The sequence below is a fragment of the Rhinichthys klamathensis genome, unplaced genomic scaffold (genome assembly GCF_029890125.1).
Source record: "Rhinichthys klamathensis goyatoka isolate OS25496 unplaced genomic scaffold, OSU_Roscu_1.1 h1tg000301l_1, whole genome shotgun sequence".
Taxonomy (NCBI): Eukaryota; Metazoa; Chordata; class Actinopteri; order Cypriniformes; family Leuciscidae; genus Rhinichthys; species Rhinichthys klamathensis.
In genome coordinates, this window is record NW_026606820.1 from 2,240,752 (window position 1) to 2,384,930 (window position 144,179).

Consider the following 144,179-nt stretch of genomic DNA (forward strand, 5'->3'; position numbering starts at 1 on the left):
TGAGGTAGCCTATCAAGAGTCGTCCAGTATAGCCTTTCGCTTGATAATATCGTCAACTTTTAATTTGGATAGACATAAATCGCATCGTTATATAGGTCTTATATATTACCTTATCTAAATTAGGATAAACTTAAACGTATAGCCTACAAAACTTAGTTTAATAAAGAACGGAATTCGCGGAAAAAACATTTTTGGGAGGAATAGCAACACGAAAAATCGGACAAATCATTTGACAAAATGATATATATATATATATATATATAAGAAGAATTTAAGCGTCTTTCTTTATAAGACATTATCTACCTCAACTAATTGCACCTTGAAAATTGCTTACGGGAATTCCTTATAAAAAGTTCCCCCTCCTGAAAATCAAGAATTGTACAATTCAAACACTGTATGTCCAGACATAACTGGCACGCGTAACATGCTGTGTTGCATGAACTAGAGCTAGTTGGCCGAGTTCATATCTGTAGTTTTGCCCCACCCACCAGCAAATCCAGCTCTCCAGTGTAACCTCTGATTGGCTGTGGGGATTGCGGGTCCTGAGACTGAGCGCGAGACACTGAGCTGTGCATTCGACAGTATGCGCTGAAGATGAGCGCCGTGCGTTTACCTCAGTGAGACACATTTAAGAACTATATCAAGAACTATTTCGCTTCATCCAGAGGCTGGATATTTCTGACCGGCCGCTTTTATCACGGCGAGACGAGCCCAGCTGCACTTACAAATGCTTGATTTTTTTTTTTCCCACTGATCTTTCCTCAGTGTTTTATTCGGATTTAGTTTCATTCGTTCTGGACTAAGGCCAGCTGAAATACCTTCATACAAGAAATTTAAGCTTGTCGAGAGAAATCTTCACTGGACAAGACACCCACCTCTTGCTTGAATGGGAGTATCACTGAATTTTGACCTGGACTGATATTTTATTAATATTGGTTTTCCATCATTGTTCCAGTTTCAGAGATTGTACTGATTTTTTTTCCTTCTGAAATTGGAATCACTGTGGTTTCAGTTGGATATGTGCATGGACATAAATGCGGATCAAGGAGGAGACATCCCAACTTAACATCATTAAATGGATTGATTAGGCACGAGCGATGTTTTAACTCAATGTCAAGTGTTCATCGCGAGTCATGATACCGAGAGCAAACATTTTTGAATTGGATCCTTCTATTCATTCATTCACAAGTTGAGGACCTTCCAGCGGACATTTAGCCTACATTTGTATTGAATATTTCTTTCACTGGCTCAAAATGGTCGGTTTACATCTCGGTTATCCTGAACTACACAAATGTTCATGTTGAAGCCATGTTTTTCGTTCACAATGTTTTCACATTCATTATATGAAGAATTATTCACCAGTTTTCTTCATATGTTTTTCAAAAATAATGCAAGAGATGGGTGGCCTGATAAGATTTCGATAAAGTAAATGGAAGTTATTAACTGCGTAATCAGTACAAGTCAGATGAATTTCATCGCAGATATAAACATTTTCGTTCATTCTAAAGGATATCTACCAGACTGTGATTTTGTTCGTTTGACTTATTGGAGCTTTTTTATTTATTTTTTTACCTCGTACCGAATGTGCATAGGTTTAAATGTTAATAAAAGATCATGCAAATGAGCGTGTGAAGACATACATCAACAGGTAGGCTATATGCATTCCAAGGACATGGATTTCGTACAAATGTTTTTGTGCTTTCTGTTGTGCTGGGCTGGAGTCAATGCCGTTTTCAATTTAAAATACACCGTGGAAGAAGAGCTGCGTCCAGGCACAAAGATAGCCAACGTGACGGCGGACGCAAAAGTTGCGGGTTTGGCTCTGGCAAACCGACAGCCTTATTTACGGGTTATCTCCAATTCCGAGCCGCGATGGGTTAACCTGAGCCCCGCCGGACTGCTCATCACAAAGCAAAAAATTGATCGGGATGCTGTTTGCCGACAGACACCGAAGTGTTTTATTTCGTTGGAGGTGATGTCGAACTTAATGGAGATCTGCGTGATTAAAATTGAGATTATCGACGTAAACGACAACGCGCCCCGCTTCCCCACCAACCACATTGACATAGAAATCTCGGAAAATGCCGCTCCCGGTACCAGATTTCCCCTAGAGGGGGCAAGCGATCCGGACTCGGGGAGCAACGGCATTCAGACGTACACAATTACCCCTAATGATATTTTCGGTCTCGAGATTAAGACGAGGGGAGACGGGTCCAAAATCGCAGAACTTGTGGTGGAAAAGACTTTAGACAGAGAGACGCAGTCGCGTTACACGTTTGAACTCACAGCGGAGGATGGTGGAGATCCCCCAAAGTCTGGGACTGTGCAACTTAACATCAAAGTCATAGACTCCAACGATAACAACCCAGTTTTCGATGAGCCAGTATACACTGTAAACGTGCTGGAGAATTCCCCAATAAGTACGTTAGTCATAGACTTGAACGCTACGGACCCGGACGAAGGAACCAATGGCGAGGTGGTCTACTCATTCATAAACTTTGTCTCCAACCTGACCAAACAAATGTTTAAAATCGACCCTAAAACAGGCGTTATCACCGTGAATGGCGTTTTGGACCACGAGGAATTGCACGTCCACGAAATTGATGTCCAAGCCAAAGATCTGGGTCCAAATTCAATCCCTGCCCACTGCAAAGTGATTGTTAATGTAATCGACATAAACGACAACGCGCCAGAAATCAAATTGTTGTCAGAAAACAGTGAGATTGTAGAGGTGAGCGAAAACGCTCCTCTAGGATATGTAATAGCTCTGGTGAGAGTCTCAGACAACGATTCGGGAGCGAATGGAAAAGTGCAGTGCAGACTGCAGGGCAATGTGCCTTTTAGACTCAACGAGTTCGAGAGCTTCTCCACCTTACTTGTTGATGGCCGCCTGGATAGGGAACAGAGAGACATCTATAATTTGACCATTCTAGCCGAGGACAGCGGATATCCCCCGTTAAGAAGCTCGAAATCTTTTGCAGTGAAAGTTACGGATGAAAACGACAACCCCCCGTACTTCACTAAGCCACATTATCAAGCCATGGTCCTCGAAAATAACGTCCCAGGTGCGTTTCTGCTGGCGGTGTCCGCCAGGGACCCTGACCTGGGCATGAACGGTACTGTGTCATATGAAATCATCAAATCGGAGGTGCGGGGCATGTCTGTGGAATCTTACGTTACTGTGAACTCAAACGGCGAAATATACGGCGTTAGGGCTTTTAATCACGAAGATACGCGGACTTTTGAGTTTAAAGTCTCTGCAAAGGATGGGGGAGATCCACCTTTGACCAGCAACGCCACCGTGCGCATTGTTGTACTGGATGTAAATGACAACACACCAGTGATGACCACCCCACCCCTGGTCAATGGCACCGCGGAGGTGTCAATTCCGAAAAATGCTGGAGTTGGTTATTTGGTTACGCAAATAAAAGCTGATGATTATGATGAGGGGGAAAACGGAAGGTTAACTTATTCAATTTCAGAAGGAGACATGGCATACTTTGAAATAGACCAGATAAACGGCGAGGTGCGAACCACAAAGACGTTTGGGGAAAACGCGAAACCATCCTATCAAATAACGGTGGTGGCGCACGACCACGGCCAAACTTCTCTATCTGCCTCTGCATATATTGTCATTTATCTCTCCCCTGATCTCAATGCACAGGAGCAAATCGGACCCGTCAACCTGTCTCTCATTTTCATCATTGCCCTGGGTTCTATCGCAGTCATCCTGTTTGTCACAATGATCTTTGTGGCAGTCAAGTGCAAAAGGGATAACAAGGAAATCCGAACATACAACTGCAGGTACCCAAACAATCTTTGATACATTATTTTAAGTTAAAAACAATCTAGTTCAGTGTGCGAATTATTAACTGACCTAAAACAGAGTTAATAAAAGGCATAACCCCAAAAGCTAAACACGAGCTCACCGACGGAAACTGTTCACCTGAGGTGGTAACCATAGCAACAGTACTACGTTGCTCGAGTTCTTTCCGTTAGGACGGAATGGAATATCGATAGTCGACACAACATAAGTAGGCCTACTGTTTGTTTGATCACATTAACCATTTATCATTATTTACTTAAGTAAATAACAAAAAAGTTTGTATATTTCATACATCTTTGGGTAGTGGACGGTTAGCTGTGGTGCTAGGGGCGCCAAATAACAATTTTGGTTGCGCGAGACTGACTTAATTGGCTTTGAAAATTAGGCTACTGGCAGGAATTCCGCCTGCGTTGTTTTAAAATGAAAAACTAAGAATTAAATGTGTAGCCTACATGTAAAATATGGAAAGGCCTACAAATAATTTTAGTTCAGGCCTTACTTAGGGTGTCAGACCCTAACCATCCCATAATTCGCACTCTGGTCTAGTTTACTATCCTGCATATATTTGTACTACAAATGAATCAGCATACAATGATTAATGAATGAGACAGCATATAATGATTAAGACATAGGAGAGCATGTTTGATGTGTATCTCTTGGCTGTGTACGCGCTGTGTCGTCAACTGTGCATGCGCTTCAGGCCTTGCTCTGCTGCTGCCATTACTGATGACATAAATAAGCGTAACATGATATAATTTTAGTAATCATTACATCCGTTTATCATGCTTATTATATTTACACCATCATAAATATTACTTCTTACAAAGCTGCAGCATTTTCTTTTAATTCCTCAGTTATAAAGCCGTATGAGGAGAGCCTTACATGAGCTTAAAATAAATGTATTAAAAATATGTAGTAAACAAAAAGCAGATACAATATCAATACCAAAAGAAATATTTACTTCTAACAACCTTTTTGTTTCCAACCTTTCCAACTTATCACTTAATGATATAAATGCATAATACTTAATGTAAGCAGCAATTAAACCTAGTTTAGTGGGTTATCTCCGAAATAAGTAAACAATAGAAAAGTACAAGCTAAATGATAGGGTGCTTTAAAACAAGCAAAAACAACTTTATATGTGTACCCTTACTTGGTGACTGATGCACCAAGGAAAGGGTACGCAAGCACAGGCCTTTCCTCACACACCATCTGCACTGAGACTGGCGCCTGCATACATTATTGGTGTAATTTTATGACCTCTCTGTCTTCTCTCAAATTTGCTCTAATCAAAATATTTACGAGAAAACACATTTAGAGATTTTGTTTATGGGTTGAATGACAACATATGGTTGTGATCGTAGAGGTGCACTATATCAAAAAACAATAGCAATGACATAGTAACCAAATGTTGCTGTGGCAACAATCACACTTTCATAATAACAATTATGCTCATAAAAGGTAAATCATGCAAATGTATAGACCTGGACTAGTCTTTGACACATAGTGTGTAGGGGAGAATATTATTTTGTTAATCTACTGTAATATGAATACTTATCTATCTGTAACATTGGCCACTGTGTTGATTTCCCTCTGCTACATTACCACTCAACATTTCCATATAAATTGGTTTTGCAAATTTAACCTGAAACCATTAGCATATTTTTACCTCAAATTGTTGTTGACGTTTCTGTCTTGTAATGCAGCAGCATACAGTAAGTGATCCATCTTAACAGAGATGTATGCAATCGAACATTTTGAAGAAGGCTAGATCGTGATTTCTATGTTTAGTCACGCTGTATCTACCATGCCGTGATCGCAAGATGGTTAGAGATGGCCTGTGTTTAGATTGCTGCTGTTAACATTTATTTTCCTCTCCTGATAGAAACCTGATGGAGGCTTTCAGCTATCCCAACAGGGGGTTAGTGAGAGTGCTTGATACAGTTTTTTTCTGCAGTGCTCACAGACTCTCCTTTCCGGCTCATCTGAGATTCTTTGGATTGTGTTCACTGCGATGAGAGCCAAAACACATATGACCAAACGAGACGACTTTATTAACACAGTTAAATAAAATACACGGATGCTGTTGCAGTTTACAGAACAAAAACAAATAGTTGTATTAAAACAACACAGACAACACCACCACCTAATAATATCCATAATAATAATTCACAACATCATATTAAATATGAAGAGCCACTCTAAATCTCGTCTTACATATTTGCAATTTAATCTCTTTAACAAAAGAAACAAATTCACTATTCCATCGACAACATAATAGTACTTTTTTTTCGACCAGCTATTAAGCATGCTTTGGGCCGCCTAATTTAAAAAAAAAAGTAAGAAGTGTGCTTTAACTCGCACAGAGGAAAAAATGCTTTTAGATGCCTCCTAAAAAGATAAGGTCCTGCACCGTTATCATTTTTCCGAGCCAGAAAAAAGTAAAGAGCAGGGAGGCACAGGCTGAATTCAAATGAAAAGCACAGAAAGAGGAGCTTTGTGTTTTGCAGGCAGAGCCAGCGTACCATTAAGCTAAAGCCGTAAGTTCCGATGAATGTTTGCCCTTCTAAGGACATAGAAAGAAATAAGTGTAAGATTGTTTCAGGATATAGATGTAATGATCCTCATGGGAAAAAGAGAGAGGGGTCAGGGGGGAATAGCTCAGACATAACTACACTAACTTTCTTTATGAGCTCATAAGTTTATGTTTAGATTGCAACTTAAGCATCCTCCGGGGTAAGATCTCAAAGTTTCTCATTTACTCTGATTAGAATCAAAACCCTCAAATCAAGTTAACAGTAGCCACAGAGTGTAGCTCAGAGAATTGAAATTCACAACCCACCTGCCAGCGGGCTGGTTTGTAACACGAGCAAAAAAAAAAAAAAGCAGACAAATGCGGGCTTTGCTTTGAATATTATTGCTTACACTTGCTATGATGCTTAGTATCATTTGTCGCTGTGTGTGCTTCTGTGGTTTAGCATGTTTGCATTGTGTATGTGTGTTTGTGACAAGTCAAATCGCCGAGCATGGAAATGCAAACAAATGAGGGATGTCGGCTCCATTGGCGGCCGGAGGTCGCTCGAATGTGGCCGATCTCTCTTGCGCCGCCAATGAATATGGGTCTGGCACCTCAGCCCGAGCCAGGCGAGGACCTGGTGCTGGCTGTGTGTGCAGTGGGGAAGGCAGAGCACTGCTTTATTGAGTCTGTTCAGTTTCTTGTACCTGCGCAGGGTGGCGGAGTACTCCTACGGCAACCAGAAGAAGACTAGCAAGAAGAAGAAGCTGAGCAAGAACGACATCCGGCTGGTGCCGCGGGACGTGGAGGAGACGGACAAGATGAATGTGGTGAGTTGTTCGTCTCTCACCTCTTCGCTCAACTACTTCGACTACCACCAGCAGACTCTGCCGCTGGGCTGCAGGCGCTCCGAGAGCACCTTCCTCAACGTGGAGAACCAGAACTCCAGGAATGCTGCACCCAACCATGGCTTCCACCATACCTTCACAGGGCAGGGCCCTCAGCAGCCTGACCTCATCATCAACGGCATGCCGCTGCCTGAGGTGAGATTTGCTCCAGTCTGCTCCATCCTTCAGCCTGCCACGGCTACCAGCGTCAAGGGAGGGGTCAAGGGAGGGTTGAGGGAGATCCGTCGCAGGGCTGCTAATCTAACCTAGTCAAAAAGCTAGCGGTTTCTTTTACTCGGTTCCTTTGTTCTTGTTTGTTTTTCACTGCAGTACTGGAAAATTGAAATATGGTTTCTTTTAAAGGGATAGTTTACCCAAAAATGAAAATTCCTTCATTAATTACTCACCCTAATGTCGTTCGTTCATCTTCCGAACACAAATGAGGATCTTCTGATGAAATCCGAGAGCTTTCTGTCCCTCACAGCTACGCAACTGACACGGATGCTTCAAAAAGTTCATAAAGAGGTCATAAAACTAAACCATATGAATGGTTTAGGTTTAGTCCAAAATTTTCTGAAGAGACATGACGCTTGACGTGCAAGAACCAATGAGCTTCCGCAAGAGGTTTGTTCTCGCGCGTTCAAGCAGATTAGGTTAAGCTTCTGTTTATGTTCGCTGATCAATGTTTATATGTGAATACAAGCCTAAATTCAATCTGTTCATCATATGAAGCGATCGAGTCTCTGCAGAAAATTTGGACTAAACTGCTCAATTCATATGGATTAGTTTTGTGATCTCTTTTTTGAAGTTTTTGAAGCATCAAAGTGTCAGTTGCGTAGCTGTCTATGGAGGGACAGAAAGCTCTCATATTTCATCAAAAATCTTCATTTGTGTTCTGAAGATGAACGAAAGTCTTACGGGTTTGGAACGACAGGAGGGTGAGTAATTAATGACAGAATTTTAATTTTTTATGAACTATCCCTTTAACTAAGCCTGCATACCTATACTAATCCATGCTTGCATTATTTGTCGTGTTGGAAACCTAAGTATAGGTAAAATAAAAAAGTGAGCCAGCCAACATTCGACAGTTGCCAAAGTGGATTATTTGGCCACCTCTGTTTCTGCTCTCTCTTTTTCGTGCTGAGCAAAAGAGCTGTAGCCTGAACATCTGCCAAATGCACTGACCTGGCTAATCGGCAGCACTGCATGTAATTGCAGGTGCAACCATTAAGAACAATCTTTGCCAAAACAACGATTCGCACACAAGTTCTCTTTCTTCATGGGTGGCATGCAGTGGTTTATGGTGGGACATCTGTTACACAGTGATAAGCAGGATTTATCGCAATGACAGGGGTAATGTAATCAACCAATCAGGTTGCTTTAGGACCTCAATGGCAATGAAAAGAGAAATTAGGCACTATATAAACTTTTTATGATGCATCTTGGTTCTTATTATGGTGCGTATAGGTTTCGCAATGATCAACAACTGTTTGCATGTTTGTGACAAGTGTGCTTAAGTCCTTGATTTGTCCCGAGTAATGAAGCTGCCCACTGAAAAATTAAAAAACCCTCCAGCTACTGCATGTTTTTTGACTTTCCAGAATCATTTAAGCTGTTCCCAACAGTGACTGAGGATAACTAAGGGACTCATACACAACACAACTATTACTAAAGGCGCAAACCTTTTTTGCGCCTTTAGTAATTATTGCTCAATAAGGAAAAATTATGCATTAAGAAGTAATGAGATGTACACTGTTGAAAAGGATGATCGGTTTCACTATCACTTTGACTTTTGGGAAATATCTAAGGGCAGTATACTGAATAAAAAAGACCTCATAGCCTATTTGTATACATTTCACAAGGGACATGCAAACTTATGCACTCAATTGTATATTGTAGTTTCAATTATAGTGGAATGGCTGTTTGAGTTGTCAGGCAGTACACAAAAAGACTTAGCACACATGAGAAGTTTCATTGCTGGCAAAATGAGAGAGGTTATATTTGCACCTATTCATTGATTGGCTGATTCAGCCCTCTTGGTCGTTTGTAAAGCCTGTGGAAATCAATAGAACGCAGTTATAGCACTACTAAATTGAAGCTGTCACCAGATGATCAAGTAAAACATTGAGGATATTATTTTGAATGAAGGAATATACAGACAGAGCCCTATTACCATCATCCAGTATGTCAGACTACACAGAGGTTAACGCAAGACTTAAAGCTGCATGCTGGCTGGACAAAGGAATTACAGAGTGTAACAGCAAATGTAGTAGCTAGGCATGGTAGCGTAATCCTTTAATAAAACTACCTAAGCAGCAGGATTAAAGAACATCTATTTTTCTCACCTGATGAAAAGACAAAGAATTAAGGAAGGGGGTTGGTGTGGGCTGAATAAGCCTGTAGATTGAGTGTGATAGTACACAAGCTTTGTTGTTTCACTGCAGCATTAGAAGAGAGAGAGGAGAGAGAGAGAGAGAGAGAGGAGAGAGAGAGAGAGAGAGAGAGAGAGAGAGAGAGAGGAGAGAGAGAGAGAGAGAGAGAGAGAGAGAGAGAGAGAGAGAGAGAGAGAGAGAGAGAGAGAGAGAGAGAGAGAGAGAGAGAGAGAGAGAGAGAGGTGGTGTGTATCAGGGCCTATAGCACATTTTCCAATTTTTATATGGGCCAGTGATTGGCCTGATAAAGGTGTGGGCTTATTTGTATGCTGGTTTCATCATGCGCGGTGCTCCACTTGGCATTAACAAACATCTCTTTGACCACATTTCTGCATATTTCTCCACCAGTCCCCAAAGATGGGCTGACTACAGTGACCCATATCCTTTTCCCCTTCTGTGTAACATTTGCAAAATACAGTGACTCCCCATTCAACATGCTGTATATGAAAAATGTTGTCAATGTAATTACGCATCCATTTATGTGGGGCACAATCAAACATTGCAGCTGTGAAATGACCGATAATAGCTCTGTCACGCATTATGAGCATGGGCTTGGAAGCTTTTGACTCTACAAGTCAGGGTTTCCCAGAGGTCTGCTGAGGACACACTAGTTGGTGCACAGTTGGGATTAACCGTGCATCTCCTTGCCATGAAGTATCAAGGCCTGAGGGCTGTTTTTCAGCGTTTTGTGATTTAAGCATGATTTTGAGACGTGGTTTGTTTGTTTACTTTACAATTCCAGTTGGATCTTATATTGTGAAAATGGATGTTTGGAAGAGTGCTATGCCAATTTCTTTTTTCTGCAAGTGAAGAAATATCGCATAGTTTTAATTCAAATTACACACTGCCGGCTTATTGATAATGAAGCTAATCTGATAATCTAGATAGTATATGCACACTGATGCTACTGATAGCGTGCTTTTGCAGAGCACATAGTGTGTTTTTTTTTTTTTTACATGCAGAGCACAACACAACAGCAGTGGCAGATATACTTGTGGTATAAGGTCACCATTGAACGAGGGCACAATACAGGGCTGAATACTTGTCAAGATTTATATTTAATCATTTAGCAGAAGTGATTATCCAAAGTGACTTACAAACGAGGAATACAGTGACTCCTAAGGAGGCAGTAATACGAGGGTAGAACAGGATAGAAAATATATAGCGATAACAGCAATTTGTATCTCAAGGCTACAGGAAAGCTCTGTGTTTACGATACTGACTCTCTGGAGATGATTCTATGGTCCCAGTCTCTAGAGGAGTCGCATTGTTTTTACAAAGCCATGTGGTTAACCTGTCTGTGGTTGTCTCCAAAATAAGGTTCAGGCCGCAGCAGAGATGTGGCTCTCTAGCCGATTATACAAGATCAGTAGCGAATCTTGCAGCATAAGCACACATGACAATCTGCTCAAACTAAAACTCTTTCCATCCATGACACTGTGATAAAAAGCTAAAAATCATCAAGTATTGATCTGCCTTGCGTTCATGCTTGGAGAAAGCATCCTGCTAATTTATGTACTGTAGTTCCCTTAAAAAAAGGAGAGTGTGAAAAAGAAAACTCAATATTGGTTTTATTTTACTAGTGCCACGTTGTATTTTCTGTCAGTCAGAGAATCCTTGTCTCTGGTTTTGGAGCAATAATTTAAGTACTGTTCGTCCAGATGCTAGCATTCTGTTACCGAAAAAAGAAGAAGCTCATAAATCCCACTGCTAGCATATGGTACTTATTTATTTTAATATTTGAGATCAGCCTGTCAATAAGGATCTGTACATTTGATTAGATTAATCACATTTATTACTATAGTGATACAGACAGACATATCATTTTGAGAGTTGTCTTTTCATTATAATGAAGCAGAGCTACATATATGCATTCACTTTGTGTTGATGTTATGTTAGCCCTATTCTCCTGGGTGCCAAACTAATCAGTTGCATATCCAGCATGCACTTACAGGTTCACAATAAGGCTTCTCATGTCATTTTGAGTATACAAATCAATGTCATGCCATGTAAAAATACACATTCTTTTCATCTGCTGCCAGTCATTTCAGCCACTTAGGACTATGTCTCATGCTCAGACTACTGAAAGAGTGGTTGTTGAATACATTAGCCCATATTAATGAAGTTAAACCTTTGTTGGAGAACTTTTGGTTTGACAAACCCTCAGAATTATTCCAGAGCTACATTATCTGTTGTTTACTAGTTGCAATTAGGCTACCATATATATATATATTTTTTTTTTTCACGTTTGTCTGTTTAAAATAAATTTCTTCTCCATCATTCAGTTGTTTTTCAACACAAAATTTCTTTTGAAAAATCATTTGTTTCACCTTTCAGGTCAGGGTTTTGAAAATGTTTTGACTTAACTGAACCGCTGGGGTTTTGTGTTTCACTTACTTTCGTCAGACTAAGCCAATTAATCATTCTAAATCCCATACACGATAAGGTAAAGGCCACAGCATGCTGCCTCCCTGAAGGGCTTTCAGAAAGGCTTCACTGAACTGGGCTTCTCTGATGAAGAATTTGGATTTTGCCACTTTCAATTAGGGGGGGGGGGGGGGGAATTAGTAAACAGAAAGAAAGAAAGAAAGAAAGAAAGAAAGAAAGAAAGAAAGAAAGAAAGAAAGAAAGAAAGAAAGAAAGAAAGAAAGAAAGAAAGAAAGAAAGAAAGAAAGAAGACATGTCGAAAAAACAACACAGACTGCCAACTACACAGACTGCCTAAACTTGACATATTTTTTATCAACTTGAGCTCTCCTGTTCTTTATTTTATGTTATGTGCCAAAGAGAAAAATAGACAGTACGAGAGACAGAGCAGGAAGAAAAGGGATAAGGAAGTGAGAGATACGCCTTATCTCAAGTACCTTGCGATGCGTTCTGATTGGATTCTGGCAGATGAAGATGGGAGTTTTCCAAGGTTATATTTGTAAGCCACAGACTCGGCTGGCATTCTGCCTTCAAGAGTCGCCTACTAACAGGAACATTTCTGGATCTAATAAAAGGGCCACAGTTCCATTATAGCACGGATGTTCAACCATTCGCTGAACTCTAACGCTCAAGTGAGACATTTAGAGAAATATAGTCAAGCAAACTCATTCTCTTTAAATCGTCTTACTGTAGCCTGCAGATGAGGCATTCATAGCCTCATCTGGAATAAGAAAAACCCCTAATGCTATGTTTGTGACTCCAGTCATGAGCTGACATAAGCCCTCTCATTTGATGTCCGCTCTCAAACATTTATGACAAAAAGCTGATAATGTAATATCTTTAGTCAGTCAGTACAAAAAAGGAGAGAGTGAGAGAATGGAGAGAAAAAAGCACCCTAATATGAGAGCATTTGCAAAGTGACACACGCTAAAAAACAGAAATGGAAGACAAATAGCTTAAGTTTCTTAACAGTACTATTTAGTCTTTTTATATGATACATACTGTGTATGTACATACTGTACGGTGTATGTTCATATACAGTATATTAAAATCATCAGCCATTCATGTTTGACATTTTTGAAATTCTCTTTGCATGTTTACTTTGAAATCACTTTTCATAAAAAAACGACAACAAATTTTTTCACACTTTTGCAAAGTAACACTTAATGTGTGATACCGCTTAGATCAGGGCGACAAGATGGAACCTGTGAAAAATGACTTCTGGAGGAAAAGTAGCTGGCCAGATACAGATACAGTTGAGTCCCACAAGAGAGGAAAATAACTATATAAATGATTTCTCTCTCGCTCTTAGCCTCATCTCTCATTAACACAGATATAGCTGCCAGCGCCGAAAATGCCTGTGGTTAAATTAATAGGATGGGAAAGGTCGGCCTACATTTTCTAACACAAGGCATTGCCACAGGGAATGACGAACAGACAACTTTTTACATGGTTGATCAGAATATTAGTGGATTCGTTAAATTATATAGAGAGGATAATGGACAAGGTACACCATTTTTCGCTTATTTTATCTAGCAGATTATGTGCAATATTCACAGTTACATGTGTAGTGCCCTGACATGAATAAAAAAAAAAGAACCCAGAAGAAAATTGCAATTCAAACTGGTGGGTTGTATGTATATGTGCAAACTATCAGATTTGTGAGAGCAGATGTCCTTCCAAATATTTTTATACCTACTTGCCAATTAAACTACCAGGGGATCTGCACATGGATAGACCTTTTAGGGAAATTGAATATCTATTCTGTTTTTTCACAATCAGCCATTTGCATTACAGTATAAACTATGTTGTCTGAAAGTGGGATGCTATAAATATGCCCAAGTACGGAGGTGGAAAGTGCTTTTATAAAACATCCTTTTGTTAAGCTGCATGCAGTTTATTTATTTGCAGTTTACAATCAATTGATGGCCAGTACTCTGGATGTTAACAGGATGTTCCCTAACCCCATAGTAAAGGATCCAAAAGCATTTGGAGGTATAGGAAGTTCATGTGGCATTATAACAAGAAAAGAAAAGAACAGCCATTATAAATATTGTTTCCCTAGCTAAAATATCATACAAACACACCTTTTCAAGTGGCCAAACTGAATTTGTTTTTGTACTTTTTTTTTTCCTTTAAATTGTTCTCTCCGTGCCAGGGATTGCATTCATTATCATAAATTGGATATATGAAAGATATATAGAAAGAAAGTTCACCATAACAGTGCCTAGCACTTTTATCTCCAGTGTTGTACATTATAAAAGCCTTGTGCAGTTTGTTAGAATGTGTGTTATTGCATTTTTGGTTGTTCTTTGTGCATTTATTTTCACAGATTAATATCTGAATATCTTGTAATTTGTTTATGTATTGATCTGTGCTTGCCTCACTTTTCTGCGTCTAATACAATCTTCTGATGTATTGAGTCAATTACATATCAAGAACTCACCTTTATTACTCGCCTCTATATTTATGAAAGGGAAAAAAAGTCTTTCTTGAGACAATGTGTACACAATATTGTACCATATATCTGCTGAGATTAATTTCTGCATTCACTGGGTGTACAAGAGTAAGAATAACCAGCCCCTTTGTGGGTCTATTGGCAACCGGGGTTATTTGTCTAGTAGGCAGGGTGTGCTGAGTGTGTGTCGAGGTGGTTTAATGAACAGCAAGATTGTTGGCAGGAAGACCGCTGTATAGCTGTAGCGCTGAGAAAACAGCAGGCCAACATAATTGTGCATTGTTCAGCCATAGAACAGGAGGCAGAGCATGTAATGAGCTGTAGCACCCGCTCACGTCTTTCCTAATGGGCTATGACCAGGTTCATCCTTCCAGGGGCCTTAGCCACTCCAATCATTGCTATCGCCCATTCCCCCTTGACTTTTCTTTGAAGAACGCTGTTACGAACTCCTATGACCTAGGGCCAGAAAAGGTAACATTGAGGTTGTGATACACTTGGTGCGAGTAAAGTGGCAAGAAATAATGCGAAAGAACAGTAATTTATTATACATAAGTGAATTAAGTATACAAAGATGAATAATGTTAATAATAATTATGGTGACTATAAAGAAAGAAAAACAAGCAAAATATTGACAGATCAAAAGATACCAGTTAAATAGATAACCCAAGAGAAGAAAGGGACGTAATTAGTGAAGCCAAATGAATAAAAAGAACAAAACAAAAACTCAGTCTGACTTGTAAATCAAATCTCTAATCTAACTGATAAACAAAAGAAAAGTAAAGACATAACTCTTCAGCGTCAAACGCCCTCTCTCAATTACACTGACTAACAAACACAAAACATACAAGGGTGGCATTCACTTGCTTACCTGATGTGTATATACATCGAGTAGATAAAAAGTCACGTGACATTTTTATCTGTCCACATTACTCTTGGTAAGCTCAAACGACGCCATCGAAAAGGGCAGAAATAAGAACAAAAAGGGAACGTGTCACAATAATATTCGAAATGAGATGGCAAAAGAAAACAACAGGAAAAATGACGGTAACAGAAAGTAAGGAGTGTACAGGACAACAAAGCAGAGCGACAGAAAAACAAGCTGTCCACGCGTTCTTTGCGGCTTCCCTTTAACTGCTGGCGGGAAACTTGATTGGTGACGTCACGCCATAGATAGAAATTGACAGCTCTCCCAGCCAACAGCAGACCAGTGGTGGAGCGAGCCTAAGAATGTGTGAGAGAGAGAGAGAGAGAGAGAGAGAGAGAGAGAGAGAGAGAGAGAGAGAGAGAGAGAGAGAGAGAGAGAGAGAGAGAGAAACATCCACGCACAACCACAGGGACGTAACAACGCAATATCCCCCTCTTCCTCCCTACCGCTTCTGGCTGTTCTTTGTTTTATCTTTTATTATATACTTTTATATTTCACCCGAAGAGGACAATTCTGTCATCATTTACTCACCCTCATGTTGTTTCAAACCTGTACGACTTCTTTTCTTTGAAGAAAGGGAAGCCATGAGGGTGAGTAAATATAAGCCTTGACACGGGCCACCAAGAATCTTGGAACGTTCAAGTTTAGTGAGAAATATGTTGATGTTATTTGCAAGTTGCTGTGAGAATTTTCCACTGGCTTGTTTTTTCGTGGGGTTGGAAAGGTTTGATCCTGTTTTGCATTTTGATTGCTCAAGCCTCCTGCATAAATGGGATTCCAGTAGGCCTACTTCACCGACACGATTTGTTGTTTCTTGAGTTGTATTTTTTTTTTTTTTTTACCTGAAAGCCTGAGACATGTAGAGTCAAAAGCGTTTGAAAGCCCAACAGACCAAAATAAACATCAGTGAGTGAAAAGCTCCTGAAATTGAATGTCTATGAAAATGCAAAAACGATTTAAGCTGCCCTTTTTTTTGGAGACCACTCCGCAAGACACAATGGAGGTTTGCTTTGACTCTCTCGTCACGTCCAGCGCTTGATGTCCTGCAGCCAGGGAGCCAAAGTTAATGAATGAGATCGGTGTGTTCTGATTTGCTGCTCTGTTTCTGGGCACTGCGCTCTCAGCATGGGCTGCAGCCTCTCTAACCACATTCTGACAAGACAGCTGCTCTGAAAGAGAGAACGATGAAGAATGTGAGCAAACGAGAGACTGGAATCGCACGGGGTTGATGAGTCTTGCTTCTCAGCTATAATGATAAGGGTATAATTTGTCCTTAGGGGTGCAGGTCACTCTAAAGACGTGTGTTCGGCGGCCCAACAATCTGAGACGTCGTTAGCCTAAAGCAAACCGACAGAGCCCGTTATAGCGACAAAAGCCCACGAAGACGCCCCCGAACACGCGAGTTGATCTGTCATAAATATAGCCGGAGGGGGTGCCGTGTGGTGTGGAGGGGTGTTATTCTCTGTTGGTCTCTTGTTTATTATGTCTTGGGCGTTTCATATAACAAATGGAGAGAGACAGTTTTCTCTCAGGGGTTCTTAGCTTCTCCCCACAGAGCGTGATTAATTGTTATTGTGGTCTATTTTTATGTCGTGTCCTGAAATACGAAGGTACAGGAGAGGTAGCTTGACAATGTAGCTCTGGACTCTCGCTGACAGTGTTTGCTTTATGGTATTTTCATATTTTATGGCCTCGGCTGATTTAGTTACTTCAAAACATTGCTCGCCATTAGATAGAACACAGGTATTAGCGAGCCCTTCCTGCCATCTATAGCCCTGCGGTCTTGGGCAATGCTTTATAGATGTGCTAATGCACCGCAGACAAGCATGTCTGACAGATTAGGGGACGTCGGAGAGACTCTCAGGACTCTCTTTCATCTGTCCGTGTCTTAATAATGATTACTCCACAGGCTTAAGACCAGATTTGTTGTGCCTGAGACAACTCACCCTGGTTAAGAGGAACGCCTCAGGTTTAGCCACTAGAAGGACCAGGCTGCCAGGATGGAGAATTTGAGTGGGCAGACATCCTCTCAGAGATAGTGGAGAGATGCTACCTGGGTGCTGCTTACTGGACTGGACAGGGAAAGAAAGAGAGACAGGGAGTGATTCTAATTATAATGCTCCAGACACAGTGCTGTGGTGGGCTGTAGCTTGCATGAGCAACCACAAAAAGCTGACTTTTGGTTTAATTTGGAAGACTAGCAATAATCCAGACTAAATCTCTTAAAGCTGCAGCTTTCCCTCTGTCGGATTAAGGGACAGTCTTAAAAGGATAAGAGCTGCTTATCAGTGCTTCCCTCAACACTTCCCAGTGACTTCCAAAAAAACTGTATATATGACACCAGTTACAGTCAGATAATGTGGCCATATATTAGCGATTATGTATCACCTATAGAATACACCTATAGTATAAGCAAGAAGAAAGTACTGAGATCATGTAATTTTGGAGTAAATGAGTAAAACAAGCAGTAGGAAGCTATTAATTCCTAAGGCAGGAGAACAGCTTACATCTGTTTTCAGTTTAATAACGTTTGCTAAAAATATAAACCCATCTTCCATTGGTCACATATAATCTAGCCTCTTGAAAATCAGTAGGACATGTTTTATATCTGTTACTATTTAGACATTCATATTTGATTCTATTTCAAATTCCTAAAGGATAATTCCCCTAAAAATCATTTACTCACCCTCATGTCATTCCAAACCTGCATGACTTTCTTTTCTCTGTTGAACACAAACAACAGTCACAATATATATATATATATATATATATATATATATACTGTATATAGCACACAGGCCAGCTGACAGTCTTGCCTGGGCCCGGGACAAGATAATCTTAGATGCCCCCCCCGAACGATTTTTTTTTTTTTTTATAAAACACCATATACTTTTACCCAAAATGAATAATAAAAACACGTTTAAATGGGTACATTTTCTATAAATGTCTTCATTTTCTTTTCTGACATAGCCTACTGCAGTTCTTGTTAAAACACACTAGACATGCATAATCTGTGCATTTTGGGCACTTTTTGTGTGAAATCATATTTATTTTTTGTCCATCAAAAGTGTGCTTTCACTTTTAAGCATGAGCAGCACAGCAAAAATAGACTCGGATCTGACCCATTATCTGTTCACCGATGATGACAGTGATGCATTTCAGCCGGCTTTTTATTTCTCATCTCCATAAATAGTAGTAAAGCTAATCCAAGGGCTAGAAATCAATGAATTCTTTGCTAATACTTCCTCGTCATCATGGAGAGCGCAGTTCGCACCGCTTTCTCCTTTCCACAAGCGTTTGCTCTCCCGTGGCGTCTGTCGTTGCTATGCAACAATGAACTTAGGCGCGCCTGTAAAAACGAGCGCGCCGCGTCGCTATTATGAGCTAATATCCAAAATATTTCCATATGTGGCTCTTTCCTCCTTTCTTATCAACAAGTGGATTTACAGCATACAGCCACCACAGCAGCAGCACCGCCGGTCGCCATGTCTCAGCGCTTTTATGAAGAGGACGCAACTGCACGCGCTTTGGGCATGCACGCGCATCCCGGGTTTGAGAAAACCTGGTACCGTGGCGTGACGTTTAAAAAGAAATTTGTACCGACTTGGTACCGAAGTGCCGGGTCTTTGACAACACTCATAAACGTTGGCTGCGCTGTTTCTTACCTTGCTCAACGTTGACTTTACTAACGTTAGTTCCAGCTTCACCGTCACCACCTTTTTAAAAATATTTGTTTAGGGCGGGGGGGTTCTTGACCACTATTTCAAGGACAATTAGGAAGAAAACGAATAAAAAGCTTTGATGTAACTCAAATATTAGATATTTTTTCAACAAATATGCCTATTTTTTTTTTTTTTTTTTACAATTATTCCATAATTTAATGAGGGCCCAGTTCTGGGCCCCCCTCCCTACCCTGGGCCCGGGACAACAGACCCGTTTGTCCCCCCCGTCGGCGGGCCTGATAGCACATTTAAAAACAAAATCAACCAAAGTGCTAAACAAATATACAATAGTAGTATAGTATAATAGTATAAAAGCCAATAATAGTATTAATACTATACTAGCATAGCACTATACTATGCTAGTTTCAAATGTAAATTTTTTTAAGTTTTTAAGTTTTAAGAAGTGATTTAAAAACCTCTGAAACTAAAAAAGATGATATTTAAAAAAAAAAGTGGTTTAACTGTTTTTGTCCATACAAAGAAACCCCACTGACTTTCACTGTATGGACCAAAAAAAACATTTTTTGGAAAAATATCTTCTTTTATCTGCCAGAAGAGAGAAAGGAACACGAGAGCGAGTAAAAGATGAAAAAATTTTAAAAAAAATTGATGAACTATTCCTTTAACTAACTCTTAAGAAGGTCATATTCATAAGAGTAGATAAATTAATGAAAATAAAAATTAAGAAATATGAATGTCTGTTCATTTTGCTATATATTTTCATATATCTATTTTTAATAATTAAACCTTCATATTCGTTTCTAAACAGTAAGGCAGCAAAAAATAACTATGAAAGCTGCATTTTTTAGTTTTGTGAAATGATCCTTTTCATAATCCCAGACACAGCTGTTTAGCTATGCCTTTATTTATTTATTTATCTACAGGAAGTGATTGACAGTATTGCATATGTACACCTTTTCAGTTTTCACTTTGAATACAATTCGTATTCAGAACATGGCGAGACAGTTGGAAGTTTTATTTACTTGCTTGATACAACACCGCAAAACAAGCATTTGTAAAGTGGATAACTCTTAGATCTAGAAGGAAGTTGGTGAACAAAGCCTGTGGTTGTCATTACTTGAATTATTTATCTACTTTTTCTTTTTCTTTTTTTCGCAGCAGCAGCGAGGCACAGAGCAAAATACGAATGCATCCTAAATGAGCCTGTTTGTTTAAAGCTCCATTAATGAAGTGTTACTTTTTTTCTGTTTTGTTTTTGGCTGTCTCACTGTCAGGGCTGCTAGGGGAACAAGCACTAATCCAGCGCGTCATGATATGTGTTGTTTGAAATTGCATGAAAGCGAGAGGCTGCCATGTGTCTCACGGGGGCGAAGAGCGCGATAAATAGGACTCCGCAGGGGCAGAGGCAAAGAGAGCACAACCTTTTTTGGTCTAGAAAAGCGAGTATCCAGTGGGGAGACGATCACTAAGGGAGCAATGCAAAAATAGAGGTGCGTATGTGTAATTCTTGTTTACAAGGTGACACCTTTTTAACCTCCTATTAACTGCATGCTCCTGAGAGCATCTGTTCTCCACCTGGAGAGGGACGTCACTTGATTCTTTCCCTCTGAATTCACCTTAAAGTTACTTTCTGGGTGTTAATTAACAAAGAATCCAATCCCACCAATCTGTTCGGGTTTTAATTAGCGAATCTAACAATATACAAGAAATCCAAATTATCAGAAATCACTACATATTGGTTTTGTAAGAACAAAAGGAGAGATAAATGGTTTCTTTCTCCTAGAACCGATACCCCTGTTTTGTAGGCTGACCTCGTCTCTAGTCTAACTAATGGTCGCTATTAAAGCAGACCTGTTAACCACGGCAATAATTATGCCGCATTTATCTGAGGGGCTGTTTGCCAGACTTGGTATGTTCGTCCAACTACACTCTCAGTATGGGCATCTATAAAGGTAGATAGTTGATTGTGATAATTATAATGAGAAAAATAGAGAGAATAACAAGGAGTCTAGTCATTAAATGTAAAAATCAGCTTCACTTACCATATTAGTAGTTTGTTGGCAGGACAAAACTGGGATGGATATGAGGAGTGTTTTCAGATAACACAAGGATTTCGAAGACAAATACAGTCAAAGAATGAAACAGCATATTTTGTGTCAATAAATACCTGAGCGCAAGCTAATAAAATTCCCATCAAATTCCCCCTGTAGATGTTATAACCCCATTTTAAAGACAAATTTTCTAAAAAAATCTTAAATTGCTTATTAACCTACAGCCCAGGACCCCGGTGTCAGATCTTCTCTGTTTCTGCTAATCAGAGGAAGTGCTATTTTTCAAAGCTCGAACTGAACAAAATTGGAGCTGCTGAAGAACTCTTAGGTTGGCATTATTCTCGTGTAATGAGTGTAAGAGAGCCCAATTATTCCACTTGCCATCAAAACAGAGGAAGATTAACTCTTCTCCACTTTGACACTCTCCAGCAGTACTATCTTTTTATAGATGTTCACACTCTTGATCCGTCTATGCGGCACTGATGTTATTTCGTTTTTTTTTTCATAGCATACGCTGCATGTTCGCATCTGTGTGCCATTGCTATGCTTTTTTTAGTGCACGATAGCTTCATCAACAAGCCTGCCACCTGAACAAAAACACAAAGAGAATCATGTGGCTCATCATGCAAAATGGCCACGACTTTCTCTGAAGAGCGGCATTAAAATACTAAATTAGAGATACAGCTACGCTGTGCATACGGAGGGGGAACCATTTTCACCCAAGCTTAGCTTGAATCCCAGTTAAGTATTGGGTTTTGAAGCTTAAATTGTCCAACTGCAGAGGGATTCCACCACTTTGCTTTTGAAAAACATAATGTAGATTAAATGGAAAGGCCACAGTTGGAGCCCTCTGAATAAATGAAAAGAGTCCAGCTCTATAGGATATCACATTTTTTATCAGCCTGCAAGGAATAAAATTGGCCGCTAATCAGGAGGAGCCGAATAACAAGAGATGAATGGAATGGTTCGCCACTGTTCTGACACAAAGACAAACTAACACATCTGAATCTGTACAGACACACAGTGAGCCTTAAGATATGTCAGGCTCCTAAAACTGCTGCACACAAGCAAAAATACACAAGCACACCCACGTGTGCATGCACATGAATGCACCCTGACGTTTTTGATAAGAGACAATTACCACGCATTGTTTACAGTGCAAGCCAAATGATTTCAGCTCTTTATTTCAAGGAAGTCTTGGTGACAATAGTGTGACAAAAGGTGTGCTATTACTCTCATTATGCCGGCACAATGGCAAATACGATCTGACCTTTAACAGCGCAAATGCAGATGTTTGAAGCACAGAGGGGGTGATGTGCCGTCCGTATGCTGTTTTTTTTTTTTTTTTTTTGCCCACAACCCCCTTGCCAAGTTTGACCCTAAAGATGGTCTAATACAAATTAAATTAAAGAAAGTCAGCACAGATAATCCTGGTGTGTTTCAGCTGCTGCGACGGCATGGGGTCAAGCCCGCAGCATCTGGCCCTCCTCGCCACAGCAAGCCCACAAGCTGCTCCGCTCTCTCTGGGAGCTGGAGCAGAGCAGCACCCCTACTGGCCCACTTAGGAGAGTGTGTGTGCGTGCACATGTGGTCGGGCCCAGGATGTGGGAATGTAAAACAATGGTGTGAGCCTGTCAGCACGGATGTAAAGTGTGTTGCTGCTTATGCAGGTTTATTTGTTTGTACAGTGTTAAAGGAGTGAAGGGAAGGGTGTTAAATAAGTGTCGTGGTGCAGCTGGGAGAATGTTTTGAAGCAAATCGCTAATTGAAAATCCAAAGAAATGCTTGCTTGGATTAGCCCCATATCTGTCGACAGTCCCTTGTGTAACGCACAGCGCAATGGTGTGAGGGGACGATGTTGTGGAGTGGTGATGGCAGACTGTCAGCACCCTGATTAACATCTGCTCATTGGTCTACAGATGAGCCACTGATGTGTGGCAAGGTAAAGTGTCGCTCTCAATCCCGATGCTGACAGCTGCTAAAAAAGGCCATTTCAAATATTAGGAGCAGATGTGTCCGTATGTGTCTTATAGTATTGCATCATGAATTGTGCTGATTGGGTCAAGCTTGTTATGATTACAGTTGAGTTTTTATCCTCCCATCTGTCCATTAGGGCATTAGCGTCCAGCCACTACTACGTCTGTCATCCAGCAGCGCTTAGTAAGGTGGTAAAGTGCATAAGGGCATAAACTGCAACAAGAGCTTGGAGGAAAGGCGGGGGTTGGTTTTTGCATCTTCCCAGTCTTTAATTGCAGTGGATCTGCTTTTTTTGCTAGAAAAACAGAGCAAAACATTGTTACAGAATGTAGCCACTAAATAATGTTGAGTAATAATAAAAAATACAAATACTTTATTTAGCAGATACTTTTGTCCAAAAATGGATTAAAATCCAAAAAAAGTTAAGAAATACAGGAGCCAACAGTATTAAAAGGGCAGGTACATTTAAAGTCTTTATTTTATTTTATTTTTTAAAAAACATTATAAATATTAACTTAGCATTTTCAATTGGCTTTTTCGCATTGAATGCGTTTTAAAAAGAAAGAAAGATGAGGATAAGGAATAAGACCATACAGTATAAAGAGAAACAAAGTATTGTTAAAGCGGCTGATTTGAATGTGAAGAAGTGAATGATTCTTAGAACCCCTTATGAGAACCACAGTTAGTTAGTTTGTTACATAGTGGAAAGAGAGAGAGGCTTGAATCTGTCATCCGTATTAGCATCACCTTAAAATGTCTACCATGTGCTAACTGCTACACTGTCGCTCTGGAGCCTGGGATCCGAAGCCAAGTATGCAGTAAACATTGTTTGTTTGAATAAGTGGGGAAGGTTGGAGGGATTAGTGAAAGATGATGAAGTTCGCGCCGCTTCCTGTTTGCACATTGCATCTCCCCACATCTCATCTGTTAGGGATGTCAATAAGGAGATGTCAATAAGGAGGCTGGCTCAATCCATCTTAGAAAGGGGGAAAAGAGAGAAGTGAAAAGACAGAGTGAGGAAAGAGAAAGTGCACTTAAGGCAGTGACAGACAGGGAGTACATCCGGGGAGACTAAGAGTCTGTAATGAGTTGCTGCAAATTTCCATCCACAGGGGAAAAAAAGAATCCTGGAAAGATGCTTCTGTGCCTTGTCATTGTGCAAAGGTGCCGTGCAGTGGAGGCAAATGGGCTGAGAGTGTGTGCGGGGTATGGGGGGAGGGGGGGTACATCTCAGTACGTTGACATATATTTGGGAGAACATACCCCTAGATACTATGTCATTATTTTGGATCAAAGTGTCAAGCGGATATGATTTACACTCATAACAAAAGCAGCATCCAGAATGGATGAGTCGGCACTCCCTGCTGGAGCCCAGTGCTGGATATTACACTGATGTAAAGGTGTTCACATCGCTCATGTCCGCTCACGCCCGTCAATTGAGTCTCTGTGTGTATTAGCGAGTGTGTCTGTGAGGGAGAGAGAAACAGAAAGATGCATGACTATGGTGTAAAATGGCTCAATGGTGCTCATCCTGAGCTGTGAATATAACAGGCGAAGCACTCACTCTCTTCATGTTCAACAGTGCAGCCAGAGTCGTTTGGCATATGTCTGTCTGTCTGTCTGTCTATCCATCCATCCATCCATCCATCCATCCATCCATCCATCCATCCATCCATCCACCATGAGCAAACCTCTGATTTTAAGAATAAGCAAATTAACAAGCACCATTAAAAATGCTAGATGATACAAACAGCGCTTTTTAAGTATTTAGATTAAAAGAAAACATTAAAAACCTATAGAATTGTTTGAAAATTAATTTATATGATTATGATATATTTATACTTTAAAATATTCATGATTAATTTGTACTGTTCAAAAGTTTGGGGTCAGTAAGATTTTTCAAATAAAATAATACTTTTATTAAGCAAGGATAGGATGCTTCAAATTGATCAAAAGTGACAGTAAAGACTTTTACATATTTACAAAATATGTATTTTTTAAACAACTGCTGTTCTGTTGAATTCTGTTGGTTGAAAGAATACTGAACTTTTTTCAACAATTATAATAATAGGATAGATGTTTTGTCATATTCCGATCATTCTGGAGCACCAAATCAGCATATTAGATCATTTCTGAAGGATCATGTGGCTCTGAAGACTGGAGTAATGATGCTGAAAATTCAGCTTTGCCATCACAGGAATTAATTGCATTTTAAAATATAATGAAATAGAAAACAGTTATTTTAATGGTTATGATATTTCACTCAAATGATCAAATAAATGCAGCCTTGGTGAGTATATACACAAACAATTACTAACCACAATCTTTAGAACTGTAATGTAGTCATGATAGATTTCCTAAAGATACTAAGAGCCACAATTAAAAGAAAATTCTACTAAATCAGTAGGAAAATAAAGACTCTACCTCAATAACCTGTGCGTGTCACATCCTTTTATCTGAAGGCTAGTGAACCAACACAGGTTTGTACATCTTGCTATTATCTATCGTCCAGGTGACTCTCCTTTTCCATCCCAGGTGACGCTAGGTGGATTCAAGGAGACTTTTGAATAAAAGGAGTGAATGTTCTTTAGCCCAAGCATTTGAATTAGAATAACATCCCATACGAGTGACTTCTGCAAGTTCTGCGAGTTTCATTAGCTTCTATGGCTAAATTGTCCTTTGAAAATGCAATATGATAGCCAAGGCCACCCACCCACACACCACCACAATCACACACACACTTTTCTTCTATTATGACCAGTATGCTTCCTGTAAAGCATCCAAGCAGATTGTGGATTCTTTGAAACACACACAGACACGCTCTACAGGTTGAGAAGGATATTGTAACATCCAAGAGCTATTTATAGTGGACAGAGTATCTGATCAATTCCCAAACACCACAGGCCAACAACAAACCCAAGTGTTCTTGTAAAAGAGAAATATCAAAGTACGCACACACACTCTCACATGTACAGTAGATCAGAAAGGAGTGTCACAGTAGGAATGTGGCCTAACGTTAGCAAACGACTCAACAGTATGACCCTACTTGCAGGAATGCAGATATGCATGATAGGAAAGGTTATTTAAATATTTTCATCACACAAAAAGGCAGAGAGTTCTGACATATGATGACCTTATGAATTATTAACATAGCTGCTATTAATGTATGCATAATTAATCACACACAAACTGAATGGAGCCTATACCCCTTAGCATTTGTAGTTTGAGTCTTTTACAGGATCAAACAGAAGGGCATTTTCTTTTTCCCTTCTCTGTTAACGATGCAGCTGTTGAGCTAGGAAATAGCCATTTCTGCATTGGTTGTTTATGAGAGCTTTGTGATTGTTTTCTTAAAGGAAATATATCTATTACACTTTGCAGGCAAAGCAACGCTGAATGAATGAGGTAGGGAAGTGTGTAGTGTTTACTCATTTGTAACACACTGTTTCGTCCCCATGGAGAACTGCTTTAGTTAGTGCAATAATGCGATGCCAAATGTGCGAAGGTTACTGGAGGATACAGGCTTAAAAATGATTCCTTTACGTATTTTTTTGTGAAGTTGTTTTTTGAAAATCCAAATCACTTTGAACCCAATGGGTGTTTTTTTTTTAAACAACTGAAAAACATACAGCCAGTTTAAAGCCCCAAAAGCGTTTATCCTCGAAAATGGCTCCCTTTCATAATAAGATGGATTTGCAACGGGCCAAACTGAGTTGAGTGTGAATTGACAGGTGATAAAGTGGAATGATCTCGGGGATATGGCAGCTTATTTGTCACATGGGCTCCCGTAGCGATTGATTCGTTATAATTTGTGTTTGTAGGTAGCCGGCTGCTATTAAACGTCAACAAGTCCTCATATTCATCACGGTTCCTGCCGAAGAGGCAGAAATAGAACACGTAATCTCATCCCGATGCCAGGGTGAGCCTGAGGCGCTCCTTCACCTCCCTTTATACTGTCGAGCCTCCCCTAGGGCTCACACGGTCTGGAAGAGAAGGGGGGGAAATCTATAATCTAGCAGATGGCAGAGGATCTATGGGAAATTCTATAATCAGGGGTTGGCAACCTAACACCGGGCTGTGGAGCGCTGTGTTTCTCTGAGCTGGGGAAGGAAGGATAAATCCACTCCTACCAGGTGCGAAGATGAAGCTGCGGTGGTCCGTTCCTGTCGTCACGGGTGCCGCGTGGAACTAGACGAGCGGCTTAGAGATGCTGCAGACCCACCAAAAAGATGGTGGGGTGCAAAGAGAAGGCTTCAGGAGAGTAGGAGGCAAGAAAACAATGAAAATAAAAGTAAAGGAAGGCCTGCATGTCATAGAAGGAAAAAGGAAGAGCGTGTGATGTCTGTACAGAGCGACTCCATGTTGAGATTGGCTTTCAATATGCCGGCGGGTGAGAGACTCCCCTGTTCCATTCACACAGTCAAATGGCACACACGTAATTTCTCTGCAGCAATACATTTGTAGACATATAGACATCTCCTAAGCCTCCGTGGAAAATGCCACCCTTGCTACAGGCTCATTTCTGCTCATATCACTAAGCCCTGCTCAACAAAGTCTGTCTCCAGTTTTGCCATTTTTTTTAAAACAAGAAAATAGCTATGCTCTACCTTCCTTTGCCTCATGATAACCTCTCCTCGGTAAGCTCCTTGTGGATGGAGGTAAATAAACAACAGGACTCATTATGAGTACCGATTTCCTCCCAGCACTCATGGGACTGTGTAAATAAGCTTTAAGATGACTGAAGAGTCAGCTTCCAAATAACTGCGAGCACCAAACTGCTATTAAAATGAGTTAATGGAATGGTTTAATTTTAATTGAGGTCCTTCATATTGCTTTTTTTAATATAAAAAATAATCATATTTAGCTGCAGAAGAGAAGATGATTTTCCACTTCCATTTGAACTTTAGTGGAGTTAGAAAGAAGAAAAGGGGGCCCCCTTTTAAAAAAAAGAGGCTTGATCTTCAAGACACGTTTTTATTTATTTATCCCCAACCACTCCCTAAAATGAAAAAATAATTTTGAACCTGGCTTTATCCAATACTTAGATTTCATTTTTTGAAATATATACAAATCAGCGCATATTTAATTAGATAATGCTGGGAAAGTTTCATGGTGTTTTACACCTATTTTTACATTTTACCCTATTCACCTGTAGTGTCTCGGCTTAACTAGCTTTGTGTCCTGGAATGAATTTAATAGGCATTTTATCTATGGTGGTGAAAACAAGGGTACAGCCTGATAATTATTAATTGCTGTTTTAGCGTGTAGTTTGAATTGGTGCATACTTTGCATGTGTTTTTTTGCCACCTGAAGAACTCCTGCTCCGCTCGCTCGTTGCATCTGGCCTCTGTACAATGAACGCTATCGCATCCGGACTATAGAACCAATTGTCACGCTGGGAAGAAGGCAAATCAAATCTCACAGCGGCAACCAAGCGAGGAGATTGCTTTTCCTCTCCACTAGCTGAAGTTGGAAGAGTTCGGTTGGGGTTAGAGGCTGCAGGTTGGAGAGAAAGAGAGAGAGAGAGAGAAATTAGGTTAGGGTGTCGCCTAGCTCTCCGAAGGTCTCGTTTACCACCCCCTTTCCATTACTTTCCTCTCCGGCCTTTCCACCTTCACTCACAGAGCTCTTAGGGTGTGATTTGCCCCACCAGACCCTTAAGTATGTGGGAAGAAACACAACAATAATTACGGGGATAGGGTGACACTGGCCGCCAAACTGGGGCCGCTCGGATCATAACAACACATTGTAGAACCTGATTAAGTAGCCATTTGTGGCAGCTCGTCTGTAGTTTAAGCAACCCTCATCTCTGAGCCTGAAACCCAACCTCTGTAAAAGAAATATTGATAGTCCTTATGATTTGATGGCGGTCAGCGGTGTAGGCATACAGTACATTACTTTACAGGAAGATTGCAGCTAATGCATGGAAGCTCTCTGGCATAAAGACCTCTAAGGGCCAAGGGCGCCTCTTAAATGCCCTCTGGCCATCAACCTGAATTAATGAAAAACACAAGAACATTGCGGAATACAATTGATATCCCTTTTTGGGGGAAGCTTACTAATTATCATGATCCATTAGTGAATCATCACCACACATCAATAGATGCTTTTGTTGTGGAATAATGGCACTTATCTATCACGTTCTTATAAAGAACGTGTTGATATCTGCTTGAATACAGTACTGAAGCGTGTTTCCTAATCTCCAGCAGTGAGATGCCTCTATGGAACAGCAGCTGCATTTGCATAACTGAAGCTATTACTCCAATTAGCCCATTCTGATATAAGCGGAGAGATCAAAATGTCAACAGAAGGAAATCTGCTGAGATGACGGAGCCTGCATCATCGACAGTGACTCTTCTCGTAAAAGGGTTAGTGATCCGTGCAGTGTAACTGCGTTTCAACAGTGCTCTCATTTGTTTTAAGTGCCGTGGCCGAGGAGAGCGGAGCATAGCTTCGTATGTGTAGATGCACAAGGAGGACGGCCTCTCGCTCTCCCAGCAGAGATCTGGATAACGCCGCTCAGAACCAGCCGCATAGAGGCACATCATTTGGAAATTTGTATACGGTCTTTTTTAATGAAGCTTTCCCCTTGTTACTCAGTCCATTGCTATTCATTAGTCTTTTTGTGGATGACTGTAGAGATGGAAAGGTTCTGTAATGAGTTCTCACAGGGACTAAAGTAGAGCACAGGTGGCACAGGTGGCATAAAACACACACACACACACACACACACACACACACACACACACACACACACACACACACACACACACACACACACACACACACACACACCTATCTATCTATCTATCTATCTATCTATCTATCTATCTATCTATCTATCTATCTATCTATATCAAATATTTCAGAACTGAGGTGTATATATATATATATATATATATATATATATATATATATATATACACACACCTCAGTTCTGAAATATTTGCTCATGCCTGTTACTTTGATATTAATGGAGTCAGCCCTGACAAGAACAAAGAGGCAATAACTAACTTGTGAGCTACAACGAGAACAAACAAATTGAGGTCTGCTAATATAATGTTAATTAAAATGGCTTTTTACAAATTATCTCTGTGATTACAATGACTTAAGGTTTAATTAGAAACATAGCAAACACCCACACAGGGAACCCCTCCTCTCTCCCTCCTCTCTCTCACACACACACACACACACACACACATAAAAGAGAACGTTAACCAGTGAACCAGAGAACGTTCAGTGGGTATATATTTCACCAGCCCAAACATCTCAATTAGACGCCTGGTCACTCGTCACTTGTAATTAAAATATTATCATGTGTGGAGGTAATTAAGAAGTGTGGAGGTGAGGCAGTAAGCAGCAGCTTATTGACTGGAAGAAGATCTGAGGTGGACAGTGATGAGCATTACTACACTAGAAAAACAAGCTTATTTTTTATTTATTTAATTTAAATATATTTAACAGGGCTGAGTTTCCCGAAACCTTCTTAACGCTACGTCGTTCTTAAGTTACACCTTAAGCTGTACCTTATCGTTAATACGTGTTTCCCGAAACGCTCTTTATACCTTCTGTAAGTCATACGTTCGGAAGGTTGGTCTGGACCACTCTTAGCTTTACATTATCACTGTTAAAGGTCTATATGAATATAATTCTGAAGTTTTAATACACTCAGACAGTGTTCAATTAGGCAAATTCAAGTGTTTTCATGCAAAGAATAAAATTGTCATTACACTGATTGTTGTTAGAATTTTAATTATATTATTATATATAATAAAATTTTATAAATTTATTTTAATTAAAGAGCGCTTTTAAAGGCCAGTGAAAGCATAGGCTACTGTCAGTTAAGTCCTATTCGGCGCTAATATTGTTTATCATGGGCTCGTACGGTATTTTAAAGATTTACAGGGGTAAGTCGGTTATTTTAGTTTATTATTATGGAGTCGGTTATCCGAATCCATAATATCAGTGTTTTTTCTCACCCAACCCGCGTAAAAATCTCTGTCCAAATTAGTACCTACTGATTTTTGACAAACAGGTCGTGTGGTAATTTAATTGCCGTCTGAATCCACATCTCTGAGTTTACAAGAAGAGATTCAAAATTCACTGTTTAAATCCTTTTTGATCACTGCCGAGCACCGTAGCTACGTGACGTACACTTTTATTACTGAAATGCTTGAAAGTATTTACAAGAACAATATTTCATCGCAGCTCACCTCAGCGAACAAAAATGGGAAAGAGAAGAAAGCACATAAACAATTCAAATGGTTATTATGGCAGGAATATATGATACAATTTTAAAATATGTAGGCAAGGCTATTATAGGCTGTTATAGTTTGGATTATTTTTTATAATATCCCCTGAGTCCTAGTAAATGCAATTTCAACTATTTCTGAAGTGCTTATTTTATAAAGAACAGCGCTTTCTCACATAAACAGCCCCTGCCCGAGAGAATAATTGATTCTCGAGTCATCGATATCAACAGATTCAGCACCATCGCCACGGACAGCACCCGGTAACGTCGCACGTAAGAAGGTATATCTTAAGCAGCTTTCTAAGGTATAGTTCGGGGAACACACCTAGAAATGGTATACCTTCAGTTAAGTTATACCTTAAGTTAAGAGTCTTCGTAGCGCGCTAAGAGACAACGTTATCGGGAAACTCAGCCCAGGCCTCTAAAGATATGATATATTTTATTTAAATACATATATTGTTAAAATTAATTCAATCATGACAATCACGTTAATGTATTTGGTCTTGGCAGGCTAAATCTGCTACGCATGCTGCTGTTGCTAAATATAATATAATATTAAAAATATTAAAAACCAGTAAAAGTATGTTTCCAGAAATAGGATCCAATAAATCCATTGTGAAATCAATCCCTCTAACATGTCACTTATGTAATTGTTGACATGCACTACTTGCATTGTAGGGATCTCCTAGTCACTGGTGATATACACAGATGAAGGAAATTGGCATGTTTTTGGGATCATAGATCTTTATGCAGAGTTATTCTGTCTGTGATTATGATAGCTTGTATCTGTCTCCCAGCAGCTAGTGTGGAGTCCCTGGCTGGCGGCATAATCATTGGTCTTGTTACACTGTCTGCATTAACCTTCTTATCGTCTGGGTGACTGCTGTTGTCAGAGGGGCTGATGGCTAGACATACCCCTGGAAGGAAGCCATTGAATTATTTTCTATCTCAGTTTAGAATCAGCTGAAGTTGAATCTGAGAGGCAGGTTTCTCCCCATGGAAAATACATGCATCAATAGTAGCCAGTTAGATTCAAAATGTTTAATCCAAACAGGAAAACAGACAGTTTTCCCACTAAATTAACATAATATTTCTTATCCTTTTATCCACCAATTAAGCAACAGCCATTTACAGTGATATTAAGCTGCATATATGTTTATACTAATTTGAAAAAAATGCCATGTGGAGACTTTTTGACCAAGCAAATGAATCATTGAATCTAGGCCTGGTTTCACAAACAGGGCTTAAATTAAGCCAGGATTAGGCCTTAGTTCAATTAGGACATTTAAGTAGCTTTTATAAACAATGTCTTAGAAACATATTTTAAGATATTTCAGTGCAAGTTGGTTTCAGTTAAAACGGCTCAAACAGACATTTTAGTCTGACACTAGGCTTAAGCCTTGTCTGTGAAACCAGGGAAACCTAGAGTTCCGATTCACTGAAATGAACAGTTTAAAGTGATTCATTAGTCAATTAATTGAACTTACCAACAAGACTTGGGAACAGGTCTTTCTCAACACTCTAATTCCTGCAAGTCACAAGTCAAAGAGGATTGTGAAATTAGTCATGCTGTTTACAAAATTGAATGACCAAATATGAAGTGCATTGAAGTCTTTGCATTATTCATGATGTTGATTTAATTTCACAACGCCAGCAATACCGCCACAAATATACTGCGAATACTCAATAAATATATCACCCAGTTCTACTGTGTACTTCTAGTCATTTATTTAGAAAGCGCTGCCTTCCAGAAGACTCTGAAGTCTCTTTCTCAATGTGGGTCAAAGAGTCATCAAATGCAGATCATTGAGGCCTTTTCATCTGCAATTGCAAAGTTAAAAAAATCCCCTGGCACGCTCTTAATTTCTTCCCTCTGTATATTTATTTCTTTGATATTTCCACATTAGCATCCTCAAAAGTGTTGTGAGGAAAAGCAGCACTCGAAGAGAGGAAACTTTCTTCACTAGCCCCCAACACCCCTTCTCTATTCCCCAGTCTGGCTTAATGACATTTTGAAGAGCGTGGTCTGACTAAGGATGTTTTTTGGGTGGGGGAGGCTGGAGGAGTGACGACAGGAGCAGACTCACTGCAGCAGAACAGGCCACATGTGCTTAGAAAGAGAATGGGGGAGTTTGCCTTTGAAAGCACAGGCAGCTAACTAGAGTCTTTGTGTAAAATAACATTTATATTGAAAGGCAATTACTGGTGACATTATTTTGGTTGCTGCATAATTAAATTCATTTTGTTCTCTCTCTCTCTCTTTCTTTCTCTCTCTCTCTCCCTCTTTAATTCTGTCTCTTTCCCCCAGACGGAGAATTATTCCATTGACTCCAGTTATGTAAACAGCAGAGCACACCTAATTAAAAGGTATGTCTTTATAAAGCAATCAGATTAACTCATCTAACTTATTTTGATGCGTTCTTAAAGCGGTCAGATCATAGCTTGTTTTGTTTTTCATATTTTCTTTTGTATTATGCTAAACATCCTATTTGCATGTGCAAAGAGCAATACTAGTATTATAGTATATACCAAGTGTCAGATATTTCGGAATGAGATGTTTTTGCATATTAGTTTCAATAGGTGGACATACAATTACAGTACAGTACAGAATTACAACACTCTTTATCTAACAACAACAAAAACTTACGATATGGCCCATTTCAGATGCCATTGTTCAGTCTTAGGCAAGATATTAATGCTCAAAATGTTTATAAATGGCCAGTGCTTTAATAATTCAGTATTGTAAGTGATTAAGCACATCCTTATTTTTTTTCCTAATATGAATAATTCCATCAAATCCCTGCAAACGTGTATATACATATTACATGTTAGGGAATATTAAAACTGTAGCCCAGAGCGGAGGAGGCTTGGGCGGTTAAGCTACATCTGTGTAGATGTTAATCTGATAGCTAAATCTACATGAATTTTAATCCCGGAATTCCAAAGGATTCTTCCTCAGTGCACACAAGGAGGTCTTTGTAAGGCCACGGAGATAAGGAAAAGGTAACGTTAGTTCGCACTGTGGAAGAAAAGAGCAAGGACAATAGATCCTTTGTACTGGCAGGACTTGGCTAGCATTCCTCAGTCCACCTAAAAGGAGGCTATTGGCTGGCATGGAGCATTGGCATGCAGACGTCCCTAATGAAGGTCCTTGGCCGCCTGGGGCCCTGGCTGCTACGGATGTGCACAGGGACTGTAATGCCTCTTTTACCTGGAGCAGAAAAAACATTCCGGTTTACCTCGGTACCGCATTTTTCAAACCAATTACAGCAATTTTATCTTCTAAAAAAGCACTGCCTATGTTTACATAAACAAAGAGTATTCAAGTGTCGACTGTTTGGCTCTTCTACACTACAAAGAAATCCCCGGAGCCTGTGGGCGCACAGACTGGGACAGGTGCAATTAGACTGATAAAATCAGAGACTGCACCACCACCATTGCAGTGACATTGCTAGAATCCCTCTCTCCCTCCTCTCTTTCTCCTTAGAAGAGGCTGCAGAGATGCTTTTGTCTATGTATGTCAGTGTGTGTATGTGTATGCATGCGTTTCTGATCCTTGCTGTTGCTTCAGAGGCTGAATGTGTTCCACTGGGCTAACTATCAAATTAAGGGAAATCAGGCTTGTTCACTGCAGCTGTCTCTTGGCAGGTTTTTTTTTTTTTTTTACCCCTCTCGCTTTATCAAGTCATATAATGTGGGTAAAGAGGGAAAGCACAGTTTGCTAAAATTATTAGACCTCTTTCTTTAAAACATCCTCTCTTTCTTTAAACATCCAGGGGTTTATGTGACCAACATAAGTTCTCCTAAATAAGAGGAAGTGGCCTGATTTTGTTTACGTAAAAAACAACAACTATGCAATAAAAGATTCGTAGCTTTTGTCAAAATTCTAAAGTATTTCTCTTCCAAGAAAATGAACCATAAATATTGATGGCTCATCTTGTATGCAGGGGTGTTATACAAGATATCTATGTCTGTGCAGTTTTATTTAACGACTCACATGATATAAATATACTTTTTTAAAGAGATAGTTCTTTTTACACACCCCCAGGCTCCATTAGTTAACACTGGTTAATGCCTTAACTAAATAAAAATGAGCAGTACCTTTGTTACAGTATTTATTCATCACTTTTAATGCCAGATAATAAAAATAATACTGTTCATTGTTAGTACTTGTTCAGGTCTATTAAATAATGTTAACAGATTCAACTTTTGATTTTAATAATGTATTAGAAAATGTTGAAATTCAAAATAGCTAAGATTAAAAAAATGCTTCAAGAGTTTTTGTTCATTTTATTGTAAAGTGTTACTGTGAATTTTAAGAAAATTGTATCAATACAATGAAACTAAAAGAGGCAATCAAGTTTTAAAAAGACAAAAAAGTATCATAAAAGTATTTCAGAGAAGTAATTGTGTACATTGTACACAAAAATATTAACCTCTCAGGACCTACAGTATATGGCACCACTTTTATTAACTTACATTATCATTTCTATATAATATGCCTTAATTTTGGTCTGTTCCTTACACAAATCCATCAAGTCATATGCACTGCTTTTATAATATTTTTTTAGGTAATTTTGGATTTTGACAACCCTAGTCCTGGTTTACTTTCATTAGAGAGAATGTTACATAGACGAGAGAAAGCCAGAGCTTGAGAGTCTGACATAAGGGTGAGTAAATGATGACAGAGTTTTCATTTTTGGGTCAACTACCCCATAAATGCCTCTGCAATCAACAGACGTATTTCTGAAACAGTCTATAGAAAATGTAGGAACTTTGACCGTAGCAACACAAAAGAGCTGTGCACAGCCAAAGTGAGTGCAGGCCATTGACCCCCGATCCTTTATCGGGGGTCATTTGAGAAAAAAACACCTATTTTCAGCTACACTCTCTGTGTGGCTGGAAGATAAATAAAGGTAGCACGGGGTGAAGAGAGAGTGAATGATGAAACCAAAGTTGACAGTTAAATAACACTATCCTTCTTTCTTGTCTTTTCTCCTTCATCTGGCTGTAGCACGTCAACATTCAAGGACATGGAAGGAAACAGTCTGAAGGACAGCGGGCACGAGGAGAGCGACCAAACCGACAGCGAACATGATGTTCAGAGAGGGCACTACGCTGACACGGCTGTCAACGACGTACTGAATATGACCGTACCCCCCAACAACTCGCAGCTACATGACCAAGGTAAGACAGAAAGATCTTGACTAGCTGAATGCATATAGGAAAAAAAAATCAAGACTTAGCTTCGCAGGCAGAGTTGGCCCAGAGGCGCCTCGCTAATGCACAGGCAGCACTTCTCTTCCTGGAGTCTTTGATATGAGCCCGAGAACATTATTGACGGATGTGAGCCATGTCTGCAGTCGACTGCTACACTTCAGATCCAGACCTAAATGGCAGCAATTAGGCTGACAAAGGTTGAAGGTGGAAATCTACATATCACGCAGTCTCCTCATGCATAATTCACATGGATCATTTAGCAGGGAATTAATGTTGATGTTTCGTTTTTTTCCGACTGCCGTTAAAGACATCCGGTATGATGGCAGGAGTCAGTAAGAGGTCATGTTCACTCTCAGCTACTGCCACTCAATGCTACAAAGTTATAGAGCGACGAGTGGCAGCGCTACTGAGAATCAAAGCGCGGAGAAGACCAAAGGAGGGCTCCGAATGGTTTTATTGCACCGATTGTTTTGTGTTGTCATGCTCAATCGGCCTTTGATCTATGTAATTTAGAACAATTGAACACCTCTAGCAGCCGCTAATAGTCAATAGAGAAAAACTCTATTCTTGTCGGATGGAAATTAGTCAACCAATTTTCCGAATTACAATGAGAGCTTGACATTTGCTGAATGCTGAATAGAAAATGGAGCATTTCTGAGGGAGATGAATCATTAAAATCGTTATTAAAATAAAAAATGGTCATTAAAATCGGCAAAACAGTCGCTCAGATAGGAGTTTAAAGAACGTGAGGCATTGTGGCTCGCCTGTGACGCGCTAAATCAAGCCTGGCTGCGTCTGAGTCATAGTACTGCCGCTTACAGATCTTGGTGTCTTGCTTAGAGAAGAAGAGCCTAATAAGAGAGCTAGGGATGAGAAAAGACAGAGTTAACGGCTATAAAATTTTTGAGCTTGTTCTTCTTCGTTGTGTTTTTTCCCCTCTGTAAAGCAGGAGCCTGAATTATGTAGAATTGGCAGGTGAACCAATTAAGATCTTATTTGGTCCAGATCGTGTGCTTTATGGCTGATTCCAGCAGGCCAATTTACCGGTTTGTTCTCCAGATGATTCACACGACGTATGGCTACTTGACAACCGGAGGGAGGAAACATTCTCCCATTTAAATGTGTATATGTAAATTTGTTTGAGCGTTGCTAGGCTCGCCGTGGCGTCCATGTTATGTCTGCACTATGGAAACCGCTGAGAGGAATTACAAGCCTCTGGGTTTCCATGATGGAGATCTTTCTGCATTTCTTTCACTGCCAACTTCCTCTCAACGTGTAATGAACAATTAGTATGTCTCATGACTACAGTTTAAGCTGTTGTAGACGTCTCTCTGAAAGAGAAATTAATATACAGTATAGGACTCATAAAATGCACTCTGACATACCCAGAGTGCTCAGCATAGCTGACATAGCTCGGCACTTACATAATTGGACACAACCAGAAAAATGTATAGAGAATGTTTCAAATAGATGAAGCTTTTCCAGGTCAGCCATTTTATCATTAGCAAAGCTCTTATCTGCTCATGAGCAAGCAAACATTGAAAATAAAGGATAGCAGATAAGCATAATGAGCAAGCACTTCAACGTCGCTGTCATCGGTTTTAACCAAAGCCATTAGACGGTGACAAATATCAGATACTAGTGTCATTTTGAGGCATGTCTTCTATCATATTATTCTGCAGCAGTTACTGGCTCCTTTACCCCAATGGAAAGCAATGCAGTGAACAGACGGCTTTCATTTGAGTCATTTAAAAGTCTATAGCCGCAGATGTGTCATAGCCTGTTTATAATTATGAAATGAACTGACAATGGACATTACATATGCAGAAATATAATGGAATTCATCCGCCATTACAATCTCTGTAATTGTAATTGCAACTGTTGGGTTCCGGAAATAAAAAATTCTGTTTTTGTTGAAACCTTCAACTCACATTATTAAAACATTTTTTTGTTTTTAAATAACCATGTTTAACAGCAAAATTCCTAGTGAAAAACTACATTACCCACTATTCTAAAAATAAATGAATAAAATCAATCAAAATTAGCATGTATAGTTTTACATTTCTTTAAAAGAAGTGTTTTACATTTCTCCATAATTTTTTTATTTTATTGACATTAGCAAAGCTTCATAGGATTGTAATTTTTTCTCCTCATAACATTTTTTCCCTCAAAGTTCGCCGTTTTGTGATTCACCTCGTTGCTTGTTGATTTGGTTCATGGCTTATAACTCTTTACAATCCGTATGGGAAACTACATCTGGAGCCAAGGCTACTAAAAGTGTGGGCAGGAACTGTTGTACTTTATTATATTGCTAAAGCCGACTCACTGACTAAATTGGCTCGAAATAAAAAAAAAACAATTAAATCTCTCAAACCTAGGATGAGACGGCTTCAGAAATCTCAGGTGGACAGTTTGCCGAAAGTTCTGATGGATCCTCACGTTTAGTGGCTCTTCATAAAAGGTGCTACACCAGGGTTTGGTGTTAGTGTAATAAATTTAGACAATCATAGATTCCCCCAAAAACAACCTAAGGCTGAATTTCCAGCTAGGAAAAAGACACACTCATTCACCAAGACACTAAGGCATACAGCAGTTGTAGTGGGAATACCTCTGATCTACCCTTTAACTGTTCTAGTACAGTGAAACAAGTTTAAACTGCAATTGCCAAAGGACATAAACAGAGAGTCTGGATATAAAGACTCTCCTTTGTTTCCCCTTTTTGCTTTTGTTTTTATGTTTTTTTTTTACCCTCATTCTTTCTGGAAACAAACAGAGGCAGGAAGTTGAGGGATAGTAAGCTCCCTCCTGTCTCGTTCCCCAGGCTCCCTAGCAGTGTAAATGTTTATGATTCACGCAGCTCTTTGAAAAGTTAACGTTTGCACCAGGGACACAGTGTTACCTCCGATTTAAAATGGCTCCTCCCCAACTTCTCTTCCATTGTGAGATCTAGTGTGAGAACGGAGGAAAAAAGCCCTCTTAGGACTACAGTCTCTTAATACACAATACACAAACTTCCTCAGGGGTGCTTCCTTCATAGCCTTTTTATTCTATAACCAGGATCTACGTCTATTTCCTGCAGTTTGCACTCCTTTTCTTTTAAGAATACGGCAATTTAAGGAGGCTTCTATGGCACAAAACATTGCACTTATAGGGAGATGGTGTGTTCTTGACAGGAAAGCGTAGGAGATGGTGCTAATGCTACTTTAGCAGGGCTGTGGTGGTCAAGAGCCAAGACTAATGATTGAATTAGGGCAGAATTACCTACAGTGCTCAGTCACTGACTGAACCCTTCCCTCTGTGTTTAAAGCCTCCCTCCGTTGAATTATACATCAGTTTACAAGCAAAAGACTCTTGAGAATGATGGTACCTGATAGAAATAGCATATAAACATGAAAAATACTTCTGCATTTACTTTCCACATCCCTTCAAGAGCATTTACGGTCCCGTATGGGCCGAAACAAATCTTTGAATCTCAAGGATTGACTGCTGATTTTGCTTGTTCTAGGCCAGAGGTCTGGTTGAAGGCTATTTGTAGAGTTCCCAGTCCCACCAGACAAAATGACAGTCACCATTAAGCTCTTCTTCTCCTCGCTCTTTTTTTTCCCACCCCCAGAGGAGATTGAGGAGCTTTGGCAGCTCAATTTGCAGCTGCTGAGTTCCAGCATGTTCCACTCAGAGTGTCCCCGACCCCGGGAGTCTTTTATTCATCAATTCCTCTGTCCCCACAGGCTTGTATCTCCTCCCATGCCCCAGGATTTCACACTCCCTCCACCAACCAGTGCCCCATCAGAAGACTCTGGCTTCTAATTGATTTTGATGAAATTGATAAAAGAGTTTCCTTTTTTGTCTCCATCACCCCCCATGGACCCCCTCACCCATCACAAACTCCTCCTCCTCGGTCACCCTCTCATTCTCTTCAACACGTTACTGGCAAGATCTATATATGCACTTTACTGCTCAACTTTCCTGCCATTTTTCCTCATATTAAAATAATTGACAACTATAAATAACAGGTTTTAGACTCAAGTTTCGCCCCAAACTTGTAGGTGGATTTTTTTTTTTTTTTTTTTTTTTGCGTGGAGGGGTCTCTGATCGCCTAATGCAAATGCTGACAGATGTCGAAATGAAGACAGGGACAGAGAAAGACAGAGAGAGGACTCCGAGTCAGGTAAGCAGGGAGCAGAAAGCAGGAGAAATTATGTCTTTGACAGTCTAGTGCGGTTTTCTCTCGACTCTGAACTAAACTGCAGCCTCAAGGGTGCATCATGACAGCTGACTTCTCATAAAAACTAATATTAACATTTGACTGAATCAGACAAATAGTATATCACTGAGTTTCTGCCTGATATGAGACATAGGTATATAAATGGTTATATAATTTTGCATTTAATTACATTTGCATGGCGTCTAATTAATGGAAATGTCATCAAAAACACATTAATCAAAATGGCACACATTTTTGCCTTAAAGAGGCTAAGTGCTGTGTTAAATTACTCAATGAAATTACTGATGAAAATGGTCGTTAATGAAGGGTTTTAATTTTGTCAACGATAATGAAGATGGAATGACAAATGCACATCATGACAATAATTAAAAAATTTCAAGAAAAACTAACTGTTGACAAAAATATGACAAGAAAAAATAACATTAACATTTCAATAAAGATTTTGAAGACAAATCTAGAAAGAATACTATCGTTCAAATATTCCAATCATAAATTTAAATGTAAATTAATAAAAAAAAAAATTTATTTGGTTTAATTGTGCATTTTATTATTTTTGTTTAATAAAATTATAGTTCGAGTAAAACGGACTAAAATAATGAATGTCATGATTGAATATTGACAAAATTTAAAGGATCCTGTATATCCATCAAAAGGAAAAGTCAAAAACTATAAAGACTAAAAGACTAAGATTAAAAAAAAAAAAAAAGAATATCGGCTGTGTGTGATGTCATGTCTTAAAAACACAAGCTGGGCAGAGCACAACAGATTTGAACAGAACGTGATTATTGGCCTGGTCCATCTATGTGTAAAATAGACTAGCGATTAAAAAAAGCACAGATAGAGTGCCCGTGTGAACGTCCTCTTAAACGTGCTGTTTACTTTCCTGCATTAAAGCATTTTAAGATGTCAGAGTATTACTGCGAGGTGTTATAGCTTAGCTCTCCAGCGGTTACCTTCATAACATTGTGTAAAAATGAGGAAATGAATCGTGTTTTTATTCAGTGCTTTCGCGCCATACTCTGGCAGGTAGGCCTTGAGGTCGTTCTCTTTGAAGGTGCGCCTTCCTCTCAAAAACATGAAAACATCTCAGACAATCACATAACTCTTGATAGCACTGCTCTGCCTTGAACCCCCAATCTCCAAAACCCTTCTTCTGAATACTCGCAACGGGGTTTAATCAGCTCAAGAGGGGGGGCTTCTTATCTTTCTGCACTTGTTATGGGAAGCTTTTTGAACAAATCAGAGGGGAAAAAAAGGAGCGGTTCATTATTTCCAGGGTTGGCAATGAGGTTGATGTATCTCATTGTGAACCCTCAGTTGACAGCTCATTTTCCAGACAATCCTAGCTTTGATTCACGGAAGGCGAGAAAGAGAGCGGGACGGTGAGGAAAAGAAGGCTCAGGATTCCATTGCGTATTCAGGACCAATGCTTGCGGCTGTGTGTTAATAATCTCCTCAGAAAACAGGCTGAATCCCAATTGTTTGTTGAACACGTATGTAACTGGGTACAATTCTGCGCAGATGGAATGCTGAGAGATTGGCCTTGTGCACGACACAGAGGAGAAGATTAAGGCAAGGTAATGTGCTGTTTGATAGTCACGGTGAGAAAGAACCGCTGCTCTTCAATCTCAAGTCAATTTGGGAGACTAAAAGGAAGGAGAAATGAAAAAGTGTGCATCTAAGGGTTAATGAAAGAGGGACTGTGCAAAAGGAAAAGCAATGAGTGAGGGTTTTTGCCGGATAGATGGATAGGTCAGCTGAAACGCGGCGCCATGCTGTCTGCAGTGTGCCAAATTGTGCTATCCTGATTGATCTGTGTTTTTGGAGAGTTGTCTTTAACGACGCTGGATTTCTTTGCCACACACCTTTCATCCTCATGTCCATCTGCTCCGTACACTCCTGGTCCTTCCTGACTCATGGCCCTTATCCAAACCCACATCGCGCTCTCTCTCTCTCTCTCTCTCGCAGTCATGAAAATCCACAAGTAACAAAGCCCAGGGGCAAAGCATCCTCTAGGGTGCAGAAGGGAAAATTAAGCTAACCACATCGCATCCCCAGCTGTGCTCTAACCGGAATATAACTAATAGTGAGGTGAGACAAAGTCCATCCCAGTGGAGGGCTCTTGGACTGTAATGGGCTCATCGTAACAACTGTTACTGGGGTGCCCAGATCTTAAAGTAAGCATTTCTTGCAACCCATCCCAAATTCTTTTACCCGGGTGGGATAGAGCAGGGCTCAATAATAAGGATGGCACTGGCCAGCGTCAGAGATTTTTGGGTCAATTGATGGGATCGTCACTTGTCCTTTCAGGCCAGTGCTGCGCTGTCACTGAAAAGTTTGTATTCACTGATCTTTTACATTCATTTTCATGCCTTGTGGATCTAAACTTTTTTTATGGAGATATATTACATTGTATACATTTCCAGTTTGTTGCAAATTTTCATTTGTCAAAGGAAAAATACAAAATATAATTACAAATATAAAAAATATATATTTTAATAAATTAAACGGATGTGTAAACATACCCATTAATGTAATAAAGAAACATTACACAAATCACATACCGAGAACTAGGAAATTTATCCAATCAGCGGAATCCCATCAGCACCGATCCCGAGCTGAACCAGACCCTCATCCTCACAGCCGCTCTGTTTGACAGGGATTGGATTGGACTGTGTGGCGAGTGCTGCCAAAAAGTGAGACTCGATCTGTAGGCAGTTGGTTTAATAGATGGCAGGATGAGATCCCTGCTGGCATGAAGCCCACAGCACCCACAGCAAGTCCGACTCAACTCCATTAACTCCCATTAGAATTGCTCAACTAGCTTCACTGAAACTCGACATTCCTGATTCACGCTTACGGACAAAACTACACGCGCGTACACTGAAATGCATGCTGATTAAAAGAGCGTACTGCCCTCACAAAACACCCACGCTTATACAAACAGGATAATCTGTTGCACACATTATATACTTGAGCAAATGTCAATTTTGTATTGCATTTTTTTCTAGAACCGCCAGGGTTCGCTCACTCAAGGAAAGATTACGAATAAACTCTGCAGCGGTAAAGGGGGGGAAATCAGCTGTCTTCTGACAAGTACACTGTACCCGGCAGTTTTCTGTCCAGAATACAAAGAGACATTTATCACTGCAGCTGGGTAGAAAAGAGAGAGGGGGGTGTGAGCGAGAAAAGAGAGAAGAGAAAAATATACAAGGGAGAACTGGCTGCTCTGTCACTGCGGCAGTGCGAGACTTTCTCTTTTAACCCCCTTCTTATTAATGCAGCATGTGTTTGAGTGAATAGAAGCCGTCCTCCATTCCCTTTCCATGCTATATTTCCTGTTTTGTCTTTATACAACCCGTTTTGGCATCGCATTTCTCCCGTATTACGACTTCTGAATCGTAGCACTAAAATGACGCCTTCTGCTCATCTGAGGTAATTACAGCCATTACGAAAAGGTTAAAACCCAGGGCAGCTGCCCTTTCTGTATCCTGTCACTCTGATGTATATTCATTTGCCCTGGTGTAAACATAAATGATCAGCTGAAATGCATACGCAGACCTACCATCAAAGCAATGACTGTGCTGTTGGAAACAACTGACTGAGTTCACAGGGATGCCTTCATCTTGTCACTGCTTCATCCCTCTGTCCTCACTGCATCCTCACTTACTCCATTGCAGATGATCTCAGTGGGTTAAAATTTAGTTCAGTTTCCTCCTGCATAAAAATGACAGATTATCAGCTATTGATGAAAGATTAAAGACAGGAACTGGTGAGTGAGATCAGTTGCGGCCACAAACCCCGGGAGTCTCCCCACTTTGTCCAAAGGCGTTATCTCTGTATAATGTCAGCTTCACAAAGGAGAAAACCTCAGCAACCCTTTTACGTGCAAATACCCTCCTTTCTTTCCCTCAAAGCGGTCAGCTCTCCCCAGAGCTTAAGCAATCGTTTTCCTCAGAGGAAAAAAAGGCAGTGTGGCTTGCATTCTGAGCGCGCCACTGCAACAGACTTTGTTTTCCTACATGCCGCCCCTACGGTCTGTTTTCAAGGCTTCCAAAAAGAGGAGATTGAACTCAATCACTCCATCCTCTGGGTAACCAATTAACCTTCATGGTTTTAGGGCCCTTGCCCCCAACCCCTTAAAAAGGAGTATAAAAACTAATGGGGGAGGCTGGCTGTTAAGTTTAATGGGAGACAGGGAGGCCTCAAAATGGGTTTTTTAATGATGCTCCCCTGCTCTCATGCACTATCCATTAAAGAGTAGGCTGGAATGGGCTGCTGCACTGCAAGACTAGAGATCAACACAATCAAATGGGCCAAACATCACAGCGGGGGCTCAGGCCCTTAGTTAAGGGATAATGTGCAATCTTGCTCATCATTTTTGTCACATTAACATCACAAAAGTTCTAAAAAGGCAGCCTAATATGTCTCCATCCAAATCTATGCTGTCACTTACACAAATTTCGCATTGGTGATAAATGTCTAATTTAATCTCTGGCCTTTATGGGATCATTAGCTCCCATGTAGAGCTCCTCTTGTGGGCTTTGGTTCTGATCCTCAAGCAAGACCAGGGGTTATTTAGCTTGAACACCTGTGTTGAACTTCAGTAAGGGTCAGTACGATTTTTAATGTTTTTGAAAGATACATCTTATGCTCACCAAAACAGTATTACAAATGTTTTTACTGTCACTTTTGATCAATTTAATATGTCCCTACTGGATAAAAATATTGATTTCTTTAAAAAATAATCTTACTGATCCCAAATTTCTGAATGGTAGAGCACATTCACGAAAATAAATAAAAAGATAAATGATCAATTAGTTCTGCTAGCATAATAGCAGATGTCATGTTTGCAGATGCCACTTGGATTAATATTCTTGAATGAAATTCATACCTTTTTAAGTGTGACTAAGTGTCCTTCTGGGGCCACTCTTCATGCCAAATTCAAGCTGCCCACCCCTGCAGTCCAGTTCTGCCCCAGTTGAGCTGGAATTGTGAAAGAGCACAAGAGGTGACTGGGGACTGTCAGTAAGGCTTTTTAAGACTAGTGACTTTCTCTGTACTTGGTCTTATTATTCTGTCATAGATAAGGGCATTTAATGTCACGGCCCCGCATGTGGCCAAGAGTGGGCACCAAGGAAATCCAATTAACTTCAGCCACAGCAACACTGCCCACATTGTGCCTTTCACAATCCCACCCACCCCTCTGGCAAAACCGGGTGCCTTCCATCGCCAATGACACACTAACTTCCTTTGACTCAACTCGAGTTGGACATTAGTCTGTGCTGTTTTTTTCTTGTTTGTGATCTCAGGGTTTTCACTGAGGAATACACCCCACTGCTGAGTCTCAGTACATGACTCATGCTTTCTTTAAGGTAAGCTTTTGCAGCATATAGATGAGCAATCACATATGTCCCATCCCACCGTCTGGCTGCGACTCAAGGCAAGGTCTGCTGCCATTTCAGATGCAGTGTCGCTCCGCCTGTCAATTTTACTCAGCATTACACCATTTTTTGCAATGGTTGGCCAGAGCTGCTGTTTTGGGCATGTGGGGAGTGAAAACTCTTGAAATACTAATAAAAAAGGAGACTATAATTGTCCATAGGGATGTGAGAACAAAACAGGGTGTGGCGTCACTGGTGCGAGGCCAGATGGTTACCGACTTAGAGGTGGCACGGCTATACTGCGCCTGGACCTGGATTTCAATGCTGTATATTACTTCTGCAGTACAATAAGCATCAGGTAAGCCAGCAGGGCTCCTCCTCTTGGCTGCTGACTCTTGTCATGCCGGGCAATGATGACTTGATGGAATGCAGTTCTTACATTACAGGTAGCACTTTCCAAACCGTCTTTATATGTGTAGGAAAATCAACGTTAACAAGCAGTCAGACTGTGTACAGTCTCTCTGCATTATCTGAAGAGAAAGAATGTGAAAGAAGGAGAGGCAGAAGGGGCATGTGGTAAATAATGAGGGAGTCGGTTAAAAGAAAGTAGGAGAAAGAGGCAGACATGGGCATGAAGAAGAGAGTGAGAGACAGAAGAAGAGAAAGACAAAAGAATGAAAGAAAGCGAACGAGATAGGCCAGCTTGAAAAACAAGATAAAACGGAATATAAAACGCATAGCCAAGGCTGACACAGTGAACATGCCTGAATGAGAAGACACACTGCATTAATTATGTAACACAGTCTATGCAAGCAGGCCGCTCACACACGTCTCACAGGGGATGACAGTCTGGAGATATTAGTATTCGGTTGACGCAGTTGGGCCCAGCTGTTGAAGAGAAGACACACTGATTTTATGCACTCGGGTTGCATTGTGTCCAGGTACGTTTCTGTCAGTCTTAGCTTGACAGGAACAGGGCATCGGCTTTATTCCCACTGAATAAAAAAATAGCACAATAGGAGGAAAATGCAGCAATAGCAGTTTGTGTGAAAGGATATTAAGATTTTTAAGTTTGTCTTTGAATCCTTTTTGGATTTAAATAGCCACTTCTGCTTTGGTCAATTCATGAATCATTTGGCTTTTGATTAACATATATATTTATATACACTACCTTTAAAAAGTTTGAGGTCAGTAAGATTCACTTGAATCCTTTATTCAGCAACGATGCATTGAATTGATCAAAAGTTACAGTGGAGACGTTACAAATGGTTATCCTACTTTTCAAATGTTTGCGGAGGGGGGAGTCTATTGTGCTCACCACAGTTGCATTTATTTGATTTAGAAATACAGTAAAATCAGTAAAAAAATTGAAATGATTATTATTACAATTTTAAATAACCGTTTTATATTTTAATATGTTTTAAAATGTAATTTATTCCCATGACAAATATGAGTTTTCAGCCATTACTCTTTAGTATTAGTCTTTAGTGTCACATGATCCTTCAAAGTCATTCTAATATGCTGATTCGGTGCTCAATAAATATTTCTTATAAAGTTGAAGAGAGTTGTGCTGCCTAATATTTTTGCGAACTCTTTGATGATGAAATAACATTTATTTCAATAGAAATATATATTGCATATATTGCAGTTAATTACTCTTTTTATTTTTCTCAGCTCAAATGCAAGCAGTAATTGAATGAAGAACTTAAAAGAATGAAGGTCAAGAGACAGATAAATAGAAGGAAAACTGTACATTCATCCACCCACAAATCTATTTTTGCCACCCCTGCCTTGAAGCAAGTTACATATTCTAGGCTGGATGCTTTATGAATAGCAAATAAAGCCCTAATAGAAGAAAATCTCATAGACTTGCTTCAATAAAATAGGCTGGCCTGCAGATTTCAGAGGGGTTCACCGACTTCGGCAATGTGCTTCTCACAGATGATTTAATTTGCTGCAGCCAATGAGTTTGCGTCCTCCGTTACATCCCCCCTCAACACCCACCCAAACCCTTAACCCCCAAAGCCCAGCCCGTCCCCTCACAGATGTAATTTACTGTCTGCTTTGTCCCTCTCGTTCTTCTCAGACTCAAGGGTTTCTGAGTAAATTAGCTACATTGCTCGGTCAAGCTTAAACACAGAATACAGCATTTGTAACAGAGTATTTAAAGATGTCCTCCACAAACCAATCCTTTTGGAAAAGAAGAGTTGGCTCTTGTGACTGGCTGCCTTAGGGTGCGTGCCTCGGTGGCTGCCAGATCTATGAGTCAGGTTAATTTGGGACTGCCATCATCAAGAAAACTCTGGGGTCGAGTACCACTACAATGGCCTTCTCTGTGCTTTTCCAGAACTAATAAGCGAATCTGTCATTCCCAAACCCAGAGACATAATATCCTGTTTTCTGTCAGATATCCCCCATGTTTTATAATGGTGGGCTCTAAGAGGTTGCTTCACCCTTTATTAGCATGCTATCTACTTCTCAGGCCATGACACCATCCAGTGGAGAGTTATACGGGTGCAGTGGCACGGCAACAGGGAGATGACATCAGTTTCTGGTCATCCTCGAGGGATTCTAACCCATTAGTTCAGTTCAACTCCTCATAGTGGCTCTGAGGCGTTCTATAAAATAAAGAGCAGAAAGACAGTAACTGCATCCTTCATAATCAACCTTCTTTTAATTTCAATTGTTAAATTAATTCAGATATACTGTTGACAATTGACCCTTCGCAGGGAGCTTGATTGACAGGTGATCTGACCAATCATACTTCGCCATCCGCCATTTTGTCCGACAAAGCAGTCAGGAGAGTTAGTAGATTAACATGGGAGGATTTGAACTTGAAAAACGGAATGTACTGATGCCTTTCTGCGGTTAAAACAACATTCCTTCTTATGTTCATTCATGTTTATTTGATGCTATAAATGAACTAGAAGGAAGAGAAGATCGGATCACAAGCAGCTTTAACTGATGCTCTACAGCGATCTGTCACGACACATTAAAGAGCCACAAAACGGTATTTATTGTTTAAATTTCTTTTTTTTTAAAAGACCAAATTCGAAAGGTGAGACTTTGTTAAATATGTTTAATATCAAAAGTAACCGAAAAGTAACCTGGTCTGTCCTGTCTGTCAGCGTGTAGTCAGTCCGCGATGTATTTTTCACTGCATGAGAACATGGTGTGTGTGTGTGTGTGTGTGTGTGTGTGTGTGTGTGTGTGTGTGTGTGTGTGTGTGTGTGTGTGTGTGTGTGTGTGTGTGTGTGTGTGTGTGCGAGCAGCGTATCTTGTCGGACATAGCGACAGTAACTAAGGGGGGGCGGGTCTTTGCAAACGGTCAATTATGACTAAACTATTCTTAAGATCCCTTACCCACAAAATGGCTCCAAGATGTCACATGTTGATGCTTTCAGCTAAGGATTTAGTCATGGAATTCAGTAGCTTGAAAACTGTGGGCAAGCAGAAAGCTTTAGAGAAAAAATATTATTATTATATTTTTTAAGAGTGTGGGCAAACAGAAAAGCCAAGAGGAAATAAAAAAGAAGAAAACGATAAAATAGCAATAACATTAATAATTATTATTAACAAATAAATGTAGAGACTTTTATTATTTATTATATTATTATTGTTGCATTCTGCTTTCTAAAGAATTAATCACAAATTATTTTATGGTTTCTCATTCATACATATAAAAGTACTCTAATAGTAAATAGAAAATGAAACACTGTCAGCTTATTAGTTAGTAAATATTTATTTAAATATTTATATTCATTTATTTTTAACTGTATTAATACCTTCATATTTTAGGGAGAGGGTCTCTTGAAAGCAGGTCATAATTGGGTGGTCCATGGCATTAAAAACTTTAAAAACCCCTGACCTAGTTAATTGTAAATGTTAGCGAGCAATGGATCACAACAGGAGAATATAGCATTATATAAACGGGATTTGTAACAATTATATCATAGTGCTATAGCAAACAAATAATGCTACTAAACCGTCCCTCACCATAAAGTAAAGAAATATTCTACCTGTGTGAGGGACATGCTCAGCTCATTACCACAGCATCAAGCAGTCCATTTGCTAGCCTCCACCCTCCTCTTCTCCCACATAAAGCGTCTCATTTTTGCTTCAAAGTGATTCATAACACAGCATCGCAGTGTCTTTTTCCCTCATGTAGTTACACAGCTGTTAAGCAGATACTGTTTGTACCAATCTATATACTGCATTGTTTGTCAGCACCAGTTTAGAAATTCATTCTTTAACTAAGGACCAGCCACAGAGGGTCTGATGGGGCAGGAAGAGAGGTGGGAAGACATATTTTGGAGCTGTGCTACTAATTCACACAAAGGCAGTGGTCGAAAAAAGAACGATGCAGAAGTAAACCACAGATATAAGTTAAGCTGTCAGTCTGTGTTTGAGATTATAGGAGTGCAGGTGGCTTCACTGAGGAGACTGGCTGTCAGACACACTTACCAGAGCAGGATTGACCAAACCCTGATTTACTTACTGATAATTTGACTGGTACTAATGTTAAGACACAGAAGCGGGCACAGGGAACCCTTGATTTGCCATCCGTGTGACAGTCCTTAACAAGGCTAAGCAGCAGGTATAATATCCTCAATAATTAATATCCAAGCCAAAGGAAGACGGAGGATATCAAGGTCACTTTCCTGAAGGAGTCACAGAAATTGAAGGTACAAGACAGAGAAAAGCACATGTACAGGTGTAATACAGAAACTATTTTTCCAAATGGTGTGAAAGAGTGAGGGAGGGAAAAAAAGAGAAAGACAGGGAGCAAGCAGATGGAGTGAGAATCTTGGAGGGGTGCTCTAGATGGCAAGGTTTCTGCACTGAGTGCCGTCTTCGTGGCTCAGTGACGCATCCTCCTCCACTGTTTGTAAAAACAAGACCATCACACTCCATCTTGTGGTCCCGCAGGGCTGAGGGCTCGCGGCTGATTTATGGTGCACAGACTGAATTGCCTGGCTGGGATGACAGCAGCACTTGGACTCTCCCTCGTGGGAAGCCCCCAGCGTCTGCCTGGCTTGTCGTAGCCTGTGCATGGCAGCTTGCGATAGTGTTAGAGTGGAGACAACACGACCCCCATCCTGGACGGACACGCTGCAATGTCACACAGGACCTCCCGGTCACTTCCTGTGCCTCCAGAGAATGACGTGAATGAGATGAACAATAGTTGCATGACATTTATTTAAGTCTCTCATATAGCCAAATTAACATGCCACCCAGTTTAATGTGCCACCTATTGCAAAGTGTGGGTCAGCAGAAAGGTCCAGCAATAATAAATAAAAGTAAAATAACAAAATATAATAATAATAATAATGTAAAAAAAAAAAAGTACAAGTACAAAAAAGTTTGTCTGCTTTCTAAAGACTGGCAGGAAATCATTAAATCAAATTAAATTAAATCACAAATGTATTGTTTATTATTAAATAATAAATAATGTGCCATTGCCAAGTGCTTGTCCCACAAAGGTCCAGAGGTAATACATCAAAAAAATAAGAGAAATAATAAATAAAAATAAAACAATAAAATAGCCATAATTATAATAATAATTAGTAATAGTAGCCTATTAAATAATAATAATAGTACGATTCTTACAATTAAGTAAGATACATAATTTAACATTATCGTTCTAAACACTGGTGGGAAATCATGAAATTAAACACAAATGTATTATTATACGAATAATAAAAAAGAATGTGCAAAAGTGAGCGCCACAACCAATGTCTGCCCTCTCACTCCAGTACATTATTTCTCGCAGGAGTCGGCTGCAGCTGAATCATTTCATCAGTCTACACGGAACAACAATAGAGAGAGACAAACAAGAAGAAAAAATGTGTTTTTGAGGCTGAATGCATCTAAATATGATTTATATGATCATTATGCTCAAAACCGCAGCAAAACATGCTCAGGTTTAATATAGTTAATCTTTAAACCGATGCATCATGTTGCTCAGAATGGTTTGATTTATTAGGAACATCTTGCTTGTTTCTTTGGCTGTTTCACCTTGTTCCTCAAAGAAATGACATTCTTTCCCCAAGCCTGTAAATCCAAAGTGACTGAATAGTGTCACTGTGAAAACTGCAGAGCCCCGTGGTTGCAATTACTTCCCCAGTCGAGTGTTTGAGAGTGTGTGTGTATGCCCACTTTCCCCTTGCATACTCCCTGAGCCCGAGCTTATTTAAACAGGTACATTAGCTGCATTTTCTCTGGCCCTCTCTCGCATTACATCAACAATGCAGACCTCCAGCGCTCGTACACGGATTTTTGGAGAGAAAAGAAAGTGTGTTTTCCAAGAAGGAGCATAATAGCTTCCAAACAAGATGAAAGTCTGGCAGTGACACAAAAGATGTTCAGAATATTTTTCCAGATTAAAAGGCATTCCTTTTGTTTTGGGTATGCGAAACTCAGCCCACCCACAAATTTAGCTCATTTAGCCATGTTTAAGATAACAGATATTTTTTAATGGATTAAAATCCCTCTTTAGGTAGCAGTGTTGTGCAAAGTTCTGATTTCAGAAAGTTTCATTAGTAATGGAGTGACAGGAAGAGGAATGTATTGCAGTTCAAAGAAATATAATCCATCCATGAACCGAATTGGTATTTAGAAGATATACCATATTCAATTCTGAATGGAGCACAACCTACTTATTGGTAGAGAGCAAAGCAAAATCTTTTAGCTATGATGTCTACCTTCGAATTCGCTGTGACCTCTGACCTGGCGGAGCTGGGGCTTAATCAACGAGTTAAGGTTCTTTCTAGCCTAATTATGGGACAGAGTTCTTCTCTCATGAAGTAAACTGATGCAGTTCTACTACAAGCTGACATCAGTGGTGGGTTCTTATCACAAGAGCCTTTGCATTACAAGTGGACTATTTATTATTATTCAGCTTTGCAGAATGCAGATAGCGGTACACATATTTAAAACAGTCCTTGTGCATTCTTTCACCCAGTGCAAAAATTAAATCCCAATATTTCTGATACTCAGCACTGCTGTGGGACTCTCATCCCCATGTTTTTTTATTTTTTATTGTAAACTCTGTGCTTTACTTACAAATGTGGAAGAGTAAGAAAACATCCAGCCAGAGCCAAGCCCATAATTAGGCTTTAAATCCTAGACAGCAAATGTTCCTTCTGACATAGTGCTCTGGATTGTATTTTAAGTCTTTTCCCGGAACTGATTGGCAAGCGTATTTTCCTGATGACTTTCAATAGACATTCTCTGTAGGAGGGCCGTCTCCCTTTCACTGCTCTCTTCTGCACAACTCAAAGATCAGCTGCATTGAAGCTTTAATTGCTTAATTTGTTGGCATTATATTTCTATCTCTTGCAGGGCAAAAAAAGATAGGAAGAGATTCTTGTTTTGTCAGGGGTTGACAGGCTGTCATGTCTTGGTTTGTTTTGTGGTTAGCACAGATCTTTGAGAGAAACATCTGTGAGTTTTGTGGATAAACCACTGACAGGATGTGAGAGAGCTGTTAATGGCGTTCTGCTTTCACAGTGATGTAATTTACAAGAGAATCGCTCCATGGGGGTCCCTTTAAAGGACAGAGGCTGAAAAAGATGACAACATTCAATGAATGGACGTGTCCCTACAGTCATAAGGAAGGGGAATTGGAAAATGCACTCTATTTTTGTGTGTTGCCCATTCAAGAGGTGAACACGATTTGAATCTTGTTAAAGTGCCTCCTATTGATCCACAGGATGCAGATAAATCCATGCTTCTGTAGAAAAGCAGATTCTTATGAAATGAAGAAGGAATTCTGGGTAGGCAGATTGCGCCGTGGCAGGTGTGGTGTCCTCGGCACTCGCTCGCTGTATATGTGGATAATGGTGAGACTCACCCCTGTTGCTATGGTGATAACATTGACTTTTGGTGATGAAAAGCCCTTTCAAGATGTGGACTTGTGTGTGTGTTCACAGGGTTTGGTAATTATGGGCTAAATTTGAGCCACTTGAGATACCGTAGTCGATCCAGAGCTTTACTTTCCAATTTATTTTTTTCTTTTTCAATTTAATTTCTCCATTCTCCCTGCTGCTCGGCTGAGTTTTAGTATGAGGAAGCATGCGCGTGTGTGACGGTCTGTGTGTGAATGGTGCGACTATATATGTGGGTCAAATCTCTAATAATGCACCGAGATACAGATACACAAGCACACAGGACCTTTTATCTTCTCACATGTGCCGCAGGATATCTGAAGTGTCTCCAGACTTCAGTTAGTAATCTGTCAATCTCATTAGATCACATTTTAAGGGTGACAGTTTTGGCAGTGTAGATCTTGGAAAGCAACGCTCCAATCTTTAAATATTGATTCAGGCCCCAAAGCTGTGTTGTCCCTCAGAGTCCTGAAAGAACAGGAAAAGCAGGTAATTAGTGATTTTAATTGGATGATCCGTCAAGCTCAGAGTGTCAGATGTAAATGTGTGAATCCTTCCCACAATCTCTCGCTGTCACCGAGGGCTACAATTATGTAGCAATGTCTCAACCCATGGGCTGATTTACCAATAAGAAAGCTGACCAAAAGTGTCAACAAACATCTGTGTGGAATATTGTATTGTCTATTTTGGTTGATGGGATGTGAACTTGTCATTCAGTGAATTATTTGGTGACAATTAATCGACAATAACAGGTGTTCTCTGGCTTTACAATTATATCAACATTCATCAATATGACTTTGTAATGTTAAGGCATACTCATATATTGGTACCATGATATCAGTTATTTATTGATAGCAGAGATTTTTAAAACATTTATCAGTTTTGTTCTACACACACACACACACACATGAATATTATAAATATTATAATGCTATTATTTAATATATTTTTTTATGTATAAATAGTGTGGTGCAATCAGAATAAAGATTCAAATAAGAATTTGGATGCCTAAATAAACTAGTTTTAATATCAGTCATTTAGTGGTTATCAGCGATCTAAAAAATAATTAGTATTATCTCTATTGGCCAGAATTAACAGTGCATCCCTAATTACAGCTCTTTATTATTATTATTATTACATGTGAGCGGTGCACGTGGAAACAGCAATCTGAGGATGGGATTTTGTTATGCAAATACCATTTGTGTGTATTAGCAAACATTTAAGCAGAGAGAGTGCCCTTGTCGAGCTTGTCTATCCAGATGGCCAATGATGAAATATGTATGGAGTCAAAAGGACTCACGCAGAAAGCTGTTTTGGGCTGACTGCTAATAAAAAGAGAGCTGCCTTGATTATCACAGATGCATCTCTTTTAAATAAAAGGGAAGTGAAAGAGGCAGACAGCTCCTCAACTTGAGCGAGAGAGAGCTTGGCTTTTTTTGTAGTTATAATGATACAAAAAGCAGCTTGAAAGCACTTCCCTCCAACACAACAAAGGACAGATCTGTAGTAATACTGGCTCAGACACATCTTTTTTTATTTATTTTTTTTTATTCCACAACAGCTTTAAAACATCATTACATATTTATAACTGCCAGATAGATGACAGAGACAGAGCACAATGTTCAGCATTTAACAATGAGGCTACTTTGCCAGTGTCCCTCACTGTGAAATCTGTGATTGCACTGTCTAAACCGTCCTTTCATCAAGCCTGGCAACAGTGTGAAACAATTACTCACAAGATGGGGATCCACTTTTGATTTAACAATGCACTCTTTCATTGGTTTATTAAAAGGCCCCCAAAAGTTCTAGCATTAAAACCTGTTGAAGAAGTAGTGCCAGCTTACATTAAAATGGAGCGGAGCTCTCCAGCATGCCAGTCTTTTTTTCCCCCTTTTCCAGCTCTGACATGTGCTGGAAAGATGAAAGCCCCAAAACAAACTGTGCCTGAAATCCATGAAAGAAACCACAAATAAGCAGAAGCTGTGCAAACGGCACAGCTTAGACTAGGGGTTCCCAAACATTTCCATTCCAGGACCCGCCTAGACAAGTATCTATCTCAAGATGCACCAAAATATTTTTAAGTGAACTATGGGGGGAAGGGCTGTTAAAAAATAAACTGAAAAAAAGTACTGTTTACATAAATAATCCATCATACACGCCACTTGTTCACGCTTGGAGCATTAGATTAGATGAAATATGTCCATAGAATTTTTGCTCTGGTCTGGATATGAACTGTGATCCGCGCTGCGAGTGTTAAACTTGTTGGGGTGTTCCACGCAGAAAACGCTCTCATGTTCGTTCTGTGTGTACATGTAAAATGCTTTTTACAGACAGATTTCCCTTTTGTTGGTAGGTAGCCAAATGCACATTGGGGAACGCAAAGAACACACTCTTACAACTGTGTCTCTGAAAAATAACAGCGCCAAGTTGAACAGATCTGAAACAGCCTTTTGTGACAATTGAATTCTCTGGTGTAATGCGAACGAGTTTTGTTAATAATGTGCACCAAGTAGCTTAATAAGGAAACGAGCCCCTCTGAGACACAGAAAACATTGTTTTTACAAGTTGCACGCGAACGCTTCACTATCTAACATGCAGCTAGCACAAATACGTTACAGCATTTGCGATTTGTAAATCAAAAGCAATATCGCGATTTCTATTTAATGTTGGTATATCGTGCAGCCCTAGACAAAACTGCTTTTGTGTGTGTGTGTGTGTGTGTGTCATTTACTGAAACGCAAATTTAGCTGCAGCCAAGTGATTTTTTATGAAGTTTTAAAAGCCCTGGTTTAGACAACATAACTAACTCCTCCTCTCTTTCTCTCTTTTTGTGCAGATCAGTCAGAGGGGTTCCACTGCCAAGACGAATGTCGCATCCTGGGCCACTCAGATCGCTGCTGGATGCCCCGGGTGCCGATGCCAGCGAAAGTGAAGTCTCCCGAACACGGCCGCAACGTCATCGCTCTGTCCATCGAGGCCACAACCGTGGACGTACCTCATTATGAGGACTGTGGCACCACCAAAAGGACTTTTGCCACCTTTGGCAAAGATGGGCCGGACGAGGAGCGGGCTGAACAGAGGGGCAGGCGGCAAACGGCAGAGCCGGCCGTCTGCAGCCCCAAGACCAACGGCACAGTCCGCGAGGCCGGAAATGGCCGAGAGGCCGTTAGCCCCATCACGTCCCCTGTGCACCTGAAGAGCCCCCAGTCCAAACCATCCTCCGCTTACAACACACTGAAATGCCGGGACGTAGAGCGCATAGCCAACCACAGCCTGCTGCGGCAGCCGGAGGGGAAGGACAGTGAGCCGGCTATGCGGGAAATCAACACGCTCTTGCAGGACGGCCGTGAGAAGGAGTCCCCCGGCAGCAAGCGGCTGAAGGACATCGTGCTTTAACCGGCTCCCACGTGTACACAGAACGCATACGCTACTACGAGTGTGTGCTGACGTGTGCGTGTGTGTGTATTTGTGTGCTTTTGCGAGCGTTGAGCCAAACGGGCCTGGGGAAAGAAGGGCGAGACACATGTGCAGCACGTGTATTCTCCAGAGACCGAACAAACTAAGCTGAAAATGTGTCTGCGAGCTCAGACTGTCATCGTGGCTTGGTAGTAACAACAACGCTTGTACGTTCGTCGCAATCGTCTATCTGCAGTGGACAGGCTGGTTACTGTGTGCTGCGTGACACGCTCCACCCTGCCCTCACGTCTTGCCCTTAGAGGAGAAAGACCTTCCAGGGCACCGCCAGTGACACCCGAGTAAAGTCATGCCTTGTAGTAGACTCGAAAGAGACTTCTAACTTTCTTCTAATGCCTTCTTTGGTATGCAGTTTTTGCTTCAGCTGCCAAACCGCTCACTGTTCCCGAAGAGGACGTGGGTCTCTCTGACGCTACAGATTAGCGAGACTCTTCCCATATGACGTAAGCCGTCCGATTGCGGGAGAGCGCACAGGAACACTCCCTCAGATTTCATTTCATTTCAGTGGCTTCTCACTGGTCTGATAAGACAACCCTTCTCTGTTTCCCTCAAGATATTCCAATGTCAGCAAACCATGAGGTCATTACACTGCATATTTTTTATCTCTGATGGAGCTAAATGAAGTTACGCTATCAGCTCAAGCTCACCGAAAAACTGGAATAGGGAGAGACCGATCCCCCAGACTTACAGCCAGATATATATATATATATGGACAAAATCAAGAAGAAAAAAAACATAAGACTTGTTGCTTTTGAAATCTCTTGTGCCCTTTCCTGATTGTAGCCAGTGGAGCGCAGTTTACTAGAACTTCGTGCTCTGGTCTTGTACTTTTTGGGATTTTGACTATGGGGCTAGGATAGAAGGGGTCGTCACTTACGTCTTGCTATGTGAAACTCTGTTTAGGGTTTAATACTATCATTTTTAATAATCTGTTGTTATGTGACAATCCCTTTAATGTTTTGTTGCGAAAGTAAAAAAAATAAAAATAAACATTGGTGTTCAACTAAAGCTACAGTAGCGTTTGTACACAAAGACAAAAAGGAAAAAAATAACATATATGCCAAAATATATTTTATAAATAATTTAAAATGTATAATGAGAATATTTAATGCCGTGTAGTTATTTTATCAGTAAGTTATACTTGAAATTAACTGGCTTTTTTCTTTATGGGTCCCCTTTTTATTGACTTTGTTATTTCTTCTTTTATCCTTTTTTTTTTTTTACATTTTCAATTGATCTTGAATTTTTGTTGACTGTGTTACCCCTGGCAACTGTTGATTGCAGTCTACCTTGTTGTAAAAGAGTTTCTTATTGGTCAGTTTTCGTGCCATCAAGTTTCTGTGTGGGCAAAAAAGTGAAAAAGACAAAAAAAAAATAACAAAAAAAAATCAACACCAACAGTTGTGTGTCAGTACAATGAGCTTAGAGTGAGATAGCAAAAGAAACCAAAAAATTGCAACAAACATTAAACTTTCAAGATACCAGGTTGTTGTTTAATCTTAATACTCAAGTAAGGGTAAGAGTAAACCTACCATTTCGAGTAACTGGAAGTGGTTCCACTCATTTCTGAAGTGTTTGAGAGGCGCTAAATGGCAGTAAGTTCCATGTAAAGCAAACCCAGATGCTCTGAGACAGACTTGCTTTGCTATCTATCATCAAATACAGCCCTGTATTTTTCAGATCACTTAAGAACGCTGTACCAAGCCCACTCAAACAAGTTTGTTTTACTGCAGGAGAAAAAAAAAAACTGATTTGATAGAATTGCCATAGCAGCGGACGGAGAGAAATTGCAAAATCAGTTTCTTTGCAATATTCATTTTATAATGTGGAAAGTACAAACAGCAGCAATGTGTGAAAAAGATATAGATCTAGTAGCTGAATGTTTTTGCTGGTCTCACCAAACAGCTTCTGGCAACATGAAAAACAGAATTATCACTGAATGTATACTGCAGCTTATTATTAAACTATTAAATGTTCTCCACTTTGTCTCCTTGTCTAAATTCATCAGTTCTGCATGTTTCCATCACACTCTTTTTAATTTGCCATCAAATGGCTCATAATGGAATAGATCCGTCTCGACTGGAGAGGAAAAGAGTGAGACGGCATTGTTGAAAAGTAATGAGCGCAACCCGAGTTTAGCATACAGCAATTATCCTTTCTTAAGCGGTCCTTTGTCTTGCCATAATTCATTAAAATCTATAATGTGATATGAATATATCTACTGTTCATTTTCCCCAAAAGTAATATGCTAATGTGTGTGGCAATGGCGCCTGCTGTGATGACAATCAAATTAAAAAAAAAAAATATTTTGCTGAGGTCCAATCTGAATGCTTCCCTGCAAAATCATTCTGCAACATCCTTATTAGATATCCTGATTCTGACTAATTGCAAAAAATACAAACGACAGCAGAAAATACACCTAATGCTGCCAAACAAAGCAGCCGTTTGAGAATCATCCAACTGAGGAGTGTCAATTTCAAATCGCTGGTCGTTCTAATTTGCTGAAGTGGATGATGCACGCAGTTCTGGCCAAGTACATCATTACTTGGATTCATACCCAGTGCAATGTTATGCTACTTATCTGTCAAAATAACATCTGACAAAAGACAAAATGACAGAGAAAGGGGCTCATAGTTACAAATTTTAAGCAGGACCTGGACCACAAAATTCAAACATGCATTGGACTGACTGCACGGCATATATTATGTTGTTTTAATGGTGTTCAAAAGTAGGGTAGCTAATAGGACACTACACTTCTACACATCTAATTCAAAAAGGCTTGTAGTCCCCATCATTAGTACTGCAAACTAACTCGGTGTAATGACCAACAAATGAGTTCTTCCTCTGACTACTAAATCTGTTCCAATGGCAGCGCACACTGCTCTGAGCTACAAATGAATTATAAGACATGCCCAAATGAGCCTCGTCACCTCATGTTTAATTACTCTAGATTCCTGTTGGTCAGGGTGAATTCATCCCATTATACTGAGATTTATCTCAAAGGTTACCGGGACACACATCCTATTAATGTCCTATTAATGTTTCAATTATCATTTTGCCAAATGGTAGGAGGGGGAATCAGAGAACAATTTAAATGATTTATTCCTGACACCGACAAGCAAAGCAATAAAAGTGGGAGAAGGGGAAGGGAAAGGGGGAAGGGGGTGCGCTACTCTTTTTTCACCAATACAAAACAGTTTGTACCTTATTTCTTTGAATAGGCCCCTCAATCAGTTCCAGCCATCTCCATTCTTGAATTGACCTCATTCTATCAAAGGACTGCAGCTGCTCCAGCAGCGGGGAAAGGGCTCATTGTGACCCACTGTTCATTCAGGCCAACCTCTGGGACCAGTTCTGTATCCCGTGCCCACCAAGCAATGGCTGGAGGGCAAACTGAAATTTCTTGAGAAAAACATTTTTTTGAACAAATATTTGTCTTTAACATTTAAATTTACAAGACTAAAAGTTATTTTTTTTATCATTATGTGTAAAAAAGTATATCAAAAACCAACTGCTGTGCTTAATAATTTAGACATACCCTTAATTGGGGACAAAAAGCATGTGGGCTGTCAGTACTGGGCTAAAACCCAGTCACCCTGCTGTGCCCTTTGTGGGAGTGCATTTTGGGACAGGGCAATAAATCTCAGGGCCAATGTTCCTTCTTTATACTCTTAATTTGGATGCTAATTGTGGAACACATCATGGCATAGAGTTGCAAATAAGGACTGGGCCACAGCGGGTGTACTAGCAGCACAGTAAGACGCGTCTTAAAGGAACATTAACCCAAAAATAAAAATTCTGCCATCATTTACTCACCCTCATGCCATTCCAAATTGTAAAAAAAAAAAAGAGAAAAAAATGCATTGCTTTTCCATGCATTGATAAATTAATAAATAAACAAACTTGAATAAAATAAAACAATTGAAATGTTAAAGAACTTTTTTAAGTTAACATCATTGATTTAACCTTAATAAGGTTAGACCAACAAAACACAATTTAAGACTTACATGAGGTTGAAATATCTCCTTATGGCAACAATTGCAGATTACCAATTATACAGTTTACCGTAGAAACCGAGGCTGTCGAGTACCTAAATGTATAAAAAATAAGCACCATAAAAGTGATCTAACCGTGTTATTTTTTATTTTTAGGTGACCTACCCCTTTAAGACTGGCTAGAGAAGGACATACTGTATTACAATCAATGGCTGGCTCTCTCTCTCTGCAACACTTTATGCTCCATTAAAACAATGTCGCATTATTTACCATCAGCATTGTAGGATGTTGTCATTTTGTCAAGTGCATGTGATATACTGATGTGCTACTGCGACTGGCTACCTTGCTGGCCCAGACACTATGGCATTGTGCAGAAGACCAAGGAGGACTTGTCGGGCAGATAATGGCCTCTCCTAAAGATCCACACCTTCAGGCAAGGCCATTATCCTCACCACAGGAGAGTAATCGGATCGACCTGAAGCCAACACAGAGCCTGTCTGCATGCAGCCATACAGCCCATCTGCATGAGGTGCAGGGATGCCTGGGGTGCACAGTAGGCTAGAGGAGGACTGCCTCTGTGCTGGAAGGTCAGACTCATTTGAAAGTGAAGAACACTGGGAATTGTGGTATTAACAAAGAACTGAGAGGCCCATGTGAGATGTCAATGAGGATACAAATCAAAGGCCTAAAGAAGCAGAGGTGACCCTTTGTGTGATGTGATCTATTGTCTGACTCACAGAGGCATGTGCTGGCTTGGCCTTGCAGAGCGTCTCGATGAGGAAAGAACCTGCACCTGCACAAAGCGGGAACCTAAACTTAGCCACAATATGGAATCGGATTTCTTGGCTCTAAAAACTCTTCGTGTTAAGTGCCTCCTATTCCCTGTATTCATCTAATAACTCTATTCTTCAAAGGACGGATCCGGGAGTGTGAATTGCAGGAAGTCAGAGTTCATTACAATAGAGAATAGGGTTATGGATTTACAAGTTGCTAAACAATGAGTTCAAAGTGTATGGAAGGAAGGAAAAGATGGTCTGCCAGGAGATGTACCCATTTAATGTGGCCAGTACTAATTCAATCGATTGCTAAAATGTAGCCAGGCTTGAAAATCCAGTGCCAAAAAAAATATCTGTAGTGAAATACACTGTAATGAGTTTTTTTTTGGTAAGACTGTATTTATAACTTGTCTTACCACAAGCAACATTATATACCAGCATTTTGCAAAATGGTGTCCGTAGACCCCTGTAGGTCCATCTCAAATGGTCCAATGAAAATCATAGAGCAACATAGAGCTAACTCAGCACATATATACAAATTCTGACTTTTCTGAAAATTCAGAACTAAGGAACTAGCTCACTTTCAATTCATGAGATAGAATTTGAATTGAATTGGACACACCCCCACTAGAATGACAGGACGATGAATTCAACACATTCTGGGAAATTACGTGTTCTTCTAATTTGGTCTTAGTAAATTAAAAATAAAAATCCCAAAGATAACCACATTTCAATAGGTGGCATTTCAAACTTAAATCCATCCTTCCATCTATTAAAACTTTCTAATGTCAGGCTTTGGAATTTTTTTAAGGTTTATTTTTTATTTTTTTCAAACGTTCTAAGGCTTTGGCAAGTGAACAGTCAAAGTTTGTCTTGGAAAAACTTGCTTTTTAGTTAAAAACTCAGTTACATAAATGTATTTAAATGTCTATTCATTTTAATTCTACAAATTTAAAATAACAATTCTTCATACTTTTTTGCTACCTTAACTCATATTAAATTTAAATTCCAGTATAATTTCCTGAATTTAAAATTAATCCCTAATTTAATTCTTAAAGCTGCAGTCCGTAGCTTTTTTGGGGTTAAAAATGATCCAAAATACATATTTGAGAAAATACATAACCAGCCAGTGTTCAAAACTCTCTGCTTGCCTTAGCTCGATTCAAAGCGGTAAGCTTGTAATGATGTTTTTAATTCCAGTGGTACTGGTGGATTTCCGCTGGAGATTTGAGGATGTCTTTGCGTCATTTCGTCACATCTCGGCTAGTAGGCTATATTGCGTGTGAGGATGTTGGAGGTGGAGATTTATAGCCTTTTCTCACAGCACTTGATATAATTAAACTTATCAATTTGATGGCGGATCCAGAACGGTTCAAACGACAATCACCAGTGACAGCTAGAGACTCACCCGCTGTCGGAGTGGCTACAGAAAAAAAGAGACTGCAACCGGACCCATGTGAAAACAAGGATACATATCGGAAGGACATTACATGTAGTCACGCAATGCTGGCGTTGTTAACATTAACAATTTGAGAACAAAGTATAATTTGCACGGTTTTGCGTGATATGCTAACTTATAAGCGATTGTTAGATTTAATCAGCGCGATTTACTGCAATGTCAGAACCAGAACAAAAGTGGATGTTTCTTGCTAGTTCAGATGACATTTTCCGGTGAAAATTCTTATGTTGGTCATACTTCCAAAAAGAATAATCTGTGATTCTGAATGGCAGTATCCACACCGGCGCGGTGACTGACAGCCTCACACTCTCCTCAAACATTGTGTTCATCCGCGCTGTGCCGTGTCGAGGGTGTTGAAGTACAACTCACGTAAAGTTGATAATTCCGCAAATTACTGCAAATGATGTTTTATAAACAAAGTTCGGGAGGAGCACGTTCAAACAATCATTGCAATCAACTTGTCATCAAACAATTACCATGTCTACCCCATCAGCACGAGAGGAAGCATATATTCACTCTGTCAACTCACCTAACATTCCTTGACAGTTTCAGCATCCCCGACTCCTCACTCTTGGCTTATTCTTTCACAGCCAGGAATACGGGGGGAGTACTCTGGGTTCGGGCCGAATACCTAACCCGGAGCCCTCTCCTCGGACAGCACGCCAAATACGCATTTATTCTATCTGACTTATTTGTAAGTGCGAATTCGTGAATTGCAGATCTCAAACAGAGATAGCGATAAAGAGGAAAACCTGCGGACTGCAGCTTTAATGGCACACAACACTGAATAAAAATCATAAAAATACATTGTATTATAATTGTATTGCAAAATGTTCAGATATATAGAAAAACTCACAGTAACTCGTTGGGGGGTTGGGGCTGTATAGGGATATGTACTAAATTGTAGCAATGCAAAGAAGTGAGAAGTTATTCTAGCGAGGCTAAATGCTCAGGCACATCATTAAGAGAAGCATCACAGGAGAATTTGCACTTTGTTTATATACGAACAGGACCTGAGGTCGATCATTACCGTCAGCCACAAGGTTGATTAGACCTTCCATTTCTCACCCACCATTACAAATCTGACAAACACTGCCTCATCTGTATGTAGTCCCCACAATATAACCCTAATCAGCCCTGCAAATGAGAAATGACACAGTGTTTTGTGTTTACTGCCGGCTGCCCAGATTCATTGTGGCACCGGGAGGAAGCCACCACACAGTAATTGGGCTAAAGGCAGACAGATGATATCATAACCACGCCTGATTCCCTGATAGCTGTGACTCCCTCTGGCTTGACTGTCTGAGGAAAGTGGCCTTTAGAGAAGCCAGTCTTGAGCTGACGCACTCGCTGTCTGACCCGAGCCACCCCTCTCAGTCCAGGGCATGTCGGACATGGGCCAAAGATCCAAGGAAACAGCTGTCAATGCCCCCTCTCGAGAGGACAGAAGAGCCGATAGAAGAGTTGGAAATTAAAGTCTGGCCTTTTGCAGTCTGCATTATCCACCACGCCAATCGGGGTGAAGGATCTCTTGTGCTAGTACGGCAGGCGTACAGTATGGAGAGGTTGATTAGTTGAACTTTACTAACCTTTCTGCATGTCAGTTAAATAGTCTGGCAACATATGTCAGACGCTTGGTATAATCTGAAAGGAATATGAGAGAATGAGAGGTGACTACATCCTCCCCGCAGCAAAAGACTAGATGGCAGATATGCCAGACTGCCTTATGCACAGAAGAAGAATCACACACTTAAAGAACAAGAGCACCTGAGGCTTTTGTATTGACAGGGATCGAATGATCCTGTGAGATCTTTCCATCTTACCAGTTTAAAGCAAAGCTCTTATGTTCATTTCTTCCTCGGCCAAAAGCCTTTTATACAAACCCAAAAGTGACAATGGAAAGGGCTGAAAAATGATTGGGACTATTCTTCCAACATTACAGTAATTCGACAAGATGGATTGCACTCTCAAGCAAGATCAGAAATGTGCAAGGGCTAACAAGAAGAAATCACATAGGCGTGTCATTTAACTTGTCTCAATACATATAATGCTGCTTTATGCTAACAGAGAGGACATATTCAATGAGTATCTGCAATATAACTTTCTTTTGCTTTTATTCTTTAACTGTCATTCTTATTTCCCAAATATCCTATCATTTGTTTCATATTATACCCCTCAAACATGTTTAAAATTATTTAACAAAGTTCTCAAATCAATTCACAGATCTAACAAAAAAGTAATATAATATAATATAATTTTCGAAATAGTTCAGGTTAATTGTAGAAACCCTTTTGCAAGACTACGTATCCCATTTATTAAAAAAAAAAAAGTGTTATCTTGAGGGATTTCTTTGCTTATATTTATCCAAGATAAAGTATTTCAATCAAACGATTAGTTTATCATTTTTGAAACCATTTACTTGTAAAATTAAAAGATTATTTATTATGAGTTGTCTTGGGAGGCACCATTCACCCCAAAAACAAGAGTACCCCAAAATGTGATGCATTAAGTGAACATTCAAACATTCCGTTCATTGTCAGCTTCAACTCTTAACGTGTTTAGATTACCATTCTTCCTCCTTTGTGCAAATGAGTCATTACAGTCGTGATGACTTGTATTAATAGCTTTTCTCTCTGTTCGAGGGAGAGGTCTTATTTTAGGCAAGGTTTATTACACATCTGTGTGCCATAGAACTGGTACCAAAGCCAATATAATTCACACTGCTTGGTTATGCTTCTCATTAATTACCACGTGCATTACAAGGGGACCGGGGTCTTGAGTTGGCCCAAGGTTAGGACGAGCCCAGGGTGTACGTGATAGAATATGGAGGTGAACAGCACTGGGTTGGGGAGATTTGGATCCCAGGCAAGGTTTTTTTGGCAGGGTGTTGGAACATGTGTTAATGGCTGAACTCAAGGGATAGCTTATGTAAGGAATGATTAGTATTCACTCATTCGGAGACTAGATCAAATCATCATCATCATCATCATCATCATCATCATCATCATCATCATCATCATATCTGCATCTGAAAAAAACTATATTTATTTTGCATTGCAAAACCGCAGTGCACACTCTCTTTGATTGAATAAACAATATGCATAACATATTATTCATACAAATTAAACTGTCATGTTTATGTTCCAAAATGATGGTCATATAATATTTTACCATTCCTTATGCGAGCAGGAGATCAATCAAGTTTTGAGAACACTAATCAAATTTGAAGTTAGCCTGTTGCTACGCTAACAGCGTGATACTCTAAGCATAAACATATAAAACAAACAAATACTGGGTAGTCAATTTTAGTTCAACTTAAATATGTTCACAAAGAATATTTTTCTCAAATCATCCACATAAATACTTTTACTTTTCATTTTGGGACTGCCCAATTCAAAGGATAAAAAGAGGCATCTTATAAATACTTCTCATTACTGAATGAAATAAAAGAATATTTAAAATGAACATTTCTCTCAACTTGTCCACCATCTTGAATGTTTTTTAATGGAGATCATTGTATTTGCACTCTGTAATTCCGTCACTAGGTTTTAGAACACAGATATTGATTGCATTTATTCATTAAAACAGACAATGCTGTGAATGTTCTCTCCACACTACAATGACTTTTAAAAACCTCATGATGAGAGAGCTCAAAGCACTCATCTGGTCATTTTGATCAAGATTACAATGGTTATGCATGATATAATGAATTAATGATTTTCTCCCAGGGCATTCATTTTGTGGAAGGCAAAAAGAAAGCACAACGTACTGAGCAAATATTTCAGTATTTTGGAAAAATCTCCCTGTGGTGACCTTGTTGCCCCGAGGAGAGTGAACTTACTGTGTTCTTCCTCAACATCTTGGAGTCTCACACCAGAGGGAAAAGCTTTCTGCTCTGTGCAGCCAAAGTTTTTATCATAATGTTGAACTGTTACAGATAAGCCAGGAAGCTCAAAGAGAAAAATCCATCCGTAGGAGAGCTGAATGAAGCTACAGGGATGCAGAATATTTTGACATTGCCAAACAAACAGCTTCTCTGATTTAAACAGTAAACAGATGATACACTAGCTTGCCCACTAACATTTTTATGTTCTGTCCAGTTAGTTTTCTAATTATTTTTCTGGATCCATCCTCAAATGTGAGATTTCTTCCCTTTTAGCCGTGCTTAAGCTTTGTTTCACATCCAAAGAAAATGTTCAGTATCAATAGGAAGCAGTTTGCTTGGAAGCCCAGCTCACGTTGGCATGTTGGTTTTGGATGAAATAAAACAAATGCAGATTATGTTGCTAAGTAATGTGATGTGTGACATCGCCGTGTACTGATCATGGCACAGCAAAATAACCAAGTAAAGCTACACAGTGGGAAACTATTGGCCAATTTGTAAAGACAAGAAACATTTAACTATATGGGAATATACGTGTTTGACATCTAATCTTTACCTACAAGACAGCTCACCAAACTCATTCATGTTATTGAGCAAAACGATTGAAAGAAAAGACCAGAATGAAAGGAAATTTGCCATCTCATCTCAGATAGCATGTTTTCCCCATCCTCACAATTTCCATGTCTCTCTGTCATAGAGGAGACTGAACAATATCATACATGCGTGCAAATCTATATTAAGATTACTCTGATGTCTTTGAATCCTACAGATTATGCATTTCAATGAAATACCATTCACCCTGAATCACAAGCCCTTTATCACAAACTGAATCTTTCCACTCACTGTGACATCTAAACACCATTTATGTGGATACGGAGAGCTCGTTCTCTAATCAACACCCAATCAGACATTCCTCAAGTGCGAAAACCAAAACCAAGTTCATGCAATTAAAGGACACAAATTGTGGATGCCAGAGAACACGAGACAATAACATGCACCTGTTAACAAGCACTTAATGTCCCCTCCCCTCCCTCCCCCCTAGTAGAAAATCGCACTACTAAAGTAATATGTTATGCCTTTTGTTGGCACAAAATATCTGCCGCTGAAATCAACATGCATTAAAAGCAACTGTAAACACAAAATCACTGACAATTAACAAAAGGAATATATTTCCATGGTAACCCACATGAATAAATGAATAATATAACACAGCGTATTAGTGTACTTTGCAAGCGAGTGAGCCAGAATGGGATTAATTCCATTTGAGAGTAATATTGTGGTCGACGGAAGTCTCCGCTGAACTGTGCGACATTGCACTATTTAGCGGTGCATGTTACCTTTGTTTTCTCAGTTGTTAATTAAAGGTGGAAACAAAAAGCTGAAAATGAGCCCAGAGCTCAGAGGACAGGTGTACGGAGTACAGCGGGAGGACTAAATTGGATTTTGTGTCTCTTGAGCCTGACTTGGGAAGATCATCAGAGGTAGAGCTGTATTAAAAAGAAAGGAGATAGTTGCAAATTATACAGTAGATCACATTTGTAGCTGTACTGTTGTTGACTAGTACATGGAAAATATAGTCTCCCATTAGACTGATGTTTATTTGTGCTATGCCTAATATTTCAGCACTGGCTGTCTAGCAGAAGAACCACAAAGGTCTATAATCCGTAAACAACTTCACCACCGGGACATTTCCATAACCTTGTAGGGTATGGAGTCTGCCTTTAGTTCACAATGACTGAGAGCCCACTCTACGGTGTTTACTTAATCACGGTGGCCAAATCATATGCTGGATTCAAAACATCTCAACCGCCAACACAAAGGTCGCAGGTTCAATCTACAATTTGTGGGAAGTGGGAACTGTAGAGCTACTGAAATCACAATAATGCTCTGCTGCTATCACTTAACTTGGAGTTATATAAGGTCCCTACAATTGCTTTCATGACGATGGTAAATAACTACAGTGGAGAGGCTGGAGAAGAGGTTGCCGTATGCCCCGCTGAATGTCCTTCCAAACATTTTCCAATTAATTTGAAATGATCGGGAAGACATACCTATAGTCTGATGACGTAACCAATGAGTGAGTGAGTTTCAGTGCTGCAGTGCCATTACAGTGGAGCCTAAGGGGATTATGTGTTTCAGTTTGCTCAGACAGAGGAGCACTGGGCTACTACAGCAACCAATTGAGAGGAGCAATTTCCTTGCTTGGCTGAAAGAGAAAAGATAAGTTGAAGGGAAAGGAAAGGAAAAGCAAAAAGCCATGAAGTCACAGAGATCTAAATGCAAAAGCATTGGATTCAGCTCAGCCAAAGGCAACAGTTTATTTCATCTTCCTACACTCTGAAATCTAGATTTAAGATGCTGTCATGTCTAAGAAAATGGAGCACTGGCCTGAGTAAAAGCTTTGTGCTAGTGAACACGTACAAAGCTTTACGTTACGCTGGCAAACACAATCATGATTTAACAGACAGAAGGTGAGCTAAATCAAACTTCATGTTGTAAATTTGCTGCCAAATGTCTCGCACAATAACATAATCAAACATAATTATAATGTAGTGTGGTCATATTAACAGGAAAAGAGATCAAACAAAGCCAGCCAGATGCAGTGAAAAGGGCAAACTTATGCATTTTCAAAAGGATGTCAAACATTTTAATGTATGAAATTGTTGGTTATATTTAAGAGTCAGGAAGAAATAACTTTTATTCAGCAAGAATGAATAAATAAATAAATTTTTCTTACTTTTTATTCAACTTTTATTCGTATTTCAGTTTTCAAAAAAGTATTAAGCAGCACAACAGTTTTCAAAATTGATAATAATAAGAAATATTTAGAATGTTCTGAAGGGTCATGTGACACTGATACTTAGAATAATGGCTGCTGAAAATTTTTAATTTGTATTTTTTTTTAAAATAGACAAATAAAATCGAACTTTTGAACATCATGTAAACATACAGCATGATTTATGGACTGTCTCTATTCCAACAGGATCCCAATAAAGAGGTAATGGAAGAACTCACTAGTAGTACGGTTAGACTGTAACTCACTAGACTAGTAAGGTTAACAAATAAATAAATATATCAAAACAAGAACATACAGTAAATACAGTAAGAGTACTAATTGTACCTGGACACAATGAACTGTTCAGGCCTCCCTAGATTGAGGACAAAAGCCAAACACAGGCATAGACACCAATCCGAGCGTATGCTCTCTGAGCCAAACCCATTCCATCTGTTTTTATGTGCCACCAACCACAGGCCAGCAACAGGGAATGAGGTGCCCTGCTGACGTTGCCATGGCAATCCAATCTTTCCACCATTCTAAGACCATAGTTAGAAAATACTGTACTTGGGCACTGGCTTCAGCGTTATAATCTCCTCTGACACACATTCAGGTATAATGCGGTGGTAGGCTATGGCATCTCAGAACAAGTCTGAATGCCTCCACTGCCGTGTTTTCAGCCGCGCTGGCATTCAAACATAATTGTATTCGCCCCGAAAGAAGCAGAGCCAAATTTGTCATGAGGATAATACCTACAATAATAATGATTATTATGGAGACATCAATCTAGAAAATTATACCACAGTCTTTCCTTGGAGCAGCACACTTTGTTTTGGAAACAAAGGGTGCAGTGCGAGGCTGATGAAGGCCTTCATTATAATTGGTATTTGGAATGATTAATGTATACCTCAATTAGGAAAGTGTATGGGTCCCACTATAGAAAGCTGTACACAGAGGGTGCTGGAAGGAACGGGTGGTCTCGGCTCTCTAAAAAACTCATTCTGTCACATCCCATTGTGCAGCGAGAGAACGGCTTGCCGCCTGCTCCCTCTGATTAGTTATTTATTTCATTTGCGCAAGACTGCATTTATTTATTTATTTTAGTCGGATCATTATTTTCCCATTCTGCAACCATTTCATCAAAAAGATCATTTATCTCTACCCGCTTTAATGAAGTGATAATTTGGCGATAATTAACATAATCTTGCACCAAAGCAAATGTGCCTAATGACTGTTGTTTTGATAGTCGAAGTCAGAGAAGGAGGGTCCAAAGCAGTGAGGCAGCATGCCAAAATTTGGGGAAAAACACCAGGAGAATCAGAGTGTGACAAAGCTAGAAGCATCAGGGACATCTAACTTTATGACCTTAACTCTCTGGAGTGGATTGCAGACAATTGATTGGACTTGTGTGAGCGATGAAGGATTTATAGGTCACCCAAATGGCCATTTCCTCTTGCACTTGAAGTATCAAACAGCTGAAGTAAGAACTTTCAAGTGCATGAGGATTAAAAAAAAAAAAGTTAGAAAGCGTACACACGACAAGTGATGGTTTGATGGATCAGTGAAGCACTGTCGGTGACATTTCATTTGGTATTTCTATTGAGTGATATTTGGCCGTTTCATTTCCCTTTCTATTATATCAGGTCAGATTAATTTTCTTCAACTCTGCATCTAAGCTCTGTCATTACCTCTGTGCCTCATTGAGCTTATATCCTCCACTGCAAGAGCTTTATTGACCTGATCAAGGTTGAGGGGACAGACAAACGCATGCTCCTTTTTTCTAAATGCCTTCAAATGCACAAGCAAAGCTGAACCACCAATTGCAGTGTCTATTTTCCACAAAGTGGACATGGTGAGGGGCATTAATGATGCTATTCAGACAGATGGAGAATACAACTTATTTGTTAAAATAGCTTTTTCTTCTTATTTAAGTTTAAAATAAAGTCACATTGTGAGACATAAAGCAAAAATCTGAGATATAGAGTGGCAACGTTTTTTTCTCAATTTGTTTTTTGATTATTATATATTTATAAATAAAAGAATATTTCTAAACAATTATAAAATTATAAATAAAAAAAAATAAAAAAAACTTTAGCACACCATTCTTTCTTCATTTCACTCATACCAATTTGGTCAGTGTGGTTAAAATGCACTTTGAAACATTGGCAAAATGCTGACCTCCCTACGGAACACTTGTCAAGTATGATTTTCAAACATTTTGCCTGTCTCTTTCCCCCAAACCTCACCACCCTCCTATGACTCCGTCCATACTTATTTGATCTCATTTCTATTCACAATGCAGGTGCATATGGAGCTGGCTGAGCAGGGTAATGTGTCTACTGTCCTGAAATACCCCCTCACATTTCATTATCAAGAGCGCTTCCATCATCTACTCCTATTGACCCTTCTAGTGAGACTAATACATTCTGTTATAGCAATAAACTTCTTATGGAGAAACTCGACAGCACCAACTACAATGAAACAAAGTAAGCAAGGGCGGATGGAGGGGGGAGGAAGAGAACCCCCACAACAACAAAAAAAGAAATCGTGTGAATGGGAAAACCTGGACCCAAAGGCAATAAAACAGACAAAGCAAATGAAACCTTATGTTTGAGAACACTGTTGACAAAGGGGCTTTAAACACATTATGGCCTGTTTCACTGTTTCCTTGAACCATCTTTAGGGTGGCGTAATCCAGCATGTTGCTAATTGTACTAGAGACAATGGAATAAGAGAAGGTGGTCCTCATTAAAGACCACCAATTTGTAAAGAGAACAAAGGCATTCCAGTCCATATCACCTTGCAGTGCCAGGCAGCCATATTGCTTTCAAAAAGTCTTAGTATCAATTAAGAAGCTTGAAAAGTGTCCGTGGTAAAACAGAATGCATATTTAAACAGCTGGGGATCAGCTCCTATTAAACAGGCTGCCATCACCGCAGTCCTATTGTGCTGGTGTTTAGAAGATTTCCAGCCGGTTGGATAAGCAGAGAGGAGGGGGATTTAGAGGAGGAAAGTAGCCGTGCTGTAAAATGCCTCACACAAAATAAACTGGTGGAGAATTTCACTGCATCTCATTCAGGTCAATCCTAAAAAACAGTCCAAATGAAAAAGACGACTCAATCAAACATCAAACATGCAGTGGAATGGAAGCCTTGGCTTTGTTATTAAAGCATATTGTACAATAATATGCTTTATTAACAAGGAGACAGAACCTCAGAGGATTTCAAACTACCTTGAAAAGTGAAAGGAAATGGGATGAGGCATAACATGAAACCTTAGTTAATTGAAGCTTTATGAACTTTGTTCAAAGTGTGGGAAATGTTTTTCCACCGGGAATATAAAGGTCCCTTACAGTTTTATGAATCTATTCTTCTCTTTCTTTAAATAGTCCACAAGGAAACTGTTTTAATTTGACCTCTGATTTACCTCTGCGATTTAGCTCCTGTGAGAGTAATAATTGTTTTTTAATAATTACTTTTTTTTATTTAATAACTTAAGGTGAGTTGATAAGAGGTGTGATGTAATCTTGAGTCAGATTGAAACCAGTTCACAAAAGCGGCATTAACATAATAATATAAAAAAAAATAACTTTATCAGTTTCTAATAGGGCACAATAAAAACACAAAACATATGGATACATTCTATCAGGTAACACACACAGACTTCAATATACTCAGGTTAATAGATAAAAACTGTAAGACTATAGATGTGATGTTGAATTAGAAAATTGGGTTTCACTTTATTTGGATGGTCCCTTTAACACATTCAGTTGACTATAAGTAACGTTGCACCTACATCTCTACTAACTCTCACTAGAGTGTTAGTAGAGTATTAGTAGACTGGTAGGGTTAGGGCTAGAATAAGTTGACATGTAGTTGCAAAGTTACTTATAGTCTGTAGAATGTCTGTTGGAGGAGCATCACAATAAAGAGTTGGCAGATATTAAGCAGACAGTCTACTAATACTCTAATGAGAGTTACTTGACATGTAGTTGCAAAGTTACATAGTCAACAGAATGTTCAAAGGGGACCATCAAAATAAAGTGTCACCGAAAATTGTTCAAGTCCAATATAGATTTTTATATAATCGAACAACATTTTTATATTTCTGATGTGCAGTAGGCAAAGATGACACCAAGACAACAATTGATCAATTCCATTTTCCCATTTTATAATAACACAATCATACATTTTCCTTGTTTGAATAATTCCACATCAATTCTTCAACATGACTAATTTCAGCATTTCCTTTCACCATTAAAACATTGATTATCATTTCATCCACCCCGCTGTAACCCCTACAGCAAGACAAACAGCTCATTCATATTTAAAGGCTTTTCAAAAGCGATCACTTAGCCAAGGGGATTTCCAAGTTAAACTGGTTAGATAATGGGATCAGAGACTCATCTATATTCACAGTACAGCTCTAACACCAGCACACTGTTGCCAGATTCATAAAGGCAAAGCGACAAAACATTTTCACAGATCTGCGCCTCTTCAATGAATCAGTTAACAAGTTGCTGCTTCAGAATCACCGTCTTAGCCATATAATGTCAATCAGTTTCATCTGAGGCCTGCACTGGTGCTTACAGAGTCCATTAAGTATAGAGGGAGGTGAGAAAAACGTCTGGGAAGTGGGGCAAGTTGTGTCACCGCTTGATCTAAATACTGTGCACAATTTCTGTCATGTAATCATACATAGAAAGTAACCATCATATACAAATGAAATGCCTGTGGTTGATGACATGACAGCTTACCACTAACATGGTGATGAAAGTTGAATTGCCTCTTTGTCTTGGCTAGAGTGCAATTTCAGTAAAACATGTCATAGCTTACTTCGAGCTGTGAACTAAGCAGAAGTAGGCCTATCATTGCCAGCTACCCCTCCATTCGGTTATGTCCGTGAACGTAAACAGCATGGAAATGAATCATATTAGATCTGTGTATTAAAGTGACAGCAGCGTAATACAGCATCTACTGCTATATACTGTATGCTGTTAATATGAGTCAAACAACAAAAGAAAATCACTCGCTGCTCTTGGTTGAATAACTTTAGAAGCTTTAATAATATGCTGTTAAATGCTCTGGCAAGGAGATAAACAGGGTGGACTGTGTACAGCTCAGTCAGGAGAGCAGCTAAGCTAATAGGGCAGATTATGTGCCAGTCGTGGGCGGGGCCTGTTCCAATGTGACATCATATTGGAGCACATTCCTGAAAGGCTCATCTTGAGACACTGTTTCAGATTTATGGGGAAAATAAAAAATGGAATGGATGGATTTTTACCACAATAGGGTGGTTGTGCACACTGTGGACAAAACAAATATGTTTAAAAACAATATAAAAGTGAAAGTGAAAAGTAAAAAGTAAAATTTTGCATAATAGGTCCCTTTTAAATTACAACTAGTTAGGCTATAACATTGAACACACACACACACAAACACAGACAGTTAAAAGTTTTAGATCGGTAGGCTTTTTTATATTTTATAGGAAGTCATTTCTGCTCACCAATTAAGGCTGCATATATTTGATCCAAAATACAAAGTATAAATATAAACTTTTTTTTTTTTACAATTTGAAATAACTTTTCTATTTGAATATTTTTTAAAATGCTATTTATTCCCGTGTTGGCAAAGTTGAATATTCAGCATTATTATTCCAGTCTTCAGTGTCACACAATCCTTCAAAAATCATTCTAATATGCTTATTTTGCTGCTCAAGAAACATTTATTACTATTATCAAAGTTAAAAAAAAACAGCATTTATCTGAAATAGAAAGCTTTCGCAACATTATACACCATCGTTTTTGGAAAGAAATGACGGTAACACTTTATTTTAAGGTGCTTGTAATAAGCAGTAATTAACAGTTAATAAGACACTTATAAGACCTTATAAGATGCATATAAGATGCATATAAGCATTAACTACTTCATTTAAGGGTTAATTAAAGGTCCAGGCCCTGAAGAGATCAGGGAAACTACTCCCTCTTGGGAAGGTACATTTTTAAGGGACTGGGAGTTTGTGTTACCATTTATGTTTGTTTCGGCTGTTCTAAAAGTGCAATGTATTGATACTTGAGAAATTTATTAGTTAATTTAATTGATTTATTATCATTAGTTAATGCTTATATGCATCTTATATGCATCTTATAAGGTCTTATAAGTGTCTTATTAACTGTTAATTACTGCTTATTACAAGCACCTTAAAATAAAGTGTTACCGAAATGACATATATTTTTATTCAGCAAGGATGCATTCAATTGATCAAAAGTGACAGTAAAGACATGTACAATGTTGCAAAAGCTTCCTGGACTTCTCTAAAAAAAAACACTATCTAAAACTTTTGAACGGTAGTAGAGTGTGTTTAGTGCATATAGCAAATTAAGAAAAGAGCCTTTCTGCTTAGTCTAACACTGACAAAATTTTACACATCTCTTTCATATCAATTCTTTTGAATTGTAACAATAGAAACAATGTTTGTGTTGGATCGAGCTGAAAAGCCAGCAGCACATAGCAAGCAGGGGTCACAATTGCTTTTAAAGGGACCTGTGAGTGTGTCCCGCTCTAAACACTGCATGATGAAGTCAAAACGAGAGCACTAATGCATCAGCAATCAGCCTACAGGGGCTTAGCACATCATGACTAAAGGTTACAAAACACGCCCGGCCCGTGCTATAAACCCTATAACCTTTCAAAATAACACAACAGAGAGTAGCGACAGACGAGCTGCTTCAAAATGGCTCTAATTCACAAATTTGTATTGCATTATAATATGCTCTGCTCTCAACTCTTGCTCGCTTACAAATGGTCTTCAGGGTGAACAGGCTGGTACATTAACAGTTAGAGTGAAAGCAATCATGCCGTTTCAAAAAAACTATTCATTTGCTGTCTAAAACTATATCTATAAGGGCCATTCCACCGAATGGGTGACATTTACTTGTTGTAATTCTTCAAAATTAAACTTTATTTTTTATCTTTTTCAACATTGAATCTAATACTACACATATTTAACTATTCAAAATGTGTATTGGTCAATCTCAGGCAACTTTATTTATTTTTTTACAAGGTTTAAGCAGAAGATGGGCGCATGTTTTCTCAATCCTGTTACCGAAAACCATGTGCCATTTAAAAAGCAAGTTTAAAAGCATGTCAATTAATTCCTTTGTTTTCCCCACAAGAAAGTGTTTATTTTAAAGAAATTGTTGGTTATATGTTCCAAAAATTGATATTTGTGACAATAAAATCACTATTAAGGCAAGGTGTATTTTAATAAAAAACAAAGCCATTTTTTTCATTTTAAAGAAGACCGAAGCCTCAAGTTTATATATTTTTTAACAATTTAATTTATTAAATAATTGTATAAATGATGGGCCAAACAAAACTGATAAAAACAGTGATTTAATAAAAAAAAATTAGAAAAATGAAAAAAATAGTAACAGGACTGAAAGTAACAGGATTGAGTTTTCAAGCAAAAAGTTATCAAATACATGACATATGGCCACATAGTATATGCTAATAGCATGAGGACACTGAGCCATTTCTAGTGCCTTACCAAAAGTTTATATTTTTAAAATAAACAAATAAAATCTAAGAAAAAGTTTAGGTAACAGGACAGAGTGTTGAGATTGACCTTCTCAGTCGTAGTTACAATTTCATCAAATATACAGAAATTAAAATGAGAAGACTAACTTATGGTCTTCCCAGTGCCTTCAGAAGATCCAGATGATGCAACTTCCTGTTGAAAATGTGTCTTGTGGAATATTCCCAGTTTTTCAGAGGGGGTAATGTGTTAGGGTAACAGGACTGAGTGTAAACCCGGGGACATGACTAAAATGTGTATTTTATCTAAAATATTAGATCAAATGTATTTTTCTTTTTTCATTTTAAAGCAGATTGGATATAAAGTCACACAACAATGCAAAAAAAATCAGATTTCTGAAGGATTTGAATCATTATATTTCATTGTAAAGTTTAGAGATGGAGAGTGGGGACATGCAGAAAATGCATTTTTTGAGTGTTCTATGTAGTTTTTATCTAAGTTTTTAATTATACATTTTAAATTTGTAGTTAGCTTAATGTGCAGGACATTTTGCTTAATAATAAAATGTATTTTAGAGTTAATTTTCATGCAATTTTATACATATACTGTCCTGGGGACAGAAATGTCACCCTTTCGGTGGAATGGCTCATAAAGGAATTCGACAATCACCAATCTGGACTCTTTGTAGAGCTCAGGTACACAGGACTTTAAGTTGACTGGCACATAAATGGCTGGGATTACGTTTATGAAGAATTGAAGGCCATTACATGACCTTGAGGATTATGCAAGATGTATAAAAAAAGAAATAAAAGCTTGCACTACAAGATCTTTTCATATGACAAAGCCCGCCAAAGCATCAAGTAATCGCTAGTGGAAATGCATAAAAACACCAACAACATGGCAACGCTTGAGCACTAAATCATGTATGGCTGATGCAGCCTTGAACATAAACAGTCAACCATTTTCATCTTTCATCTCATCGTCTCAAGCCGCGCACATCTCGATATGGAGACGCGCAGGCCTTTTAATCCTAAGATCAGACATGTATTCAAAATGCCTGGCCACCATGATGGCTCATTAGTTGTCCATTAGGCCTACCTACCTGACATCAAAGCTGCCATTTTATTGGAGGAGCTGAAATCAAGGGCCTGAATAAGCCGAGCGTCCCTTAGTGCATTGGCTATATTCAGCTTATTTTGAGCAGACCAGCTTTGTTGTCCTGTAGTGACCTGAATAGGTAATGAGGTTCTCAGACTAAGGCCCACGAGCTCTGCAAAGGATGTGGGCCTGATTAGTAATCTACAAGCTGCTAACAGAAGCACAAGCCTGCCCATTTTCATGCAAACACATACAAACACACATGCCAAAGCCTTCTTACACCCTATTGCCATGAGATGCAAATAAAACGAACAGCCTTACAGACAGCTTACAAAAGATCGACTTGTGAATTTAAAAAAGATGGGTTTTTTTCTATATGGAAAAGACACACAGGGCAAATTAAAAGGGAAGTTGAAAGGTGGTCTGACAGCTGAGATTTGGTTCAAACCAAGGACTTTGTTTGGGAGTAGTGTCAGGCATGCAGGCGCCAATAGGAGCCAGGGGAGCGAAGAATCATTTCTTCCTGGCTGGTATTCAGGCTGCATCAGTGCTGGGTACTCTGCTGCATGGACCAATAAGATGAAACTGTGACCTGAATTAATTGGCCCAAAAGAGCTGATCGCCAAGGTTACTGCAGGAAATCAAATAGAGGAATGCCACAGGAAGTGCTTTGATCAGAACACATTCCCACAGGTCAGTCCTGATGCCATAGTGATATTAATGATGACGTTCTGAACCAGCATGTGAAATATTTATCTTTCTTTCACATCAAAAAGCACAGCCAATACCATTATGGGGGCAATTATTAAAAAATCTCTGGTGGTCTCAACAGTATCTACCACTACTGAATAATGTATTTCTTTCAAATAGTTAATTTTTTTATGTCAGTCCTAAATGATACCAAGGGCTCCAAGGAACGGTTCACCTAAAAAGTTTGGCATCATTTACCCACCCCAAGTGGTTCCGCCCTGTACTTTTTCCCTTTCTTATGTGAAACACCAAAGGTATGGCTTTTGAGTTTTAGTGCCACGTTAAAATAAATCCATAACAGGTATTTTACAAGAATCAAGCCACAAAGTTTGTATGATAAAATGCTAACATTAAAACCGTTTTTTAAGTAGTAATACTTGCAATAGATTCATTACACTTTAAAAAACAACAAAGTAAAATTAAGACTAAAATTGTAACATTAAAAGTAGCGATTGAAGTAATAATGTAGAGGACGACTTAAGAATTATGAGAAAAAAAGTCGTAACATTAAGTTGTCAATGTTTTGAGAATAATCTCTCATAAGGCTTTTGATGGGAATAAAGTGTTTAAGGATAACATTTTAACATTACATTATTAAAGTATTGATATTGAGAATAAAATACGAGAACATTGAGAAAAAAAAATATTATAAAATTATTTAAAGCAATATATTAAGTAAAAATTATGATAACAATAAAATAATAGCAAATTTGTAACAGTCCAAGAATAAAGTTGTAATGTTTTGAGAATAATCGCATAATAGGCCTTTTATGAGAATAAAGTCAATATGAGATATTAAGTCCTAGCATTATGAGATTTAAGTCATAGCATGAGAATGGCTATTCTGTTTTAACGGTATTTCCTTGAGGAGAAAATGCTGAATGAAAAGTATGAGGCGCCACGTAGGATTTAAATCAAACTTCGCTTATCAATACATGCATAACACACGTGCATATACACCTATAAATTACTCGCATATACATGTATACTATTGGATGTTCAAAATACATATATGAAATACACGTGTCGTGCACACTAATATGAAATTCATACCAATACATATTATGTTAGTAATGAATGCATATAAACTTGTGAATAACTTGCATATACATATAAACTTGACGCACGCATACACCTATAAATACTCGCATATACATATAAACTTCCATTCACATACACCTATAAACACTCGCACATACATATACACTCGCTGCACACAGACACACCTATACACACTCGCATATACATATAAACTTCCATGCAGACACACCTATAAACACTCGCACATACATATAAACTTCCATGCATATACACCTATAAACACTCGCTCATACATATAAACCCGATGCGCGCATACACATCCATAAAACACTCGCGCATACATACAAAATAAAACGTGGATGCATGCTTTAGTTGTGTATGTATATGCGAGTGATTTCATATGTGGATGTGCGTGAACTTTTCAGTGTAAAAGGAAGTCATTTCAGTGTAAAAGGAAGTCATTTATTCTTCTTCTTCTTTTGGAGTTTTATGGCGGTTGGCAAACCAGCTAAAAGGTGCATTTACCGCCACCAACTGGACAGGAGTGTGAAGCGTCAACACGCAACACCTGAAATAAAGCTTGCCACAAAGAACCGGCGAAAGTGATGATTATGCATGAAACATTTGAATTGTTGATAAAGTTGATAAATTGATCAAGTTGATGATGCAGACTCACCATCTTCGCAGTAGCCTAGTGAACCCGCATAGAGAGAAATGCACACTTCATATGAATTAGCCTACAAAAGCAGAGAGTAGCCAATTTATTTTAGTTTTTAATTGTTTTGTTTAAAAGTACACATTTCAAGCTTTCTATAGATATACAGGTCTGTGAGGCAAGTAGCTTATACGCTGAGTTTCGGTTCATTTACGTGCTCCAGTTCACGCGCCGGCGCCTCCGTGTAATTATTATATTGTCCCCCCATATAGTCCCAAATCAATCTCTGCCTAGGAAATCCCCTAGTCTTAATCTGCATTGCTATTTGTACTCGTTGTGAATAAGCAGGCCACAAGAAGTATTTAAAAAAAAAAAAAAAAAATTATTTATCTCTTTTACTCACGACATGCTACCTGGCAACATAGGATTCCATTCATTATGCTAAGCTAAGCTAGCGGCGGCACTGCTAGACTAAGACAATGCGTGCACTGAGACAAAAATGCATTTGCCCACCTATCTAATTGTAGGGGAGACAGTGAATAACCCCAATTTTAAAAAACGGTGGAGTGTTCCTTTAAGTTCCTGTGTTTCCTCAGTTCATTGTCGGCTATTGTTTGTGAGTTGACAACTCTGTTACGCTATGTTGGATATTCTCAGTTTATTATTTTAAATACATTTGGATTAGAACTTTTGACTCCCCTTCATCTTTGGACTCTGAACTGTGACACCAGTAATATATCAAGTTTTCTTGATGAGAAACCTACTGACTGTCTAGAATAGCTTGGTACAAATTGAATGCATACACTATGATTTTCATTCAACTGAAGCTTGCCATCAGGTTGAAAAGATTGCAATTTGTAGTGCAGGAAAGGGATGCTGGAAACATTGACGCCTTTAAAGATAAGAGATTAGCCAACCAATCAGGATTTTTTTTTGTTGTTTCATGTGTAGTGGGACGTACAGAGTCTCGTTATTTTTTAATACAATGCTCGCGGGTAATGTTCTGTCCAATCATATCCTGCGAGGGAGCGTTTAAAAGGAATCGAATGAACGCTTGTGGGTGTGGGGTCACCGCATGTGCGTCATTGCCGGTTTGTTTCATCCCGTCCGTCTGAGGTATGTGTTTGGCTAACTAGTTAGCACACAGATTTGTGACTTTATGTAACAGTCATTTGGTCTATAGCTATGGCAGATGGTTCGTTGCTAAGGGTTGTGGGTGGTGGCTATTCATATGCCCCTCCTGTCTTCCCGTGCCGTTGTTATGGCGAAGCATTCGTCCGTGTGTGACTCCGATTTGCGACCCGCTACGAAGTAAAGGTATGTCTAACTCCGCTACTGCGCAACGTTTATGTATGTCTATGTTGTAATTTTGTTTGAATCTTGACAGGAATGATCTGTTCGCGGAGACAAGTGCGTTCAATGAGGCCTGCGGGGCAACACTAATTGAAGCTGCTGCTTTGTCGACCCCGGTTTCGTTTGGACAACTCGCTCGTGAGCGCGTGTGCGCTCGGTTCATGTGTTTTGCTTTTGTACATTTTACTTTATTTTGTTTGTCAGTATTATTGCTTTATCTCGTTTGTTTGTCTACCCATGTGTCAAACTCGCGTGGGCGCTCGTTTTAAGTGTATCGTGACACCTGCTTTCTAGCATTTTTTTGATGTGATCGCCGGGTTGCTGGTGAAGTATGAAAGTGGGGTGAATATCCACCCAGTTTGGTGCCCAAATTCTTATCCTCAGCGTAGTTTGATGCATGAACCTTTAGTGTGTAAATAACTGTTTCCTATTTGTTTTCTTTCTTTTGTAACTTTATTTAAATGCAAATTGTTATTTGATTATTTTGGAAATTATATTGTTAATTGTGTTTTTGTTACAGGAGCCGAGGCTTCGGGGCAGGCCACTCATAGGCCCTCGCGTGCGGTGGTGGGATTCTGTCACAGAGTGCTGTGCGTACAGGCTTGACCTTGTTGGTGTGTCGTGGTGAGATCGGTGCACAGGGTGGTATAGGAGCATTGTGCTCATTAAGCTAGTTGTCCCTGCCATTGATAAGCCTCGGCTCCCTTTCATGTTTGGGGTATTTAATGTATGTGATAACCTGATCCCTCAGTCTCTTTTTTTATGTGTTTTTTAAGATTACTGCTTGATGATTGAAATAAAACTTTTTGTACTTTTGGTATCCACGTCTCAGACTCTCCTTCGATAACCACGCTCCTGTGTCCTTTTTCGTAGGTGGTTAAATAATAGTAATATTAATATTTCCCTGTTTAACAGGGTGGCGTAGTCAGCTACACGGGTAGAGGGGGTGACCACCCCTCCCCTCGTCCTGCCACACATGGAAGTGTGAGTATTTCTTGGAGTGCAAAAGTTAGATCTCTGGAAGGACCTTTCAGGTGGTCACAGACAGCATACCGACTGGTTGTCAAGGACTTTAGCTTATAGTCAATAGACTTATTACTGCAAATCCGTCTCTGAAATGAAGGAGTCCTGATATGTGCTTTGAAAAAAAAAAAAACTACTGCCATTCAACATCAGCTTCACAATCTCAGAGGATATATAACACATGGTGGTTGCTAGCTGTATAGATCATATGTATGTTTAAATATAATGCACAACCTATGTTGACAATGTTTTTTGCCAGCCTCATTTTACCATTTTGACAATAATGAGATGGATATGGATGATTCATCACTGAATACCTCTACTACACACAACTGCACGTCTACCATCTGCATCTCGCCCTGCAGTTGACTGTCATCAAATATAGAGCTGAAGGCACCATTCTACAGCCTTTTAGAAGACTAACGTCTTGCAGTTCTGCGAGGAAAAACACAAGCAGTGCCGGCAGGTTAATGAGACATTTGGAGTATCTGAACATGGGATCACACAGAGATTTTTAGCTGACAACGGCAGCAGACGCAGAGACACTCCTATCAACAGAGGTAGCTCTGTAATTAAACCGTTGCTCTCTTCAAAATGAAAGCCGCATTCCACATGCCATAATTATACATTAAGCACTGCCACCTGGGAGTTCCTCGATAAGCAACCACTTTTCCCCTCATTTTATTCCATATTTAGGGCACAATCAGTTTGCCTGATGAGAGATAAATGGCGTGTGAGGTCGTGAGTGTGATTGGAATGTTATGTGCTGCCGTCCCTGATTTACCTATATATTTGTCCCAAACTCTGCATTTTGCACTGCGTGAAATTATGGATTGTGGGGCGAGAGGTGGATTAGCTAAAGGCTTGGGTAAGACTTGGGTAAGACTGTGTACTTCACGATTTAGTTTAAGCTCAATGGCAGTGATGGCACCAATCCTTGGCCTTTTGAAGTGTTCACAGTTTCTTAACATGCTAGCCTAATTGGTTTAAAGTGGGACAACACATTTAGCATAACTGAACGGCAGACCTTGCAAACCTAGCACCACAACATCAGGCTGAGATGTTAGCAGCTCAACAGGTAATGTAATGGAGATAACATATCTCATATAGCCGGATTTAGTGATGGAAAAACTTCCAGTCTACATGAAATTGTGGAAAAGACATGGAAAAAAAAAACATAACATAAATAAATGTACATTTATGTAAAAACATTTACATAAATAAATCAATAAATCACTCTTCAGTAATTTCAAGACATCCAAGTTATGAATTATTTGGAAATGCATTGAGTATAGTAGACATATACCGTGTTATTCACTTTCAGTGCAGATTTGACAGCTTATCTGAGAAAACTGTGCTAATTTTACTTAGAATTTAACAACAACAATTCAAAAATATAGGGTTTGGAATGGATTCATGTTGCAAGGCTGAGTGAACACTTATTAAATGAAATAGCACACATTTATAGCTGTTCCCCCTTGCAGGGTCATAGGTCAAACTCTGCTGTCTCTGACTGTCTGCTGGTGGATGTGATTTCCTAAAAAGTCTCAATTTTGCTACAAGGCTTGACGCATGAGTCCTGGGCACTCTAACCTCTGGCTCCATCCTTCAAGGCACATTGACACTCTAGAGTCAGCCAGGACAAGCACTTTTCAAGAATATGGGGCATTATCTGACAAGACTATCTTCACCCTTGTGTCCCACTAGGTCCCTAAATGGTTGGTCTTCAAACTATACCAATTACTGAAAAGTATTCTGCTTTTGTAAGAACTCCAGTGCAACTCAAGTGTATAAAATGTAGCAAGTTGTAAGGGACAGATGCAATTGGTCATATCAACCGAATATTTATGTCAGTGGTCAGCAATTTAATGCCATGAGAAACTGGCTACTAGCTGCCAGTCTAAAACTCTGCTTACCAACTCTGGTTACCGTCCATTGAGAAAAGAAACACATTTATATTATTTTACTTTTGACTTATTTCACAAAAACTCTCAAAATTAAATACAAAGCGTTGGTTTTATTTATCATGGTTCAAATATCATTGTAGAGACTGGTAAACAGCACAAGGTTTCAGCATTAAACACAAAAGAAATATATTCAAAAACAAGACAAATATATGCTAGGTGCAAAATCCAAATGCTAGAATGAGCAATTATTATATTCTTATTTATTTACCCTATTGATGGTTTTGTTAAAGCTGATGCACATGCTGTCTGACCGCCATGATTCCCATTACACGAGAGTAGATGTTAAAACGTCATGCTGATTTGTACTCGGCTTTCGCCAAGATAAGCAAAACTAAGACGTAGCTTTACAGTAAACTATGCTTCTCCATCCATTTACGCTTCTTTCCATACGGTGGTGTGACTCCCCTTCTGTCCGGCGTTAATGGCTGCAGTGTACTTGGCGCGTCAGCACACGCGACGGCTGCAACTACAGGACCAGCACGACAACCGTCTGGATTGAGCAGAGTAGGGGACATCTCTAGGGTCTTCAAGTGGGCACCTTCCGTCCTCTGTGTTTCGTCGACTAGCCCACGACACCTCAAGAGGGCTCGACAGTGACTCTGGCGTCCCAGAGTCACCCCCCTCTGTCCCCCACTCAACTCAGTCCAGCTTACTGACCTCTACATCCCTCCTGCTGCTGAAACCTAACCACAATCTCACAATCTCTCCGCAACCCGACCATACGCGCCAACCCGTTTGACTAAGGCTGTCGAGCCCCACTGGTGCGTTAATATGCAGTTTCAGTGGACAACGGTTCCGTATGGCATACCACCTACCGCAAAACACAATATCTGCTCAACCACCCGTCATTCACGCAATATCCACAGGAACGTATACAAATAAACCAACAGACTCTTCAAGTTTTCAAGAATTCTACAAAACGGTAGCGTGGCGGCCTGTACACAGCCAGCTAGAATCTTTCCGTCTCAACCACAGCCAGTTGCTGCTCCTTTCTGCTGCTTCAGATAAGTTCTTTACTGTGCGACGCAACTCTTGGCCGCTGAATCCGATGTCTCTGAGGAACCGGGTTGTAGAGTGTGCCACAAAACCTTGACAACCCACTTCCACTGGATAAACCTGGACTCCCCATCCTCGCTGTTCTGCTTCAGTGGCCAGATGAGCATACCGCAGTTTCTTCCTCTCATATGCCTCATCTACCGCATCCTCCCATGGCACTGTTAACTCTATCAGTTGAACAATGCGTGCTGATCCAGACCACAAAACAATATCTGGTCGTTGTTAGTGGTGGCAATCTCAGGTGGAAAAATAAGCCGTTGATCAAGATCAGCCAGCATCTTCCAGTCCCTAGCAGCTTCCAGTTGTCCTGGGCGAGAATTGGTGTTAACACCTTTTCTTGGTGGTTGCTCGCCTGGGCGGAGGAATATTGTCTTCTGCGTGTAATGTCTTGCTAGAACAGGTGGCAACTTATTGGTCATGTTACGCTTGCCTTCTAATGCTAAAGCCAAACATCGCAGTACTTGGTCATGGCGCCAAGTAAACCGACCTTGGCTAAGAGCCACCTTACATCCTGTCAAAATGTGCCTTAATGTGGCAGGTGATGAACACAAAGGACAAGAGGGATCCTCTCCTACCCAGAGGTTTAGGTTCTGCGCTGATGGGAGAACATCATATGTTGACCTAATAAGGAAACTGATCCTACTCTCTTCCATTGACCAAAGGTCTTGCCAGCCCATCTTACGATGTTCCACACTCTCCCATCTCATCCACTCTCCCTGCTTGGCCTGGGAAATGGCCTTTATACACCTCATCCTCTCCTCCTGCTTACGCACCTCGTTGACTACCAGCTTCCTCCTTTGAGCTGGGCCTTCCTTGTGCCATTTAGGAGGAGCTAAACTGAGCCCAAAACCCCCTCTTCCATGCTGTACCTGTCCCACGATATCCCCAATTTGAAGGGCAGCCTTTGCCTCTACTACAGATTTCTTTGCTGACCACTTTCTACCAGTTTTTAACACAGGGGCTGCCTCCCTTACACATTTGTCGCGTGACTCTACTAAGGTCATTTCCAGTCTGATCTTGGCACACTTAAACTCCTCGCTAAATTATAAAAATCTCGAATATCAGCTGATTTTAATGCAATACTTACACAGAAGAAAATTCCAGTATTTTTTTTTACCTGCACCCATGATGATTCTTGCTACCATTCTTATTTGCCTTTAATGGAAATGATCAAAATTAAGTTTGAAATGCTTTGGTAGGCCAATCAATCAAGGTCTGTCAGTAAAGAGAACCATGAAGTACTTTCAAACAAAAGTGATCTATATTAGTATTCTGAAAGATGCTTGTAAAACACATTGATTTGGCACTGTCATTGTGCTCGTAGCCTTTGAAGGATGAGGACTGCAACAACAACAAAAAGTGAAAATATGCTGCGCTGCCCCACATTAGATTATTTCACTCTTGGTCGCATTTACACTGGCCATTGGTGACCTTTTTTTGGTGCACTCAACCACATGTAACTTTTCTAATGAAAGTCATAGGGACAAGGCCACTCTTTTGCTCAGTTTTCTTTTTATATGTTTCTATTTTCACCTTACTTGACTTCAGTCATACACCAATAATTTATCTGCTGACACTGATCCAACATAACCTCTATAGGGAAGAAAGAAGAACTTTGGACAAAATGGTTTCATCAAAGCCAAAGGTTTGCCTCAAGTCACACTAACGCAATTGGAGCAAAGAGACTGTCCAGTACAGATGAAACATGATGTCATCTCCTGTCAGAGAATGCCCTGCCTGTAATTGAAGAATCATCATGGTGAGCAATGTAGGGCCACCAGAGCTTCAAGGTCAAGCTACACTCGGGTCTTCAAATGTCATTAAAAGGTCATGCTGGACAACTTCAAGAAAAAGTTTGACCTTTGATGACAAAAATACATTTATCATTTTTTATTTTTTTTATTTTAGGTTACCTAGTGTCATTTTTATTTTTGTTAGAATGAATAAAAAAACAAAAAAAAAACGAAGGACAATTCCCTAAAATGTTCACATGCAGTCTATTTTGTTTTAGCTGCAAATTCACTACAGGAATTATGTGAACCAGGTATTGATGCAAACTTGCCATCAAAATCTGCACAACATTTTTACGTCACAGTCCGCTGCAGCAAGCGGATAGGAGTTAGTGAATAAGCTAAATTACCACATGCAAAAGTACATTGGTTTAGTGAAGTACAACTAGGGATGCTTAGCCTGGGAAAACCCAGACAACTTCCGGCAAATTTAGATTTGCTCTGAAAGTTTTTCTGGCAAAGAGCTCATTCAAGCCCATTTCCAATCCGTTGAAATCGAGGCACCAATCAGAAACGTTGGGGCGGGCTTTACACGATGACGACAGCGCTGGGATTTTGAAGCAGATTTTGTAGCCTACATTACAAAGATGGATGCCGCCGTCGAACATCACTCGTTCGAATCAGCAATCGCGTCTGTTTTAAACGATTTGAACGTTTCCTTTTTGTTAAAAACCGAGCAAAGAACAACACATGGAGATGTTTCTCCGCCGCTCTGCATACGTCATTTTCTTCATCGCTCTGATTGGGTTTAGGTCTATCAGCGACGTCCGTTGGTGACGCCCCTCTGGAAATGATTTGTCTATGATGCTTTGCCAGACCATAACTCAGTTACAACTGAGAATGGTGTGGTTTTAACCAGGCTAAGGGATGCTCATTTCGGTTCATTTTCCCGACCGACAACCGCCACTCGTTATCCGAGTATTAACCGTTAACTGATAAGATTATAATAGCCTATTGAATTAAATAAAAATAAAATTGGCGAGTGTCTGTGACCCGTTAACAATACAAAAAAAAAAATTCACAGCAATTTGTACGAATTTTACGAGGTGGCTAATTCATACTAATTCATACGACCTCACTCGTACAAATTCGTACGATTTTTGCTAATTCGTACATATTTTACGAGTTACCAAATTCGTATGAATTCGTACGAATGACCTACCCCTGACCCCGCCCCTAAACCTACCCATCACGTGGGTTTAGACAAATCGTACAAATTCGTACGAGTGAGGTCGTATGAATTAGTACGAATTAGCCACCTTTTAATCACTCGTACGAATTCGTACGAATTGGTCGTGAGATAGCGTTATTTATTTTAATGTGCAAACCAATCCACACATTGTCGAGTTTTTATTTTAAAAAGTAACATGTCTACATGATGTGGGGTTAGTCTGGAGCGCAGCCTGTTGAGTTAGACCCGCGGCAGAAAACACCCTCTCCGATGGCACAGATGTCCCGGGAATACAGATAAAACGTCTCGCTAGAATGGCCAGCTTCGGGAAGCGACTTTCATTTGCTTGTGGATGTTTGCTTCCCAAGTGATATTGCATTGTAGGCTACTTGTAACTACTGTTGTATTTTAATACCGCGTAGCATATTTTGCAAGTAACTTCGTCGCCCTTTCTGTCGAAATGGTCCCACACAGTACTTATTTTCATGAGCACTCTCATCATTGTTTGTATGTTTCATTTGTAAAGCGTCTTTGAGTTCCTTGGAAAGCGCTATATAAGACTTATGTATTATTATTATTATTTTCGCTCGCTCGCTTCTTTTTGCTTGCTCAGCGAAATATGTCTGATAGTTTAATCGGTCAAAATTTTTACTTTCGGTTAACAGTTAAACGGTCAATATGAGCATCCCTAAGTACAACCTCTCTTTTGCTTTAGGATTAAAGCTCGATTGTTTCACATTTCAAGGCCAAAATTTTTGCAGTCCATAACTTGAATTTCTTCATCCATCAAAAGGCACAACACATAAATGATCACACAAATAAAAAGTAATTCTTTGTCATGAGTCATTAGATTTCAGACCATTACAGCCACAATGAAAAATATTCTTTCTTTCCCTGAGTCAATAAAGTACATACAATGCCAAAGGGTGAGTTAAAGACTTAAGGGCACTCATAAGCAAAGCAAAAAGTGGTAAGTGGCCAGTACAGTTGACTAAAATCTCATTTGAGCTCCCACTGGCTGTGGTGGCTGTGCCCTCTGCTCCCGTGAATTCATTTTCAAGGGCAAACTTACTGCAAATAATTCATCTCCCAAAACAGCCATCAGTCAGGCTCCAGTTCAAACAACTCAAATCTATCCTTCGCATGAAAAAAAGAAAGAGGTATGAAACGAGGACTCATGATGACTATAGATTGTGTGATGCAGTCTTTGAAAGTGCCAATTTCTCAATAAATAAGTACTGAGTGGAGATTGCTCCAGAAGATAGAGCTCTAATGCAACCCTCTACTTGCAGGGACAATCAAATCTCTACCAGCATTAATCTAAGAAACTGGCAAGACATCATGGACAAATGCTATGTGTTTCTGCATGCACCATCTGTGCTCCAGTCATTTGTGATCTTCCTTTATTTGTGCTAATTGTCCTTAGCATTTTGCAATTATTACCTCTTACATGTTAGGTGAGGATCTTCCAAGAATACAGCCGTCTAGCAAAGCGATGACTCTTTTGTCAGTTGTCAAGGCATGAGCCTAGAAACTAAATGAAAATGGCTTCACGGCAAATTTGGTCTAGTCATCAATGTGGTTTACCAAACAAGAACCGACATCTTTCTGTAATTGATGCTTTTTGTTTTTCAATCGCTCATGCAGACTGTCTCAGTATCTATTTTTAATTGATCAGACCCATCCCAAGAGACTTGACCATTAATCATTTGATGGATCCGACAACATGGCAGATATCCAGCTGGAATGGAAAGACAGCTTCAGAACATAGTTATTTTTACTAAAGTTGGTCAGCAGAACAAAAGGACACAGCTCATCAAATCCACCTTCACAGTTTTCTACTCTTTTTTTTATTATCCCAGTTAAGTATAAAAGAATGAAAGGCTGATGGCATATCTACCTTTTCCTTTTCACTACCACTGTACTAGAGAGTATGAAAACTTTAAAACAAGACTTTTGGCTAAATTTAAGCCAAATATGTTAATTAATCATTAGTGAAATAACTCATTTGAAATGTGAATCAATTATTATATTATTATATAAGACATTAACTAATAATCAGATGACTGTAATGTACTTCGTAGGCAGCAACTGAATGCCACAGAAATGAAGCCAGGCACACAGCAATAATTTCAGATGTGAGGATAGAATATTCAACATTAGACAAGATTTTCTGACTTTTGACCAAGATTAATTTTCTCTTCTGCTTTGTCTTAAATTAATTTATACAGTAGATGTAAGAAAGTGAACAAAGACAGAAAATCATGCACTTTCAGAAGCAACTGAAGTCCTCAGTTGTGAGTTTATTAGAAGATTATTCACAATTGTAATTTAAACCAACCCTAATCCACTACAGATATGTACTAATTTACAGACAAAACAGAAAAACAGCTTCTCAGCAAAGAAAGGTCACCACAACAACCAAAAAACTGAACTAAAGAGACAAACATTTCCAAAACTGTAAAAAAAAAAAAGTAATTTTACAACATTCCTAAATCTTAAACCATCATACTGTCAACAAAGATTAAGATTTGCTTTAAAAAAAACTGAAGAGCATGCAAGTGCTCACCTCCTTGCAATATATTTCTACTCAGTTATAATTAAAGTACTGTACGAATTAAGTAAATAAATAATGAATGTGTAATTAGTCTTATGTGTAATTATAATTAATAGGTCTTATGTTAGTTCGTATCCTATAGAGAAGTATTTGTGTCAAATTCTTAATGTTATTACTTTTTTGACATCTCTACTTATTAGTAGGAATATTTGCATATTTGCAAATTGAATATTTGCATATTTGCTAAGTAAATGAGAACAGATTTTTTTTTTTTAAGAAAAAAATACATTTAAGAGGCACGTATGAGGTGACAAAGTGGCTGGTATCAATTAATTTAAAAATAAAATAAAAATAACTTAATTGACAGATACCACTTGAAAACTTACAAACAGAATCAAACAACTTGCAAAGTGAATTTGTGGCTTTGAGTTAAATGCTGCAAAGCTAACAACACAAGTGAGCTTTTTATCTTTTTTTTTTTTACTTTTACTTGGTTTGCCAAATTTTCAATACTGAACAAACTGACATTTCTCGTCTTTCAGGAGGAACTTTCTACATGCAATGCTGCCATGATTTTGATTAAAACACATGTATTAAAATGCTGTCTAGGTAGTCGGCTCATTAGGTTTTGGAACCTTTTACCCATAACAAATGTCATCAGTTAAAAACAGATTCAAACATGTATTTTCCTTTAGAAGGTTGTGAGTAACAAAATATAGTAGCAGCATTATTATTTAGAATGCTTGCAGAACACTTGAAGAACAATACGAGCAAACTTGCATGGTTCTTATAGGTCATTCAAGGTCATTCATTATTTCCAGAATATAATTAGTTCATTCCAATGCATGCTTCTGCCATCTTAAGGGATGCTGCAGGATATAATAAAAGAATATGCTGATGAGGGGGTGGTTGGGGTTTGTTCACAAGCTTTGCTGACTGGTTGGCGAGCAGGGGGAGTTTCGGCTGTGTTTCTGGGGTCAGAGCAAAGGGCAGAAGGTCAGACTAGTTCCACAGAGGATTAAAATGGATAAACAGAAAGCATTAGTGCTGCTTTGTGGTGTAGTCTCCCAAGAGCCTCCCACCTTTAAGGATCTGTGCTCATTGTTCCTTGGCTTGCGGGAGGTCAGGGCTAAAGAAGGCAAGGGCAGCGGGGTCAAGGGAAAGGTCATGCAACTTTCTAAAGCTTGGCTTTTCAGAAAGCCCCTGCACCGTTCTGAGGGGGGCAAGGCAACTGTTGCTATGCTGTGATGACTCGGAATATTAAAGCTACTTATCTTGACGTCCCACGAACACAATGACAGCTGTGAGGGCTTCTGATGCATGCTTGATACGCTAATCACACCCTCTCCGCAGGACCTCTTTTGCGCACACACAAGTTTACTTTTGAGTAGCAAGCTTTGTGTTTGTGTGACCATGTTTATTTTATTACATGGCTGTGAGGGACGGCTCTGCGTCTGAGGCCGTGCTCCCATCACACACCTCCCCGTGTGTGTCCATCTGTGGACTGCTATGCGCCGGAGAGTGTGTGTGGAGCAAGAGTAGCTGAGCTTAATGACATCCGTGAGGAGACACATAATGCCAGAGACCTTGATTTAAGGGTATTCAGAAGCCTAATGAATATTTAATGGCATGAGACACAATGCAAGAACTTTTCAGTATATAAATTAATACAATACAATTTCCATGGTGTTATTTTGAATTATTGTTAGACCAAAATAAGTCCACTGAATGCTGCTGACAAAGTGTTGAACATTTATTCCAAAGTGCATCTTCAATTGAAAAATCGTGCAAGCTTAAATAAAACATAACTCTTCATACTCAATGTATTGATTCAGTTGAGCTCATCTGAAGCTCTCATTCCCGTTCATTTATGTTAACCTTGATATGGAGGAAGAACCACACTGACCTCAACTAATACAGTACTCATGGATATTATATATGTCCTCTGTAATAGTCTAACATCTGACATGTTTTGCAAATTAACCTTCGACACTTTGGTTATGTCCTTAATGGCAAACAAATGTGAGAGCTAGCAAAACAGTCTGTTCATCTGAGGAGAAATTGCAACACATTAGCAAACTATGGCAGTTTTATACTGTTTTTAATATATATATATATATATATATATATATATATATATATACTCTGTTCCTAAACCTTGTTAACAGCTTATGGAAACAACAGTTTAAGGCATCATAAGCATGCTCATGTGAAGACTGTTCCAGAAAAGTAGACAACCTAAAAATGCTGCCTCAGAAACCATATTTTGGCAAAAATTCTAAGACAATATCAAATGTATCCTGATTAGCTAAATAAAACAATAACAAAAATGAATCCAACATAGTGGATAATTCGAGAGAAATTATTAAAACAAAATTATTCAATATGCAAAAACATCAATACAATTTTATTTATTTTATCGAAAAAGGTGTGAGCTATTTACATTTATACAGGTACTGTATATATATTATGGCAGTCAAGCGATTAAATTCTAATTAATTACACGATGTGGCGTTTAATTAATCACACATCAAATTTATCTGAGAAATTACCCCAAAAAGGTGAAGTTATTATTGTGGTAAGTGTGAAAAGCATCAAAGAGAATTTATTACACAAACTTTTAGGCTACAACGGCCATGGTTGTGAGTAAATGATGAACATTTTCATTTTGGGTGAACTATACCTTTAAAGGTGTTTTTTTTCAATTAATATGGAATATGTAATTATTTTTAAATTAAATAATACTTTAAATAAGAAACTAAAACTGCCAGTAGGTGGCGGTAAATGTTTAAATGAGTATGTCATTGAGTCATTCATTCATTCATTCGATTCTTTCAAACTGCTGAATCAATCTAGCCTGGTAATACCAAACTCTGCTACTTCGCTTTGCTTCGTAGACAGAGTCTGGCATGGCATAATTGAAAAGTCTTTTCTTTCTCGCGGGGGGGGGGGGGGGGCGCTTGTCAGAAGTATAAAATCATTAAGCCGATCACATAACGTTTGGTTATGACGTGTGTTATTCGCCAGCTCAGACGCATCGAACTTCCACTGTAAACACATGTATGATGTATGAACATGGCTGACCGAGTTTTGCTGCCTCCTTAAGCTGATCCTCCATGAGTGCAACCAAGGGGACACAATCACAACTATCGCCTTGCCGGCCTTTGGCCTGCCCAGTTTCTCGCTGACGATCGGTAATAGTTGATAAATTAAACTTTTACCAAAACCTATCGGGAGTAGGGCCACAACATCCCCTCCATTCAAAATGTTGAACAAACACTCTTCTTGTTCGGGCTTCAGTTTGCAAATGCCGGAAATATTCTCCACAACAGAGCGAATTGCATCCCGTGTCTCCATATCCGCGGTCACAATCTTAAACTCGGTGCTTAGCGTCTACGTCACGGCTCTCAGCCCGCCCTCTGTTCGTTGATTGGCCGGCTGTTTTCAGGCCGGAGGAAAACTGAGAGACATGTCGATGTCTCAGACTGATGGTGCGTTCACGTGCTATGGAAAATATGATATTTTCCACTTGTGAACTGGTATTTACCAGTGTGTTGCATTCAAGTGCTTTTGTTGTCGTAATGTGGTAAAAAGGTGATCCAGACCTGTTATTTAGCTAAAACTATTTTAGATTGCTCATCTGCTACAGCAAGAAAATGATTTATCAAAACTCAAACGGTAAATAATATGCTGTATATTTTCTAGATCATGAATAGTACATATTTTTACCATTCACGACTCTCGCGTTGCTCTCCGCCATTTTGAAAAGGTCAAAGGTTATCTTATCTCGGCAACTCGTGCATCAAAATATTCTACGAGCTGCCCAGTGGAAAATACCACATGTGGGGGTGTTCATGTGCATTTTCCACGTCGGCTTTTGGTATTTACCATAATTACCATAGCACGTGAACGCACCATGAGTACAGAAGCGAACTGAAATAGAGCGGAAGTATGAAGTCTGACGCAGTCAGACTAGAATCAATCAGGAATTAAGTAAATGGCTCTCTTTAAGAATGGTCCATTGAATCATTGGTTCACCTGATTCGTTCAAAATGCAAAATCATTCAGAAAAACTGTGTCTGCTGTGGCTTTATATGTAATATTTTCGTTGACAAAAACAGACAATATTGTGTCTAAAATATATGACATTATTAACTTCTTATATATTGAACTGTTGTATAAAATCAGTATTGCATTTGTGCTATTCTAAAAAGAACTTCTAAAAAGAATTCTATCATATTGTGCTCGTTACTTGTGTGATATTGCTTAACTAGCCTATATCATATGATATAGATATGGGACAAAAACTTGAATTGTAGGTGCATTTAACCGCATTGTATTGGCTCCATCATGCAGGGAGTAGTTACCCTGCATAATGTGCATCACCAATCAGCTGTATGAAATGATGAACAGTTTTATTTTTCTTCTCCATAACTAAATTAAATAACGTGTTAAACTGACAGCCCTCATATTTTTCCATACCATTGTCATCTCATGTACTTGTTATCAATCTGTAAAGAGTCCTATCAATAGCAACACTTACCAGCTTCAACTGACCTTTAAGTGACTCAGTGTGGTGAAAACTTACACTGGCTTACGGGCTTCATCAAACACATTGTTTGCTGGTGTTCAGTAATTTCAGGCTATCCAGACTTAAATTTCAGACTAACGCCCAAGCACAAGCCATTTTGATGCTTACTGTGCAACCAATGATTGATTGATGGATCAATTTGGAGCTCATTCTCATTTAAACTGAGGAGGAAAGCAAGGCTCTTATGAATCAATATGCTTTAATGATTAATAGAGGAGGAGTGGAGCCGCCTGGTTATTAATGTTTGCCCCCTTTTCAGCCAGTGGCTGTTATATGCCATTACACTGCAGCCAGTTCCAATACGCTGGGTGATTACAATGGCTGACTTCTATTTTTCTCCAAAATAAGCGGAATATTGTTGAACTTTAAGAGTCAGATTCACCTTTGGAACTCGACTAATGTCTAATTTGTAATGTTTCCGGTTAAAAACAAGAGCATTGAATTGTGTCATCAAGATGGCAGTGGTCCTAAAGGACAGCTGTATCCACCAAGTATACTTTTGCCTTCATTTCCCCAGCACGCAAAACACATCCTCCTGCATCACACTACATACGCTTGTGTCTGTTCCCATTAAATAAACATGCAAGCGAGATAATACCTCGAGTCTGAGTGCTGCTATGTCTCCACTGTATACCCCTCGATTACAATCTGCATGTCTGTAGGCTCAATATTGCATTGTTCCAGAGTGTCTGTCTTCACTGACATCAAAACGAATAACAGTCATTTGCAGGGCTGGCACTTAATCTTGCAGACAGATTGGAGGAAATGAAATTGTACTCCGTAACAAAAAAAGAACTTTGATCATAGAATTCGCCTCTTTCTTATACAAAGCACTACTTTGTTTGATTGTAGCAAATTCATACAATTGCAGCTCCTCACCTCCCCTCTGACATCCTCATTTGATATGTAAGGTTATCTCTTGTTTTGAGATGAAGGCGTTGTATTGAGTGTGTACATGCACGGTGCATGGTGATACTTCCCCTCATGTAAGTCTAATTTGTTCAGAGAATCATTACTCATACAGTGTTCGTGGATAAATGTATTTTCCCTCATCTGTATGACTAGGTGGCGTGCATATAAGCAGGTATTGCAGAACATCAGGATTTCAGGATAACTAAAAACCAGAGTTGATGTATCTCTCTAAATAGGTAGTGGTATAGTCCGTGTAATCTCATTAGTATTCATAGGAACTCGTACGAAACATTTTCAAGAACAATTTGTGTATGTTTTAAAAGACACCGAAACAGACGATAAGCAGCAAACTGACAGCACATAGAACAGACACTTTTAACCAACGCGTAAACTTTTTGGAACCCTCTTTGAGGACAGGGATTGCACAGGTTTTTTTTTTTAATGAAATATATAGTTTTATATTATTCAAAAATAAAACAAACAAAGAAAAGTAAAGTAATTTGGCACACATGCATGGCTGAGCTTAATTATCATCAACACACTTAAAACACCAATATTGCACTGTACCATTAACAATAAAATCGACTTATTATTTCAGGAATTAAAATACATTTGTATGCCTCAAAAGATGTTCATAAATTAAAGTTTGCTTATTTTAGATGCTGCAAAAATGTAGATAGTTTACCAATGAGATAACTTTGCTATAAATGTATAGCACCTAAATTAGGCAAACCAACCAAACCAGTATTATTATAAACATTTCTTGTGTTTGCCGTGTCTGATAAACCTGAAACTATCTCAAATCTATTCTACTATTCTATTCAAAGTTTGGCCCCACAATCCTGGAAATAGCCTTGATAGCCAAACAAAAACCACTAAATACAGTTATAATAGCAATTAGAACAACTTTGTTACATATTTTGAAGGCCGGATGGAGGTTCACTTCACAGAATGAAACACTGAATCTAAAGTCTAATCAGTATCATTACATACATTGCTATCTGCCTTGTTACCTTTCCTCTTTAGGGGGCATTGAAACACTGTGCCTATCAGTGCATCTCTCAGCCATTATTTTTTCATTGAGTACCTGCTGCACAGTTGGTAATGACATTTGTATGGCTCCACTGCTTTTCAACCTCATTGCCCTGATGATGATTCTCATTATAACTCCATCTTCCTCCATGTGCCTCCGAATCAAAACATAATGCAAATAAATCAGACAAAGCCATCAATAACAGCTTAATATGCACATCTTTATCTAAAGAGTGTTTGACAGCTTAAAAGGTCCGGGGGGCTCACGCAGCCAATTATGAGGCAAGCACCTTCAAACTCTGAAGAGGTGAATCCTTAAACAGAATGAGGCGAGTGGATTCAGACCGCATCATAGCACAGAAACTGCGCTAGTTAAAATTACAAATGATTTACTTTTAGCTTCTGACCAAGGCTGTATCTCAAAACTAGTTCTACTCGATCTTAGCGCTGCGTTCAACACTATAGATCATAAAATACTCTTGGATCGACGAAAAAACTGCACTGGTGTTCAGGGACAGGCATTAAGCTGGTTTAGATCGTACTTATCAGACCGTTACCATTTTAAATGAGGAAAATGAGGGGGGCAGTGGCTCAGTGGTTCATGTAGGTTGTCTACAAACCGGAAGGTTGGTGGTTAAATCCCCAGTTCCACCTGACCAAGTGTCGAGGTGTCCATGAGCAAGACACCTAACCCCAGCTGCTCCCGACGAGCTGGATGGCGCTTTGCATGGCTGACACCACCGTCGGTGTGTGAATGGGTGAATGTGAGGCAATATGTAAAGCGCTTTGGTGGCCACTGGGTCTGTGAAAGTGCTATATAAATGCAGTCCATTTACCATCAAGGATCGGTGTTAGGCCCTCTGCTATTCTCAATATATATGCTGCCACTTGGTAATATTATAAGAAAACATGGAATTAATTTCCACTGTTATGCTGATGACACTCAATTATATATTTCATCACGACCAGATGAAAACACTAACTTATCTAAATTGACAGAGTGTCTTAAAGATATAAAATGCTGGATGACGTGTAATTTCCTGCTATTAAAGGTGCAATGTGTAACATTTTTGAGAATCTATTAACAGAAATGCAATATGACATCCATAACTATGTGTTCAGTGGTGTATAAAGAACTTACTTAATAAACCATAATGTTTTTATTACCTTAGAATGAGGCATTTATATCTACATAATTCATTACATTTAATTCATTACATTTATATAGCGCTTTTCTAGGCACTCAAAGCGCTTCACATGGAAGGGGGAATCTCCTCAACCACCACCAATGTGCAGCATCCACTTGGATGATGCGACGGCAGCCATATTGCGCCAGAACGCTCACCACACACCAGCTTACTGGTGGAGAGGAGACAGAGTGATGAAGCCAATCAGTGTGTATATATATATATATAGGGATGATTAGGAGGCCACGATGGACAGAGGCCACTGGGCAAATTTGGCCAGGATGCCGGGGTTACACCCCTACTCTTTCGAAAGACATCCTGGGATTTTTAATGACCACAGAGAGTCAGGACCTCGGTTTAACGTCTCATCTGAAGGACGGTGCTCTTTGACAGTATAGTGTCCCCGTCACTATACTGGGGCGTTAGGACCCACACAGACCACAGGGTGAGCACCCCCTGCTGGCCTCACTAACACCTCTTCCAGCAGCAACCTGGTTTTCTCAGAAGGTCTCCCATCCAGGTACTAACCAGGCTCAGCCCTGCTTAGCTTCAGTGGGCAACCAGTCTTGGGCTACAGGGTGATATGGCTGCTACATAGGCGCGGGAATCCCCTTCTATGAAGGTCGCCATTTTGTGACGTCATGTTTCTACCGTAGCCGACAGCGAACAAACAGCGCTACAGAGCGCGTTTCGTCACTACCTTGAAAGAGAAGCCGCAGAAAGCTAGAAGAAGCTAGTCATAAACACCGTGAGTAGTGACTTTTCCCTTGTCAGTGGTGTAAATATGTAGTTGGATTGTTTCATGTAACTTATTTCTTCTCCCTCGCTGTGTTATGGCTTTGCTATGTGGGGATAAATGTGCTGGTTAAGTTCGTGAGACAGCTGATTAGTAGGCTACTCTTGTCATTGACCGTAAAACAGTTACAGGAATCACCAACCCGTCGATCTTGGAAGCATTTTAAATCGATCGAGTTTCCAAAATCAGAGAAAAAAAGCCTATTGTGTGTAGTAAGTGGTGTCTAGGGGATGCGGAGGCGCGCGCTCTGTTACAATCACGTCATTTTTGCCGCACGCACCTTTGGGCTCATGCGGACGCGTCGAGTTTAAACAAGGCTTAACGCTTTAACCAGCTCAGCCACAATAACAGCTCATATTAGCCAGCTAAACCTTTACTACCCTGTTAGAAAAAATATATAGTTGCATAGTTCCATGTGGTTCTTCTCCCTCGCTGTATTATGGGTTTGCTATGTGGGGAGAAATGTGCTGGTTACATTCGTGAGACAATCAGCTGATTACTATTATTATATTATGTATTAAGACCCTTGATCCTCACCTGAAACTTTATCCATGATGTGGTTTATAATGGACTGTGGTACAGAAACTTGGTTTACGCTGGCTATTCTCTGCTGTCTCAGACGACGATGTTTGTCCCGTTTTAGCCACCGTAGCTTCTTCGAAAGGGAGGGGTGAGCGGTGGGCTGAGCCCTTAGTGTAAACTCGCAAACGAACCGCTAGATGTCGCTAAAAGTCACACACTGCACCTTTAAATTCAGATAAAACGGAGGTATTACTTATTGGTCCAAAAAACTACCCACAAAACCTCTTACAATACAACTTTAATTTAGAAGGATGTCCTGTTACTTTATCCACTACAGTAAAAGACCTGGGTGTTATACTAGACCGCAACTTGTCTTTCGAAAATCATATTTCATATATTACAAGAACAGCCTTTTTCCACCTTAGAAACATTGCTAAGCTATGTAACATGCTATCTGTTTCTGATGCAGAAAAGTTAGTTCATGCATTCATGACCTCGAGACTAGATTACTGTAATGCTTTATTAGCTGGTTGTCCTGCATCCTCAATAAACAAGCTACAGTTAGTGCAAAATGCAGCTGCTAGAGTTCTTACTAGGTCAAGGAAATATGATCATATAACACCAATTTTATCATCTCTTCACTGGTTACCTATTAAGTTCCGTATCAATTACAAAGTATTACCACTGACCTATAAAGCCCTAAATGGTCTAGCTCCTGTGTATTTAATGGACCTTCTATCGCCCTACAATCCATCGCGTTCTTTAAGATCACTAAATTTGAGGCTTCTGGTCATTCCTAGGATATCTAAGTCCACTAAAGGAGGGAGGGTGTTCTCAGATTTAGCTCTTAAACTCTGAAATAGCCTTCCTAATATTGTTCGAGGCTCAGACTCGCTGTCCCAGTTTAAAACTAGATTAAAGACGCATCTCTTTAGCCAAGCATTCACATAATGCTGACATTTTATACCACTGTTGAATCAAATCGAATGCATTAATATTATGAACAGCAGCTGATTATTTGCCATCTGCTTTTCTGCTGTAGCGTTCGTCAGCTCCAGTTTGTATCCAGCCTCTCACGGAGACTTCAGATGCAACACATTCTCATCCCAAGGCGTCATCTAACTGACACTTTTGACCATGCGTCAATATGCCGACGCACATGGTACCCCTTAAGCGTCAATATGAGACGCTCATCCTCGGGCGTCATCTAACTGACGCTTTTGACCATGCGTCTAAATCCGACGCACATGGCACCCCTTAGCGTCAGTTAGATGACGCTTCCGTTATGGGTAGGTTTAGGTCTGGGGTAGGGTTAGGGTTAGACCACTAGGAGGCGCGTCTCATATTGACGCTTAAGGGGTACCATGTGCGTCGGCATGTTGACGCATGGTCAAAAGCGTCAGTTAGATGACGCCTTGGGATGAGAACGGGCTGTCAGATGCCCCAACACCTGAGATGAGATTACTAAACGCCTGTGAAGAGACGACTCGACGCCTGTGAAGAGACGACTCAAGGTCAGCGATATGTTATGCCCTAAATTAATACACGATTAACTAACTGTATTTTTCGATGTACATTTCTGAAATGCACTTTCTGTAAAGCTGCTTTGAAACAATATGTATTGTGAAAAGTGCTATACAAATAAATTTGAATTGAATTGAATTGAGTGTCTGTCTGCCTTACTTTTCACTTTGTATCAAGCTAAGAGCATGAATCGTCAAAATAACTATTCGTTCCCACGTGCATTTAATCTTCTGTAAATGAGTCTTGTTCTCTTTATACAGAATTTTAGTCACATCTTTTAACACTATGACAACCTTTCATCACAACATTGTGAATGATATGTTAGTGATAAGCCATGTACATCGGACCTGTTTTTGTGGGACAAATGACCTGATTTACCATCAGATTTTCTCAATATTTTTAATCAAAATCACGGCATTATCACTTATTCCCAAGCAATCACCTGCCCTCAGACTTCTGCCCTAGAGAGAATTAAATTACATAGTAAAAAAGATATATAAAATAATATGTATTTTTTAAAGAAACAATACTGTGTCCTGAAAAAAATGATCATTTTAAAACTCAACTTTTTTCCTAACACTGTCAAATATTACATTATAATAATACTGCCATGATGATGATGATGATGATGATAATTAAGCAAAATCAAAAATGAAACCACCAAAATGTGAAAGAATACCTCTGATCACAAGTGCAACAGATTAATCCATCATTTTCAAAAACATTTTTGGATAATCTCAAGAATCAGTAAAAAATCCAAATGTTCATTGAACATTGCGTCTTTATTAATAAATTCTGTTGCTTCCACTTTATATAAAAAATAGCCACTCTGCTTCACAACACTATTTTGCTTTGAAATACTGTGCTGTGCTGTATTGCTAATCTGTACTGCACTTCATTGAACATTCCATTACACTGTAATTTATTGTGTAATGTTTGATGCTGAATGGTATACACAAACAACAACTTGAGAGCCATTCACTCCTGGCAAGTGAAGTTTTATTTTGGCAAATTTCTAACACTAATGAAACTAGCAACGGTGGACATATTCATTTACAGCAAGCATGTAATTTGATCACATGTAATATATATGGGGTCTGCATGGCTACCCTCATTGCCAAGAACATGAGACCTTGTAATAATCTGATGCCTTGCATCATACAGTAAACATACACTATCAAATTCATTAAAACATAGTATAATGTGCTACCACAGCATGCACACTGAAGGAGGTAGAGTAATTAGGGGATTCACCATGAGTCTGCACTGAGGGAGGGATGACTGTCATTTGTTGTGATATTCATGCTTCAAGTAAATTATATAGTCTCCTTTATTATCAAGCTTCTTACTTAGCCGGTGAAAAGGAGCACACCATAATGAAAGCTTGCTGATTGCACCGTATTTATTGATGAGCGTAAATCTGACTATAAGGCCACAAAGTAATTACGCTGTCATTCTTAATGAGCTTCCAATTTACACTGCTTGATTACTAGCAAGTAAAAATTTATTGTTTTTCTATAGCATTCCATAGACTGCTGAAATTAAATATCTAAATGCGGATGATCAAAAGACAATCTACTATATTTATTACAGTTAACTAATGATGCCTTGTGAATAAACACTGTTTATAAAAGTAAATTGTTTAAAGAGAATGCTTGTGGGAACACTGCACATTTAAGGAAGCACCGCATCATTTAGTTATTATTTGTTGCACAGAAGCTACAATCTGTAATCTGATTTTAGACTAATGAAAAAACAGGGTAAAAGAATGAGTGCAGGAGAAAAGTTCTGCTGCGTTGCTGATTTGTTGTGATAAAATTTAGTCTATGAGTCATTGCCACATAAATGATTTAGTAAGCACCGCTGGCTCTCACGCTTTGACACATTTTATTAATTTTTATAATTATTATTGCAGCGACAGAGCCAGCAGCTCTCGCCCGCTCAGGAGTGCGTTTCCCGAAAGCATCGTTATCCAACTATGATCGCAATTTCCATTGAACTCCATTGGTAACGACGGAACTTGCGACCATAGTTGGCTTTGGGAAACGCACCCCAGAGTGGTTGGGCGAGGCTTCGTTATTTGAGTCTGAACCCCAGAGACAGAGGAGACGTATCAGGAAACAGCCTCTGAACGCGAGCGCAGCCCACCTCGCCCCCACCTGTACACACACCCGCTCATTGACACCCACAAATCTCTAAAGAGACCATCATAGCCACTAGCCCTGAACGGACACGTACGGCCATTTGTCTTTCTGTCTTGGTCCGCTCCAGTGCGCCACAGACGCAGGCATGCCAATACTTCACCTTATCCTGACCTTCCCCTCCACACAACACAACAGCCAGAGCGGCGGCCAGTCGTGGAGTACGCTCATGAATAAAGAATGACTGAATTATGACCGAGCTCTATTTGATTTGCATTAAACTATCATCTGCAAAATAGCTCTTCTCGTTCACTCACGAGGGCTCACAGGCACATGGTGCGAAGGGAATCTGAATAATGGATATATCAGATATATCAGGTTTACGTTATCTCATTTGAAAGTCAAATTCCTTGCATTGCAGAGAACATCATTTCAGAAGGTTTGAATGTAACAATTAACGGCTGGAATGCAAATAAACAAATATAAATGTATCTAAACACACTTGATGTGTTTGATTCTCTCCAGCAGACAGCTTCATGCCAGCTGTCACCTCACAGCTGTGTCAAACATTCTCCAGCCTCATCACCAAATGTCCACTTTCACACACACGGCCCAGCCTCGCTTACTGCCAAACTCCAGCTCCAAGTGTGATATTTAAAGGTCACATAATGTAAGAGTCTCGGGGATGTGCGATCGGCCTCACTGCAACCGCATTAATTACCGTGCCGCTTATCACCACGGGCTTGAATCGGAAACAACACGGCTCCTTCCGAAATCAGTTTCATTACGATGTCTGAAAAATCACACCAGGCTTCTTCTTTTTAAAGAAAAGTATTGCTTTTCGAGAATTATATGACAAGCATTTACTAAATTTAAAAATGCTCTCTTACTCTAAACCCCATCAAAAAGCAATCAAGTGACAGTTCAGTAAATGAAGGTCTAATTAACTCAATGCAAGGCCTTTCTGGACTGGCTATTTCCTGCGGGCTGGAAATGCATTGCGCTGACCTGATTTAATTGCGCAGGACTAAAATGAGCGTCTTAATGTCCCACATACAGGCTACTTCCCTCCCCAGCTGCAACAGGGCAGCCCGGCACAGAGCGCTGCAGCATTTTCGTGCTCCTGCAATCAGGCTGACAGAACATGGTTGATGAGGGTACGACTAACAACCTTCCTCTTGCTGATATTCAAAGGTTAATTTGTTTCCATTAATGATTAAAGGGTGTCCCATTACCTTAACACGGCTACTAGATGTTTGGTAAATGTTAATTAAGAGGGCTAATTCAGAGTCCTGTCGGGGATGCGAGGAAGGGAGACATGTGGGGGTTTCGGGGAGCCCCCCTCTGTCAAAAGAACAAAAGCAAATGTCTCTCCAGTCCTCATCTAGTGAAATGGTATTGTCTGATATCAATCTGTGATTCTCGCTCTGAGATCTGAATGACAATAGTTAGGTGTATTGTGTATGACTCTTTAAGCCCACTAGCTGGCATTGTGCTCATTCACATTTATTTTGCTAATGAGGCAGTAGGAATGGCCTGTGTCTCTGACTGGTGTGGCCTTGTTTCACCAAAGTGCAATGAACCCAGAGATCTACAGAGTTTTGATGACAGGCACTTACGTTGAACATCAACAGGCGGACTGCTATTCAAAAGCACTGCAGACTGTAGTAATGCTGCAAACTCCATAGCTTTTTCCTAGTCTGGCAAGCCAGACCTACATCAAGATGTTAGGTCTGGGAACTCACAATTGGCATACCTCAATCCGAGGGGCGGGATAAACGGTTGTCTTTCAGTATCCCTCGGCACGCAATAGGATAGCGCTACAACCAACCAGAGCAACGATCGGCTGTGGCTGAGTGAGTCCCATGCGTTTTTCCACCAGCGGAGCTAGTTGATATATTAGACTTTTGCCGTATCCGATCGTCAAAACTCCGATCACATCTTCCTTTTTTAAGAATGACTTAAGTGACGTTCTCTTAACTCCAAGTCCTCCAGAGTCGCGGCCAAATCCGATTCGAAAGACCGCTGTTCGCCAGCAGCATCTTCTTTGTTTTCAAGTAACGTTAGCAGGGAAATCACCTATGGAAATCACGCGGAACCGTCACATCTCTGCCGTCATTGTTAAGCTCTCCCACCAACTCTATACACGATTTGATTGGCCTGACCAGAGTTTGGTTTTTCCAGCTCAAAAAGCCAACGGAGAGTTGCTAGACCACACTTTGCTGCGAAATAATTTTTGCTGCCGCTAGGGTGCGTCTAGATTTCTAGGCTAGCTTTTCCCTGTTGCTACCAATAAATCAGGTTTTTTTTTACTTACGGGAAAAAAGCAGGGGAAAAAATACTATTTTAAAAAGACATTTGCTAAAGTGTTTTTCAGTGGCTCTTTTGACAATTCAATTCTAATAACTCAATCTAAAGATCCCTGGGGCTAATGGGAACAGTGTTGCAAATATTTAATGGATAGGGCTGTCAATCGTTTAAAACATTTTAAATATTTTTTGTATCTTACATTTTGCTGCTATGGGACTGCAGTAGCAAAATATGAACTACAAAAAAAAACCCCACAAGATTCATAAAATAAACTAAAATATATATATATATACGGTAACAAAGTATTTTTCACTTGTAGGAGGCACTTCTTGCTGATGATGCTAATTAAATGTCACACATTTAGCAAATTCAGGTTTGCTGATGTCAAAGTGAGAGACAGCATAAACAAATTTTAACATAAATTAACACCATAAAAAAACACTAACAGCATTAAAACATTTTTTTAAATAACTGCATATTATTAAAATAATTCAATTAATTAATTAACTCTTTCCCTGCTAGTGTATTTTTTTTTTTTAATTGCCAGGCACTACCAGATTTAAAAAAAAATCATTTTCATAAAAATCTCATGGCCCCCCAGAATATTTTGTTATATGAATATCTGAACATGCAATATATCAAAAGAAAGAACAGTCGCAGGCAGCAACAATAATACAGCGAGAGTAAAAGTTATGTCTGCTTTCTTTGCGTATACATTTGGGCGGTGTTATGAGGCTCTGCCCCCACAGACTGACGTAGATTTGTGGAGGCGTTTGAATAAAGAGTTTTAGGAAGGTGTGACTGAACGTTAACTTTTACAAAGAATATCTCTTTGGGTTAGATCAGGGGTCTCAAACTCAACTTAACTGGGGGCCGCTGGAGGTAGAGTCTGGGTCAGGCTGGGCCGCATCAAGTATTCCACAAAAAAAATTTATTTAAGTATTCCAAAAAAGGAGCACAACTGATCCAATCTTCTCAATCTTTATTATTAACGTTTTTTCTGAACTGTTCCTCTGAATTTGCACATTCCTTTCTGTACATGATTGGTTCTTCATGAGCTGTCCTTCTGACAGTTGAAGTTCATTTCACAAACTTTCTTTGTCTTTTCCTTATACACAACATCTTTGTGATACTTATATTTGCTCATGTCCTTTTTATTTTCTTTATACAACACTAATATTATATTGAAAGTTTTCTTTTGGAAGGCACATTTCCTTTTATTATAGGCTACTTAGAAAAACAATTATTGCTTTTGAATACAAATATTTGCAGTCATGTCTGCCCGTCTTATTGAATTCTTTCTACACAAGTATAGTGTCTCAGGCAAATTACTGACTTTGCACAAATCAAAGCAAACCTTCTTATCAACCTGTTGGACACATATTACAAGCTCAAAATGATTATTCTCACATTGTTTTAGAGCAGGGTTCTCCAACACGTCGCTCGCAAGGGGCCTGTTCACATATTGTGCTCACATATTTTGCGCGCTCAAGTTCGCTCTCTCAAATGTAGGCGCGCGGCAAGCCCGCTCATAATTGAAGCGACGCGATCATTTTTTCCAGGCGCAGTATGTTTGTACTTCGCGGTTGTCTATGACAACTATTGACAACAAACCCACCGTAAGCTGTCACGAGACTATCTATGGTAGCCCGTAACGGATAAAAAAAAAAAAAAACGCGGCACACGCAACAACGGGCCGCACTAACATTAAACTTTAATGTCAAGTAGGGGCCACAAGGCCCGCGGGCCGCGAGTTTGAGACCACTGAATTAGATACTTTGAGCTTTGTAACTCTGCAGATCGTATACATGCACAAACAGCTACATAACACACTAGAGAAAAAGGAAAACAAGAAATCACATCATATGACCCCTTTAAAGCTGCTACATGTCTTGAAGAAGGCGGTTGCTAACAAGTGGCTAAATGGGACTAGAGTCTGTCGGGGACATTAAACATCATCATGCTGAACAAATAAGCTCAGTCCACTTTTACAGCCTCATTATGCTCATAATTGCACTCTTTTAAACTATTCTAACTCAAACTTTCTGGAAAAATGTTTTTAGATAAAAACTGAAAGAGTTGTCGAAAGCTTATGGTGACATTGAGGTTGTGGGACCGTGGTGTAGGTCGTTCATAGCCTACATTTAGCATTTTACTTATGGCGAGTGCATTTATGCTTCATGATTCATAAAACTTGTGTTCATCTGGGAAAATTATCTTGATGGACAAACCAGTGTGTTCTAACTGCCGATTGGCCTACAAAGTGACGTCATACCTGCACCACTCTATAGCTCGTCCTGGGCTGACATTTAATTCAGTAACATTAAGCAGTTTTGATGTTTTGATGTTTATTGTGGGTGACCGTGTATTTTACATATGCATATGATTACATATGATTATCGCTTGTTTCTGCATCTTCTTCGCATGTCTTTTGATCAGGAGATTCAGTATTCTTTCAGAAGATGTGTAATATCGCCCCCTACCGTATAACAGTGAAAACACGGAAAGCCAGAAATTTCAATCAATGGTGGGGAAGCATTGTGTGGATGGAAATTTCCGTCAATGGCGGAAAAAGGAGTTAATATCATTTAGTATCATTATGTAATGCAACATATGAATGGCTTGCTTCCATGTCACCTTGATAAACGGCAAAAAAAATGCTTTTCTTACTTAGTGTTTTTGTCTTGTTTCCAGTCTAAATATCTAAAAATTCTTAAATCAAGAAGCATTTACTAAGTAAAATGGTATTAAGATATAAAATGTGTTTTTTGTTTTTTTCAGAATATATATATTTTTTAAATGATCTGCATCTTAAAACAAGATTATTTTTCTTACCCCACTGGCAGATAATTTAGCTTGTTTTAAGCAAAAACTCACCTATTTTATTTTTTATTTTTTTGAAAACAAGACATAATATCTTATGTCATTTTACTTATCTAGTAAATGCATCTTGATTAAAGAATTTTTTAATATTTGGACTGGAAACAATACAAAATACTAAATAAGAAACGCATTTTTTTTTGCGGTGTACAACAGCAGAGCACAAAAATTCAGAAGTAAATTAGAAACCCATACTCTAAATTACCTCGGCAGGCCCCTCTCATCAAAGGGCAAGATAAGCATTTGCATTTGTTGTCCCCCTGACATGCCTAGTGTTTCTCTTTGCCTTCTCTGTCTCCCTCTATAGAGGTAATCCTGTCAGAGGAGAACGCAAATGAGATAGCAGCGAACCAAACATGGTGGCGATAACAAACAAAAACAACCATCAGGTCAGAAGACAAAACCAGTGACAAAAAAAAACAAAAAAACAAAAAAACAAATACAGGACAATGGTGTGCTTATGTGAAAGGAATCCATTGAAATTCCATTTGAAGAGTTGATGGGTTGGGTGCAAAGGGGGAAAAAAGGAGAGAAAAAAAGCATGGTCCACAAGCATGGGACACTCAGCTTTATCCTCCGCTGAATTACAAAGTGCAGTTCCTTCCTGTGATCAGTCAGCCCTTGGCAAAACTGGCACGGCTTTCTCCTGCGCTGGGCCCTGGGCACTCGGCCATGATACAAAACTTCCTTTGAACCAAACAGCTGTGGGCAGCAGGATTGATATAATATTTTATGTATTAATTACATACACAGAAAAAGGGCCATAGATAGGCAGCCTGTCTTTCATGCAAGCAGATGAGCCAGGCGTGTAACTTTAATTTATGAGCCCCTAATTCATTCTCCATCTCTGTCTGTTACACTCATTAGTTTGCATTTCCTGTCCAACATCCCTGAGAGAACAAAAGGCCATCACACTTCTTGAGAAAATATTTTCGGTTTCCTCAAGGACAGATTAAACAACGACGAGGACAAACATACATGCCCATCCCAAGCTTGCACAACAGATTTACAAAACTGTTGATGAATCTCAGTGTAATGTGTGCCATTTCAACCAAGTCCAGACTCCAACTGCAGCTGTATTCTGATGTATGTCCTTGGTGTCATTGTACTCATTTGTTTTTATCATGTTCCAGTCCCTGGCAGCAAACATACATCAAATTTCATATGTACATATTACCTGCCTTGTATCAGCACAGAACATTCACAATCTCCATAAGGTCAGGTGCCTGAACACATAAGCCAACAGCAATGATGTTTCAACCTGCTCCTACTGTCTTCTGCTCATCATATGCAGCATAAATATAGTGACAATATCATATAGGGCTGGTATATATCAGTATATATCTCATCACTTTTGGGGATACTCATTTTAAAAAGGTTTTTTGTCCAATCAGAGGAAGGATGACTTACGTAGGAAGATTATTTCATTTTCATTTAAACGTATCAATATTAAAGACATTTATTAAAGACATATTTACCTGCATAATATATGATACTTATTATGAAAAATAACTACTATTCTTAATATTTTAGATTGATGAAGCAAAAAAAAAAAAAAAAAAGACCATTGAATCATGGACAGTTGCATCATGGGAAAAAAAATGGACAGTTTGACCCGATTTACAGAAATAAACTTTCAGAATTAATTTTTGCTTGAATTAAAATCATATAGGCCTACTTTTAAAACATCCATCTTAAAGGGTTAAAAAAAAACATCTTAAAGGGGTTGTGGGTAAAATGGTGCAATATGACTAGACAAAACAGAGAAAGGGGGCTGTGACGTTTCCTTTTGCCAAAAACTTATGGAAACTTCAACATCCATAATGCACTTGTCCTACTGCCATCCAAGGCCTCTGTCAACCCAACTGTCCATGAGGCAGTTCGCATACAAAAATGTGGAAATAAGATCTGTAATTTTAACAAAACCCCTGTCAAAAGTCCACTTGATGCTTTTGCAGACAAATAAACAGGGAGATCTGGGTACAGGTAACATGCAAATTGTTCATTTATACTACACGTTGACACTTTAACAATACAAAGCTGGTTGAAAATCTGTGAGGAATGGTCATGAAACTAGTTTAAGTGCATGTCTTTGGGAACTTTATGGCCAAGCAAATATTCCATAAAAACAGCCACAATATTCACAATGTTGCTTAATTCTACATTGCCAGCATCGTTACAAACAGAGGATTCAACAGGTCACACAGACCTAAAGACAGATCTACCAGAAAAAAACATCAGATAGGCTACGTAAACACCTTAAAGCATAGCACAACTGAACTCCACCTTGCATTATTCTCCATATTCTACCCATGATTTACCAACATTTTTCTACCATTCCTTTAAATAAAATTAGCAAAAAGCCAAATAATATTAAAGATGAAGAGAGGGAGAACACAATTCATACCAACAAAAGATTCTTACATTATACTGATTCTGTTCTTTGAGGGGACAGATTGCCTTATTTTTCCTTCAAACTATTGCTCGACATACACACACTTATATAAATATAGATATATAGTGGCTCACTGGCAACAAGTTTTCTCAATAACAGATAGATTCTGTTGCTTAGCAACTGCTGTGAGGCAGTCATGGCTTGTACCTGCTCCTTAAGGCAGACTCCATCTTGTGTGGTTCTCTTACATCTAATTGGTCAGGTGGTAAAGACTGAGCATGTGAAATACCACCTTCCCCATTGCAGTCAAGGTCTGTAAATGACAGGTAGCTCAGACATTATTTTAGCATTCTGTCTGTAGAAATGTGCACAAATACACTGCTACTAGCATGAATTAAAAATGACAGCGTAAAATATGGAAGACATTTATCTCCCAGTAGAGAGGTTCATAAATCCAGTGCCTAAAAGTATCTTGAGCTCCAACAATACATCAAATTTGGCTGGCCATCAGTCCTGATCATTAAAAAAAATTAGTAACTATGTAAATTATATTGTACGCTCTTGGGCTTCAGATGTCGAAGTTAAGTTTGATTTACTGTAAGAAGCTCAGCTGGATGCAAGAAGGGAGAGAAAGTCAGGTTAAATGAGACATTGAAGAGACATTTGTTCTACTTCTGATAATGTAACAGTCACATAGGCAAAAAAAAAGTGATGGATTGAAATATATTTTGGTACAATGTTTGCTTTTAATAATTCAATTTCTCAAAACACAGTTCAGCCTCATGCATTTTTATTAGAGGGAAAGCTTTAGAGTTTAATGACTTTTTCCTCCCCTCTTCCATCTCAAATTGAAAAAGTAAGACCAATTTTAATATGGTTTCTGGCAGAGAAGTGACTGCCCTCACATTTTCCTTCTCACATTCAGTCCTGTGGTCTTCTGAAATCACTCTCTGCTGGAGAAAACAAAGATCATAAATGTAAATGTAAGATCTAACAGTCTGAACGGATCCTTTTATTTTGAATTTGAGTCTGAACAGCTTGTCTGAACAAAGGCAAGGAAATATGAGTTTAGAGGGAATGGCATTGTTACAGTTTAGAGCAGAGCATAATCTTGTTTAACACAGTCTCATCCCAAGACGTCATATGACTGACGCTTTTGACCATACGTCAACATCCGACGTTTTAGGGCACCCTTTAACGTCAGTTAGATGACGATCCTAGGGCGTCATATGTCTGACGCTTTACCTTTAGCGTCAGTTAGATGACGCGGGTAGGTTTAGGTCTGGGGTAGGGTTAGGATTTCATAGCGTCATATACTGACGTTAAAGGGTACCCTAAAACGTCGGATATTGACGTATGGTCAAAAGCGTCAGACATATCAGATGAATTATTCCAATTGTTATTCATTATCATTATCTAGAAAACAGTAGGCAGAACGTTCTTCACAAAAATTCACATTTTGTCCTTTATTGAAGAAAGTCATATGTTTGGGATAACAAGAGGATGAATCAAAGACAGTTTTTATTTTAAGCTTTAATATGTCATCCTTAAATCAAGCATGGAAATACATTTTCACTTTATGCATATTGGTTTGGCTTTTAATGTTATTCCATAGTTCCCTTAAGGGAGTAATTAACCCCCCTTCCCCAATATACAGTATGAAATACAAATCTATTACAGTAATAAACTGTAATATAAAATATTTTTACAAAATCCAATTTATTCATATGATGGCAAAGCTGAATTTTCAGCATGATTACTCCAGTCTTCAGTGTCACATCCTTCAGAAATCATTCTAATATGCTGATTTACTGCTCAATATATATATATTTTTTTATTATCAATGTTGAAAACTTTGCTTAATATTTTTGTGGAAATGTCATACTTTTTTCAGGATTATGTAATGAATTGAAAGTAAAAAAAAAAAAAAAAACATTCATTTTTAAATATAAATATTTCATGACATTATAAATGTCTTTACTTTCACTTCTTGTTTCCTTGCTGAATTAAAAGTATACATTTCTTTTAAAAATCTTATTGACCCCAAACTTTTTTACAGTAGTGTAGATTTTTAATTCTAAATTGCTCTTCAACAAGTTGTCAGAGAACGTTCTTAGTATTCTGATGTGAACAGCGGAGCCATTTAAAAATCTTACTGAACTCTGGAATCTTATTCAATATTCATTAATGTGAATGTTCCCTAACTACAATATTCTCTCTGCTTCACTGGTAGCCCCAGTCTGATAAATAATTTAGCACTATATGGGTGCACTGACAGCTAAGCAACATGTTTTCATACACTTTTCTTTCCTTAAGAAATCACCTACAAAACAATACAACAACAAACTAGAAAATCAATTATTCTTTGTGCCAGTGCATCACATGCATTATACAGTACATTGACTTATGAAATATATATACTTACATATATATATATATATGTTCTATATATATATGTGTGTGTGTGTGTGTGTGTGTGTGTGTATACATATATATTATATATATATATATATATATATATATATATATATATATATATGGAAAATCCCATATGTATCTACAGTCTCCATACACAGAACCTCAGGAACAGATTTCTGTGTTTTGTTTAGTTTTTTTTTTTAAAAGAACAAGGAAACACTGTGATGGTAGGAGCCCAAGGGAGACTATTTTATTTTCAGGTGCAGTGATTGTGTGGGTCATCTGTTGAGTCTAGCTCAATGTCAGCCCCTCCAGGAGAAGAGAGGACACTCAGGCAGAGCTGAGCAGGGTGGCTGATCATGACATCCCAGGCCGCATCCCACTCTCCCCTCACAGGCAGGCAAGAGAAAGAAAAAGACCCCGGCATTCGTGATAAAAGAGGCATTCAGTTAAGAACACCAAAGACCTAATCGGCAAAACAGCCTTGAGATTGCTCCCGATCCCAGAGGGCAAAAAAAGAGAGAGAGATGGGGGATTTCTGTAACCCGCACTAATATTTTTTTTATTTTTTTATTTCCCTCTTGACACATCTCAGACGAGATTAGGATCCGATTCAATTAACTTTTATCTGGGTGGAAAAAAAAAAGTTCTTGGGGAAAAAAAAGAAAAGAAAGATCATGGCTGCACTTCAACAAAGAGTTTCTCATACTGGGATTACAGTCATGTTTCTGTGTTGCAACAAAGTGGATTTACATTGCAAATCAAACCCAGATGGGGTCAATTTTGCATTTTAATGTGCTTCCTTTGGAGAGGAACTCTGCCACTCTGACAAGTTTTGCCTGCTCTGGTTTGCTTCCTAAACAACAACCTGTCCTGACCATCTTTACACACTCGCTGATGGCAACGGAAACGGAAAGAAAGCACCATACAGTCAGTAGAATTGCATGTTTACACATTTCAAAAGAGTCAGGTGCAGAACAATTGGAAAAGCAAGAGGATGTAAGCACTTTATTTATCTTTCTATATATCACTTTTTTATCCATCCACTAGAAACACGCATAATTTTACTGATAAACGCATATGAGGAACAATCAAAGAAATATTCTAGTAAATCAATGTTTAAGGCTCATAGCGGTCTCTTGAACAGCTAATATACAAACGCAAGCAAAAACCAGTCTCGCTTTTGAATAAGAAATTTCTTTATGGAGCCATTGATTTTTTTTCTTTCCTATTTCTTTTTTGTTTAGCCAACCTTGAAGGATTCCACCAACAATCCCAGGGACGGCGGTTTGGTTCATTCTGAATACATCATATTTTCAGTAGGTTCAAAGGTCTGAAGAGCATCGTCAGAAAATAACAGAAAAACAATGCATGTACATGGCGGTTTTCGCAGTACTCCGCTTCTGCAAGTATTATGCATTTAGATTAAAGCGTTTTCAAAATCTTTTGAGGAGAGAAACCGAGCAGCGTTGCAAACCATCAGAGGTGATAAAGTTCATGTGCCAGCGCTAAACAGAGGAATAGACAATAAGAGTATGCTAATAATGCTTGGCAAAAAAGGCAAACCCACCAGGCATCTCTTCTTCAAGTGCTGTCTTGCATGCAAAATTGTTGATTCAAGTGTTTTTAATTAGAGTCACAGTAAGAGGTGAATTTTTTAATTTCACATCAGGCTGCAGACGTCCACTTAGACATGGCTGCACAGGTATGGACGCTTTCTGAGGGGATATTATTCTAGCAGTGCTGCTTATGAGCACCTCATCACTATTTAAGAACTGCTGAAGAGGGCATGGTGAGTCTTTATTGCCTGTATCCCGCTGCCATCTCTGCATTTCTACGGGTCATCGAAGCTGCATGGGGGAGTGTGATTAAAACACGCTGTGGGGTTACGGCGGTTCGCTAGCACCATGCATTTTAGAAGAATTCTTAAGCTTTTGTAAATGATGAAACAATACACTGTGTCTGTCGGAAACACTGGAAGAATGACAGGTTGTCAATTAAAGTTCTCGTAATCACCCCTGTCACGGAGCTGCCAGATTCCATTACAGCCCCTGCCAGGATGACGGAGTTTTCACGTTCTTAATTGCACTGCTCATTTGAGGGAAAAATAAAATGTTTTAAGCAGAACATTCCAGCTAATGTTTTAATCGTGTTTTTATCTTGAGCATCATGAAAAAGACAGAGAGAGACATCTTCTCCTGGGAGAGCCTCAGCTGGCAGTATCCTCGAGACTCTGTGACAGCATTAATGAATGACAGATGTGTCCGTCGGATCAAAGATGCCCTAATTTATCCGAAATAAATCTCTCAGGACATGTAATATGCAGATGTGGAGGGAAACGAGCTGACTATCTCAATATACCTTTCTCCTGAAAATTAGGTGCGAAATGAAGTGGACGTGTCAAGCTGCACTTCGCAACACATGAATTGCAATACGCATGATCTGCTTGAAACAATTTCTAAATATAGTGCTTTTGTTCTGATGGCAGATCACATTGGTCTTTGTAACTGTACAACCATTCAAGAAGCTCATATCATAAATCATTTATAAAAATAAAAAAAATATGTAGAACAGATGCTTTTTTTATACTCATGCAAGTAAAGAAGCAATCATTGGTACTAACGTAGTTATTCCAGAACAGTAACACTGAGATGATTTACAAAACACACGGTGCATAACTCACCAAATATCCTCTCTGAACTCCGGTAAGTGTCTGGACAGCCACAGCAGTGCTTTCTGGGTCACAGCCTAACTGATCAATGAGCATGGATAGAAATTTGGGACTTTGGAGACTGCAAATGTAAGCAGCTCTGACCCACTTACAGTGCCATGTGGGCAGTAAAAGGGCACGGAGATAATGAGAAACTGGACATGCAGTGGCACGGCACAGCATGCAGATGTAGGTTGAGAGATTGCCACTTGTGACAGGTGCTCCGTCACTAGACAGGCAAATCATGGCCTGCGGTAATCTCTGATTGGCACTTAATGAGCAAACTTCACTGACACGAAGGCCACAACCTTTGGTCGCAAAAGAACATCTTGGATTGGAAATCCAAATGAATTCAAAATGGCTTCTTGAAAGCATGTGCTTTACTTTATAGTAAAATAATAAACAGATTGATTAGGAATGCAGTGGTATTAAAATTCTGGCCCATAACAATAAAACAAAATATCAATGTATATATATTTCCAGTGTTTTATTTTATTAGACAGTATAATGTAGAATTTTAATATTTTTTTAATTTTAATAAATGTTTAAATTCTACACTATACATCTAAATAAATTAAAAACACTAGATTAATATAATATAATCAATTTTAAAATGTAAACGCTACAAGTGTAATGCACCATATAAAGGATATGTGCTCAAAATAACTGGAATTATATTAATTTGAGGATTTGCTAAAGATTACATTTAACTAATATAAAAATAAAAATAAAGTTACAAGATTAACTTTAAGTGGGTGTGAAAATGACAGCAAAGGTCATGTAAACATGTTTTTGGAAATTACTATGAGCATGCAAAATTAATTATGCAATATTAAGGGACAGTATGTAATTTTCGCCGCTAGAAGTTGCATATTCAAAACAATAACAAAGGCGTAGCTTGATGACACTGTGAAGGAGTGTGGCATGATGGGAGTTGTAGTCTTCACCTCAACTGCCAATGGAAATCAATCTGATGGGACTCGCAAATAATGTTCATGGATGAGGTAATGAAATAAAGTTTGATCACATGATTTTATTTCATTCTAATGAATTAACCGCAACAAGTAACAATGTTTAATGCTAAATTACTGCGCATACATGTCCGTTTATTTGTAAAATGAAATGGGGTGGGGAAACGCTGCGCAGTTTTTCGTGTTTAAAACAATCCTACTAAAAGTACATTTGACCATACCCACAGCATTTGCAAAAAGGCTGACTTATATTTATGTATAACAGATACTTATTACACTGCCAGAACACGGTTTAGCCACATCGATATTGATCCTCGTTTTATTTCTCCTCTTGTCCAAAACTCTTCTTGGGTCATTTGATGCACCCGTACGTTTACGTCTCTTGAAGTTATCTTTGCTCATGATAATGATGCAGTTGACAGGCGACGCAATGAGGAAGGATATTACACTGGTTAAAATTGCTAATTTCTCTGGATTTAAACATTGTTGGAAACTTTTGGGATAATGTAATGTAATGTAATGCAAGTCAACAAAATATATTACATTTTTTAAATAAATATTATATATATATATATATATATATTAGGGGTGTAACGATACACGTATTCGTATTGAACCGTTCGGTATGGCTTTCGGTTCGGTTTTCGGTACGCATTTTCAAACCGAACGGTTCATTGGACCATTTTCCCTGCCGACCAAAATTTCGTCATTTCAAATGTAGGCGTGTTGCGCGTGGCAAGCGCGCTCATAATGTAAGAGATGCTGGCGTGACCACAACATTCCCCAACATCAAATGGCAAATGTAATGTAAGCAGAACAAAACTGAGCTACTCGTTATTGTGTGGTTGACGGACCGTTTATCAGTTTGGACCAATGCAGCGCGAGCCGATCTTAATCATCAGCACTGTTACTACACAGCGAAATCCAGTAAAGAAAGCATTTGAATTCGCCACTGAAGTAATAACATCGCTGCGAGATCTAGTGAGAAACATTCGCATTTCTCCGTTATTAACGGATCAAACAGCGCTGACGTGGAAACCAGGAAGAAACATTGTGCCATGAATGAACTATCCGGTGTCCACAGATCAGCAACATTCACCATGGATGTACTGTAGTAACACTACTAACTGTAACCATGGAGGTTTGGCAGAATTAGTAGGCTATAATGCTTTCAAGTAACATTACGTCTGTTTTATTTTGACATTATGAATACAATTGCTGCCCTCAAATGTTAATCTGAACTAAAATAAACCTTTGTTTATAATTACTACAATATTACATTTCATTTTGTCCAAGGAGCTGTTTTGTTTTATATGCTCCTAAGAAAAGTCAAGTATAGCTCCATCATTGCTCAAACTAATAAAATATCATACTTTATGATGTTAATTTTAATAAAAATATAATTAAAAAAAATTAAACATTAAATTAAATTAAAATTAAAATTAGTACCGAACCGTGACACAAGTGTATCGTATCGAACCGAACCGTGAATTTTGGGAACCGTTACACCCCTAATATATATATATATATATATACACACCAATACATTGTGCATCTCTAAGATAAAAAATAAAAAAAATACAGTTTTCTTAAACTGTATTGACACAGCCTGTCACAGTTACAGTGACAGAAAAATCTATTCCCTACATGTAACTGTTAACAATATGATGTGGTCGTGTCTCACATGGACTTACTGGATATAAAAACGCATGAAATAGACATAATTGAATTGGGCCCCTGGTTTTCTGCTGTAATATAGGGACCAAAGTAATATATTCACTTCCAAAACCTCTTTTAAAGCAGTTAAGCCTCTGTAAAGCAGGTTGTCTCAACGTACTACTCAACAAATGTCTTCAGGTTTACCTGGCTCCCTGACACAGGTGCTGATGCTTAATGTCCCTGTTAAGGGCCTCCCCTTTTATCTCCATCCAGTCAAAGAAAACCAACAGCCTAGCGCAGCTTGTGCATTTACACCTCCTGGCATGGCACCTTGCACTTGACTTGGCCCTCTATGCCTTATCAAATGTCTCATTAGCATTCCCTAGCCATAGAACTTCATAAAAAGAGCTAGTAATTCCAGGCAGGCTCCCGCCGAGACGACTTCTTTCATTATCAGATCCCTCATGCCTGCATGAAGCGTTCTCCCTCCGTCTGCGACCTGCAAACTGTCTGGGCTGGGTTTACCTCACTGCGCTGCAGCTGTGTGCCTCCTCATTACACTATCCATTCATCAGAGCCGGCTGGAGTCTCCGGAGTTCAATCGTGATGCAAGAGTACTGGGAATCTGGTGAGGTCTGCGCTGACCCCTTCTGCGCAGCAGGGATGGAGGGAGAATCATTCATTAGTGTATTGAGGAAAATTCAGAGGATGTTACATGTAAGGCCTAAAATGATTAATTGCTGGATAATATGTTTGCATCAAAAGTAGTTAAATGTCACTCGGAAGGTTTATTCCAACCAACATTGCATGGATTATATAAACAGGATTATCAACATGCATAGGCAAGCAATGTGGCTCTTTAGGGCATACGTTTTCACGATTGGATTACACAGGCCTGTTTTATATGCAGGGCACATGTTTCGAGCAGCGAGAGGCAAGAAGCAAGGGTGTTAGATAGTTGGTGAACTGTGAATATGTAGCTTGCATGGCGATGAGCAGCGCGTGAACTGGTGCACATCACCAGTGATTATTTCAGTTACTCATATAAGAGAGAAGCACAGTGACATGACTTTTAATGGCTTCTACTTACTTAACCGGAAGTATTTCAGTCTTTCAACTCTCACAGTTGGAGTTCCGACATATCCACCAACCTTGGCTCTAACTTCAGTACTTGGATTTATTCTTTTTCTTCACAAGAAGAAAGAGCAGAGCTCATTTTCCTTTTTTTAATACATCAACTTCCCTAGCATCTCATGGGGTTTATGCTTTTACATGTTGCTGAGTTTTCTTTTTTCTTTTTTCATTCACAAAAAATAATTAGCTGGTCAGTTGTAGGCAAGGTCTGGATATATTTTGGAGCTCATTGCTAATTTACTTCGCTTGTCTTTTTTTTTAAATGTAACTGTAATAAAAATAAATAGCTCTAACACTTTGATGTTCTGAGCTGAAATTTAAGGGGGGAAAACATGAATAAATGTTTTCCACAAATCCACAATTTCACACAGCACAACAATAACAGCTGCTCGGTTTTTGCTAACACACCAAAGACACATTTTTATTGACCTTCTGATTGAACCAACTTGTGGGAAACTCGCCATTGCTGACTGCTTTAATATAGATTATAGAGGTAGGCTTCACCCACATCAAAAAGCAAAATTTTATCATCATTTACTCACCCGCATGACATTCAAAATCCTTTCTGACATGCTTTCTTTGGTGGAACAAAACAGAAGATATTTTGACAAATGTTGTCTTGCATGTCAATTGTACCCAAAACTGTTTGGCAATGGCTATACCAACATTCTTCAAAATATCTTCTTTTGTGTTCTGCAGAAGAAATAGAGAATTATGACAGGATTTTCATTTTTGGGTGAACTATTGCTTTAAAACAGGGGTGCCTAATCCTGTTGAAAAATACTCCTGTACTTTTCTGTCCTTCTTGATTAAGTATACGTACAATCACTTGTATAACCATTTTGTCATAATGTGACTTCCATACCTACAGTACATATCGTTTTCTGTCTATCAACTAAGTAAATTTAGATTTAGAAAAAGTGGAAGAAAGATGACGATGGAGATGCCATTCATCTTTAATCGCTTCTGTGCACACGGCCATGATAATGATCTGTGATATCAAATGAATTCCTTGTGATTTCAGTTTTTTAATTGGGTTCAGTTGAGAAAGGAATCTGTTATCTAAGTCGGAGGATGCTTGTGTCTCTGGGCAAAGGCAGACGGATGTGAATCGTCGAAAACAAACATCGTCTCATTGCTACAAGACCAATTGTGCTCGCCTTGAATATCTTTTCTTAGACATCAAACTCATTACACACTGAAGCACCAGAGTCTAAACAACAATGTGAGCAGATCCCTGGAGTTCACTACAAAGGGCAAGAGGAGAAATAAGAAAAATAATAGAATACCATTCAGGGGTCAGATGGTAAAGTGTGAAGTGGTCTGAAGGCAATCAATCACAACCGAGGCTCCACCGGGTGAGTCTCCACGGTACCACTGACTATAATATGCTAAGAGGACCTCACTTTCCCTCAAAACAGTCTGCCTTAATTCATGCACAATCATCAAAGCAGCAACTAATTATTCCAAGCAATAATTTTCCATTTGATAACGCCATTCAGCAGGCCTCTCCCATGCTGCTCAGCTAGTAGGCGGTCGAGGAAACAGTCCTTCATACAAGCTACAGACACTTTATTCAGCTAATTTGTGGGTGAAAAAAAAAATCTACAGATGGACTCTATCCAGACTCAAAATGAATTCCTTTGAGGAGGCCTATTGATCTTTTCTTTTTCTACCCTATTAATGATGCTTTCCCTCACTGCCCTCATGTGGGAGTACGACTGCTGCTACTGATGGCGGGGTGGAGTCAGACAGGCTATAACTGGAGCTTCTAATGCAGCTCATACAACAGGCCTGTATCCTTTTATGCACAGTGACATCTGAGGAGTAAAGTTTGTGTGTGTGAGGGGAGGTTAAGGGGCACGACCAGACAGTGCTTTAGATGTGAACAGTCTCAGTATAATGCTCTGCTGGGTGCATCACAACAGGAAGGAGGAGAGCACCAAAGGTCATAATACCACAGGGAGAGGACAACAACCAGACAGAACCCAAAAGAAGCACTGGCCAGAAATGCAGGAAAGGTGAAATATCTGAAACACTTTAGGGGCTTTCGCACCGGAGGAACCATTTCATAGTTCCTAGAACTATTGGCGGAAGTACCCGGATTTTGGCGTGTTCGCACCGCAGGGATAGGAACAATTTTAATTCTAGGAACTCCTTTTGTAGGAACTAATTTAGCTTCTACTTCAGAGTAGGATCTAAACCCTACTTCTATATACCAGCACCCGCCATTTAAAAAAAAGCTGTGTACACACACAGAGTATAGCCTATATTTACTCCTCAAACTAAGGGGGCTTTTACACTGGGCTCGTTTGCTGCGGTCCGTGCCCGAGCGCGTTTGTTCCCGGCGCCCCCGCAGCGTTGGTCTGGTTTCACACTCAACTTGATTCTATCGAACCTTGGTGCGTTTGCGTGCATATTACGTCATTGCAAACGTGCACGGCGCATGATAGAAAACGTCTCAGGTTACGACTGTAACCGTAGTTCCCTGAGAAAGGGAACGAGACGATGCGTCACTTGACGCCTTGGGAACGCCCCCAGCGTGCATGCGTCTGAGCATCAATGTCAACTAGTCCAATGGAAAGAATGAGCGTCACGGGCGGGTGACGTCATGACCAGGAAGGGATAAAGGCTCACCCGGTGAAACGCGGCATTAGCTTCAAAAAGTCGAAGCAAGCCGATCACAGGGAAGCAGGAAGTAAGGCAGGGTGACGCATCGTCTCGTTCCCTTTCTCAGGGAACTACGGTTACAGTCGTAACCTGAGACGTTCCCTTTCGAGGGAACTCTCGATGCGTCACTTGACGCCTTGGGAACGAGAATACCCAAAACGCCAGAATTCCAAGTACCTGAGTGTCAGTCTGTTGAAACTAAGCACTAAGCACCTGAGAACCTGGGGCAGCATCCAGGTCTAAGCTGTAAAACCTGACGAATGTGAGCGGTGAGGACCAGCCTGCCGCATCACAAACGTCTTGGAGGGAAACCCCAAATAACAAGGCTTTAGAGGCCGCCATACCCCTCGTTGAGTGAGCTCTGACCACCAAGGGACACGGATGGTCAGAGTACTCGTATGCAAGTGAAATAGCCTCGACTATCCACTTACTAACCGTCTGTTTAGAAGCAGGAAGACCCTTCTTAGGTGATCCAAAGCAAATAAATAACTGGTCGGACTTCCTCATAGAAGATGTCCGATGAACATAAGTATCCAGTGCTCGCACTGGACACAAGAGGTTCAGCCTTTCCTGGTCCGCAGATGTAAAAGGAGGAGGACAGAAAGCCTGCAGCACGATAGGCCTCGGAATCAAGGTCGGCACCTTAGGGACGTATCCCTGTTTTGGATATAAGAATGCCTTGACCATCCCCGGTGCAAACTCAAGGCAAGTGGGGGAAACCAAAAGGGCCTGAAGGTCTCCAACTCTCTTAAGGGATGAAATAGCTAGCAGAAAGATAGTCTTAAGGGTAAGAAATTTCTCTGAAACCGAATCTAAGGGCTCGAATGGAGCCCTAGACAGGCCTTCTAGTACTATTGCCAAATCCCAAGCTGGCACCCTAGTGCGAGTTGCAGGCCTCAGCCTCAATGTGCCACGAAGGAAACGTGTAATCAGGGGGTCTCGACCCAACGATGTACCCTCAACCAGGGCGTGGTAAGCCGCAATGGCCGCCACGTAAACCTTAAGTGTGGAAGGACATAAACCTGACGTAAAGCGCTCCTGCAAGAACTCGAGTACTGTGTTCACAGAACAGTTAACCGGATCCCACTGATGTCGGTGACACCATACAGAAAAAACTTTCCATTTCAGCGCATATAGTTTCCTAGTAGCTGGAGCTCTGGAGCTTAGGATGGTCTCAGCAGCCTCAGCTGAGAGACCACTCTCTATGAGTTGGGCCCCCTCAGAGGCCAAACCCACAGGTTCCAAATCTCTGGTCGAGGGTGAAATATTGTGCCCCCGGCCTGAGACAGAAGGTCTCTCCTGATCGGGATCTCCAAGGGAGGACCGTCTAAGAGATGGATCAGGTCCGCAAACCAGATCCGACTCGGCCAGCGTGGTGCTACAAGCAGTAGGCTTATTCCGTACTGGCGGACTCGTTCCAGAACTCCTGGGAGCAGAGCAACAGGGGGAAATGCGTACAGACGTAGCCTCGGCCACGTCTGCACCCCAGGGGGGCTGGGTGAGTAAGGGAGAACCAAAGTGGACAGTGCGTCGTGTGCTGAGACGCAAACAGATCCACCTCTGCTTGGCCGTAAAACTCCCAAATTTTCTCCACCGCCTCGGGGTGGAGTCTCCAGTCCCCTGGCCTCAGCTCCTGCCTCGACAGGATGTCTGCCCCCACATTCTGGTCCCCAGGAATATACACTGCCCTCAGGGAGAGTACCTTCCCCAGAGACCACAGGAGGATCTGGTGCGCCAGTTTGCAGAGCGGACGCGACCGCAGACCCCCCTGACGGTTCAGATAAGAGACCACTGATGTGTTGTCTGTTCGTACAAGCACATGATGGCCCCTCAGGTCTGGGAGAAACTGTCTCAACGCATTGAAGACAGCCATCATCTCCAGGCAATTGATGTGCCACGAAAGATGATGACTTTTCCACAGACCCTGAACCGAGCGGCCTTCCATTACCGCTCCCCAGCCGGTGAGGGAAGCATCTGTCGAGATCGTAACACGATGGCAAAGAGCTCCCAATACCGGACCCTGGGTTAAGAACCAATGTTTCCTCCATATAATTAAGGCACGAAGGCACCGCCACGTGACCTTGATCATACGAAGTGGGTTTCCCCTCGGGGAGAACCCTCTGGTCCTTAGCCACCACTGTAAAGGTCTCATGTACAGCAGGCCAAAAGGAATCACGTTGGACGCTGCCGCCAAGAGACCCAACAGTCTCTCGAACTGTTTCACAGTGCGTGACTGGCCTAGCTTTAGCTCTTTGGTGGCTGTCAGGATAGCAGCTACACGAACGGGCGATAGAGTGGCCCGCATCGTCACTGAATCCCATACCACACCAAGGAAAGTGGTTCTCTGTACTGGAGAAAGAACACTCTTCTTGGCGTTGAGCCTCAACCCCAACATCTGCATATGGGCGAGAACGACACCTCGGTGCCGAACCGCCAACTGCTCTGATTCCGCCAGAATCAGCCAGTCGTCGATGTAGTTCAGAATACGTATGCCCTGAAGCCTGAGAGGGGCTAGAGCTGCATCCACGCATTTCGTGAACGTGCGGGGTGATAAAGCTAGACCGAAAGGAAGAACCCGATATTGGTATTCTTTGCCCCCGAAAGAAAACCTTAGGAACTTCCTGTGCTGAGGGAGGATGGAGATATGGAAGTAGGCGTCCTTCAGATCTATCGTGACAAACCAGTCCTCGGATCTGATTTGAGTCACGATCTGTTTGAGTGTCAGCATCTTGAACTTGAGTTTCTGTACTGAACGATTCAACAGACGAAGATCTAAAATGGGACGCAACCCCCCATCCTTTTTTGGAACAATGAAATAACGGCTGTAAAAACCCGACTCTCTGTCGGGTGAGTACACCTGTTCTATAGCTTCCTTTGCTAACAGGGCCTTTACCTCTTGCTCCATTACCAGAGCCTGCTCGGGATGCACCACTGTGGGCAGCACCCCGTTGTAACGAGGAGGACGAGAACCAAACTGGATTCTGTATCCTTTCTCTACAATCTGCAGGACCCAATGAGAAATATTCGGCAGAAGCTTCCACGCTGCCCGAAAATTTACTAAGGGAACCAGCCTCTCGAGGCTGGTCTCTGGTGTTATCGAGACAGCCAATTCCGGAGCCTGAAACATAATGTCAGGAACTACCTGAACTGGCCGCTCTAAGGCCCCCCTCAGAGGGCGCGAAACCGATGCTGTGCCGCAGCATAGCATCAGCGACTCGCTGGAGACCGCTGCGCCCTGAAGCACCAAGGGTGGCAGGGTTGGCAGAACGGTCTCGTGAGGACCCGGAAATGGAACGGGCACCGTATAATGAGGTGTACACCGCTCCACTTCGGTCGGGGCTGTCCTCACAGGCCTGATGCATGAACATCAGGACCTTTTTTTTCTCTGAACCGAAGTCTTCTTCGCCTGAAGAACGGTCCTCAGATCCGGCTTCGGCTTAGAAGACTTCGGTTGAGAGGGTTGCGTCCGTCTCCAGTCTCTACGTGGAGGTGCACGAGACGCAACACTCTCTTTCTAATGCACACGATATGATGAGCTCGACGGCTGGGGCTGCTCACGCCCAGCAGTCCCAGGGGGCTGGACCCGGCGAGGGATAAACTTTTTAAAAACGTCCGCTTGTTTCTTTGACTCCTGAAATCTCTCGACGACCGCGTGGACTGCGTCGCCGAAGAGACCAGAAGGTTCAAGCGGAGCATCTGATAAAAAAGCTCGATCTTTTTCTTTAATTTCAGACAGATTTAACCATAAATGTCTCTCAGTAGCTACCAAGGCTGCCATAGACCGCCCAATTGCTCTGGCGGTCTCCTTAGTAGCCCTGAGAGAAAGATCGGTAGCCCGACGAAGTTCACGAATATCGTCATGACTGACTCCCTCACTACTATCCAGATCCCCCAGCAGGTCAGCTTGATAAGCCTGGAGCACTGCCATAGTATGCAGACATGCTCCAGCTTGACCTGCTGCCGTATAAGCTTTGCCCACTAACACCGAAGTGGCTTTAAGCGGTCTAGTGGGCAAAGCCGAGGCTTTCAGAGACGATGCGGGACCAGGGGAAAGATAACTGGCTAAATTCTCTTCCGCCTGGGGCATCGCCTCATAACCATACTCTTTCAGCCCTCTTATTCTCGAATAAGTGTTAACATGAGGGCTGAAAAGACGTGATGAATATGGTTTATTCCACGATTTAGTAATTTCATTGTGCAAATCGGGAAAAAATGGAAGCCCTCGTGGTGGAGATAATGTGGTGGAAGATAAAAAGCGCTCATCTAATTTGCTTTTAAGACGAGGGCCCTTCTTCTCAGATGGCCATTCAATATTTAATTTCTCTACAGCCCGCGACATAACATCCACCAGCTCATCATATGCTGGGGAAATAAATTGTGAATCTCTTTCCCCCATGTGTGTGCTTACACTCTCCACACTCATCGCATCAACCTCCTCGGAGGAAGAGCAATAAAGTAATGGAGGGCTCTCTCCCCGGGCAGAAGAAACCGCAGAGCGTGCTTCCGACACCGGGGAGAGAGCACTGGATCTCTCGGGTAAGGAAGGAGAAAGAGCCCTCGGACCCGTCTCCAACCCCTCCGAAAGATCCTTTTGCGATCCCCAGGAATGCATTCTCCGCGCTGCCTCAGCAGACGCGGGTCCTGATCCCTGTGGATCGCGAGCCTGCCCACTCTCTTTATCAAAGAGTGACAGGCGAGAGCGGAGCATGCGAAGCGGTAACATCTCACAATGCTGGCACTCAGCCCCCTCGAAGGCTGAGACCGCATGCTCCACTCCCAAACAAACGACACAAAGCTCGTGTGTATCCCCACCCGTTAAATAACGCGGGCAGGGAGAAGCACACTGTTTGTACACTTGTTTAGTTTCCATCCTTTTCCGCAACAGACAACAGTAAATAGACAGAGACAAAATGACACAGATCGCTTGCTGAGACGCAGAAGCTAATGCCGCGTTTCACCGGGTGAGCCTTTATCCCTTCCTGGTCATGACGTCACCCGCCCGTGACGCTCATTCTTTCCATTGGACTAGTTGACATTGATGCTCAGACGCATGCACGCTGGGGGCGTTCCCAAGGCGTCAAGTGACGCATCGAGAGTTCCCTCGAAAGGGAACAGAAAGCGGGGCAATATTGTGTTTTTTTATTAATTCGCTGCTATTATGCGCAGTTGAGTGAACAATACAGGTTTACTGTGCGTGTGTCACATAAGGTGGCCTTCTGCTGCTTGCAAACGGACTCTTTTGAGGAGACAGTGGATTTCCAAATTTGGTGCCCTGATTTCACGCGCAATGCACGAATACACTGCAGGCTCACTCTCCCTCGTATCCAAGGTAAATCATCAACACTATCATCTCTTACAAGTGTTTTATTTACATCACAATAAGCTAAAACGCATGCGCAGTCACTTTACTTCCTGAAAAAGTGCACACCCGAGTCCGTGCTGCTTTCACATTCACGCGAAGCGTGGTACGGTTCGGGAGCAACCGAACTCAGACCACCTCCTCCAGGTAGTCTCGGGTTCGGTACCCCAGTGCGCACCCGGGTCCCATGACAGCGTTCACATTAGCGATTTTTCATGCGAACCGTGCACCGCTCCGAACTAAACTGCCAGTGTGAAAGCCCCCTAACTCTACGAACATACAATGTTAGATGGGCCTCTTAACCTTTACGCTGAGAAGAAAATCCAATGCAACTTGGAAGGGACCAAGCAAACATGATTATGTATTTCTGCTCAGCTAGCAACACTGGACATCAACCACTCTGGCTGGCGCTGTCAGCGCCGTCAAAATAAAAGTCACAACAACAAGTGCGGCTTACGTCACTTTAGAATTCCTACTGGCGGTGCGAGTATTCCTACTGCACGAAAGCCCCTTTTCATGCTTTCAGCTGTGCAAGAAATTAAAGGGGGCCTATCATGAAAAAGTGATTTCTCGATGTTTTAGGATAAAAAAGCACAATCACCATATGGACACATCCTCAAAGTTTCAGAAATGAAAATGATTTCCCTAGTTCAACTAAGACACATAAACAAACTTCATTCTGAGCAACTGAATACAGTAATATATGACTGTCCAGATTTACACCACCCAGTAGTGGCGGGGTAATAATGAGGGAGAAAGTAGGATAGACACTATTATTCCAAAGCACCAGAAAATGATGATGCTATTATTCTTGCTGCCATTAAACTAACGATAAGAATAAAAGTTGGGGGAAGTCCATCAAATCTTATTCTGTTTCAGACTTGCTGTGTTAAAAATGGCCAGCTGACATTATTTTCAAAATTAAATATACACAGTTTCATGAAACTGTCACAATGTAATGCAGCCAGAACAAAGAGGCTGTTGTTGAAAGATGGGGCAGGGCAACATTGTAAAAAAGGATTGATATATTCGAGAGAAGAAGAAAAAAACGCTAGCTGAATTGTAAGGGTCAGAAGGGGATGAATGCTTGTGTAAATCTAAATTACAATAGTAATTATTATGACATGTCTAGAGGCAAAAAGCCCCCATGTGAATTCCTCAAGTACCATCTAAAACAGAACAACAGATCAAAGGTAACCAGTCCTGTGAATCCGCATTCATACATGCCTTTACCAATAGCAAATGCAATTATATTTTAGATCAGAAAGAATGGCACCTTTTTTTATCTTTCTGCACAACTTGCTTTGGTGATTTCTCCATATAAAATTTAAATGATTTCTTTGCTTTTCTTCATTGCACTGTATGTAGTATTTGTCTGACAAATCTGTGCCTTAATAGACTATGAAACTTAAATCACAAAACTAAATGAGGGAGACGTCTCTCATATGGATTTACAGCTGATATGTTTCTGTTTTGAATGAGACATCACTGTAATTGCACCAGCAGAACTTACAGGGGAACAGATCATACAATTGAATGTTTCACAAATGTTCTCACAGTATTCGATTGATTTACATATACCTTTTGAGTCCATTTGGTTAAAAATGGGACCTTTATTTACTTATATATTTATATAATTTATATAATTTTTGGGGGGTTTAGGAATAATATCTATACAGTTTCTTTATGTGACTGTGCCAAGTTCCTCAACACTTAATTGCCCGGTTTCACAGACAAGGCTTGTGAAACCAAGCCAATACTATTTTTAATACATAACTTATTCCAATAAAATCACCTAAATACTTTTTTATTTCAGTTAATTTTTAATGAAAAAACTAAAATTAAGGTCACTGATGGCAAAACTTAGATAACCTTAATTTGTTTTGAATGCCACTTGTCTCTTCTTTCATAAAGAACATTGCTGTTGGTGATCTTCAGTCAGCGTGAGTCAACGGTAATGTTTTGGAGAGTAGTAGTTTCCTCCACGGTAACTCATCCAAACAACACTTCAGTGCACTTTTAATGGTAGACTGATAAATCATCGGTAAACACCAATGTTATCAAGCGCAAGAGCCGCCAGCAGCAGTTTTTACGTGGGGTTCTTTGTGTCTTGTCTGATTCTATGACATGCCTTTGAACTGATCTTTGCAGGACGCCCACTCTTAAGGAACGTAGCAGCAGTTCTGTATTTCTATCTGCCTGACTATGTGGCCATATGGAGGCTCAAGTCTTTAGAAATCCTTTTGTAATCCTTTCTCATCTTATGAGGCTCAAATACTCTTGTTCTGAAGACCTTTGAAATCTCTTTTGATGGGGCCATATTGCACTTAAACACAATTCTGTGAAGAACAGGTAAGCAAAACTGTTTTTTCCCCCCTCTCCATATGACAGATCAAAACCCACTCAGTCTGATTAGAACATCTCACTTCCTTCATTCCTTTGAAGAGGTCATATTTAAATATTGGCTGTTTAAACCATATCTTCAGTAAATATGCAGAAATGTCAATTATTTTGTGCTGTTTGTTAAATAAATGCTTTATAATTATGTAAATAAAGAAAGATCACATTCTGAGCCAATTTGTGCCTTTGTCTTGGTGCTAAACTCTTTGACTTTATAAAACACGGCAAATTGAAATGCTATGAATCTTAAAACCATGAAATTCAAAGAACTATAATAAAAACTGTAGCTGAATGCTATCACAGACTATTTAATCAGTATAGCACAACATCAATCCTGGAGATAAATAACTGCATTCACTAAGGCAAAGCAATCTGACCAAGTTTCTCCTAAATATAGTTACTTCACTGTAAATCTTGTCTAACAAAACTAATGCAGCTGCATTGAGCTCTACTGTGGGGCAAATACAGAAGCAATGAATATATCAATAAAGGAATCTGTTTATCTCTTCTATACTTCATACCTGTGAGACTTGGGTTAAAAAATAAACAATTTTCCTGCTTGTGATCTACATATTTCCTTTGATTTCCAGCGAAACTGCATAAACATATAAAAAAGTTATTATGTTGGGTCTATCAAAACACGTACAAATTATTTCGTATTTTTTACAGAGTTCTGAGAAAATAAATCTTTAAAAGACCTCACCCACACCTTGTACGGAAAGGAACAATTGAAATGAATAATTGAGAGAGGGGTCTACCACCTGCATTATTGAATGCCTTGGTTTTAGTATGTTATTTACGTAATGCATGAAGCAACAGGATAAATTCCTCAATCATGAGCAACATCAAGATATAGCTAGCCGTTGTTTTTTTTTTGAAGCGATGAATAATTTCTTGCCTTTGTGACGGGGGATGGAAATATTTATGTCAGAAAATGTCCTTCAAGGCATTCAATTTCATAATCATTTCAAAATGACTATTTGTGCATACAAAAATTCAATAAGTCAAATAAGTCAAACCACCTTGCTTACTCATTCAGTGGCTCTGGCAATGCTCAGTTAATATGTTTTGTTTATTTCCCCCTACACATATGAAAAGATTCATTTATCATGATATATAACTCTGTCACTCCACTAAATGATGTTTGTTATTAATCATTTTCACAAAATCTTTCTAAAAGGGAAAACTTAACACAATCTCTTTTCCAAGTAAACCACATCTGAAACAAATCATTCATTTGAATTCAATTGAATCATTCCTGTAATTTATCTTACCATATAGAGGATGCTTGAGGACGTGGGAATCTGTCACGCAAGGCCACATCTCAAATCTCCAACCAATTCCATACTATGTTGCCTGACACTATGACTGCATTTACACTGGCAAAAAAAATCAGACTTTTTACTCACATCTGGAACAGATCGGAATTTGTTGTACACGTTTAAAAACAAAAATCTGCATGAGATACGATTTTTACCGCATCCGATCTGAGCCACTTCCAAATGTGGCTTTAAATCAGATACCGGTACATATCCAATATCTAGGAATTTATTTTAAAAAATGTAATCTTACAGAACTACTTTATTTCACTTCAGAATTCCACATCTGACGAGCCATAGATAAAATAAACGGGGAAAAATATTTTTCTGTATATATCCGTTCAGTCAGATTTTGCTCTGCAAAACATCCATAACAGCTGTTATCTTGTACAAGCAGGCAAATAATCATAGCCACCCGACATGAATTATATAAATAATTTTAATAGTACGGTCATTTAAAACCAGAGGGTCTACCATGTGCATAGTAAAGTGATCACCGACAATCATTTTGGGCGGGAATTAATGTAAACACAGATATCGGATGTAAACAGACGGATATGGTCAAAAGATCAGATCTGTGCATTAAGAATTGCTGTGTAAATGCAGCCAGTTTTAACACTTCTAATATCAGAGATCACTGAGAAGATAAAGGGGAAAACCTGATTACGGAACTGCTTCCCAAATGGACTAAACAGACTACCAGGCACATGTGCTCATCCTAATGCTTAATAAAGCTGGCATAATGCTGAGATAAGGCAGGAAAAGCTAGAGTATTTTACACAGTACTGGATGCAAGTAAGGGTGGTACAAACTCTATATTATGACCGAACTCGCGCTGTGGGTCGCAAACATCCGTAAATTTCACAGCCGTGCATTTCTCACCACTGTGAAGGACAAACGCAGTCATCTCAGATTGATTGTAATTAGTATGGCCCAACAGCCTAACGAGAATGCAGGAGTGCAGCAAATCTGAGCTCAGGGACCTGTCTGGAATCGAGGCTGTTTATATATTTAAGGCTAATTTGTTAATGAAAATTCCTAGTAATATCTGAAATAAAACCACTGTAGAATATTGTGCATGACATGAAATAAGACAGTCTTTGGCGGTGCTCTCACACAACTCAGAGGTAGTGTTAGCACAATTCGTCCTGCTGAAATCTTAATGCTTTTTTCCGCTTGAATAATGGCTTTGAGGTTATCATGGCATCTTGTGTGCACAAAGATATTAGAGGTACGCTATTGAAAATGAGATCGAAAGTCTCTGTATTCCAAGGCAAATTCTAAAGGCAGAAGGACTAAGAATCAAGTGCTCAAATCGCTCCGACTGAATCAGCCGGTGTAACAATAAGAAGACACAAAGGCCCCAGTAAATGCACAAGCCATTGAAATGCGGGCCAAGATGGATGGCGGTCATTACTGTGGATCTGTATGTATTTCATGGGGCATTTATTGTCTAAAGCTGAAACAGCCAGTGCAGTACTCCCACCTCTTTGTAGAATGTGAAGGCAAATCTAATATAAGGTGAAGGCTCTCTAGATACACATTGTAAGCTGGTGTTGAGAGGCACAATTGCTCTCCGGCCGACAGGAGAAAAAAAAAACTATCTTACAATTCAAAGAGACATGAGGGCCAGAAAGCACTGCCCAGGTTATAAAATGCTCAGGGAGAAAAAAATATTTTCATGTTTGTGGAGCTTTGATTAAAGTCCCTCCTTTCCCTCAATTCTCGCTGTGAGTGTGAGCTTGGCACGACTTTAGAAGTCTCACTTGGACACATGGCCGGGTGTGGAGGTTGCAGGTGTTGATTAGACGTCAGGTTCGCTTTAGGAGGCGAAACGGCGCGTGAACTGGACATTCTTGCACTTCAAGGACACAGGTTTGAGAAAGCGCCAGTCATTCCTGCCACCGTGGAGTAAAACACAAAATACAAAGAGGTAATGAAAAGCTTTGATGCACAACCTGAGCTTTGTTGACACACCAATGTGTTGACACACCAATACTCTCAATTTGACATAAAATTATTGATACATCATCTATTGTATGATGCATAAATTTGAAACTCACTGCTACCTGATATTGAAGTCTTATTTGGATGAATTTTGTATACAAATCATTGTGCAAACCAATTTCATCTCATCTACTTTAAAGATATCTGTTCTGCAATGCTGTATGCTGATCGTCGGTTTTGTTATTTTATGAAAGTGACGGACATCTCCTGGGTCTAACATGTATCTGAGCGATATACCAGGTAAAATGGGTTGCTTTAGCAAACCTCCAATACCCACAACATCGAGTGGGCCCTGTGCCTGGCATTAACATTGTGTTAAAACAACGCAATGGGTACTTATGTCACGGTTGCCTAGAAACACAAGCCACTTGGTTATTTATTGAATAAAATGAAAAGAGAGTGTGTGTGTGTGGGGGGTGGTGGGGGGCTTTCAGAAAATCTATTATCCATGCAAATGACTGTTATTTGTCCTATTTTGGCAAAGCTTTTTGTCTCACGACTTCTTGAAGTCTATGTGATTGGGCTGCTCAGATCCTTACCGAAATAACAGGCACCCAAACTGGACAGAGCGAAGTGGCATGCAACAAGACATGAGGGCTCTTAACGGGTTTGTGAGAGCGCCTTCATCCATTAATACAAGGTCTGTTTACTCTCCGAACAAAGACTCCGGTCTCTGACAACAACGACACAGTATTGATGGGATTAAATATTTACCTTATTGTTTACCTTCAGAGGTTCACAAAATGACCATGGAACACCAAGAAATATAAATTGTGTTTGGGAGTCGAGAATGGCTTCAAACATGCCTCATCCAATCAGAATTGAGAGTTTGTACTATTTGTTACAATCCATTGAACAAACTGTAATTCTATCCCTCACATCCTCATTTTCATTCCAAATATGACATACATATACACACACACAACTGCTACAAAAAATATCAGTTTCCAGAGTGTTTTCTACACTCCTCATAATATAAATAATAAATGCCTTGGTGAGAATAAGATACTTTGTTCAAAAACATTTCAAATGTCTTCCCAACCCCAAACCTTTAAACGGTAATTTATATAAAATAACAGTGTGGTAATGCCAACGTTTTTATTTATAAATGTATTTATTTATAATCTCCGATCAGGATTTTTGTGGCCTATCACAGATTACTGATCATTGGAAGCAGTATTGGCCGATACAATCCCCGATACCGATCACCAAAATAAATAATACTGTTCTTAATTAACAACCATGTTAAAGCTGCAGTCCGTAGCTTTTTGGGGGTTAAAAATTATCCAAAATACATATTTGAGAAAATACATAACCAGCCAGTGTTCAAAACTATCTGCTTGCCTTAGCTCGATTCAAAGCGGTAAGCTTGTAATAATGTTTTTAATTCCAGTGGTACTGGTGGATTTCCGCGGGAGATTCGAGCATGTCTTTGCGTCATTACGTCACATCTGTACACATAAAGAAGGAGTCTCGGCTAGTAGGCTATATTGCGTGTGAGGATGTTGGAGGTGGAGATTTATAGCCTTTTCTCACAGGACTTGATATAATTAAACTTATCAATTTGATGGCGGATCCAGAAAGGTTCAAACGACAATCACCAGTGACAACAGATTCACCCGCTGTAAAATGCAAAAGACTTCGTTCGGACTTCGGAGTGGCTACAGAAAAAAAAAGAGACTGCAACCGGACCCATGCGAAAACAAGGATACATATCGGAAGGACATTACATGTAGTCACGCAATGCTGACGTTGTTAACATTAACAATTTGAGAACAAAGTATAATTTGCACGGTTTTGCGTGATATGATAAGCGATTTTTAGATTTGATCAGCGTGATTTACTGCAATGTCAGAACCAGAATAAAAGTGGATGTTTCAGATGACATTTTCCAGTGAAAATTATTAAGTTGGTCATACTTCCAAAAAGAATAATCTGTGATTCTGAATGCCAGTATCCACACCGCTGTTGTGCCGAATTTCGACCCCCGCCAAATTATTACCCCCCTAGCATTGGTAGGTTTAGGATTAGTTGTGGGGGAGGGGTTAGGATTAGGGGTGGGATTGGGATTAGGCAATCAGGTACTGACTTCAACGAGGGGAGATGACTTCGAACAGAGATGGCGACAAAGAGGAAAAACTGCGGACTGCAGCTTTAACAATGTGTAAAAAATTAAGAGATGAGAAAGTAGCATTCATTGACAACTCTTTATTTATTGGCAAATTACATGTGTAAAACATTCCATTCCCTATGGTGACTCCCAATGTGATTAGGAACAGTTTAGAGCTTAACAAATATACAGCATTTCTGTGAAATAAATAATAGAAATGAAAAAAAAAAAACATTCTTTACCAACAGAAAGTAATCAAATGTAAAAACACTGCATAGTATTCACTGTATAAATTAAATATAGATCTACTTAAGGGCATGTGATTTTGTCTTTGTCTTTGCTTGTTTGATTAACATTAATGGCACAGATGGCCGCAGTAACATTATGCTGCTTTCACTATGACTGAATGCACGGATCAAATATACCATTACAAATGCGACTTATTTCCTAACTGTTTACGTTCATTTAAGACATAACTGACAATGTTAAAGTGAATACTCGCCGAGGCAATTTTACATATTTCGGAGTGTAGTTAACCATTTAAGCGTGAACCTGAAGCTCAAACTTCACTTTGCTTGTGTGTTCCACTCCGTCTCGGATCGCACGCACAGAAAGCCGCTTGGAGAACAGAATCTCTTTCGCAGTTTAATGCAGTTTTAATAACTTTTATTATCAAGCTGCAGTTAGCAACTGTAGATTGCATTATGGCTTTTAGGGTGGAACGAAAGCACACAGTTGTGAAGGAAAGAAAATCACTAAAATATCACAGCCCTAGTTTCTTGCTGTCATTGCTGTAGGGTTGCTGTTGTTGCAATGTCTCCACTTTCCGCAGACATTGCAAATTTATTGTCCTTTTCAGACACCTGGTAGAACAGCCAGACGAGAAAAATAGAAACGCGTGTTTTGTGCCATCTGATTGGTTCTTTGGATTGACCTTTATAGAGGCCACCAAACAAACTATATACAGTAAAGCTATTATCGGGCAATAACGATCAGCGCCCGATCAATCGGAGCGCCCTTAATTTATAATTTTCTCCCCTGTTGGATTTCCAGACAAAAAACTATATGATACATGTTTATAGTGCTAGTAAATAGCTGATACCATAATATAAGATTTTGGTCACACCTCAACTCCAAATGATAAACATAAATCGATCTCTGTGACTGAACTAATGGGCTTACCTATACAAGACATCATTGAACACATCACCTAGATACAATAAGACCCCTAAAAGCTATCCGTTTCACAGAATGTAGGTCACGATTATCACTTCCACACACACAAATACAAATGGTGCCTATGGAGTAAAAAGGGTCATTGGTCCATGGTCTAATCCATGGTCTCTAATCCATGGTCTCACTGAGTTTCAAATTCAATCTTACTTTTTATAGTTTTTTTCCCTCAAGATATCCAGGTCCCATATGGTTTCAGGGAGATAGTTTACTGCTAATCTGATCAATGTTCACATTAAGTCATGCTACCCGAGATCTATGGATGAGAGTTTATTATCAATATGGGCTGAGGATTGGGAGAGATGCTCCAGAGGAAGAGATAACCGGAATTAAATGTTGATGTAACCAAGGACTAAGATAACCTTCCATTAAGAAAACAAGATTAGGAAAAACAAGGCTGTAAATTACTCAAATTAGCCTCGGTGAACTTAGTTAAGGAATGGGGCAAATCCCACGAAAACATATTTACTCATTTTGAAAATATAGCATGCAGGATAAGTGCAAAGTAGAAGAAAGTTATCCAAGGAACACTTGGCAAGTGACAAGAGATCATACTTCATATTAGTGCAACCCCAGCACAGCTGCTAATCTTCTTTTGGGAAGGCATCAAATTCAAATGTGGACATCATGCAGTGAATGACATGTGATGTTTGTACATCCAGAGCCTTATGTGCGACCCACGCAAAACATATCCATCCCTCGAGGGGAAGAGTTGGCTCTGAGTCAGTGCTGCCTCACTGAGCTCTTGAGATGCAGTAAGACAGTAAACACTCAATAACATGAGTACTCGCACCTGGTTTGTGTCAAAGGTTAGGCTTCTAGAATGCATCACTAGAATGTTTCTCATTGATTCTAGCGGTTTATTAATCATCATAGCGTACCTTAAAAAAGGAATATGTTCTTGCAGAGGTTTGTTTCACAGCGAACCGAGAACACATGCATCTAAACAAAGCATATATCAATGAAACAAGATGCTAAAAACAAAATGACAAACAACACATGCAAAATTATGATTTAAAAACACAAAGTTCTAAATTAAATAAGGAAGGCTTTGCTTTGATATATTATTCACATATTCTTCATTTAACTAAATCTACATCCTTTTTTTCTCTCTGATATTTGAAAAACAAATGATGCACATCTGCACAGTTGTGTCGGAGCCAAAGTGGTGGCCTGTTAAACTCATACACGTATTACAAGTACAGTCATAGACCCATGCTATCAAACACAAACCCTCAAATAAGCATAGTCAGGCTTTTTTGGGAGGTCTGACAACTGTATACTTCAGCCAGATTTACTTGTGCAATTACCTTCTAAATCCCTGCCCACATGCGTCTTACTTCCTCTATGATTCTCCACATCCCTCATGTTGGACGCTAAGCATTTGAGACAGGAGATTACACAGAAACAAACATTTTGTTATATTTCACTGGCACTCATCCATGTCATACAGTGTTATTGTCTTGAAATAAAACTAATCCCGTTGTTGGCCATTTCTGAGGTCGGCAAATTTATACTCCCTCTCTTATACACATGCACACGTGCATGGCACCTCCACATGCACACATGTCTCATAATTAATTTCAATCTCTTCATAAAAGGCTTACACCCTAATACATGTGGATCAATGCTGCTGCACAGTGGCAGGGTAAGTTAATATCTTCACAAGCTGCTGATCCCACTGGAGGGACTTCTAACTGATTAAATCTGGCTTTAAAGACAATCCTGCACTGACATTCACCTGTATTTAGCACTAATGCTGTGTTTATTACCTGCCCACTGAATGACTGAATGAAAAAATAAATGCCTGCTTTTTGAAAACCCCACTGGACATCACTGCACAGTAAGAGATTTTGTAAGAAGCTTTCTTAGACTGACTTTTGAAGCAAATCATGCATGGAATTTGATAATCAAGTTCAGATAAATAGTTGCATTTCAATTTTACTCTTTATTTAATATCCTTGACTTTGCTGATTCTCAAAATTTCTGGGAGATTTTCTACCTTGTTGCTGTGGGAACCCAAAGAATAATTCTATCAAACTGATAAACTCTTTTGTGGGCAACGAAACTAGACAAACCAGATAATTTATATTTACTCAAAAGAACAAAGCGTTTTGCACATTTTTAAAAGCATATTCTGCTAACAATAAGTTTTCATTAGTTAAAAATAAAGTCAAAGACAAAAACATTTAAAAAAAATCTTACAGATCCTAAACTTTTAAATGAAGAAAGAGAGAGAGAGAGAGAGAGAGAGAGAGAGAGAGAGAGAGAGAGAGAGAGAGAGAGAGAGAGAGAGAGAGAGAGAGAGAGAGAGAGAGAGAGAGAGAGAGAGAGAGAGAGAGAGAGAGAGAGAGAGAGAGAGAGAAAGAGAGAGAGAGTGAGAGTGTGTGTGTGTGTGTGTGTGTCTTTGCATCCTGTATATATACAGTCATGTGAAAAAGAAAGGACACCCTATTGAATTATATTGTTTTATGTGTATCAGGACTAGGGCTCCTAGTCCTGACATCATCGCCACCATGGGCCACTCAATCCACAACGTTGACATCAGCAAACCGCTCACCCACACGACGCCATACACGCTGTCTGCCATCTGCCCTGTACAGTGAAAACCGAGATTCATCCGTGAAGAGAACACCTCTCCAAAGTGTTAGATGCCATCGAATGTGAGCATTTGCCCACTCAAGTCGGTTACGACGACGAACTGCAGTCAGGTCGAGACCCCGATGAGGACGACGAGCATGCAGATGAGCTTCCCTGAGACAGTTTCTGACAGTTTGTGCAGAAATTCTTTGGTCATGCAAACCGATTGTTGCAGCAGCTGTCCGGGTGGCTGGTCTCAGAAGATCTTGGAGGTGAAGATGCTGGATGTGGAGGTCCTGGGCTGGTGTGGTTACACGTGGTCTGCGGTTGTGAGGCCGGATGGATGTACTGCCAAATTCTCTGAAATGCCTTTGGAGATGGCTTATGGTAAAGAAATGAACATTCAATTCACGGGCAACAGCTCTGGTGGACATTCCTGCAGTCAGCAGTCAGCATGCCAATTGCACGCTCCCTCAAAACTTGCGACATCTGTGGCATTGTGCTGTGTGATAAAACTGCACATTTTAGAGTAGCCTTTTAATGTGGCCAGCCTAAGGTACACCTGTGCAATAATCATGCTGTCTAATCAGCATCTTGATATGCCACACCTGTGAGGTGGATGGATTATCTCGGCAAAGGCGAAGTGCTCACTAACACAGATTTAGACAGATTTGTGAACAATATTTGAGAGAAAAGGTCTTAGATCTTTGAGTTCAGCTCATGAAAAATGGGGGCAAAAACAAAAGTGTTGCGTTTATAATTTTGTTCAGTGTATATATAGGTGCGTGCACTGTATGCGGAGATGACGAGTCAGCATCGTCGACTTAATCTCTGCAGCCGAAAACACAGAAAACATTATCAATAAATTATTAAAATGTCTCCTTGCTGTTTTTTCACAACACATTCATAATCACTTCTTTTGCCGGTGGGCTGTCGCAAACTGTGTGCATGCGCTTGAGCGCTGATTATGTTATGTATAGACAATTAAAGGCTCATTATTATGATTCATGGCTTATTAATATACACGTGCGATTAGTCGACTATTCGCTTAAATGAACGATTAATAGTCGACTAGAAAAATCTTTAGTTGAGGGCAGGACATAATAAAAAATCATCTGGTCCTTTGCAGGTCTTAAAATTAGGTAAATACAACCTCAGATGAACAACAACACATGACATTACACTGTGTCATTATTTATTTAACAAAAACTAGGCCAAAATGGACAAGCCATGTGTGACAAACTAAGTACGCCCTTACTTCTCCCATAGGAATTAAGAAGGTAAGTAGCAGTCAGGTGCTGCTAATCAAATGTCTTTGATTTAATCATCAACAAGTGTGATCACCTCTATTAAAGCAAAAGTTTTTGTTGCTGGTCTGGAGCATTCAGGTGTGTGTTAAGACAATGCCAAGCAAGAAAGACATCAGCAATGATCTTAGAGAAGCAATTGTTTTGCTGCCATAAGTCTGAGAGGGGTTATACGGCCATTTCCAAACAATTTGAAGTACATTAATCTACAATAAGGAAGATTATTCACAAATGGAAAACATTCAAGACAGTTGCCAATCTTCCCAGAAGTGGACAAGCAAATTTATCACATTTGAAATTCCTCCAGAACGATGTGAGAGACTGATACTGTCATACAGAAAACTATTCCTTCAACATATTGCTAGTGGCTCTGCAAGCAATTGAATGTCACCCATGGCTTTTCCATTTTGGCTTTAATTTTGTTAAATAAATAATGACACAGTGTAATATGTCATTTGTTGTTGTTCATCTGAGGTTGTATTTACCTAATTGTAAGACCTGGTAACGACCAGAGGATTTTTATTATGTTCTGATACATAAAACTATAAAATTCTAAAGGGTGTCCTTTCTTTGACTGTACATGCATTACTACCAAATATAGCATGTTGCTTTGCTGTGCAGGTGAGTTTAATGGCCTCTTGCATAGAATATTTGTCATTTAAAAAATGAATGTATCATACAGTAGGATACACTTTCCATCACACATTCACAAAAATATAAACTAAATCTTGATTTAAAGTCCATGTATATGTTATTTGTCAAACAGCATGATATTTCAGGGGAAATTGTAGCTTATGTTCATCCAGAGCTGAATGATGGCACATTCATAGTCTATGTGAAGTCGATCAATAAAAATCATTCATATTTTGAGATTAAAATAATGCAATAGGTTTAAATTAGGGCCGGGACTTTAACGCTTTAATTAAGATTAATTAATTACAGACTTTACAAAATTAACAAAAAAATATTTTTAATCGCACTTATTTTTGCACCGCGGAACATTTCTCAATGGATGAGTTTCGGCGGACTGATTATACTGGCGCACCAACTAGCGTTCATGACCATAGACAGTATAAGAAGTGGACAGAGCCATCTCATTGGAACTCAGTTGAGACAGTTGAAGCCCATTTTTAGCGATTTTTGAGCACTTCCGTTCCTGACGCGCAGACTCAAACCGACTCAAACTAAGCTTGATGACGTGAGCAACCTGTCTGACAGACGTTAATCTTCTAGTAGCTGTGCGTGAAAATTGCCAACGTTAATCTTGCAGAGACGGGGAACTTGAGCAAAGAGTTCTTTGGCGTGAGTGAGCAGGAGTAAGTATTCCGTTGCTTTTATGGACTCATTATCTACGGGCTTCTCCCTTGACGGGACGTCCCCCCGATTGCCTGCGAGCTTCTCCTCCTGTCTTTACGGTAATTTCTGTACAGCGCGACAGAGAGTCGAGTGGTTATGACGCAATCGTTAGCCTATTTTTACTAAATCGGTTTCTACGAGGCCAT

The 144,179-nt window shown here is 39.7% G+C and overlaps 1 protein-coding gene and 1 long non-coding RNA gene across 5 annotated transcripts; one reads left to right on the top strand and one right to left on the bottom strand.

Moving 5' to 3' along the window:
- Positions 1-737: 737 nt before the first annotated feature.
- Positions 738-59,605, top strand: pcdh19 (protocadherin 19). 4 transcript variants are annotated; one of them, XM_056270266.1, is made up of 5 exons: positions 738-3,804; positions 7,039-7,384; positions 33,741-33,799; positions 36,447-36,619; positions 56,987-59,605. In XM_056270266.1, exons 1-5 carry the CDS (start codon positions 1,658-1,660, stop codon positions 57,544-57,546), a joined length of 3,285 nt encoding a protein of 1,094 aa, XP_056126241.1. In that variant the 5' UTR covers positions 738-1,657; the 3' UTR covers positions 57,547-59,605. The 4 variants fall into 4 exon arrangements, with proteins under 4 accessions (XP_056126241.1, XP_056126243.1, XP_056126242.1 ...); XM_056270268.1 differs by having other exon boundaries at positions 7,039-7,171; XM_056270267.1 differs by having other exon boundaries at positions 7,057-7,384.
- On the bottom strand, positions 28,493-46,744 carry LOC130103919 (uncharacterized). The gene is made up of 3 exons (XR_008809413.1): positions 46,562-46,744; positions 32,920-32,960; positions 28,493-28,837 (listed from the first exon to the last, which is right to left on the bottom strand). It is a non-coding gene; the product is annotated as an uncharacterized LOC130103919 (long non-coding RNA).
- Positions 59,606-144,179: the final 84,574 nt, after the last annotated feature.

Excerpts from the sequence above, each read along its gene's own strand:
- pcdh19 (XM_056270266.1), top strand. The coding sequence starts at position 1,658 with ATGCATTCCAAGGACATGGATTTCGTACAAATGTTTTTGTGCTTTCTG. Across the intron at positions 7,385-33,740 it reads ACGGCATGCCGCTGCCTGAG|ACGGAGAATTATTCCATTGA; the intron begins GTGAGATTTGCT and ends TCTTTCCCCCAG. Across the intron at positions 33,800-36,446 it reads AGAGCACACCTAATTAAAAG|CACGTCAACATTCAAGGACA; the intron begins GTATGTCTTTAT and ends ATCTGGCTGTAG.